At 42.7% G+C, this 118,558-nt stretch overlaps 2 protein-coding genes across 5 annotated transcripts; both read left to right on the plus strand.

The window, feature by feature from the left end:
- Window positions 1-2,603: 2,603 nt before the first annotated feature.
- Window positions 2,604-12,841, plus strand: CUNH9orf64 (chromosome unknown C9orf64 homolog). Its single transcript, XM_040963519.1, has 4 exons — window positions 2,604-3,162; window positions 3,710-3,969; window positions 8,023-8,218; window positions 12,515-12,841. The coding sequence occupies exons 1-4, from the start codon at window positions 2,826-2,828 to the stop codon at window positions 12,745-12,747; spliced, it is 1,026 nt and encodes a 341-aa protein (XP_040819453.1). The 5' UTR covers window positions 2,604-2,825; the 3' UTR covers window positions 12,748-12,841.
- Window positions 12,842-24,161: 11,320 nt separating this feature from the next.
- Window positions 24,162-111,348, plus strand: KIF27 (kinesin family member 27). Of its 4 annotated transcripts, XM_040963475.1 has the most exons (18): window positions 24,162-24,220; window positions 31,916-32,300; window positions 41,635-41,835; window positions 46,480-47,432; window positions 52,494-52,637; window positions 58,970-59,176; window positions 65,195-65,364; window positions 65,817-65,920; window positions 67,901-68,056; window positions 70,000-70,205; window positions 73,671-73,868; window positions 81,561-81,671; window positions 83,941-84,117; window positions 91,957-92,172; window positions 96,904-97,110; window positions 99,939-100,137; window positions 102,796-102,960; window positions 110,764-111,348. In XM_040963475.1, the coding sequence occupies exons 2-18, from the start codon at window positions 32,003-32,005 to the stop codon at window positions 111,246-111,248; spliced, it is 4,197 nt and encodes a 1,398-aa protein (XP_040819409.1). In that variant the 5' UTR covers window positions 24,162-24,220; window positions 31,916-32,002; the 3' UTR covers window positions 111,249-111,348. The 4 variants fall into 4 exon arrangements, with proteins under 4 accessions (XP_040819409.1, XP_040819411.1, XP_040819412.1 ...); XM_040963477.1 differs by lacking the exons at window positions 24,162-24,220; window positions 83,941-84,117; window positions 91,957-92,172 and having other exon boundaries at window positions 31,912-32,300; XM_040963478.1 differs by lacking the exons at window positions 24,162-24,220; window positions 31,916-32,300; window positions 41,635-41,835 and having other exon boundaries at window positions 46,549-46,566.
- Window positions 111,349-118,558: the final 7,210 nt, after the last annotated feature.

The following is a 118,558-nucleotide window of genomic DNA, read 5'->3' on the forward strand; positions in this document are numbered from 1 at the left end:
GAATGCAGTGGATCATGGCCTAGGCACTTGGGCATGCAGCACCCGTATGGGATACCTGGATAGAATGCTTAATTTCCTGACCCAGCCATAGTTGTTCATCTGGGAAATGAACTAATGAGTGAAAGATGTGTTTGTGTGTCTTTCAAAAAAAAAATCCCTACATCCAGCTTTGCACCTGTGTAGGACTAGATGCTCTCATAGGTAGAGAAAAGCAACGCAAAACTGAAACCAGAAGGAAGTTTATTAAATCACATAACTGAAGATCCCAAAGTTTAAAATGAAGGAAGAGTTGGTATAATCCTGTTATTCCATTTCTCTGCTTTTGTTGTTGCAACTTATTTTTTTTTTCCTTTTGGACCCCATGAATTGCCTTCCTGCTCACCCAGGTTACCACCAAAAGGTTTACAGCAGTTCCAGATAAAACATGCAAGCTCAGCAAGGTCTGGAAACAGCTAACAGACCTTTTTCTTGCACTTTACTGAGCTGCACCAAGGGACATGCGTAGTCCTAGCTGCTTGCAGACAGTGATGCTGGCAGCTCCTGACCAGCTCAAGGACTGAAGGTGCTGCTCTCCACAGACAGTGCTTACAGAGACTCCCAAATAATGAATGCTGGGGAGGGAGAAGGGAAGATGTTGAAGAGATAAAAAACAAACCTCAGTTTTCATACTCTGGGCATTTTGTAGACACACTTGAAGAAAAACTCATATAAACTTTATTTCAGTGTGGAAATATGTTTTATTTGATTTACACAGTCCTACTCAAAGCCCTGAACATGGTGGGAAATTCAAGTGAATTTGAAAAAAAAAAACTGCCTTAATCATTCAACTTGCCGAATTCTTTTGTAAATTTCTATTTTCTTATCTTATTGTACCTGAAAGAGTTACAGGGTAATGGGGAGACAGAGAAAAATCATCCACTGAATCACTCCCCAAATGGTCACGATGGCCACAGCTGGGCAGGTCTGAACCTGGGAGCCAGAATCTTCTTCCAGGTTTCCAATGTGGGTGCAGGTACCTAAGGCCTTGGGCAATTGTCCAATACTTTCCCAGGCCATAAAGTGTGAGCTGGCTTGGAAGCAGAGCTTCTGGGACTCGAACCAGCGTCCATATGGGATGCTGGTGCTGCAAGTAGAGAATTAGCCTAATAAGCTACATAAAATTCTTTTTCTAGTGATCAATTTTGATGAAGACTACTAGGGTAGACAAGAAAAACAGGCCAACAGGTTCGTATTTATGACAACTTCATTAATGTACCAGCGACTTTTTCCTGGAAAGCAAATTATCACAGAATCCTTCAAGTTCCCACTTTTTACCAAAATAGGAAGAAAAAAATATCTGAAGGAACGTTTCCTGCTTCTTCAGGGGCATAGGAATTAAAAATTCCAAATCCTCCAGAACTTTCAAAGGCATCATTTTACTCTCAATAATGAGACATGACTACTGTTTTTTAAAAACATATTTGAAGGGCAGAGGAAGACTGACAGAGCTGCTACCTATCGGCTCATTGCCCAAGTGTCCACAGTAGCTGGAGCTGAACCTGGAATTCAATCCAGGTTTAGCAGGTAGGTGGCAGACGCTCAAAATATTTGAGCCCTCTCCCAGCGCACCTTAGCAGTAAGCTGGAGTAGAGAGAAGGACGAGGACTGTGGAACCAGGTGCTCTGGTGCCTGATGCAAGTGTCCCAAGTTTATTGGAAATGCAGAGTTAGGGAAGAATCTTCCAGTGCTGGTTCATTCCCCAAATGGCTTCACTGGTCACAGTTGGGCTAGGCTGAAGCTAGAAGCTTCATTTGGCCATTCTCCACTGCCCTCCCAGACACACTAGCAGGGAGCTGGAGAAAAAGCTGAGCAGCTAAGCTTCCAGTAGGTGCTCCGGGTATGGAACCTGGACTTGCAGGCTGTGCCACAGCAAGGGGTCCCCTATCTACTCATTGAATATTCCCTTAGTAGGATACTTGACAAAGTCACTCCTTGACTGTTGACTCATTGGCGTTGGTGATTAGCTGGCACAGTGCCACTGGAATGGACCTTTTAACGAAGATTTAAATAGCCCAAGCCATGAAATCGGCTTCACTTGCAAAAGGGCGGTTACAACACCGGCTCTCACCATAACCCAGACTAGATGGCGCTTCAAGACCTAAGCACAAGGCGGGGCGAAAAACATCAGCAATGTAACACACTCGTTTCCTCAACCATTTTTCCAACCCTTCTAACATCCTGCAGGTTAGCAAGAGAACACAGCAGCCTGCTCAGAGTCCCTTTGGGGGTGGCTTGGCACCGGGGCTCGGAGACCGACAGTCATAAAGCTCGGTTGTAGGATGTCGCCCAAGACGCCTAGCAGGCCCTGGCAGGCCACCCACCTTCGGGGAAGGGGAGAGGAGCGGGGCGACAGCCCCAGGGCTTGGAGCCTTCGCCAAAGGGACCCGCGGGCATCCCGTCCCACCCCCAGGTGGCAGGAGGCATCAGAGTCACAACTCCCAGAACCCGCACACTCCAGCGGACGCCGGCTCGCCCGACCCTGTCTCACGGCGTCCGCACGCCCGGAAGTGGGGCCGGGGGGGCGCGCGCCCGAGCGAGCGCGAGCGCAGCCGCGCTCCCGGAAGCGCCCTCGGCCTCGGCGCCTCAGCCGCCCCGGCGGTCTCCTCAGCTCTCAGGGCTTGCAAAGGCTGCCTGCGGGGCCGGGGGGTCGTTCCAGCTCCGGGCCGCTCGGGAAGGGTCTGTCTCTTGAACCTCGTCGGATCTGGAGAGGGTGCGGAAGTTTGAGCGGCCCGAAGTGCCATTCCCTCCCCACCCCCCGCAGCCCCAGAGGAGAGGGGGCGGCAAGAATGGACGCGCCCTTAACTCCCAGAGAATCCGCTAAATTCATTGCCGAAAACAGCCGCGACGTGTTCATTGACGACGGAGGCGTGCGGGGGGTGGCGGAGCTGCTGCTGGCCAGGACCTCGGAGCCCGGGCTGCGCCTGGAGGGCTGGAAGGCCCTGCACGAGCTGAACCCCCAGGCGGCCGACGAGGCTGCTGTCAACTGGGTGTTCGTGGTAGACACGCTCAACTTCTCCTTTTGGTCGGAGCGAGAGGAGCGCAAGTGTCTGGTGACGTACCGGGGCAGGACGTACAGTGGGTACTGGTCCCTGTGCGCCGCAGTCAACAGAGCGCTCGACCAAGGTTGGTGCGCGGGCGCCGTGGACTTTGGGATGCATCCCTCGCACTGTGGGGATGGAGTCCGGTTTTCAATGACATACGAAGCGCAGTGTTTCAGAGTCTCTGAATGTGCTATTGCACTAGGTGATGGGGGCCGCCTTGCGTGGTCTGCCAGCCTCTGGTCCGAATCCTGACTGCCCCACTTCCAATCTAGCTGCCTGCTACTGCACCACCAGGGAAGGCAGGAGAAGGGGGCCGTGTGCCTGGGCCTCTGCCCTCCGAGTGCGAGATCCCAGATGGAGCTCTTGGCTTTGCCCTGGCCGTCGCAGCCCTTTGGGAAGTGAACCTGTAGATGGAATATTCTCTCGCTCGCTCTCTATAACCACCTTTCAAAAAAAAAAAAATAGATTTTAACTATCGTACTAGATGAACAAATAGAAAGTGATGGGTTTTGCTTCTGAGAACTGGGAATTCCTCATCCACTTTTGGTGCCCTCCCTTATTTGGTTTTCTGTTTTTCACATTGTTGCAGAATAAGAGGCTAATGTCTGCATTTTCTTCTCTGCTTAAAGGGACCCCAATAACCAGTGCGTCGTACTATGCCACAGTGACCCTGGATGAGGTTCGGCAGATATTCCGTTCTGACACAGAGTTCCCCATGCCGCTGATGGAAGAGAGGCATCGAGTTCTCAACGAAACAGGGAAAATCCTGCTGGAGAAGTTTGGAGGCTCTTTTTTAAACTGTGTCCGAAAGAGTAAGAACAGTGCGCAGGAGTTAATGAGCCTGGTTGTTGAACATTTTCCTTCTTACCGAGATGTGACTGAGTTTGAGGTGAGTTTTATTGGGGATTTCAGAAATCATAATCCTCCCAGAGTTACTTTCAAAACTCACCTGAAGAATAAAAATGTAAATTTTGAATTTCTTTTTCTGTGGATAAGAAATAGTAACAAAGTAATATTACAAAGCCATTACTTCTTTTGTCTGATTTTAAAGATTGATTGACTGATTTGAAAGAGTAACAGAGAGAGAATGGGAGTCAGGTCAAGCTCTCCCCACCGTCTGGGCCAGGCCAAAGCCAGGGTCCAGGAACTCCATCCTGTCTGCTACCTGGGGGGCAGGGGCCCCAGCACTTGGTCATCTGCCGCATTGTCGGAGTGCCCGATCAGTAGCAGCCTAGCCAGAACATAAGCCAGCCTCTGAAGTGGGATGTTGGCATCGCAAACAGTGGCTTAATCCACTGGGCTACACTTTTTTTTTTAAAGATTTGTTTTAATTTTCTTTTTTGTTGTAAAGTCATATATACAGAAAGAAGGAGAGACAGAGAGAAAGATCTTCTGACTGATGACTCACTCTCCAAGTGACCGCTCTGGCTGGTGCTGCGCTGATCCAAAGGCAAGAGTCAGGAGTTTCTTGCAGGTCTCCCACGTGGGTGCAGGGTCCCAAGGCTTTGGGCCGTCCTCCACTGCTGTCCCAGGCCACAAGCAGGGAGCTGGATGGGAAGTGGAGATGCCGGGATTAGAACCGGTGCCCATATGGGATCCTGGCACATTTAAGGCGAGGACTTTAGCCTCTAGGCCACCATGGTGAACCCTGGGCTATACTTCTGATTTATTTATTCAGCAAAATTAGAGAGAGAGGAAGAGACAGAGGTCTTCCATCTGCTGGTTCACTCTCCAAAGGGTTGCCACAGCCAGGGCTAGCTAGATTAGGATGGGGGCTGGTAGAAAGCAGGAGCCAGAAGCTTCACCTGAGTCTCTCACATGGATGCAGGGCCCAAGCTCAGTCCATCTTCTGCTGCTTTCCCAGGTGCATTAGCAGGAAGTTGGCTGGGAAGTATAGCAGCCAGGAATTGAACCTGTATTCACTGAGATGCCAGCGTTGCAGGAAGCAGCTTAACTCACTGTACCACAAGGCCAGCCCCATAAATAAAATTTTTAAAAAGATTTATTTGTTTTTGTTGCTAAGACAGATACACAGAGAGGAGGAGAGACAGAGAGAAAGATCTTCTGTCCGATAATTCAATCCCCAAGTAACCACAACAGCTGGTTCTGCACTGATCTGAAGCCAGGAGCCAGGAACTTCCTCCAGGTCTCCCGCATGGGTGCAGGGTCCCAAGGCTTTGGGCCGTCCTCGACTGCTTTCCCAGGCCACAAGCAGGGAGCTGGATGAGAAGAGGGACCGCTGGAATTAGAAACAGCATCCATATGGGATCCTGGTATGTCCAAGGTGAGGACTTTAGCTGCTAGGCTACCAGGCTGGGCCCATGTATTTTTTTCTTCTTCTTTTTTTGTTTTTATAAAGTTTATTCATTTTTTGGCCCACCACAGTAACCTAGTGGCTGAACTCCTCATTTTGCGTGTGCCAGGATCCCATATGAGTGCCAGTTCTAATTCCAGCTCCCTGCTTGTGGCCTGGGAAAGCAGTTGAGGATGGCCCAAAGCTTTGGGACCCTGCACCCATGTGGGAAACTTGAAAGGCTCCAGGCTCCTGACTTCAGATCAGCTCAGCTCCAGCCATTGCGGCTGCTTGGGTTGTGAATCAGTAGATGGAAGATCTTTTTCTGCCTCTCCTCCTCTCTGTATATCTGACCTTCCAATAAAAATAAAATAAATCAAAAAAAGTATTATTTTGCAATTATTTATTGATAAGATCATATTATGTGGAATATATAAAGAATGATTTCAGCATTTATGGTGTTTTCAGTTAATACCAGTTAACAATTTAGAAGTTGGGATTTGATTATTAAAATAATTTGATTAATAAAGGCATAATTGGTAGAAAAGAAAATGCTTTACCAATTATTTAAATTTATTTTTAGATTACTCACTTTAGTCTTACATTTTGTTCCATTTCAAGTGACATTAAAATCTAATCATTGTGGTATCTAGTCTGCTGTCATGGAAACTGGATCATAATGTGGCAATTTATGTTTCCTAGACCACTAGTACTGATTACGTTATATAAGTTTGAGTCTGAGTTTTTCCCATTTTTCCCTTTGAATCTTCTTTTAAAAATTGCAGATAATGACCTATATTATATTAAGCTTAATGGTATAATGATTATCTTTAATATGCAATTTTATTTTGTAAATTAGTTTTATATCCTGTCATCTTATCAACTGGAAACCAGAAACCTGGTTACCATATAAAAATCTAGTTTACATGAGAGCAATCAGCAAGTTGCTGTATTTGGGTCGTTCAGGAATTTAGGCCCTTAGCATAACGTAGGAGTGTTTCTTAATGCTGGTATATTCCCACAGCAGCTCAGTTAAATTTATAGACCTCGCATTGTGGTGAAATATGAGCATGTATGTTTGCTCAGGAAAGGACTATTCTAAATTGTGTGTGTGTGTGTGTGTGTGTGTGTGTGTGTGTGTGTTTCAACCTCTTGAAAGACAAAGTGACAGAGAGAGAGAAAGAGCAAACAAGCCTGAGAGCCTGCAATAGCCAAGCCTAGACCAGGCTGGAGCGAGGAGCATGGAACTCCATCCAGGCCCCATGTGGGTGATGGGGCTCCCAGACTCAAACTAGTGCTTTGGTATGGAATGCCGGCCTCACAGTTTTCTTAATAAAGGAATGTATCTGGTTATTTTGCAGAATATTGTATGAGGCCTTTGCTTAAAATTTTCATGAAAATTTTGATTCAATTATTTATACCATTTACTGATTAAAATGCTCTCAGAGATGGTCAAGATAAATTTTTGGGTTGGTGATCATGATTATTCCCATCTGGCAACATCAACAATTATAAAACAGGATTTAAAATTGTTACCATTGGTTATTAGGATCAGGAGTAAAGGAACTCCATATTAATTCTATTAATTCCATAATCTATACTATCTTACATTTGTAGATTTAAGGAGAATTCTTGAGTTAATATATAATCCAGTGTTTTATAATGCTTTATTTTACTTGTTTCTTTATGTACAAATAAATACAATTGGGTACTTTGTTATATTTTTTTTCCCAAGAATTTATTTATTGCTATTGGAAAGTCAGATTTACACAGAAGGAGAGACAGAGAGAAAGATATGTTCTGTTCACTGCCTAAATGGCTGCAGTGGCTAGAGCCAAGCTGACCCAAAGCTTGAAGCCTGGAACTCTTTTGGGTCTCCCCACGGGTTTAGGTCCCAAGGGCTTGGGCTGTCCTTTGCTGCTTTCCCAGGCAACAATCAGGAAGCTGGATGGGAAGTGGAGCTGCCGGGATACAAACCATTGTCCATAGGGGATCCCGGCAGATGCAAGGCAAGGATTCAGCCACTAGGCTACCACATGGAGCCTTATTTTGTTATTTCTAAAAATCATAAACTTGATCATTTCTGGCTCATAATCAGTTATGTCTTTATGATAGAGTATGTTAATTATACCTGAAAGGAAGAGTAAAAATGTTATGATTTTTCTCAGGTGCAAGCTCAAGAATTATTACGTTCTTTTTTTTTTTTCTTTTTCTTTTTCTTTTTTTTTTTTTTTTTTGTATTTTACACAGTGTGAATTGTGTTGCAACCAAAAAAAGCTTTTAAAGAGATTTTTGAAAGAATACTGTCTCAGCAGTAGAAATAACAAGCAGTTATATTGCAGTGGTACAGAAAGGCCTGTGTGAAGTAATGCCATTGGGGAAGAATATTAAACAGTAAAGGATTACATTAATTGTAATTTATATACCTTGAAAAAAAGGGGGAGTAAATTGGAGCCACAGACGGTTTAATGTTTATTCAGTCCTTTCGTTTTTTGTTTTTTTTTTTTTTGTGAAAGTGCTATAGATTCTTACTAACAGAGTAGGTTGATTCTGTTTTCGAAAAAGTTGTGTGCATCATGTGCCTTCTTAAAAACTAGCATTAAAGCTTTCCCACGCCAGGGTCATGTTGATAGAGTCTCTGTCCAACAGGGAAAAAGAGTTTCTTTTTACAAACGAGCCCAGATCCTCGTGGCCGACACATGGAGCGTGCTGGAAGGAAAAGGGGACGGCTGCTTCACGGACATCTCCAGTATTACCATGTTTGCTGACTACAGATTACCCCAGGTTCTTGTTCACCTGGGGGCCCTCAAGTACTCGGAGAAGCTGCTGAAGAAGCTTCTCAAAGGTTTGCAGTCCTAATTCTGACATTTTTATACAGGGTGAACTGTGTTGTATCTTTAGTTTTTTCATAACAAATCTCCTTTGCTTTTTTTTCTTATTGTATTTCATTTTATGGCATCATTTCATAGGCTCTGAGGTTCCCCCAACCCCTCCCCGTACCCTCCCCCCATGGTGGATTACTCCACCTTATTGCAGTATTACAGTTCAAATCCAGTCATGCTTCTTTCATTGCAAGCACGTACCATGCATAGAGTCCAGCATCTTATTGTCCAGATCAATTCAACAGTTTCTTGGTCTAAGAGCAGAGCTGGCAGAATATTGTCCTGACCAATTAAAAGCCGTAACATAATATCAACAGCAGTTTACAACATTATGGAGTTAATTGACATGGTATTGAGTGACTGATATGTTAGAAAATGCAAGTTCTTAACCACATCCTGTGACTACTTCATTGACATTTCAATTTTAGTTTATATACAATGGGCTCCTTTTTTTTTCTCAATGGGCTTCTATCCACCTTAAAATGGCTATAGGGTACTATTCAACTGTCTTGTGTCTATTTTCATTTTTATATTTAGCAGTTTATTGTATTGAAGTGTAATTTTTACTGAACTTGGCAGATTTTAGGCTAGTCCAAACTGGCTTATAACTTTAACAAGGCATATGTCAACAGTTGAGGCACAGAACAGTTTTAGGAGGGGTGTGCAGGGAAACATTCAATACCCCAGTGAGGAGTAACTTATTTTCGTGTCCTATCTAGTAAGGTATATGTGAGTCCCCGCTGACCATTTCCTGTCTGGTTCTAAGCTTTCCTTGTTGTTCTCTGTCTGTCTATTCTAATTTTTTTGTTGTGGTTCCCTTGCTTTTAAAAAGAGCTATATTTGTTGCCTAGACTGTGGCATACAAATAGTGTAGAAACTTGTGCTATTCGGGTGTTCTAATTTCCGAGCCTGATACAGCAAAAACTGAGTCTGTGCTAGATGAGCATGTAGCACTCTGCGTCGTCAGGCGTGGCGTTCAGAGCGCTCGACTAGAGAGCAGCTGGAACTCTTGTGCACAGGATTTTCTACAACTTTATTTCATGCCTTGTCTTTTTCCTTCCTTCCTTCTTCTTTCCCATTTTCCCTCCCTCTCCCCCTCCCTTCATTCCTTCTTTCTTTCCCTCCCTCCCTTCCTTTCTCTTTTTCTCTCTTTTCTCTTTCTTTCTTTTTAAAAAAGTTATTTGAAAGGCAGTGTGATGGCGAGAGCGATATCTTCCATTTTCTGGGTTATACACCTAAGCCCTTAACAGCCAGAACTAGACCAGGCTGAAGCCAGGAGCAGGGAACACCCTCCAGGTTTCCCACATGGATCCCAGGAACCCGTCTACTGGTTCGCTCCCCAGATGACTGCAGTGGCTGAGGCTTGGCCGGACCAAAGCCAGGATCCAGGAGTTTTTCAGGTCTCCCATGCGGCTAGTAGGGGGCCAAACACTTAACCCATCCTCTGCTGCTTTCCCAAGCACATTATTAGGGAGCTGGATCAGCATCCACATGGGATGCCAACACTTCACACCAAAGCTTAGCTTGCTGCAGCATAAAACTGGCCTCTAGGAGTTTTTACAGCACGTGTCCCTGCTGCTGTGAAAGCAAATCCTGGTGAGAAGGGAAGGGAAGGTTTAGCTTTGTGTGCTAGCATCTAGGGCAGGCTGTTAGTGTTGGTTTTCCTGTCTGCCTCGCTGATCTGCGTCTCAGCCCACAAGGGCGCTGGATGGAGAATGTAAATGTCACAGCTTAGAGTCCAGGGAGGAGTGAAAACAATCCAGCCAGATCCTTCTCCCAATGCCTGTATGGATCGTAGGGCCTCTTGAGTTCTGTGAAGCTCTGTGCAAAGGATGCGGGCCATGACGAGGGATCCGATACAGTTCGCAGATATGTTTTGTTAGGCATGAGTGCTTTTTAAATTAGTTTGTGACATTTGAAATTTTGAGTTAGGTCCCTGTGCGGTGGCCTAAGTCCTCACCTTGTATGTGCTGGGATCTTAAATGGGCACCGATTCGTTTCCCAGCTGCTCCACTTCCCATCCAACTCCCGGCTTGTAGCCTAGGAAAGCAGTCTAGGACGGCCCAAAGCCTTGGGACTCTGTGCCCGTGAGAGGCTCCTGGCTCTTGTCTTCAGATTAGCTCAGCTTTGGCTTTTGTAGCCACCTGGGGAGTGAGTCAGTAGATGGAAGATCTTTCTCTGTTTCTCCTTGCTATACATCTGACTTTCCAATAAAAATAAGTGCATACTAAAAAGAAAAATCACATTCAGGGAAAAGTATTTGGCCCAGGAATTGAGATGCTATTTGTGATGGCCATGTTGGCAGACCAGGGCATAAGTTCTGCATAGGCTCCTACTCCGAGTTTCCCACTTCCTAGTAATGTACACCCTGGTGGCAGAAGGTGATGGCTCAGCTAGCTGGGCCCTTGCTAGCCCTGTGGGAAATCTGGATTGAGTTACCAGCTTCTGGGGTCAATTTGGCCTGGCGCCAGTGATTATAGGAATTTAGGGAGTAAGCCAGTACATGGGTGCTCTCTCTTACTGCCTCCCAAACTAACTAACATTGACCAACAAGAGAAAAAAAAATTAGTACATTCCATATAAAAATCAGACTAACCGGCTTCTATAAAAATAGGGAAATATAGAAATATGCCACCTTTAGAGGCGAGCACACAGTCTGTCTTACACCAGTTGGTGTCTGACTGCTGCGTTTGCTATTAGTGAACTCCACTGTCTGTAGCCTCAGTGTCCACATTGTGGACTCAGATAAACCCCATCATGGGGGCTTAACAGACCAGGGCCTTAGGTGAGCTCTCAGCTCCATTTCAGGCAGAGCCCACCAAAGTATCCTGAAAGCCACAGCTTACATCGCTGGCACTGTATTGCAGTGCTGGTTCAGATCCTGGTTCTTGTTATGTTCAATCCAGCTTCCTGGTAATGCATTATGAGGGCAATAGAAAATAGCCCAAGTACTTGGTTAACCTAATCATGTGAGAGGTCAGAGCGGGTTCCAGGACCCAGGCCTTGAGCTGGTTGTTGCAGGCACTGGGGAATGAACGGAAAGACATCTCTGTTTCCTGTTGTCTTTTTATATTCCAAATAATGAATCTTTAAAAAAAGCAAAGAGTGATCAAAGTTTTCCTTGCTCAGATTAAAGATTTTGATTTCCTGGATTCTGCCTCCTGCACCTGGGATATCCCCAAAACAGTGTGCAGTGCCCGAAGTGAGGAAGGGAGGCACTGTTAGCTGGATCCCCAGGAACCACTCACGTTTGTAATAATTTTACTTAAGATCAAATTCACTTTTACATCCCTTCTTTTCAGTAATTTAGTAAGAATACTCTTTCATTTTTATTTGTTTTTTCAAAATTTATTTATTTGAATGGCAGAGCAATAGAGAGATAGACAGAGATCTGCCATTCATTGGTTCACTCCCCCTCAATGACTGCAGCAGCCAGTTCTGGGACAGGCCAAAACCAGGAGCCAGGAGCTTCACTCTGGCTTCCCACATGGGTTTCAGGGACTCAAGTACTTGGGACGTCCTTATCCACTTTTCCAGGCACTTCAGCAGGAAACTGGATAGGAAGTGGAGCATCTTAACACACTATGGTACAATGTCAGCCTTGCTGTCCTATTTTTAAATCTGTGATTAGCACATATTCACTTAGCAAACACTTACTGGTGACTTAATGTACGTAAGATACTCTACCAGGTCCTGACAATGCTGAGACAAGCAAGCCAGCCATGTCCCCTGTCCTGTGTAATTCAGTACCTGAGATGAGGAATGGTGTAAATAAACAGTACAAGCTGAGGATTACAGGTTTGGGATTTTTTTTTTTTTTGGACATTTATTTTATTTTGAAGTCAGTTACAGAGAGAGAGAGAGAGAGAGGAAGGAAGAGAGATCTTAAATGCACTGGCTCACTCCCCAGATGGCCAGTGTCTAGTGCAGGACCAGGCTGAAGCCCGGAACCGGGAGCTTCATCCAGGTCTCCCACCTGGGTAGCAGGGACCCAAATGCCTGGATCATCTTCCTCTGCTTTTCCCAGGCCGTGAGCACGAGGTAGGACTGGAAATAGAGCAATAAGGACATGAATCACCACCCGTGTGAAATGCAGGCTTCTCAGGGAACGGCTTTACTCACTCCACAACACCAACTCCCGATTACAGTTTTAACATGATAGTATTTAAGTATTGTGTGTTGTGCGACAATTTGAGTAGAGTCTGAGTAGGTTTTGCTGCCAAAAGTAGTGCTGCTTACTGTGCTTTTCCCCTTTGCAGGAGAAATGCTTTCATATGGGGACAAGGAAGAGGTAGAGATCCGAGGATGCTCACTTTGGTGTGTTGAACTGATCCGAGATTGTCTTCTGGAGCTTATTGACAAAAACACTGAAAAACCTCAAGGCGAGATCAATTCCATTCTTCTGGATTATTACTTGTGGGACTATGCTCGAGACCACAGGGAAGACATGAAAGGAATTCCATTCCATCGCACACGCTGCATATATTATTGACTCGCAAGTATAAATGCACCCAAAGAACATGCCTTCATTTTTTTTTAAAGATTTATTTTTATTGGAACATCAGATTCACAGAGAGAACGAGACGCAGAGAAAGATCTTCTGTTCCATATCGCATGCAGGGAGCTGGATGGGAAGTGGAGCAGCTGGGACATGAACCAGTGGCCATGTGGGATCCCAGCGAAGACTTTAGCCACGATGCTACCACACCAGGCCTGAAAACTCCTGCATTTTTATAACATATAGTCATTTGAACAGCTTTGCTTTAATATCTAAGAAAGGTGGTAGAAATTACAAGAGCGAAAAAATGGACTACTCATTCTCACTTTATAAATGTTGTTCCCAGCAAATCCTCTGTATTCACCACTTTATCCTTTGTCTACTTACTTTAATCTTGGCTTTTTTTTTTCTTTTTTTTTTTTTGTGTCAATGTAGTTGACAGAACTGGTGAAGAAATTTTTGTATCTTCTTTATATCTCGTATTTCTTACATCTAATCATGCTATAGTCTTTAGTGATAATATTTGATTTATTTGGGCCTGACACAATAGCCTAGTAAATCCTCACTTTGCATGTACAAGGATCCCATGTGGGCACCAGTTCAGATCCCAGCTGCCCCACTTCCCATCCAGCTCCCTGCTTGTGGCCTGAGAAAAGCAGTGAAGAATGGCCCATAGGATCATTGGCTCCTGGCTTCAGATCAGCTCAGTTCCAGTCGCTGTGACCACTTGGGGAGTAAATCAGTGGATTCTTTGTCTCTTCTTCTCTCTGTAAATCTGCCTTTCCAATAAAAATAAGTAAATCCCTCAAAAAAAAAAAAGGGTGAAGCAGCCAAGACCCAAAATGGGATGCTGGGTCATAGGTGGAACCTCCACCTATTATGCCACAATACTGGCCTCTGAATAGATCATTGTAACACCTAATGCAAAATAATTGCAAGTGTTTGTTGGACTGTGTTGTGTTTAAGGATTGATGACAAGAAGAAAATATATTCATGTTCAAACGAGAACTTTTCTGATCTTCAGTTGGTTACATCTACAAATCAGCGCTCGTGAATTTTTTTTGAGGTTCATTTGTTCTTTTTTTTAATTAATTACATTGCATTATGTGACACAGTTTCATAGGAAACGGTCGTGAATTTATTAAAAAAAAATTGCACTTTGCTTTTCTGCTCTCTCTGTGTATATCAGGGAAATGTAGCCTTTCCGCAAGGACTTTACTGCCATCTGCTGGGCATTTATCATAATAGTCCTAGCAATAATTAAATGCACGTGAATGGAGGCTTCTACAGTTGTGCACAACCCTACACAAGCATTGGTAACTGACTCAGAAAGGTGACCCCATCCTCAGTGCAGGTGGATCTGATGCAGTGTGAATGCTTTGTGTGCTGGTTAACCCATCCTTTGTAGTGAGTCTACAAAGTTCTGGGAGCCTGTGACTGGGTGGGAAGTTGGCTGGCTGTGTAGTGTTCCCATCCAACTGTCTGTTCTCCCAAGCCACTCTCTCTATAGCTTGACTCCTGACCCAGGAATTCTGTGTTCTGATGTTGACAGTAGGATTGAGGAAGCAATCTAGTTAATGAATACAAAGAGTTGACCACAAGGTCTATAAGAGCTATCATATTTTTGTTTCTTCTTCATTGATCAGTGCTTGGTCATATGACCATAGTTACCTACTAACGAGGGTAGGAAACTACAAGCCAACTCTGTCATTGGCGTGGATACCCTCTAAACTATGAAAAGAGATTGCATAGATGTTGAAAAATAAGAGCTTGTTTTTACCACCAGTACATATTTTTTATAGGTTCAGAGAATTTAAATAGTACTTCTTTCTTTTATAAAAAAGATTTATTTATTTTTTATTGGAAAGTCAGATATACAGAGGAGGAGAGACAGAGAGGAAGATCTTCTGTCTGATGACTCACTCCCCAAGAGACCGCAATGGCTGGAGCTGAGCCAATCCAAAGCCAGAATCCAGGAGCTTCTTCCGGGTGTCCCACATGGGTGAGGGTCCCAAAGCTTTGGGCAATCCTCCACTGCCTTTCCAGGCTACAAATTGAATAAGAACTGGAGCAACTGGGATACGAATCAATGCCCATATGGGGTCCTGGTGCATGCAAAGCAAGGACTTTAGCCACTAGACTGTCACGCCGGGCCCTGCCCCCTGATTTTCACACTATAATGTAACCTGGTGTAGGAAGCACCTGCCTCCTAGAATTCACACTCTAGGGTAATCCATTTCCCTAAATGTAGGTAGGACCCTATATCTTGCTTCTTTATTCAGAATATCGCAAAGATTTTGAGATGCCCTGGCATAGTTAAATTAAACGACTGGCTTCTGTCTTGTTACTTTTCTTTTCTTGACTGCTCCTGTGTGCTTGAGAGGGACATCTGTCAAGGAATTATGGGGAGGAATTGTAAGGCCACCTCTGGTCAACAGCCAGCAAGGATCTGAGTCCTGCAGTCCCACAACTCTCAAGGAACTGAGAGTGTACACTGAATTCATTGTAACCATTGCTGACAGTCATGTGACACAAGAGGCATAATGCTATTGCAGTCTTGTGAAAGCCGTGAGTTAGAGAACCCAGCAAAGTGAGAGAAAGAAAGTCAAGAGAACCTAGATTCCTGTGATACAAGAAATTATGATGTAAGAAATGTCTTTTTAGTCACTGAGTTATGGGATGATTTGTTGTTCAGCCTTGGAAAAGTAAAGCAACTCCCTTGCCAAGCCACAGCTCCTGCTGGGGAGCACAAGAGCCAGGGCTGGGGGCAGGGCAGGGCAGGCTGGCAGCACTTGCCAGCATTTGTGCAGGCTGAATATGGGGGCAGCCTTGTCTGGGCCAGGTTGTAGCACCTGCTGGCATACTGGAATGCGAGGACAAGGTGTGGGCTGTGTTACTTCCTGCTGGGCATAGCCAGCAAGAGCTGAGATGGTAAATGGGTCATGCCAAGCTGGGTTGCAGTACCTGCCAGCACTCACAAAATCAAGGACTGGGAATGGGCCTGATAGCGAAAGTTTGGGGACTTCCCTGTGAGGTACAGCTTCCACTAGTGAGTGAGAAAGCTGGTATTGGGAGCAAACTCGTCTGGAGAACACTGCAGCACCCACTGACATGCACATGGGCTAGATTTGGGGGCAGGCCAGACTAGGTGGGGCTCCAGCACTCACTGGTGCTTGTGAGAGTCAGAATGGGTGTGAGTCAGGCTGGGTTAGGCTGCAGCACCTGCCAGTTCATGTGAGAGCTGAGTCTGGGGATGGGCCTGGCTGGGGTGGGCTGTAGCACCCACCAGCAAGAGACAGAATGGGTGCAGGCCAGACGGGCTGTGCTGCAGCACCTACCAGTACATATAGATCCAGGGCTGGGAGCAGGCCTGGTAGTGGAACATGGAGACTTCCTTGCTAGGCTGTAGCTCCTGCTGCTTAGCAGGAGAGTCAGGTCTGGGAGTAGGCTAGACCAGGCTGTGCTGCAGCGCCCATTGGCATATGTGTGAGCCAGGACTGGGGCCAGGCTGGGCTTGGAAAGTCCACACACACACTGGCACCAGAAAGAGCCAGAATATGGTGCAGGTCAGGCCATAATACCCTCCAGTTCACATGAGAGCTCAGGGTGGGCATTCTGGGAGAGGCCTGCAGCACCCACTGGCATATGTAAGACTCGGGGTTGGGAGAAGGGTTGGTAGGGGAACTTGAAGACTTCTACTGGTGAGCATGAGAGGTGGGGCTGGAGACACAACAGTCTGAAGACAGGCCAGCTGGGCTAGGTTGCAGCACTGGATAGCAAATGTCAGGACTGGGTGCTAGTTACGTCAGGCTGGACTACAGTGCCCCTTTAGTAGATGCAAGAACCAGGGCTGGAAGTGTTCCTGGTAGGGGAACTGTGGGCACTCCTCTGTTGGGCTGCAGCTCCTGCTGGTGAGCATGGGAGCCAGGGCTGGGGGGTGGGTCAGGCTGGTCAGAGCAACAACACCCAGTGGCATATGTGTGGGCTGGGTCTCGGGGTGCCAGATGGTGTGTGGAGTCAGCGAAGAGACGTGGACACCGTCAAGAACCTATCATTTTTATTTACTCTGCACAAATGTTTGATTGTTCTATTTTTACTTCATGAATAAGTGGGTATGCACAGATGTTTGATTATTTTATTTTTTACTTCATGGTCAACCAGGTACTCTTAAAGATAATTCTATAAGTTTCCATAATCATTTTCTTCAAAGCAAACCATTATTCACTCTTCAGTAGAAACCATTGGGTGACAGCCAGAACTCCAAGGCCAAGGCACATGTGATTACCTACTAATCAGTAATACATTCCTACTACGTTTCTATTTTCACACTTGTCCATCATTTAATGGGAGAAATATGTACAAGGGAAAAAAGATAAAAGTCCAAGACAAAAGTTTCAAATATTAATTTTTTTTTTTTAAAGATTTATTTTTATTATTTTTTCATTGGAAAGGCGGATATACAGAGAGGAGAGACAGAGAGGAAGATCTTCCGTCCGATGTTTCACTCCCCAAGTGAGCGCAACGGGCCGATACTATGCCGATCCGAAGCCAGGAGCCTCTTCCGGGTCTCCCACGCGGGTGCAGGTTCCCAAAGCTTTGGGCCGTCCTCGACTGCTTTCCCAGGCCACAAGCAGGGAGCTGGAAGGGAAGCGGGGCTGCCGGGATTAGAACCGGCGCCCATAAAAGTTTCAAATATTAAATCCCCCTACAACTAAGGCTCTATAACCCCAAAACAATCAAACAATAATCAAATATCTATATTATTAATAAAGCATCCTTTAATTCCTCTAGCCAAAAATTATATAAGAGGCTAAAACAGATACATTTTTTATGCTCCAAAGAATTGCAAGGACAGGCTAGCCTTTACGGTCACAGTAACTGTATTTATCATCATAGCAGTTTCAGCTCATACTCCCATCACTTTCATTAATTTTCAGGATATTTATCAATTCCTTTCCCAGAAAGTGTGGTACATGTCTGGGCCAGATTCGGAGGCAATGGTTAGGTACACAATAAGGTGTCCGGAAATGGCATAGACTTAATTGTGCTCCTGCACATTGTTGAAGTCCCAGTCACCAAGACATTATCAGCGACATTAACTCCCAAACTCACATCGGCTTCAAAAGCCATCTCACAGGGGCAAACAACAATGCCTCAATAGATTACAGAATTCCTAGTGGGATAGTTGAGTGTGCATGCAAAAGGGGGTGAGACTGCGTCAAGATGGTCAGAAAGCCTTGCCAAACAGGGAAGCTGTTCTCTTTTCACTCTCGTGTCATCCACACCCACTGCACAGACCCCAGCATGGAGGCAGGTCCAGCTGAGCTAAGCTTAGCATTTATGTGTGTGCACATGAACCATGTGAATACAGGATGGACCAGACTAGGCTGCAGGACATACCAGCACAGGCAGGAATCAGGACTAGGGATGGGCCTGGTGGAGGTTCTGGGGAGTCACTCCAATTAGGCTGTGTCACCCACTGGTGTGCATGAAGACCAGGCCTGTGTCAGACTGGGCTGGGCTGGGGTAGGCCATCAGGTCATGTGAGACGTGGGTTTGGAGTCAGAACTGACCAGGCAGCAGCAGCCACAGCTACGTGCATGGGCTGCGGCAGGTAATACACTGAACTTGACCCTGCACTCGCTGGCATACAAGAGTCAAATCTGAGATCATCACAAGCAAGGTTTCTCGGGGCACGCCCAAACCCCAGCCACGGGGACAATCACAATAAATGTGCTCCAACTTTGGAGTGCATGTGTCACGACTGGGCCTCCTCAGTTGCTGATGCCTGTGTAGTGGACAGCATGTCCAGAAGCACACAGGGGACATGACAGCCAGCTCATCTAGGCCAGCAGAGGATGCTGAGTGCCTCATCAGATGATACAGAACAGAACAGGTCGGACCATTCTCCTGACCAAGCTCTGCAACATGTTCCTGCACTAAGGTGGACTTGGTCAGCCAGTAGACCTTGGGAAACATTTTCTGAACTCCGCTGTGATGAAGCTGTTGATGTCTTAGGAATATCAAGACCACTCAACTAATAACACCCTCAGAACACTCTTCTCCACATCGGGGTCTCTAGGGTATCATCAAATGACCATCGCCTACCCCTGGGTGTTGATGTAGTTTGACAACAAGGAGTGGCCCCCTCTCCTGTGGATACAGGAAAAAAAAAATGAAACATTTGTTCCACTTCCCTTCCTCTGAACCTGACCTTCCCCCACCCTAACAGGAAGCCCTCCTAGGCTGATCAGGAATCAGGGACTTCCTCTGGGTCTCTCATGTGAGTGCAGGGTCCCAAAGCTTTGAGCCGTCAGCTGCTTTCCCAGGCCATAAGCAGGGAGCTGGATGGAAAGTGGAGAAGCCAGGACATGAACTGGCGCCCACTGGGGATCCCAACACTGAAAAGGGGAGGATTAGCTAATTGAGCCTTTGTTTTGGGCCTGGACAGCACAGATTCTTATTTTGCCCCACAGTGGCAGCACAGGTTCCCCCTGGCTCCAGCCTGCAGTTGCTGCACTGCGTCCTTCAGCCTCCCTGTCTCTCACTCTGTCAACACCTGTTTCCTCTTGCAGGCTTTGCAGGTGACCTCAGAGCTTGCTCTGACTTAAGAGGGAGGTCTTTTAGTCCCCCTTCTCTACCCACTCAACAAGGCCCAAGTCCCTGGTCTTTTTTTCCTTAACATTCCTAAGGACGTTTTATAAACTCCATAAGGGGATAGGACTAGAGTTGGAATGAAATTAACTTTGTTCTGCTATCCATCCTGAGGTCATGGCAGTAGCTGTGGAGGACAGGCATCCACTTTACAAGGGGGGTGGGGACTGATGAAACCCCTGCTATTTAACTTTGGCCTCAAGAAACCAATTTCTGGTCATGGGAAAACATTCCATTGCATTGCTGTTAGGCGTTTGCTGACCACTGCTGCCCTTCAAGAGGTGTGGCTTCTGTGAACTTTTGTGAAGCCTGTGGGGATTCCTAACCTAAATTGTTGCTGTTATTTATTGATATGTTAGCAGGCAGGTCCGATCTTTTAATGCACAGATGCTGTGCACCATGGTTCTTTTTGTAATAGTAATTTATTCTTATTTTACTTGGATGTCAGAGAAGGAGAGAAAAGCCATCCACTGTTTCACTCAAAAGGCTGCAATGGCTGGAGCTGAGCTGCTGCAAAGCTGGGAGCCAGGAATATCTTCTGGGTCTCCGATGTGAGCTTGGGGTCCCAAGGCTTTGGGCCATCCTCTGCTGCTTTCCCAGGCCGTAAGCAGGGAACTGGATGGGAAGTAGAGTGCCCCTATGAGATGCTAGTGCTTGTAGGTGGAGGACTAGCCAATTGAATCATTACACTAGCCCCAATATTTATTTTGCTTGAAAGAGTTATAGAAAGAAAAGGGGAAACAGAGAGGGAAAGAGGAGATTTTCCATTCACTGGATCACTCCCAAATGGTTGCAATGACTAGAGCTGGGCCTTTCCAAAACCAGGAGCTAGGAGCTCCTATTGGGTCTCACACTTGGGTGCAAGGGCCCAAGGGCTTGGGCCATTCATTGCTGTTTTCCCAGCTTGTGATCAGAAAGCTGAGTCAGATGTAGATACTCAGAACTCAAACTTTTTCCCATATGGGATGCTGGCACTGCAAGCAGAGGATTAGTTTGCTATACCACCATGCTGATCCCAACATGGTTCTAAAAGTGCGCAATGATGAATTAATTTTTTTCTTCAGACTGCAAGTTTTGTTTTGAATGAAAGAGAAGTTTAAAATCTTGGGCCCAGCATGGTGGCCTAGTGACTAAAGGCCTCTCCTTTTTTTTTTTTAGGCATAAAGGTGGTTTATTCAGGTTAACCTAGGTCTCCCAGTCACCTAAAGGTCTTTCCTTGAATGCACCAGGATCCCATATGGGTGCGAGTTCTAGTCCTGGCAGTCCTGCTCCCCAGCCAGCTCCCTGCTTGTGGCCTGGGGAAGCAATCTAGGATGGCCCAAAGCCTTGGGACCCTGCATCCACGTGGGAGACCTGGAAGAGCTCCTGGCTCCTGACTTCGGATTGGCTCAGCTCTGGCTGTTGTGACCACTACTTGGTAAGTGAATCAAGACGGAAGATCTTCCTTTCTGTCTCTCCTCCTCTCTCTATATCTAACTTTCCAATAAAAACAAAATAAAAATAAATCCTTAAAAAAAAAAAAAAAGAGAGAGGGGCCCAGTGCAGTGGCCTAGTGGCTAAAGTCCTCACCTTGAACGCTCCAGGATCCCATATAGGTGCTAGTTCTAATCCCGGCAGCTCCACTTCCCATCCAGCTCCCTGCTTGTGGTCTGGGAAAGCCTGCAAGGATGGCTCAAAGCCTTGGAACCCTGTATCCACGCAGGAGGCCTGGAAGAGGTTCCTGGCTCCTGGCTTTGGATTGGTTCAGCTACAGCCATTGTGGTCACTTGGGGAGTGAATCATCAGATGGAAGATCTTCCGGTCTGTCTCTCCTCCTGTCTGTATACCTGGCTTTCCAATAAAAAAGAACTATAGAAACTGTAGCTGGGTCCGGCGCGGTGGCGCAAGTGGTTAAGTCCTCGCCTTGCATGCCCAGGATCCCATATGGGTGCCGGTTCTATCCCAGCAGCCCCGCTTCCCTTCCAGCTCCCTGCCTGTGGCCTGGGAAAGCAGTTGAGGACGGCCCAAAGCTTTGGGACCCTGCACCCGCGTGGGAGACCCGGAAGAGGCTCCTGGCTCAGGATCGGCATAGTATCGGCCGTTGCGCTCACTTGGGGAGTGAATCATCGGACGAAGATCTTTCTCTCTGTCTCTCCTCTCTGTATATCCGCCTTTCCAATAAAAAAATAGTAAAAATAAATCTTTTTTTAAAAAAAAGAAACTGTAGCAAATTACAGTTTTCCTGGAGATCTACAAAGGTTTTATTGGTAAACAATTGTTGATCATTGTTATTATAAGGGCATGAGATGCAAAGAATAGAAAATCACAATCCAGGTTCTGGCCTTTAGGATGTCCCAGTTTTCTGTTGGACATGCCTTTCAGACCAGAAGAAAACATCAACAATCGCACAACTATTTCTTTGAACATTAAGACTCCTTACAGATAGGAATGCATAAATCCCTAACAACGCTTTGGGAAGCCATCCCACCTTGATTACACCCAAACACCCAGAGCCACCGAGTCATTTAAAACCAGATTGGGAATGGTGTGGTGGCACAGCTATTGGAGCGTCCCTTCAAGTTTCGCTGCTGTCTTTCTGATCCAGCTTCCTGCTGAAGCTCCCAGGAAAGCAGGAGATGGTCTGAGTGTTGGTGGCCCTGCCACCATGAGGGAGGCTCAGATGACATTTGCAGTACCTTGTTTTGGCCTAGCTCTATCCAGAGCTAGAGGCTGTTCATAATGGCTGGAACCGGGTCAGTTCAAATCCAAGAGCCAGGAGCTTATTCCTGGTCTCCCACATGGGTGCAGGGGCCCAAGCACTGGGCCATTCTGCACTGTTTTTCTAGGCTCATTCTCAGGAAGTTGGATTAGAAGTGCAGCAGCAGGCCGGTGTGGTAACATGGTGGCTAAAGTCCTTGCCTCGTACACATCCACATGCCAGGATCCCATATGGGTGCCGGTTCTAATCCCAGCAGCCCCGCTTCCCATCCAGCTCCCTGCCTGTGGCCTGGGGAAGCAGTGGAGGACGGCCCAAAGCCTTGGGACCCTGCACCCGTGTGGGAGACCCGAAGAGCTCCTGGCTCCTTGCTTCGGATTGGCACAGCAGTGGCCATTGCGATAATTTGGGCAATGAATCATTAAATGGAAGATCTTCCTCTTTGTCTCTCCTCCTGTCTATCTATATATATCTGATTTTGCAATAAAAATAAATAGATCTTTGAAAAAAATTGCAGCATCCAGGTCTCAGACTGGAGCACGTATGGAGCGTGGGTGCCACAAGTGGAAGCTTAATTTGCTACACCATAGCACCAGCCTGTTTTTAAATAACTAAATAATAATTTTTTAAAAAACTAAATTGGCACAATGGCTCAACTGGTTAATCCTCTCCTTTCAAGCTCTAGCATCTGATATGAGTGCTGTTCTTACCCTGGTTGTTCAGCTTCCCTTCCAGCTCCCTGCCTGTGGCCTGGGAAAGCAGTCAAGGACGGCCCAAAGCCTTGGGACCCTGCACCCATGTGGTAGACCTAGAAGAAGCTCCTGGCTCCTGGCTTTGGAATGGCTGAACTCTAGCCACTGTGGCCAATTGGGAAGTGAACCAGTGGAAGGAAGATCTTTCTCTGTCTCCTGTTCTCTGTAAATCTCCCTTTCCAATAAAAATGAAATCTGTAAAAACATAAATTAGAAAAATTAAACATAAGATTACCATATGATGCATCAATTTCATTCCTATGTCTGTGCCCCCCCAAAACTGAAACTCAACAAATAGTTGTACAAAAATGTTAATAGCAGCAATATTCAGTTTAGCCTAAAATATCCCAAGTGTCCATGAAATAATGAATGGTGGGCAAAATGTGTGGTATATCCAGGCAGTGGAATACTATTCAACTATAGAAAGGAATTAAAAGTGCCTAGAGATGCAATAACGTAAGTGTATCCCCAAAACACTAAGCAGTGGAAACCAGGCACCAGTGTTGCGCCGCGTGCTGGTGTAAATACGAAGTACCCAGGATAAGGAGATCCGCAGACAGCAGGTGTTTGTGGTTGGCGGGGGAGGCGGAGGCAGTGAGTACTAGCTGCCTTGGGGATTTTAAGGGACGGACACAGTGATGACTGCATAATGTCATGAATGTGAACTTGAAAACAGCTCATTTTATGTTACATAAATTCTGTGTCAATAACTGAACTGTTTTGGTAGCCAAGCTATTGAAATGTGGCGGGATAGTCACTTTCATTTGGGAATCCCTGGAAATCTGCTTAAGCTCAGCACCCTGGGAAGCGGCAGCCCGTGTCCCCAGGTTGGGAGGAGGAACGTGTTTGCAGGTTCAGAGGCAGGTGCTTGAGACTTTTCCACCCAGAGACTGGCAGAGGCTCAGGGGTGAGACCGGAGAGGGGCGGGGTGAGTCTCGGGGCGAGGCACGGGACTGCGGGACGTGGGAAAGCAGGGTGAGACTTAGGGACTGGGCGTGGGGCGGTGGCTGGGAGGGCGGGGCGGTGGCTGGGAGGGGGCGGAGCCAGGTGGGTGGGCGGGACGGGGCGGGGCAGCTCGGGGCGGAGTCGGGTGGGCTGGGCACGGGCGGCTCGGGGGCGGGGCCTGGGGTAGGCTGGGCGCGGGCGGCCCGGGGCGGAGTCGGGTGGGCGGGGCCCAGGCGGCCCGGGGGCGGGACCATGGTGGGCGGGGCCAGAACGCGCCTGCGCGGAGGCAGCGGGTTGCGCCGCGGGCTTCGCCGGTTGCCTGGAGAACGCGCGACAACAAAAGGCGCGAGCGGCGGCGGCGCGGCAGAGTGAAACCGGGGAGTCCTGCGCTCGCCGCCGGAGACCGAGTTTTCCCGAGCCGGTCAGTGAGCGGCGGGCCGGCCTGGCAGGTGCGGGGACGTGGGTCGCCGTCCTGACCGCGGAGCCCCCTGAGCTGGCCCTCGGGCCTGCGGCGCCCCGGTCCCCGACCTGCCGTCGGACGTCGGAGCCGCGGCGGGGCGGCCTCGGAGGGCGGTTGGGGCGCTGGCTAGGCTGAGCAGGGGGTTCGGGGCCGGAGCCCGGGTGGGGTGCCCCAGAGCCGGGGGAACGGGCCCTCGAGGCAGCCTCAGTTCTGGCCTCCCCGTGAGGCCCGCGTCGTCCCCCGGGGCTTGTTTTTGTCGCAGGCCCTGTTTCCCGTGGTACAGGTGGGAACTGGTGCGTGCAAGCGCCGCGGAAACCCGAGAGCACCTCAGGCAGGTGATGCTGGGGAGAGCAAGCACGTTCTTTGAAACTCCTTTTAATACACGTAACGTTGTTTATAAAACTTTCTTTCTCTTCTTCACTCCATGTCTTCTCTAAGCTCTGGAGGTCGTTTCTGAGGTCCTTACGCGATCCCCTGTTCACCTGCTGAGGGTTTCTTCTTTATTAACAAGCCACAAGTTTTAGACGAGGGGCACCGGATGGCACTCGTGCTGGGCGACGGCCATCACCTGTGAATCACCTGGCATAGGGGCAGCAAACAGTTCTGTCTTTTTGCTCACTTGTTGCCAACCTTTTAAATACACGTATCTGTTCCCAGCCAACTAGATGCTGACTTTTGGAAAAACGTATGTTAGTGACCTAAGATAAGCTTCAGGTGCCTGATCAATTGGAAAAAGTGTAAGTGATGCAATTTTTTTTTTAAAGCAACTGTTGATTACAAACCGTGTTTATGAATAGGTGAGCTTCAATCCTTTTCAGAGCCAGAATAGTTCTGGGTGTTCCTGTTACATAAACCAAGAACGTGACAATATCTCAGTTGCATTTCATTTTTTTTTTTTTTGGAAGATGTATGTCTTTTTATTGGAAGGTCAGATACACAGAGAGAAAAGAGACAGAGAGGGAGATCTTCCATCTGATGATTCTCTCCTGAAGCTGCTGTTGCAGCTGGAGCTGCGCTGATCTGAAGCCAGGAGCCCAGAGTCTACTCTGGGTCTGCCATCCGGGCGCAGGTCCCAAGGCTTTGGGCCATCCTCGACTGCTTTCCTGGGCCACAAGCAGGGAGCTGGATAGGAAGCGGAGCTGCCAGGATTAGAACCTGCACCCATATGGGATCCTGGTATGTGTAAAGTGAGGACCTTAGCTGCTAGGCTAAGGTGCTGGGCCCATTTTTTCTGAATTAACGGTTTTGTTGGAATCAGCCAGATTTGGTTTAATATACATAATGACTGCAGTGTGCTCACATAACAAAATGAAGCCAACTAAACTGATAGAAAACTCCCAATGCTTAGTGTTCAGAGATGCTTGGAAGAATCAGCTCACAGTCTAGAATTAAGAATCCTTACAGTCTAGAATTAAGTTTCCAGTAGCTAATGACTGCTGAGTCCTTCGGGATCCAAGGAAGGACTTACCAGGCATAGTGTATCACGTTAGTGCCAGGGTTACGTGCCTGTCTTTGTTTGGGCCATCATCGTGTCTGGTTTGTTGACTGTCCTGGGATTTTACAGCCCGAGGGACCTGATGCGTTGGAGTCTCAGGGTGCTCTTCATATCGTGACGCAAGTGGTTCGTGTTGTTACCATTGGCCTTCATTTGATGCTCTCAGAAAATTATCACCGCAAAGTGCAGAGCCTTTAACTGTGTTGTTGGTAACATTTCTGCATCCAGTCCCACGTGGAATGTTCTTGTCAGTCCAGGAGTCAACTAGGTTACTTAATGATAGGGCTCCTGATTCAGTTTCTCCAAAGGCGTAGCCTCATCTCAAGGTTTTCATTTTTGCATCATCTGCCTTTAAACATCTTCATATTATTTGTTACTTTTAAATTTTTTAATTTTATTTTATATGTTTATGTAGTTGAGAGAGGTGCTTGACCATGTGGGCCCCCTATTAGGTGGTGAAGAAGGTGGGGAGGACAAATGTTTCCATTTGTTTTTCCTCTTATGTCCATTGGCGGGGGGGGGGGGGGGGGGGGAGGAGGAGAGGGGACCACTCCTTGCTGCCAAATTACATCAGCATCCAGGGATGGGGACCCATCAGCTGATGATGCCCTAGATACCCCGATGTGGGGAAGAGACTGTTCCAAGATTTTTTTTTGAAAGGTGGCAAATTTACAGAGAGAAGGAGATACAGAGAGAAAAATCTTCCAGCCTCTGGTTCACTTCCCAAATGTCCAGAATGGCTGGAGCTAAGCTGATCCGAAACCAGAAGCCAGTAGCCTTCTCCAGGTCTCCCACATGGTGCAGCGTCCATCCTCTACTGCTTTTCCAGGCCACAATCAGGAGCTGGTTGGGAAGTGAAGTAGTTGGGACACAAACCAGCACCCATATGGGATCTTGGCACGTGCAAGGCGAGGATTTTAGCCACTGAGTTATGGTGCCGGACTCACTTGAATAGTTTTGATAGTCCTAAGACATCAACAGCTTCATCACAGTGGAGTTCAGAACATTTTTCCAGTCTCTGATGGTTTAGTGCATCCACAGGCCCAGGAACATGTTGCAGAGCTTGGCCAGGAGAGTGGTCCAACCTGTTCTGTTTTCTATCAGCTGATGAGGCACTCAGCATCCTCTGCTGGCCTAGATGAGCTGGCTGTCATGTCCCCTGTGTGCTTCTGGACATGCTGTCCACTACACAGGCATCAGCAACTGAGGAGGCCCAGTCGTGACACATGCAATCCAAGGTTGGAGCACATTTATTGTGATTGTCCCCGTGGCTGGGGTTTGGGCGTGCCCCGAGAAACCTTGCTTGTGATGATCTCAGATTTGACTCTTGTATGCCAGCGAGTACAGGGTCAAGTTCAGTGTATTACCTGCCGCAGCCCATGCACGTAGCTGTGGCTGCTGCTGCCTGGTCAGTTCTGACTCCAAACCCATGTCTCACATGACCTGATGGCCTACCCCAGCCCAGCCCAGCCTGACACAGGCCTGGTCTTCATGCACACCAGTGGGTGACACAGCCTAATTGGAGTGACTCCCCAAAACCTCCACCAGGCCCATCCCTAGTCCTGATTCCTGCCTGTGCTGGTATGTCCTGCAGCCTAGTCTGGTCTTCCCCTAATGCTACCCCACTGTCATGCATGCTGTAGGTGCTACAGCTTATGTCAGCCCATCTTCAGACCCAGCCCACACATGCCAGTCGCACTGCTGCCCTGACCATCCAGGCCCACCCGCAGCCCCAGCTCCTGTTCACCAGCAGGAGCTGTGGTCTAGGAGGGAGTTTGCTACGTCCCCCTGGCAGGCCTTCAGCCAGTCCCAGATATTGCATGTGCAAACAGATGCTGTGGCTCAGCCTGACATAGCCAGCTCTGACACACACTGGTGGACACTGTGGCCCAGTCTTACCAGTCTGCACCAGTTCTGGCTCTTGGGAGGTGGGTGCTACAGCCCAGCCCGGCTTGTCCTACACCTACTCCAGCTCTTGGTGCCGGAGCCTAGCCCAATCCAGCCTGCCCCCAAACCCGGCTGACAGGTGCTGCAGTCTTGCCCAGTCCATCTACCCCCAGCCCTAGCTCTCATACCCACCAGTGAAAGCTGCAGACTAGCAAGGGAGTTCCCCAAGTTCCCCTGCCAGTCCCATTCCCAGTGCCAGATCTTGCACACACTGGCAGGTGCTTCGACCTATCCTGGCATGGCCCACTCAGTTCCAGACCTCACCAATGGGCATCTCAGCCCAGCCCCAGTGGGTGTGGTCCACACCTTATCCTGGTTCTCCTGCATGCCATTGGATGCTTCAGTCTGTCCTACATGAATGCTGTAGCCCAGTCTGGTCAGACTGCCCCCAGACCGGGCTGTTGCGCCTCTTAGCGGGAGGTGTGGCAAACAGAGGAGTTCGCCAAGTTACCATGTAGGCCTGTTCCCAGACCCAGATCTCACATGTGCCAGAGGGGGCAGTGGCCCTGCTTGGCATGGTCTGCTCCTAGTCCCATGTACAGCCCCTGTGCTGGTGGGTGCTGCAGCCTGACCCTTCCTGGCCTTCTCCCAGCCCTGACTCCTGTGGTTGTCAGATGGGTTCCTGTTGGGTTAATTGTGTGTTCTAGGCTGGCTCAGTCCATCCGTGCTCCCAGCATTCCATGTAAACTGGCAGGTGCTGCAGTTCCACAGAGGTGAGCCCACAATTCCCCTACAGAATCTGCCCCCAGATCCAGTCCTCTTGCATTCTCATAGTGCTGTGGTTCAGTGTGGCAGAGCCCACCCCCTGCTCTGACACTTGAAGGATGGGTGCTGCAGCCTAGCCCAGCAGGCATGCCCTCAACCCCACATTTTGCCTGTACCAGTGGGTGGTAAGTAATACTGCTTAGCTCAACCCGGGTTTTCTGTGACCATGGGTGCCTTGGCCTGACCCAGGCATTCCCTCCAGATTCCCCCCTCTAAAACACCCCATCTCAGCTCCCTCCCCTGCCTGCGAGTGCAGTGACCTGGTCTGTGGAAAATCCAAGAAGTCATTTTTATGCTGTCAAGCGTGCTTTCAGCTGTTCCTGCTCCAACATGTCCTGAGACCCCCTTCCCCAAGTAATCTGCAGCCTGGCGGCTGGGGTGTCATGTCCCAGCCTGGCATTCCTGTCTTCCCTATATATCCCTTTTTTTTTTTTTGAAGAATAGGCACCTATGCTGGCATACTGGTATAGTTAACACAAATTTCACATTAACCAGACCCAGAATGCCCGCCAGCCTTGGCTGCTTTTCTCCCAGGACTGTTAACACTTGGCTAGGTGCAAGAAAACCTAGGCGGTTGCCTACAGCTGGGGTACTTGCTACTTTTTAAAAAAGGCTTCCATGTGGTATAAACTTTATCCTACCAAACATGCGAGCATTTGTGTACGAGTTTTTATACAAACATGTTTTCATTTTTCTTGGCAGTGGATTTGCTGAACTGAAATGGTAGCTGTGTTTAACCTTCTAAGTAGCTGCCAGTCTGTTTTCCAAAGCGGCTGTGCCATTTTATGGTCTCACTAAGGATGCCTCTTACTCTGTACCACCACACTTGCCGTGTTGATCGTGTTGGTTGCATGTGGATGTAGAGCGGTTTTGCATTTTCCTGGCAGCTAATGAAGCAGAATCTTTTCACAAGCTTATTGACCATTTGTGCGTGTGCGTGTGTGTGTATCTTTTTTTTTTTTTTTTAAAAGAGGCAGATCTACATGGCTTAGGGGGGTGAGAAGGTTTCTGTCTGCTGGTTTATTTCCCAGATTGCCACAGCAGCCAGGGACAGGCCAGGTGGAAGTAGAGTAATTGGGACTGGAAGTGGTACCCACATGGGATGTCAGTGCCTCGGTGGAGGCTTAGCCTCCTGTGGCTATGCCATGGAGCTGACCCTAGCATCTTTTTTTTTTTTTTTTAAAGATTTATTTTTATTATTTTTTCATTGGAAAGGCAGATATACAGAGAGGAGAGACAGAGAGGAAGATCTTCCGTCCGATGATCCACTCCCCAAGTGAGCGCAACGGGCCGATACTATGCCGATCCGAAGCCAGGAGCCTCTTCCGGGTCTCCCACACGGGTGCAGGTTCCCAAAGCTTTGGGCTGTCCTCGACTGCTTTCCCAGGCCACAGGCAGGGAGCTGGAAGGGAAGCGGGGCTGCCGGGATTAGAACCGGCGCCCATATGGGATCCCGGGCGTGCAAGGCGAGGACCTTTAACCACTTGCGCCACCGCGCCGGGCCCTGACCCTAGCATCTTAACTGTTAGGTCTTCAAAGTTATAAACACAGGGTTTTTATTTCTTTAGATATTAGTTGTGCATTCTTTAAACACGTTTCATAATTTTTAAACTAAGTTTTCTATCTTTTGTTAAATTTGTTGCTCTTTTTAATGCCATTATAAAATATATTATTTTCTTGTTTTATTTTTCAGAGTGTTTATGGTAAGGAAGTTATAAGTTTAATCAACAGTCTTCAGAAATGAGTACAATATAACACGAGGAATAGAAGAAGCAATTTTTTTTTGTTTGTTTTGAAATTTATATTGATTTGTAGAAACCTTTGAAACTTTTCATGGATTTGTTCCTAAAGTTTATGACAAGAGGAGGTGCTGTATTTCCACAAGCAATTTTGAAATTCAGCAGGATTCGGACTACCCTATAGCTGTTCAGTTCCGTGCTGTCATTTCTGCCTGCTCAAAGCAAGGTGTTTTCTTAACTGTATGTTTCTGCTGTACTTGTGGCACCCATGGCCTCATACATGTTGAAAAAAAAAATAGATCTGCACAGAGAATTGGAGTGCCTTCATAGGCCGAGAACTCTGAGGTCAATCATTCCCTATCGGATCTCCCACACGGGATGGAAGAAGCCCAGATCCTTCCTCACAGGATCTGATGTCATTGGAACAATAGCCAGGAGCCCTGAACAGTCCGCAGAAACAGAAAAACAGTCAGCTTCCTTTGGGACTCAGGAGGGGAGCCTTCTCTGGTCCTTACTTAGTTCCTACTTTGGCTCCCCACTCTCTCTTGCAATGACCATTAGGGTCACTCCGGAGCTCCCAAAATTAGATCAGATAAACAGAGACTAATAAGGAAAGCTTAGAACAGACAGGAAATGGTCAGCTTGGACTCTCATATACCTCATTAGGTAGGACACAAAGATCAGTTACTCCTCACTAAAATATTGAAGATTTCTCTGCACACCCCTCCTAAAATTGTTCTGCTCCTCAACCATCAAAATATGGCTTGTTAGAGTTATAACCCTGTTTAGACCATCCTAAAATTCATGAAGTTCAGTAAAATCACGCTTGAATTCTATAAGCTGCTAAATATAAAAATGAAAATAGACATGAGACAACTGAATAGCACCCTATAAACATTTTTAGGTTTATAGCAGCCAGTTGTGTATATGCTAAAATTGAGATGTCAAGGAAGTAGTAATAGGATGTGGTTAAAAACTTGCATTTTCTAATATATTGGTCACTCAGTACCATGTTAATTAGCTTCATGATGCTGTTAATTTCCATGTTTCTTCCTGTTGTTGAAGTTGTGTAGTGGCATCTTATTGGAGGGGATGATATTCTGCCGGCTCTACTTTCAGACCAAGGATGGTCTCCCAATGACGCTTCTGAATTTATCTGGAAAATAAGATGCTGGACTCTGCATGGTCCGTGCCTGCAATGATGGAATCATGACTGGTTATGATCTGTACTACTGTAACAATATGGAGGAAATCAATATGGGGGAGAGAATGGGGGGAACCCCAGAGCCTATGAAACTGTGTCTTAAAATGAAATAATAAAAAAAATAGATTTAGTGTAAACTTTTGCTTTTAACACATGAATGCAATTTTTATTTCCTTGATTTTATTTTCTGATTCTCTGGTTATTCAACATTTAGATTAGCAGACTGGAAAACATTACTGCTGTGGACATAAAGGCACATTTGGATTTTATGTGCTTACTACCTTGCTTCATTGTTGACCGACTTGTGACTCCCAGGTTATTGTGAAGCAAATGTAGATGTGTCATTTCATCTATAAGTTGATATGTTCTACAAGGCATATTTGTTCTTTTGTAACTATTTTATGTTAGAATAATGCATACACTAATTTAGTTTGCATTAGAAGATGATTAGTCTATCAAAATAGGTGAAATCGCTAATTAAGTTTTTTTTGCCTTTTAATACACAGGAGTCCAGATCTTACATACAATGGATTTTTCTCACACTAGATACTGAACATTAAGTAGATAACCTGTTCAGTACAATCTGAGCTGCCATGGAAGAAATACCAGTAAAAGTTGCTGTAAGAATTAGACCTCTGCTTTGCAAAGAAGTTCTTCGTAATCATCAAGTGTGTGTGAGAGTTATCCCCAACACCCAGCAAATTATCATTGGGAGAGATAGAGTCTTTACTTTTGATTTTGTTTTTGGGAAGAATTCCACTCAAGATGAAGTGTATAATACATGTATAAAGCCCCTGGTGGTGTCACTGATTGAGGGCTATAATGCTACAGTTTTTGCCTATGGACAAACTGGATCTGGGAAGACTTACACCATTGGAGGAGGCCATGTTGGTAAGATTCTCACACTCTTTCAAAGAAACTTGTGTATGACAATATCTGATACACCCTAGGTGCTTAGCATATTGACTGAATAATGAAGGAATGAATAAGGTCATTAGAAGATTGTCATCTTTCAAAAATTAATTTGTAAACGGTAAAATTTATTAAATCAAGTTTATGAAAATTTTGGGGGGGAAAGAAGTTTAATACGGTGTTCAGTGTTTAGCCCTTGTTATTTAGACTTTTAGAATTTAAAATAAGTGAGTTAGCATAGCCAGGTCTTGAGTCCTTCAGCATGCGAGTTATAACAAACATCCTAGAACAGAACTTGGGCACACTGGGAGAGATTTGTTGTGTGGTTTAAAGTGTCTTCTTTGAAAAGCTACATTTCTATTTCAAGTGCTGAATATTTGAGACATGCTTTCTTTTTTTTCCCCCCCGATTGTAATAATAGCATAGAAAAGGTGGGCTCACAGGAGTTCCTGGAGGACTGAAGGGAACCTTGCCAGTCAACTGCTTCCCGAGAGAGGAACAAGTCGTTCCGTGGGGTGGCTGATGCTGGGGTCAGTGCTGGGGTCAGGACGGGGACGCAGGTGCTCTGCTGGTGGGATTCTCTGCTGGTCCTTTCTGCTGTCAGCATCAGATTTGATTGTTGAAAATAAGCATCCCTGAATTTTGGTGAAGATTCCCTCTGCTGTGAATGTCAGTATTCTTTCGTTTTCAGTCTTCTCACATGTTAGCTGTGTTTGAGAAGCTTCTCTCATGAGACGTGTGGGGGTGGGGATGGCTGAAGCGGGGAAGCCCTCATCTCAGGGCTGTGGGGAAGCACTTCCCAGTTCTTAAAAATCATGCTTTTACAAAACTGGGGGATTGCATGTGCTAGATTATTTTCAAGTTTCATAATAAAATTAGGTCAGTTTTTCTAGTAGAAGTTGTGATTTTTCTCAGCAGTTGTAGTTTCTGATTGTAGTTTGTGTTTTTGATTGTCATACATTTTATAATCTTAAAGACTCAGTAAGTGGTTTATACTAATAGGAGTTATGAAATGTTCAGACCTTGGTGAGTTAATTACTATGAGTCTACTATTTTATTAAGCTATTAATACAGTTTAATTCTGTAGAGGAAAAATTATTAAATCTGTTTATTGTCCCAAATTTTTTTTAAAATTTATTTATTATTTGAAAAGCAGAGTGGCAGAGATGGAGAACATCTTCTCCCCAAATGGCCCAACAGCTGGGGCTGGGCCGGGTCTCTCACGTATGTGGCGGGGACTCAAGTGCTTGATCCTCCATCGCTTCCAAGCGCGTTAGCAGGGGGCTGGACTGGAAGCAGAGCGCTTGGGTACCCAGGTTCCAACTGGGACTCGGATATGGAATGGACTTTACCTCCTCTTCCTCCCTTGTCCTAAAGTATTTTAGCCATTCAAATTCTGCATGCCATAAGAAATAGACCACCACTAAGAACATTTTGTAGTGGTTTTTCCTACTTAAAAAAAATTAATATTCATTATAAAAGGAATTGCAAGTGATGCCTGAGAAATTAAACAAGTAAAACTTTTTCTCTGGGCCTGGCGGCGTGGCCTAGCGGCTAAAGTCCTCTCCTTGAACACGCCGGGATCCCATATGGGCACTGGTTCTAATCCTGGCAGCTCCACTTCCCATCCAGCTCCCTGCTTGTGGCCTGGGGAAGCAGTCGAGGACGGCCCAAAGCCTTGGTACCCTGCATTCATGTGGGAGACCTTGAGGAGGTTCCTGGCTCCTGGCTTCGGATTGGCTCAGCACCAGTCATTGTGGTCACTTGGGGAATGAATCATTGGATGGAAGATCTTCCTCTCTCTCTCCTCCTCTCTGTATATCTGACGTTGTAATAAAAAATAAATAAATCTTTAAAAAACAAACAAAAACTTCTCACAAACGTTTTTTGTTTTAAAAATTTTATTTAATGAGATATTTACCTGTCATTCTGTAACTTCCTTTTTTGCATTTATTATAAAATATTTTCACATAACTTTTGGCTTCATATACTTCTTAATTTTTTGACTGTATAATATTCCAAAGTGTGAATGGATCATCCTGTATCCATGGAAATATTTCTGCATTGTCTCTGGTTTTTACTAGTATAAAAAAGTGTCTGTATGTTCATACATTTAAGTGTATATACATGTTACGTTAATCTGTTTGCTGTTGTAAATAGCACAGTGCCACAGCCTGAGTATGTTTAAAGAGCAGAAATTTACTTGGCTTACAGTTCTAACCCAATGGCAAGGGCCCACATCTTCTCATGGCTTTCTTGTTAGCAGAGGGTTTTTTTTTGTTGTTGTTGTTGTTTCTGCTTGATTTTTTATTGGGAAGGCAGATTTACAGATAGAAGGAGACAAAGAGAGATCTTCCACTCCCCAAATGGCCACATAGCCTCAACTGAGCCAGTCTGAAACCTTTGAGTCTTCCACATGGATGCATGGTCCTAAGGCATTGGGTTATCCCCTACTACTTTCCCAGGCCACAAACAGGGAACTGGATGGGAACTGGAACAGCTAGGACATGAACTGGTGCCCTTATGGGATGCCTGTGCCTAGAAGTGACAGATTAGCCAGTTGAGCCGGCTAGCCGAGTTCTGAAGTGGTACAGGGAATCATCACATGGCAGGACATACGTGTGTGTGTGTGTGTGTGTGTGTGTGTGTGTGTGTGTGTGTGTCTGTGTCTTCCCTGGTGTTCAGGGGAACTCACCTCTGTCCATCTGGCAAAACCACCAGAATTCAATTACCAGGCTCCATTCTCCTGACTTTATCTAATCTTAATCACCTTTCAAAGATTTTACCAGTCAGATTGTATTTCTACCCCTCTAAATACCTCCCCAGGGCGATTAAATTCAATACATGAAGCTTTTAGATCCTGGAGAATATTTCTATGGATTAAGATTCCCAAAGGTGGATTTGCTTTGAAAGGCACAATGACCAGAGGGGGAGAGGGAGATACAGAAGAGATTGTCTATCCACTGATTCATTTCCCAAAAGACCAAATGACGAGACTGGCCCGGGTGGAAACCAGCTTCCAGGCACTGTCTTTGCGCCTCACGAGGGTGGCAGAGGCCCTGGTCCCTGGGCCGTCAGTGCTGTCTCCCAGGGTTTGCATGAGCAGGAAGCTGGATCAGAAGCAGAGGTCTCAGGCACTCCAGCCTGAGTAGCATGCAGACCCTCCATGCAGCACCTTAACCTACAGCACCACAGTGCCTGCCTCAGGGTATGCACATTTAGAATGCACATGGTGGGGTAGGCATTGTGGCAGAGCCACTCCAGAGATACAGACATCCCTTGTCGGAGTGACTGGGCTTGAATCTTGCCTCCTTTTCCAGTCCAGCTCCCTGCAGGTGCAAACCCTAGGAGGCAGCGGGTGATGGGTGGCGTGGGTGATGGGTGGCACGGGTCATTGGTGGCACGGGTACTTGGGAGACTCAGATCAAGTTACAGGCTTCCACCTTAGCCTGGTTCTGTCCCAGCTGTGGGGAGCATTTGAGGAATGAACCAGCAAATGAAAGATCTTTTTGTCTCTCTGTCTCTCTGTCTCCCTTTCTGACTTGGCATTAAAAAAAAATTGCAGGTGTCATGCATAATGCAGACAGCGGACCCTGATGCTCTCTTCTGGAAGGGCTGTGTATCAAAGTGACTGATAATACAGTTTCAGAAACTTTCCCCATCTGACAGGTGAAGTTAGAATTTTTTGCAACTGCCTTTATTTCCTGGTGTATTAATGAAATTAGTGCATTTATTATTTTTTTTTATTGGAAAGGCAGATATACAGAGAGGAGAGACAGAGAGGAAGATCTTCAGTCCGATGATCCACTCCCCAAGTGAGCGCAAAGGTCGATGCTATGCCGATCTGAAGCCAGGAGCCTCTTCCGGGTCTCCCACATGGGTGCAGGGTCCCAAAACCTTGGGCTATCCTCTACTGCTTTCCCGGGCCACAGGCAGGGAGCTGGAAGGGAAGCGGGGCTGCTGGGATAGAACCGGCACCCATATGGGATCCTGGGCGTACAAGGCGAGGACCTTAACCACTTGCGCCACCACGCCGGGCCTGAAATTAGTGCATTTTTGATGTCTAGATTTTCTCTGTGGTATACCAGCTCCAAGTCCCTGGTTTGCTCTTTGATTATTGACCATGTAAGTAATGTTGAAGTCCCCCCCCCCCCACTTCTCCAGTAAGTATTTATTAAGCACTTAGAGAAGTTTTAAAGAAGGACTTATTTTTATTTGAAAGGCAGAATTAGAGAGAGATCGTCCATCTGCTGGTTCACTCCCCAAATGGCTATCGTAGCGGCCAGAGCCAAGGACTTAGACTGTTGTCTCCTGTCCCAGGTCATAAGCAGGGAGCTAGATCAGAAGGTGGAGCAGCTGGGACTTGAACCAGCGACTATATGGGATGCTGGTACTGCAGAGGATTAGCTTGCTGTGCCACTGTGCCAGCTCCTGAGCAGTTACGGTATTTAGAGTACCGTGCCGGTTGCTGTGACACAATGAAAATCTCTAAGGTCATTGTCTTGCTTTTCGTAAGTTCAGACCTACCACCCTATACAGAGCATGGGTTTTTTAAAAGACCTGTGCAGTCTTTAACAGATAATGAGTAAATAATAGCTAGCTAGGTAGAAAACTTTAAGTTTTCTCAGAAGTAATCTATTTTAGGAACATAAGTGTAATATTGCAAATGTGATATGTAGGTAAGCAAAATACATATCAAAGTTTACCAATATGAGTTGAAATTTTGCTTTTTAGTACTTTTTTTTAAAATTCCTGTGCTTTGTTTCTATTGAAGTATGGAGTTCAGTAGTCTGTGCTATAGTTTGAAAATAGTTTAGGTACTTTCTATTGGCTAGTTCTTGGAAACTGAAAAGAATCTTCATTTTCTCACTTGCTTTGGAACAAACCTGCCACTTCTTTTACCAGCCACATGATGGCAGTGTTACATTATAAAAATAAACGAAGGCACCCATCCAAGTTCATAGATTTTCACATCTTTAGGATGGTTGTTGCCAAAAATCTAAACTTTGGTAACTTGCAACTTGGAAGCAGGTTGCTTTTAAAGTTATTTGTAAACCAATCTTTGTTTCTTGGCATGTATTTTCCATGAAACAGTGCTAAATATGGTAGGTAGGTTTCCTAAGCTGCCTGCAATGACTTGGTAACTCTTAACTCTCCATTTATTTTAAATTTTGTCTTTATCTTTTACACCTTTTTTTGTTATGTAAAAGTTGTGTGGGGCCTGGCGCAGTAACCTAGCTGCTCAAGTCCTTGCCTTACACGCACCAGGATCCCATAAGGGTGCTGGTTCTAATCCTGGCAGCCCAACTTCCCATCCAGCTCCCTGCTTGTGGCCTGGGAAAGCAGTGGAGGACGGCCCAAAGCCTTGGGACCCTGTACTCGCGTGGGAGACCTTGAGGAGATTCCTGGCTCCTGGCTTCGGATTGGCACAGTTTTGGCCATTGTGCTCACTTGGGGAGTGAATCATCAGATGGAAGATCTTCCTCTCTGTCTCTCTTCCTCTCTGAGTTTCCGATAAGAAAAATTGTGTGGTAGATAACTCTTATAAATATTCATGAGATGAAATATACTACTTTAATTAGTGTTTTCACATGTACTGGTCTGTGACATCAAATCTGTTTTCTGTATTAGTGTAATTGTCACCATTGTTTCCAGAAGTTTTCATTATCCAGACAGAAGCTCTGTTCTCATTAAGCCATAACTTCCCCCGGTGAACCTCCTGGTAACTTCTGATTTTCTATCTCTGTGAATTGCCTACTCCCAAAGCTTTATGGAAGTAGAATTATGTAATGTTTATCCTGTTTCTTGCTCTCTCACCTAGCATGTCATATCATCTGTCAGAACATCATCATCATTATTTTAAATGTGTTTATTTGAAAGTTAGTTATGTAGGGCCTGGCGGCGTGGCCTAGCGGCTAAAGTCCTTGCCTTGGACATGCCGGGATCCCATATGGGCACGGTTCTAATCCCGGCAGCTCCACTTCCCATCTAGCTCCCTGCTTGTGGCCTGGGAAAGCAGTCGAGGATAGCCCATAATCTTGGGACCCTGCACCCATGTGGGAGACCTGGAGGAAGTTCCTGGATCCTGATTTCGGATCGGCATAGCATCGGCCGTTGCACTCACTTGGGGAGTGAATCATCAGATGGAAGATCTTCCTCTCTGTCTCTCCTCCTCTCTGTATATCTGACTTTGTAATAAAAATAAAATAAATCTTTAAAGAAAGTTAGTTATGTAGATGACGAGAGAGGGAGAGAGATTAGTTACTCAGAGATTAAAGGACAGAGGTCTCTCATGTGCTGCTCTCCCAGTGGCTGCGATGGCCGAGGCTAGGCCAGCAGGAGCCACAGGTCTGGAGCTTCCTCCAGATCTGCTGGTTCTCTTGCACAGGAGCTGGGCCCAAGCACTGGGCTGTAGTCTGCTGCTTTCCCAGGTACATTAGCAAGGACGGGGTTGGAAATGGAGCATTCCAGACTCCTCCTGGCATGCACATGGGCTGCCACCAGGCATGAGGTCACTTAACCTGTTAGGCTATAGCACTGGCCCCTCCTTGTATAGATTTTACATTTGATCTTAGCTAAAAGACCAAGAAGCGATCCTTGTATAGATTTTTATAACACTGCTTTAACTCGTTCTTGAAACAAGCCGGGACATAAATGTTCGCTCTTGCCATTCCAGGTTATAAAAACTGTGGGCTGACGATGGAGCGTGGCGGTGCAGCGATGGTCCTGGGCCGGGGGCTAAGCCTGGGCAGCTGCTGCCCCCCTGCACCTCTCTTGTGCACGAGTCCTGTCACCGACAGACTCTGGCCTGCCCCTCTGCCCTCTTTCATCCATTTCTACTCACAACTTCTGCACCATTCTCTTCTCCCTCTACCCCGTACCCCAGATCTCAGAACAGAAGAACCCTGATACCAGGGCCTTTTTTAAAAAAAAGAGGTTTCTTGCCATGGTAGATGAATTGATGAATTGCACTGCACTGATTGGCATTCACCTGACCATTCCATAAAGGATTGTGAAACACTTTGGTTGTTTTTGAGGTTTTCATACCCTCTTAGAGCTGTTTCTGCTTCAGAAGCGACATGTTGTCTAAAACCTCCAACCCTGGCTAAACATATAAAACATCACAGTGGCTCCTCCTCGTACTGGGGACTTCAGTAAAGTCCCGAGGAATGGGGTGGATTTGAGCAGGGGGCGACCCTCAGTATAAGAATTTTGTATGAGCCAAGTTCCATTTCCTTGAATCTAGTATTTTAGAAGCGGCAACACAGTGAACTGGAAAGGTGAAGTATGTGTCAGATGACATGGCCTCTGCTACCCGCCGTTGTCTGATCTTGGTGTTGAGCTGTGCGTTTCTGCTATACCTACGTGCTGCAAGGTTTGCTGTTAAGACTTAGGCCTGTGGCATTCAAGTAACCCTCAGTTGTATTTTGCTTCCTTTAATGTCTAATTTTTATGTTAAACTTATCATTTATCATTATCTATATCGTTTGGTTGTAGACATCTTTGTTTCATACTTCTGATTGCGGTATATTTCGTTTAGTTTAGAACTATACTTAAAACTATTTTAAGCTACAGAGTATATATTTGAAAGTTATTTTTAGTGATAAAAACTCACATGTAAGAATGTGCATTGCATTTGGTCCTTTGCTGCTTTCCCCGGCCATAAGCAGGAAGCTGGATGGCAAGTGGAGCAGCCGGGGCACGAACCGGCGCCCATGTGAAGAGCAGGATCACCTGCTGCACTCCCACACGGCCCCTTGGTGATCTCTCACGACTCTTGCTTTTTCCTTGGTGATCTCATCCAGGCCCGTGACTTACCTGATTTCTAATTTTTTGCCTGCTACTTCCAGTTCCTGGTGTGAACTCAGAAGTTGTAGATCCAACCACTTGCTCAGTCTAATGAATGTCTAATAGACATTTCAAACCTGTTAAGTTAAAAACTGAATTGTTGCTATTTACTCTCAGGTCAGCATATCATCCAGTCTTCCTCTGTCAGCTGATGGCAGCTGCAGTGACCGCCCCCCCCCCAAAAAAAACCTTTTGGGTCATCCAGGACTCATCCTTTTCTTTCACATCCTGCATCCAAAATATTGGGAAATCATAATGACTCCCCTTCAGCACAAATGCAGATCCAGCTGCCGTCATGGCGTTCACCACTGTCCCGTGCATCCTCTGATGCCCTGTGCCAGCTTCCCAAGTGGGTTCCCCATTCCATGCTATAAAATACAGCAGTGAGAGTGGCCTTTTAAAATCTCAGCTAAGAGTAAGTTATTGCTCTGCTTCGGTGGCTCTTATCTCACTCAGAATAAAACCCTGGGAAAGGCATTTGGCACCCCAGCTTAAATCACCACTCGAGAGGCCCTCCCGCTCTCTCCCTAATGCAGTGCTTGGTTTGATTCCCAGGCTGCCACTCTGCTTTGGATCCAGCTTCCTGGCAATGTGTGTCCTGGAAATGCAGTTGGTGATGGCTCACGTGCTTGAGTCCTTGCCGCTCTGATGAGAGACCCACATCAACTTCAGCTTGCCCTGTGTTGGCTCTTGTGGCCTTTGCATTAGTAGATGGAAAACCTCTCTCTCTCTCTCCTCCTTCCTCACTCTCACTCACACACACACACACACACACACATACACAGACACAAACACACGCACACTTTAAAATTAAAGGATTAAAAAAAAATAACTGCCCGGAGTGTATAGTCATTCCATAAGGACTTCCTTGCTGTGGCTTGTGTCACCATTCTGGCCTTATCTGCCACTCCGCCCTTGCCTCCTTGTTGACGGATCACATCAGTTCAGTCTCTTTGCCCTGGCTCTTGCCCCTTGGCTGGGTGCTCTCAGGTCAGCCTCTCCATGCTGTCCCCTGGGCCGTTCTTGCGGAAGTTGAGCACAGCTGCTCGGCACGCAGTCCCACGTCCTGCCCTGCTGGGCTGCCCTCTAGTCTTCAGGCACACTTAGCACCTTTGAGCGCACCATGCAGCTCACTTACTCTTGTGCTTTGTGGCTGTCTCTCCTCAGTGATGTCTCAACGGGAAATGGATTTGGTCTCCCCTGCTTTATTCACTGATAGTTCTCGGGGTCCTTGAATAGTGCCTGCACATGGCAATATGTGAAATACGCATTTCTTCTATGAAAGTGCAAATAAATTCTTAGGAGATACATACCATACGTTTTTACCAACGAATCTTATCATTGTGATTTAAAAATGTATAGTAGAATATAGAACACATTCATGAATTGTAAGTTTTGGGTTGTAGTTTTTCATAAAGAAAAAAAAAGATAGTTCCAGATGTGCTTCTTTTTTCTAAAATTTCAGCATCGATTGTGGAGGGTCAGAAAGGCATCATTCCTCGAGCTATCCAAGAAATATTCCAAACCGTTTCTGAAAATCCTAGCATTGACTTCGATATCAAAGTGTCCTATATTGAAGTCTACAAGGAAGAGCTAAGAGACCTGCTAGAATTGGAGCCCTCCATGAAGGACCTTCACATCCGGGAAGACGAGAAGGGAAACACAGGTGAAGCTGCCCCTGCACTGTGCCTCCACTGGAGACAGACTCCTGCAGTTCTAGATACACTCCAAATTTTTTTTTTTTAAATAAGAATAAAATGTGTTTTTACTTTTAAGTGGAATAGTTTATTGAGTATCAGTCTCAGTTAAGTTATTGAGGTGAAAAAGCAGGAGTTCAGACTAGGTGGGAAGCTGAGCTATTCGTTTGTAATTCACAGTGTGGATCTCTGTTGCCCCTCTTAGGTGAGGCTCCTGAAGGCTGTTTGCTTCCTGCTCTAAGCATTCCCCCGAGGTTAGGGGTGTCTTCTAGGTCTTCGTCTAAATTGGCTGAGAACTCCAAACTCCTCCTTTCTGATTTTTCCCAGCTCTCCCTTTTCATCCTTTTTTCTTTGTTTTGTTGTGGAGTTTATATTTCTGCTTCTCCATGTTAACGTTTACCTGCCCTTTGTCGTGCTGTTTCGGGTCTGATTTCCTGTGCTAGCAACCTGCTAATCTCATGAACTAATAAGACCCATCTGTTTGGAAACGGAAGTCAGACTGAGGCCAAATGCAGATTTTTTTTTTAATTTATTTGAGTTACAGAGACAGAAAGAGAAGAGAGGTGTCTTTTCTGATTCATTTTCCAGTTGGCCACAGTGGCCAGGCGGAAGCCATGGGTGAGGAGCTTTAGCCGTGTCACCCACATGGGTGCAGGGACGAGATGCCGGGGCCACCCCCTGCTTTGTTCAGGTCACCAGCTGGAAGCTGCATCAGAAATGGGACAGCAGGGGCGTGAACTGGCTCCTGTATGGGATACCCGGATACCAAGTGGCAGCTTCCCTTGCAGTGCCACAGCTCTGGTCCCAAATGCAAGTATTCTAAAGAACAAGTTCTGCCCCTTTGCTTTTAGAACTGATACCTCGTTGAATGTTTTGAAAACAGGAAAGGGTAAAGAAGAAAGGTAAAGAAAACCTTTACCGCTAGTACCCAGAACTATTGATTTAAAAATATTGATTGTGTGAGAGAAGGCATGTGCAGGTGCGATGTCCTGGCTGAGACCCCAGACGGCAGCCCTGCTGGAGCCCGGCTGCATGAAGCCGGGAGCTGGAACCTGCGCGCTGAATCCAGGCTCGCTCCCAGGCTGCAGCAGCTCGGTGCTTTGCGCCTTCACCTGTTAACTCCCAGGGGCCTCGTTAGCAGGCTGAGGTCAGGAGCTGGAACTGAATATCAAACCCAGACGTGACGTGGCATCCTGACTGCTAGATTCTTTTTTTAAGATTTGTTTATCAGAAAGTCAGGTACACAGAAAGGAAGACAGGAAGATCTTTCGTCCGCTGATTCACTCCACAATTGACCGCAATGGCCAGAGCTGAGCCGATCTGAGACCAGGAGCCAGGAACTTCCAGGTCTCCCGTGTGGGTGCAGGGTCCCAAGGCTTTGGGCCATTCTTGACTGTTTTCCCAGACCATAAGCAGGGAGCTGGATGGGAAGCAGGACCACTGGGATTAGAACCTGTACCCATATAGGATCCCGACGCGTGCAAGACGAGGACTTTAAGTACTAGGCTACCACATTGGACCCCCTAACTGCTAGATTTAATGTCTGCTCTTAGAAATAGTAATTTTGGGGTATATTTCTCTTTTTTTTTAATTTAACTGTGAATTTTTCGTAATATAGCTCTACCTCTTCCACCCTCCTCTCTTTCCTTGGGGTGTGTTTTCTTTCCAGATTTATTGTTCTGTATACACGTAATTTTAAAAATAACATACAACTCTGCCTATAGTTTGATATTTTGTTTTTATATTGAATGTGAGTTTTTCATTACACATTTTTCAAACTCATGATTGTTTATAGTAATATAGCAATGAATGATGTGTTACAGTAATTTAATATTTTGTCATTGGACAGTTAGGCAGTTTCCAAGTTTTAATTATTGGTAGCATTGCCATGCCTGTCCTAAGCCATCCCCCTCCTGTGGAAAGCACCCAGGGGACAGAGCTGGAGCCTGTCCAGGAGTACTTCCCGGAGGGGATTCTCAGCAATTGGAAAAGTCAGTGGCAGCCCACCAAGGGGCTGGTGAGATTTGTGTTCTGGTAGCCCTGTCCTTAGTATCCCTGTAATTCCTGCTGGTTTGAAGAAATTGGTTTTTATTGTTTGTTAGAAAGGAAGTGAATATGGCCATTTCTAGACTGATTTGTTAATTCAATCTTGGTTTATTTTTTCCAGATAGAATTCAGACTAATGTTTTGAGCTTTTCTGTCTTGTATAAAATGTAATTTTTAAAAAAGACTTATTTTATTGCAAAGTCAGATATACAGAGAGGAGGAAAGACAGGAAGATCTTCTGGCCGATGATTCACTCCCCAAGTGAGCACAACGGCCGGTGCTATGTCGATCCGAAACCAGGATCCAGGAACTTCTTCTGGGTCTCCCACACGGGTGCAGGGTCCCAAGGCTTTGTGCCGTCCTCAACTGCTTTCCCAGGCCACAGGCAGGAAACTGGAAGGGAAGCAGGGCTGCCGGAATTGGAACCAGCACCCATGTGAGATCCCGGTGTGTGCAAGGCGAGGACTTTAGCCACTAGGCTACTGTGCTAGGCCCAAGAGTGATTTAATATTAATGAAACAGTGGAGAAATTTAGTTATTTAGAATTTTTAAAGATTTGTTTCTTTTTATTGGAAAGTCAGATTTACAGAGAGGAGGGGATATAAGATCTCCCATCTGCTGGTTCACTCACTAAGTGGTCACAATCAGCAGAGCTGAGCCAATCTGAACCCAGGAGCCTCCTCTGGGTCTCCTAAGCGAGTACAGGGTCCCAAGGCTTTGGGCCATCCTCTACTGCCCTCCCAGGCCACAAGCAGGGAACTGGAAGGGAAGTGGAGCAGCTGGGATACAAACTGGCACCCATATGGGATTCCAGCATATACAAGATGAGGACTTGAGCCACTAGGCTACTGTACCAGGCCCCTGATTTTCTTTTTCTTTCTTCTTCCTCCTTTTTATTTATTTTTTAATTTAAAAAGCAGAGTTACGGAGAGAGAAGGAGCCAGAGAAATCTCTTATCTGCTGGTTCTCTCTCCAACTGGTTGCAGTGGCTAGAGTTGGACTGGTCCAATGCCAGGATCCAGAGCTTATTTTTGGGCTCCCATGAGGGTGCAGGGACCAACCACTTGGTCCATCCTTTGCTGTTTTCCTAGGATTAACAGAGAGCTAAATTGGAGCTGGACCGCCAGGAGGCAAACCAATGTCTGTATGGGCTGCCGATGCCAAAGAGGAGGCTTAGCTTGCTCTATCAGGGTGCTGGCTCCGCAAGAAAGTGAACTTATGAAAATTGCTGCTAATTAGTTTTGCGTTTAATTCTTTTTTAAATAAAGGGTTTTTTTTGTTTGTTTTGTTTTTGATTTACTTGAAAGGCAGAGTTAGAGAGGGAATGGAAGTCAGAAAGATCTCCATCCACTGCTCACTCCTCAGAATGGCCACGACAGGCAGAGTGGGGCTGATCCAAAGCCAGGAGATAGAGCTACTTTTGGGTCTCCCATGTGGGTGCAGGTACCCGAGGACCTGGGCCATCTTCCACTGTTTTCTTAGGTGTGTTCACTCCCCAAGTGAGCCGCAACGGCAGATGCTATGCCGATCCGAAGCCAGGAGCCTCTTCCGGGTCTCCCACATGGGTGCAGGGTCCCAAGGCTTTGGGCTGTCCTCCACTACTTTCCCGGGCCACAGGCAGGGAGCTGGAAGGGAAGCGGGGCTGCCGGGATAGAACCGGCGCCCATATGGGATCCCAGGCGTGCAAGGCGAGGACCTTAACCACTTGCGCCACCGCGCCGGGCCTCTTAGGTGTGTTAATAGGCAGCAGGATTGGAAGTGGAGCAGCTAGGACTTGAACTGGCACCTATCCGGGATGCCAGCATCACAGATGACGGCTTTACTCATTCTGCCACAACACTGGCCCCAAGTTATATACTTTATTAATCTATTTTCTTTTACATTAAGTAATTAATTATTACAAATCAAAATACTAAAGTTTTTCATTTGTTTTAAGGAACCTAATTTTTTTTTAAAGTTCATCTTTTAGTTTCACCATCAAAATGAGTGCTATTAAAATTAGCTTCTTAAGGCCCGGCGCAGTGGCGCAGTGGTTAAGGTCCTCGCCTTGCACGCCCAGGATCCCATATGGGCACCGGTTCTATCCCGGCTGCCCCGCTTCCCTTCCAGCTCCCTGCCTGTGGCCCGGGAAAGCAGTCGAGGACGGCCCAAGGCTTTGGGACCCTGCACCCACGTGGGAGACCCAGAAGAAGCTCCTGGCTTCGGACCGACATAGCATCGGCCATTGCGCTCACTTGGGGAGTGAATCATCGGACGGAAGATTTTCCTCTCTGTCTCTCCTCTCTGTATACCCGCCTTTCCAATAAGAAAATAATAAAAATAAATCTTTAAAAAAAATTAGCTTCTTAAAGAAAATTTTTTTTAAAAATTAGCTTCTTTGGGCAGTGTTTAACATTTTAAATACTATGTTGGTGATGGTACTATTATTTGAAATGCTTTTGGGGGGGGGGTGGTTTAAGAGATTATCTTGGCCAGGCTGTTTAGCAAATAAGTGTTGTGTGGTTTACTTAACCATCCTGGCTTTTGATGCCAACCTGGTTTTAAAAACTTGCCCTTGCTGTTTTAAGTGATTGTCGGGGCCAAGGAGTGCCATGTGGAGAGTGCAGATGAAGTTCTGAGTCTTTTGAAGATGGGGAATGCGTCCAGACACACAGGCTCTACACAAATGAACGAGCACTCCAGCCGATCACATGCCATTTTCACAATCAGCATCTGTCAAGTGGAGAAGAGTGTGGAGGCGGCCGAAGACGGATCATGGCATCCCCGGCCTGTTGTTTCAAAGTTCCACTTTGTGGATTTGGCTGGATCCGAGAGAGTAACCAAAACGGGCAACACTGGTGAACGGTTCAAAGAATCCATTCAAATCAACAGTGGGCTGTTGGCTTTGGGAAATGTGATAAGCGCTCTAGGGGACCCACGCAGGAAGAGTTCCCACATTCCATACAGGGATGCTAAGATCACCCGGCTCCTGAAAGATTCCCTCGGAGGCAGTGCCAAGACTGTCATGATCACATGTGTTAGCCCTTCGTCTCTGGATTTTGATGAGTCCTTAAATTCTCTCAAATACGCCAACAGAGCACGGAATATTAGAAACAAGCCCACCCTGAACTTTAGCCCTGAGTCAGACCGGATGGATGAGATGGAATTTGAGATTAAGCTGCTTCGAGAAGCTCTGCAGAGCCAGGCTGGGATCAGCCAGACGGGCCCAGTCCTTCGGGAAGGGACTCCTGATAAAAATCGGATCTGTTTTCTTGAGGAGCAAGTGGCTCAGTTACAAGGAGAATGTCTGGGCTACCAAAACTGCATAGACGAAGCCTTCACCTTCCTGGTGGACTTAAAAAATGTTGTCAGACTAAGCCAGAAGCAGCAGCACAAACTGCAGGAGTGGTTTAATACAACCCAGGAAATCAGAAAGGCCGTCCTCGCCTCGTTCCGGGGAAACCGAGGCCTTGCAAATCTAGAGGAAGGACCCCAGCACGTTTCCGTCCTCCAGCTGAAGAGAGAGCTGAAGAAATGCCAGGTCTGTAGACATGACTTGTACGTGTGACTGTGTTACACGCTAAATTTGTCTGTGCAGGAAGGTTTTTCACAGGGTTTTGTGTCAGAGCACTTTTCTCTGCTTCCTTCTGCCCTCTGTATTCTTGCCGCTTCCTCCTGACGAGTCATCCCTTTCTTGGCACCTCCTTTTCCTCTCTTTGGTTAAAATGTATTATAATTTGTTGCATTTATTTAATAGAACCACACAGAGCTGGAAGCCACTTTAGGGAATGATAAGAAATACATTTTCAGAAAAAAAAAAATTATATTATTATTTCCTCAGTTTTTCTACCCGTATGGCTCAGTGGTTTTTGAAAGGAAAAAAAACTGTATATTTTGAATTTATAGATTCAAAAAACAAGCAAATCAATGTCTTTGGCAATACTTAAGGAATATAACTATGTATATATATGTATATTACACATATGCTGAGATCCAGAATTAACTTTTTTTTTCATAAAGAACACTTGTATTTAACATTTTTTGTTGTTGTTGATTTAAATTTCATTTTATATGAAGGACAGAGAGAGACAGAGCTCTGCTCTTTCATTCCCCAAACGCTCCCAATAGCAGAAGTGGCCAGACTGAAGCTAGGGCTTGCATCTCCCACAGACGGGCAGGGGCCCATGTGCTGGAGCCGCCACCTGCTGCCTGTCAGGGTCACGTTAGCAGCAAGCGGGGATCTGGAGCAGAGCTGTGCATGTGACATTATCGGTGCCCTTGGCTTTGACACAGACACCATGAAAGAGTTTGGGGGTCTCTCTGGAGCCAACTGTGAGAACCATTGGTCTGTTACTAACAGTTGAATATTCAAATGTAAGCGTTAAGGTAATCCTTTTAAAATTATGAGGTTTTTTTTTAAAGGTAACAACTACCCTATTTCTTCACTTCTTTGTGTAAGCAGTGATGGTGCAGCAAGTGTTGGTAACTGGTAACTTGAATTTTGGAGTGTATATAGAAAATACTTTTTCTTCATGTTTCTAAGATAGTTGAAATTGGAAGCTCAGAAAACTTGGAGTTGGGTGATTAGTAACTACTCTTATACTGGTTGGAAACTGAATCTTCAATCGTGCTGAGTTTTCTAAAGAGCATGGCCTTTTTGTCTCGTTCTCCCTGTTTAAATATTTTTTGTTGGAATGGCAGATTCACAGAGAGAGGGAAAGAAGGAGAGAGAGAAGGAGCTTGCATCCGCTGGTTCACTCGCAATTGGTCACAATGGCCAGAGGTGAACAGATCTGAAACCAGGAGCCAGAGCACCCCTCCAGATCTCCCACATGGCTATAGGGTCCCAAGACTATGGGCCGTCATCTGCTGCTTTTCAAGGTCACAAACAGGGAGCTGGAGAGGAAGTGGAGCGGCCAGGACACAACCCTGTGCCCTGGGATGCCGGCATTTGGAGGTGGAGGATTAGCTGGTTGAGCCGACACACCAGTCCTTAGATGTGTCTCTTAGATGGTCTTGAAAAAGAGTATCCAGATTATTTTTGGGGAAATGCTAGATTGCAGAAAGAAAAAAAAAATTCTTTGTTGTAAGACATCTCAGAACTTTGAAAATGCTCATGAATATTAAAAATCTTAAAATGAAATAACAGTATTTTCAGTTTTTCAGAAGTCAAGCCAGGCATTGTAACGTAGCATCCGGAACTTCTGCTTAGGGCGCCTGGATCCCATATTGGAATCCTGGGGTTCATGTCCCACGTTCACTCTGCATCTGGCTTTCTGCTTACGCCCAGCCTGGGAGGCAGCAGGGGTGTCTCAAGTACGTGTGGGTCCCTGTTGCCCATGAGGGAGATCCTGTGGGGCTTGTGGCTTCTGACCTCAGCAGGGCCCAGCCCTGGCTATGTGAGGCATTAAAATTGTTTGAAAATGGATTCACTTGTTTTGTCTAGAATCTTGTGAGAAGATAATCTACTGTGTCTCTTAAAAAAATGTTTTTTTACATTTCCTTTCTTCTTTTTTCTTCTGTGGGGCAGAGGGACATAATAGTTAAAAAGTTGGGTTCAAAAGTCCCCGGGTTTAAATCCTGCTCCCTAGCTCCTGGACCTGAGGCAAACCCTTCCCCTCTCTGTGCTTCCGTCTCCTAGTACGTAAGATGGAAGCAGTAACAATCTTGTGAAAGCATTAATTCATGCAGAGCGGTGGGAGGGGCGCCTGTCTGGTGGCACAGCAGTCATCCTCTGATGATGCCCTCCCGTGTCTTCCTCCTCTGTTTGTGCCCAGGATGTGCAACAGTGGCAGCTACAAGGGTTGCCCTCACTGGAGGTGGGCGGTAAGAATGCTTGCCCAAGACAAGATGAAAGGCTCTTCATAGACTGCTGAAGTATTGCTAGGAAAGTAAATGACTGTGAAATTAGCAGCATCTTTCTAGAAACTGCCAGTGTTCTAACCTTGGTTTTTCACCTCTAGTAAATTATTGAAACACTGCATACTTTCTTTTTTTTAATTATATTTTTGGCAATTTTTACAGTGTTAATTAGGGTAAAAAGGAGCAAGGGCTATAGGAAAGTGGGTAAGACCACTATTTCCCTATTGTTTCCTTCATATATCTGAAGTAAAGGGAATATTGAGGGAGAAGCCCCACCCAGTCTCCCACCCTCCCCAGGTCCTGGATGTAGGGCATGCTCTGAGATCGTTGCTCAAGTGGTTTTGATAGATCACCAGTTATGAATCACTGCCAGTCTTGCCACTCCAGGCACGATGAGGCTGTTGAAGAATCCACTGATTGACATAGTCCATCATAGTCTCCATTTGTCCAGTATTTCGCTGCCAACGTATAGCTGAGGTGGTTGATTGACCTGTTCTATCTTCCGTCTTGGTTAGGGTTCTGAGTTCGCCATTTCGATTGGAGGGATCCCCAAAGAAACTTTGAGGTATTCCCAGACCAGATTCCTATATGTACTAGCAAGTATAGGGCCCGTCACAGTCCAGCAACCCGATCAGCTGGTGATTGCAACTGCTGGGTTGGTTCTGTTTCCAACCCTGACTTCCACTGGAACCAATGGGTGTTGCAGTCCATCCTGGCTCTGCCCATCACATACTCAGCCCTCACTTAAACCAGTGGGAGCTGCAGCCTAGTCAGAACGGCCCACAGTAACCCCCACCAGGCCCGCCCCTACCCTGGTTTGCCAGTATGTGCAGCAGACTAGTCCAGTCTGCCTCATATCCCATTTGGCTCTTGTAAATGTCCAAGGGTATACCAGCTCAACTATCCAGCCCTCACAGATGTTGTTGAGTGCCTCTCTGTCTAGCCACCCCAGCCCCTATCCTAGTTATTTTGTGCCCTCCTATGGGAGGAAACACTGCACACTTTCATAAATAAATCTTAAGGGATATACTTGCTTTATTTATTCCAGAATTGGAGCACAGGAAGAGTATGTGGAGATAATATATAGAAAACTATAACATATAAATATTAGATGAAACTGTTATAAAGCATATATAAAATAAATATTCAGAATCTGAATATAATTTAAGTTTCTCACATAATTAGTTCCCCATGGAATAAAGATATCATCTATTAACAATTAAATATTTTATTACTATTATTATTATTTTAAAAAGACATTTATTTGAGAGGCAGAGTTACAATGAAAAGGAGGGAAAAAGAGCAAGCATCCATCTGCTGGTTCATCCCCAAATGCCTGGACTGGCTGGGCTGGATGAATGTGAAGGCAGGAGCTTCTTTTGGGTCTCCCACGTGGGTCCAGGGTACCAAGCAGCTGAGCCATCCTCTGCTCCTTTCCCACACTCATTAGCAGGGAGCTCGGTCAGAACTAGAGCAGCTGGGGCTTGAACTTGGTTCCCATATGGGATGCCAGTGCCTCAGGTAGTGCCTTCACCTATGGCATGTATTTTCTAGAATGCAGAAGTCCTGCAGTTTCTGCGGTTGTATCACAATGTAAGAAGGACCTTGATCCATGTGCTTTCTGCTTCTTTTGTCATTTAAGGATCCCATGTAGAGGAAAAAAGGGTGGGCCCACTTGCTGGGTGGGCATTTAGCCTAACAGTTAAGATACTGGTTAAAAATGCTTACATCTCATATCAGAGTACCTGTGTTTGATATCTGGTTCTTCCTTTTCGCTGCAGACCCTGGTTCCTGGCACCCTCATGGGAGACCCGGATTAAGTTCCCAGCCCCTGGCTTCAGTCAAGCTCAGCTTCATCTGTTGCTGACAATTGGGGAATAAACTAGCAGATGAGAGCCCTCTGTCTCTCTGCTTTTCAGATATATAAATAAATAAATAAATAAATCTTAGGACAATTCTCACAAACTTACAAACATCTTATTGAATGTTCTTTAGGATCTCAGTAACTCACAGTGTTGGCGTAATGGTTCAACTAGCTAATCCTGTGCGCTTGCCAGCTCTGGCGTTACACGACAGTGTGTGTCCTGGCTGCTCCACTTTCCCATCCAGCTCCCTGCTTTCCAAAACAAACAACCAAGCAAACATCTTTTATAAAAAAAATTTTAAAGTTTGATTTTTATTGAAAAGGCAGAATTACAGAGAGGAGAGAGAATGATCTTGTCCCCACTGATTCACTCCCCAAATGGCCACAGCTGAGGCAATCTGAAGCCGGGAGCTTCTGAATCTCCCACGCTGGTGCAGGGGCCCAAGCCCTGGGCCATCCTCTGCTGCTTCCCAGGGCATAAACAGGGAGGTGGATGGGAAGTGGAGCAGTTGGGACACAAACCAGCACCCATATGGGATCCTGGTGCATACAAGGTGAGGATTTAGTCACTAGGCCATCTTGCCAAGCCCCCCAAATAAATAAATCTTAAAAAAAAATAACCTTAGTAACTCAGATTTTCATTTAGAAAAAATAAAAAAATCAAGAAGACATTTATGTCTTCATGGTAATTAATTCCTATATTATAGCAATGATAGATTCTGTTTCTTAGAAAGAAGACAGAAAAACCTGAAAATGAAAATGTTAAGAAAATATAAGAGACACCAACAAGCTGTCATCAGCTGTTTGTGCGGCGGTACGTGGACTCTGCTGAGTATTTTCTGTGTGGATATCACCTGCACCTTCTTTCCCTCCTAGTGTGCACTTGCTGCTGACGAAGTTGTCTTTAATCAGAAGGAGCTTGAAGTGAAGGAACTAAAGAATCAAGTGCAGATGATGGTCCAGGAAAATCAAGGACATGTTGTATCTTTGAAAGAAGCACAGAAAGTAAATAGATTGCAGGTAGGGTTTCTTGATGTATCTAGCTCTATAAATTGAGTTAAATGGTACCTAATCACATCGGATAGCATCTTCAATGATGAATAAAAATGCTTCCAAAAAGTGTTTTAGTTGAAGAATTCAGAACATACGTTCTTGAAAAAAAATCATTATAGTTTTGCCCCCAAATCAGCTTAAAAGCAAAGCATTTTTATTGTTAGCTTCGCTTCTGTTTCACAGATATAAAGATAATTCCCAGGAATTTGAAGATTGTGTTTCGGTTGTTTTTCCAAGCTTCTCCCCACCTCCTGTTGTTTGCCAAAGTTCTATCCAATACAGTACTGTTGAGTTGGAAAGTAAGCAAACAGTTTAAACTTTTAAATTTGTTATCCTTTTGCAACCCATGTGTGCTTTGCTATTTTTTAATATTTGTTTTTTATTGGAAAGTCTTATATACAGAGAGGAGGAGAGAAGAGAGGAAGATCTTCTTTCTGTTGATTCACTCCCCAAGTGGCTACAATGTCCAGAGCTGTGCTGATCCTAAGCCAGGAGCCAGGATCCTCTTCTTGGTCACCCATGCAGCTGCAGAGTCCCAAGGCCTGTTTTCCCAGGCTACAAGCAGGGAGCTGGATGGGAAGTGGAGCAACTGGGATTAGAACTCGCGCCCATATGGAATTCCAGTGCATGCAAGGGGAGGACTTTAGCCACTAGGCTACCTCGCCGGGCTGTGTGCTTTGCTTTTTAACTTTGGTCAAGTCTGTCTAATTCCCTAAGCTTGCCTAATATTAACATGGATAGGCATGCAGAATAGCGTGGTATAATAAACATACTCCCTGACTGTGATTTCTCCCATCCCTGAATAGTTAATGTCATCTCAGGCTTTCAGCTTCCTGTCAGAGAGGAACTAAAGCCTTCAGAAATAATGTGATCCAGCACATATTGGATTTTGATTTTGACATTTTTTCCCCTTCATAACATTTGTGGTTGTGCAATAAGTTCAAAACATTAACAAAATGTATGCAATCCAGATGTACTGTTCAGTTATTTACGAATGGGAGTACAGCTGGGTAACCATGCCTACCTAGGTCAAAGGTCGGAAGCAAATCCCCAGAAGTCTGCCGTGCCTCCTTCTAATCCCTGTCCTCCCCTCAGAAAAAGCTGCTCCCCTGACTTGAGTGGTTTTGGTCATTTCCTTGCTTCTCTTAAATTTTACCATCTCTGGATTAATCCTTAGCCACCAAAGTTCAGTTTTTGGAAGTTTAATATAGTTACTCAATATGCATTCAGTATTATGGTCCTTTGATTGAAACAGTAATGCATGTATCTGTGTGTGTGACTTGTTTTTGTGTATTTTCTTGCACCGGTTATAAATATTTCTTTCGGATTTGTGTCTGAGAGTTGAACTGGTGTATCATGGGTTGATATAAAGTCTCTAGTAGGTTAACCCAGTCTGTTTTCATTTGATGTGTGTTCTCACCACCTCAAGTGTTTGTTATTTGTTTTTTTAAGATTTTCTTATTTTCATTGCAAAGTCAGATATATAGAGAGGAAGAGAGACAGAGAGGAAGAGCTTCCCTCAGATGATTCACTCCCCAAGTGGTTGCAATGGCTGGAGCTGTGCCGATCTGGAGCCAGGAGCCAAGAATCTCCTCCTGATCTCCCACGTGGGTGCAGGGTCCCAAAGCTTTAGGCCATCCTCAACTGCTTTCCCAGGCTACAAGCAGGGAGCAGGATGGGAAGTGGAGCTGGCAGGATTAGAACCAGCACCCATATGGGATCCTGGTGTGTTCAGGGCGAGGACTTTAGCCACTAGGCCACGCCGCTGGGCCCAGGAAAGACAGATTTAAAAAGAGAAGGAGAGACAGAAAGATTGCATCCACTGGTCTACTCCTTAAGTAGCTGCAGTGGCTGGAAATGAGCCAATTCGAAGCCAGAAACTTGGAGCCTCTCCCAGGTCTCCCACACGGGTGCAGGGTCCCAAGGCTTTGGGCCATCCTTAACTGCTTTACCAGGCCACAAGCACAGAGCTGGATGGGAAGCAGGGTCGTTGGAATTAGAACCAGTACCCATATGGGAACCCAGCACATTCAAGGCGAGGACTTCAGCTACTAGGTTATTGCACTGGACTTCTCTCACCATTGCTTTTCAATCAGCTGTGTACATTATCAGCCAGAGTGTGAGGGTGAGCAAATAGTGCAAGTTTGATTCCTTTAGATTCTTTTTCTCACCTTGTATTTGCTAACATCTCCAATACAGTGTCATGCCCAAAGGGTGATAACAGGTGTCCTTGTATTTTTGCTTCTATCATAGAGGAAAAACTTTCAACATTACGCTATGAGGCATCTATACAATACTTTCTGCTGAAGATTTTTTTTTTTAATTTACCCTTTATCAAACTTGGTAAAATTTCATGGCTGAAACTTTTTATTAGAAGTGGATATTAGAGAATTATGATTCCTTTTGAAGGACTACACCATTGTAGTAGAATGGGGAAAGTCCGTCAGGGGGTGGGAGTTTGGTGGGGAATCCCAGCCTATACAGAATTGTGCCATATAATTCAAAATTCAAAATAAAAATGTTTTTAAAAAAGGAGAAGAGGATATTGGGGGCAAATGTTTGGTGCAGTGTGAAGCCCTCACTTAACATCCCTGCATCCCACATTGGAACACTTTGGTTCAAGTCCTGGCTCTGTCCCTCTGTTCCGTTTCCCACAAGGGACATCCTAGGAGGCAGAGGTCATGGCTCAGGTAGCTGGTGCTTGCTACCCACACAGGAGACTCGGAATGAACTCCAGGTTCCTGGCTTTGGCCTGGCCTAGGCCTGGCCACTGTGGGCATTTGGAAAAGAGACCTTTGTCTGTCTGTTCTTCTGTCTCTACTTTTCAAATAAATTAGTTAGACATTTAAAACTAGCACATATTAGATTTTATCAAATGACTTTCTAAATCATGATAAATTTCTCCTTGGTTCTGTTAATGTGGTTAGTTACATTGATCTTTTTAGAAAATAATTTACTTTTTTAAGGAAAAGATTTAGTTATTCTTATTTGAAAAGCAGATTTATATAGAGAGAGGGAAAACTGTCTAGAGAGAGACTTCCTGGAGAGAAAGATCTTCCATCTGCTGATTCACTTCCCAAATGGCTGAAGCTGGAGCCAGAAGCTTCTTTTGGGTCTCCCACATGGGTGCAGGGTACCAAGCAGCTGAGCCATCCTCTGCTCCTTTCCCACACTCATTAGCAGGGAGCTTGGTCAGAAGTAGAGCAGCTGGGGCTTGAACTTGGTTCCCATATGGGATGCCAGTACCTCAGGTAGTGCCTTCACCTATGGCATGTATTTTCTAGAATGCAGAAGTCCTGCAGTTTCTGCGGTTGTATCACAATGTAAGAAGGACTTGATCCATGTGCTTTCTGCTTCTTTTGTCATTTAAGGATCCCATGTAGAGGAAAAAGGGACTTGTTGGGTTTGGCATTTTGATTAGCAGTTAAGACAGTCGAAGCCAGGAGCCTAGGCCATCTTTCACTGCTGTTACAGACACAGCATTCTAAGACAATTTCACACTACATATCAGCCTTCTGGCACAAGATCAGAATTCCAAATAAATTTGAACATGATTGTTACTGAATGTGTATAGCTTTTACACATCTGTAAAGTCAGCACGTCATTAGGTTGAAGCATTGTATCAGAAACCATCCATGTGGTGGTTGAGATGCTATGGTTTGTGTCTTTTTCATAATATTCTTAGATTTTGGCTTCCTAATATAGGTAAAAGTAATATCCTCTCACCTTTTTATCTGGAAGGAGTTAGGAAGAATGGATGTGATTTCATAGGACGTTCAGCTGAATTTACACATGTAAAGCATTTTGGACTGAAATTTTTTATGGGAACATTTTGATTTATGAATATAATGATAGTTACTTTTTCTCTCAGTTTTAGAAAGATTTTTTTTAATTTTTAGAAATTTGTTCATTATATCCACATTTTAAAATGTGTTGACATGGACCTGGCACTGTGGCCTAACGGCTAAAGTCCTTACCTTACACACGCTGGGATCCCATTTGGGTGCCAGTTCTAATCCCAGCTGTCCTGCTTCCCATCTAGCTCCCTGCTTGTGGCCTGGGAAAGCAGTTGAGGACAGCCCAAAGCCTTGGGACCCTGCACCTGCATGGGAGACCTGTAAGAAGCTCCTGGCTCTTGGCTTCAGATTGGCTCAGCTCCAGCCGTTGCGGCCGCTTAGGGAGTGAATCATCGGATGGAAGTTCTTCCTCTCTGTCTCTGCTCCTCTCTGAATATCTGAGTTTCCAATAACAATAAATAAATCTATAAAAAATAAAAATAAATAAATGTATTGGCATGTTTGTTTATGGTAGCCCTTATCTCTTCAGTATCTTTAGCTGTGAGGTCGTATCCCCTTTTCTATTCTTGGTGGGTTTTGGTGCCTTCTGTCTCTTCCTTCACCTTCATCAGTTTTATTGCGGGTCTCCAATTGACCAGTGTGCTGGAAGAGACCATTTTGACTGTTGATTCTTTGTTGCATGTTTGTTCATTACCTCACTGTCTACCCTTTCAAATTTTTTTCCTCTCTGGAAGCCCTTCACTTGTGTTAGCTTTCTAAATTTTTTAGATGGATGCTAGTTTTCATAATCTTTGGCTTCTTCAATAATATATGTAAAGCTACATGTCTTTATAAGTTTATCTTTACTTGAATTCCACATTCAGTTGAAGAAGCTTATCTGTTTTGTTGTGAAAATGTTTGCGTCTGTGGGTTATAGAGTTATTTTGTGTGATTGGGAGATTTCTCTTTTATGTTGTTAATCTTGACTTGATGGCCCTGTGGCTAGACACCGTACTATGTCTGATCTTTGTCCATTGTTTTGGACTCTGCTTTTGGTTTAGCATTATGACAACTCTGATAGTTTCAGCGTGTCTGAAAAGAATGTGTATTTTTCAATCATTGGATGCTGTTATCTAAATCTGTGTTTTTCCCCACTGCTTCTTGTTTCCATTTTGACTTATTGGTAATATACAGAATGGTATTAAAATCTCCCCTTATGATTTCGGATTTGTCTGTTTTTCCATGGGCTACTACTGTTTTTTCAATGTCTGTGTGGAAGCTGTGCTAGAAGTGCATATGGGTTTAGAATGGTCAACCTTCTGGTAAATTGACCATTTGTTGACCTTTTTGAATTCTATAGCTTACTTTTAATGTTTACAGGACATCTTTTCCCAATTTATTTTTATTATTTTGTGACTGTTTTGCTTCTCTTATAAGCAGTATATAATTATTTAAATTTGCTATTCTGATAGTCTTTGCTCTTTTGAGTTATTTGATCCATTCATGAATTTAACATAATTACTATTGGATATTTTGCATTTTCAAATTATTTTCTCCTTAATTTACATGTATTTCATTCTTTAAGATTAATTTAATTGAAACAGCAGATATACAGAGAGAAGGAGAGACAGAGAGAAAGATCTTCTATCCACTGGCTCACTCCCCAAGTGATTACAACAGCCAGAGCTGAACCAATGCAAAGCCAGGATCCAGGAGCTTCTTCGGGGCTTTCCACCGGGTACAGGGTCCCAAGGCTTTGGGCCTTCCTCCTCTGCTTTCCCAGAGCACAAGCAGGGAGTTGGATAGGAAGTGGAGTGGCGGGGACACCAACCCTCACCCATATGGATAGCAGTGCTTGCAAGGGGAAGATTAACCAATAGTCATTGTGAAAGATCCAGAATTTTTTTTCTATTTTGATATAGCACATGTGAATTATTAAGAATTACATTTTTTGTTTCTGTAACTTTGTGCTTATAAAACAAAGACTGTTGTAGAGCTTTTTGGATTGAAAATGCTGTCAACATTCCAACTACCAGTTGGCTGCATTCTGTCCCTGTGCTTTGTGCTTGCTTTTCTTTGGAGTAAAGAGTCACCTGATCGCATCTGTTACAATCCATCCTCTGTCTAACTTTGCTGCAGCCTTTACTACCTGAGGTTCTTTCTCCACTTTTCAGCTTTCTTGTCTCTTTTCTTCAGTTTCACTCAGAAAGCCCACAGTTTTATAAAGACAGCTAATGAGAAGCGCTGTTGGTTGGCAGAGCAGCCAGTCATGGTGGGCGGGGCATTGCCTGAGTATTTGGCCTTTTTGCCTGGGTTTGTGCTGCTTCTATTACAAATGTGTTGCCTCTCAGCACAGTCCTACTAACTTAGGAACACAAGGAGACTGGTCTTTGGATAAATGGTGTTTAACTTTGTTGTTAAGGTAGTTGTGATTTTGGTCAATGTAAAATTTAAATATTAATATTAATCTGCATGTGTACTGAGGTTCTCTGTTTTCCAAATTCTTGTTTCTCTTCTGCAAAGAATGAAAAAATAATAGAGCAGCAACTTCTTGTGGATCAGCTGAGTGAAGAACTAACAAAACTTAACCTGTCAATGACTTCCTCAGCTAAGGAAAATTGTGGAGATGGGCCTGACGCCAGGATCCCAGAAAGGAGACCACATACTGTGCCATTTGATACTCGCTTGGGGCGTTGTATTTATATTCCCTCAAGACAAGATGCCAGGAAGGTAAAGTCCAGCCATTAATCTTTTTTATGTTTTGAGATTAAAAATATATAGAATATCCAATTCCATGCATATAGTCTCAATATTTTTGTTTGGTTTTACAGGATTTTCTACATATACTTTCTTTTAAATATGCTTCTTTTTTGTAAAAAAAAAAAAAGATATTGCATAATTACTTAGAAGAAATATTTGGATCAAAATGATGTCCACACTTCATCAGGGAAAAATCTGTGATTTGCCATTATATTTTCAGACATGACTAAGTCTGACATTTTGAAATTTCTTTATTCAGTTGGAGTGTGTTTATCTTCACTTATTTGGTCTGTCTTATTTTTAAAATGATATCTCTGTATTATTCAGTCTTGCAAGTTGGTATAATAAAGATATATGGGAAAGTTTATTAAAAGTACATGAAAATGTTTTAATTTTTATCTGTGTAACATATTGGGTGATAAATGTAAGCATACTCATATTTCTGTTGAAAAATTATCGATGACTCTGCTGTGGAAGAGAAGAGCTAGTAGGCTCTTGAATTTTTTTTTCTTTTTTGAACAATAAATAGCAAAGCACGATTTATTGAAAATGAGAATCTTGCTGCCATAGCAGTCAGGTCGGGTCTGCAGGGGAAGAGTTACCCTGAATTTTGGGCTCTATTCACCAATTTTCGAAGGGAAATGATGTGGAATCTACATGGTGGCGGCAGAGGGCTGAGAAATGTGACAGTCAAGTTGTCTGTGAGCAGTGTCAAACAGTGTCTGTAAGGACGGGGTACCATGGTGGGGCTGTCCGGAGGGTTCTGTGAGGTTCTATGAGGTTCTCTGAGGACAGTGCCCAGCGCGCTGGCCTCAACACGTGTCCCAGGCTTCAGTACCTCAGCGTGGAGGAGGCAGAGCAGGTACCACCCTTGTTTTTATGCTTTCATCAATTTTGAGATCGATTACAGTAGAAGCTTGCTTTTATTTAATATCTGCTCTGTACATATTGGAGGAAACGAACAAAAACTTTTATTTTTAAAGTGTATATAAAGTATATTATATGTCATAGCTAAACCACATAACTTAATAGGTTTGATTTAATTTTAATTGATTTGTTGATTTGTTTTTCTCATATACTTTCCCTACTGTTGGATATTTAAATTATATTTTGGTAGCTCTTATTATGAACAATCAAATACAAAATGGAATAATAGGATGTGACCTATGCAGAATTCTGAAAGAAACTGCCTGTAAACTAAGTAGTGTGCACATAAATAAAATAAAAATGTTAATAAAATTAAAGGAAAAGGAGGGAAAAATTCAGTTGTCCCAATTCCTACCACAAACACTTGATGGATTACAAATCCACATCTTGATTTAAACTTAAAGACATAAAACATAGAATTCTACTTTTTTCAGCATTATGAGTAAAATTAAAGCCACAAACCTATTATGTACACTTAAAAGGTACTTTGGGAAGAATTATAAAAAAAAAGTGGTTCACTCATTACTTAGGTTTAATTCTATGCCAAAGTGCTGATGGAAGTCTGTTCTGTTACACTGATTGTAAGACTGTCACATTTTTTTTTAAAGATTTATTTTTATTATTTTTTTTATTGGAAAGGCGGATATACAGAGAGGAGAGACAGAGAGGAAGATCTTCTGTCCGATGATTCGCTCCCCAAGTGAGCGCAACGGCCGATGCTATGTCGGTCCCAAGCCAGGAGCCTCTTCTGGGTCTCCCACGCGGGTGCAGGGTCCCAAAACTTTTGGGCTGTCCTTGACTGCTTTCCTGGGGCCATAGGCAGGGAGCTGGAAGGGAAGCGGGGCTGCTGGGGATAGAACTGGTGCCCATATGGGATCCCGGGCGTGCAAGGCGAGGACCTTAACCACTGCGCCACTGCGCTGGGCCTGTCACATTTTTTAAAAAAGATTTATTTTTATCGGAAAGTCAGATACGCAGAGAGGAAGATCTTCCATCTGATGATTCACTCCCCAAGTGGCCACAATGGTCAGAGCTGCGCCAATCTGAAGTCAGGAGCCAGGAGCTTCTTTCAGGTCTCCCACACGGGTGCAGGGTCCCAAGGCTTTGGGCCGTCCTCGACTGCTTTCCCAGGCCACAAGCAGGGAGCTGGATGGGAAGTGGAGCTGCCATGATTAGAACCGGCACCCAAATGGGATCCTGGCACATTCAAGGCAAGGACTTTAGCTGCTTGGCTACCACTTTGGGCCCAAACTGACACATTTTTCCTCACATTTTATCATAATTGATGGCTTTTTTCTCAGTGATAAAAAAATAATGGTGTGTCTTACAATTGATAGCATTTTAGATTTGATGAACTGTAGTGAATAAGAAATAAAATAGTTTAAAAATACCACTTTCTGTTCTTGAAATGATTATCTACTAAGAAAATCAACCAAAATGTTAGGTATACTTTTTCCCCACCTCTCATCCACTCATACCTTTTTTTTTAGATGATATACTTTTTAAACTTCCTATAATTTTGCAAATTCAAAAAGATGAAAATAATTGTACATTATTTTTATCTTTTACTGAATGAATTAGAATTGTGTTGAGTCACAGAATTCCTGTGCAACACTCCACATTTAGTGGTTAACAGCCTCTTCCATTTTTGTCTTTCACGTGAAGGCCGTGTTTTCCTCACAACGTGGTCACCTGCTTCATTTTGGTTCTCAGCCACTTCCTTGCCCACATGGGTACCAGTGGTGAAGAAGGACGGAGGGATTTGTCTGCTGGGCGTTGAGCAGGCACTGTGCTGACACACAGAATCTTCCTGTGGAGCAAGAAGCATTAGAAATTAGAAATCACATCTCCTAAACCTTTGCAGACCTCTTACAGGACTAATCATGTGAAAGCTGCAGTCATGGTGAATGAGTTGTGCAGAATTTTAGCAATCTACTGATGTGCTAAAAATCCAGTCAATTATTACTGAGAAGATCCTGTTTTATGGTATAGTAATGAAATCTGAATAGAACATTTTCAGTCTAGATTACTTTGCGAGAGCAACCAAGTTGGTGAGGAGCCTTGGGGAAGATCTGAAATAGCTTCAGATGAAGTCTGTAAGAGGGAATGCAGTGACTGGCTTCAAATATTTGAAAACTTATTATTATTGATAGATATTGTCTTTAAAAGTTAGGATCAGGGTCTGCGTGGTAGTCTAGCAGCTAAAGTCCTCACCTTGTATTTGCCAAGATCCCATGTGGGCGCTGGTTTGTGTCCTGGTCACTCCACTTCTCGTCCAACTCCTTGCTTGTGGTCTGGGAAAGTAGTAGAGAACAGCCCAAAGCCTTGGGACCCTGCACCTGCATGGGACACCTGGAAGAAATTCTTAGCTCCTGGCTTCGGATCAGCTCAGCTCCAGCCATTGCAGCCACTTGGGGAGTGAACCAGCAAATGCAATATCTTTTACTCTGTCTCTCCTTCTCTCTGTAAATATGACTTTCCAATAAAAATAAATAAAGCTTTAAAAAATAATAAAGTTAGGATCAGTGGGAGGAAGCACTAAGATAATACAAGGAGGAATTGCTAATAAGAATTGCCAAAAATGTCTTGTGAGTCCACAGAACTTCTGAGGACTGTCAAAGCAAATCTGGGTATGCAGGAGCTAGATGATAGTTTGCACTCTTATAGAGGGGAGAAACATGAGCTGATTGAACTGTATAACCTTTCTAGTATTTTCTTTCCCAAATTGTGATATGCAATTCTAAGGGGAAATAGCTGGGACTTAAAAATTGGCTTTTAGACAGATATTCCTCAGCTAGATTACTAATCTTTTTTTTTTTTTAGTATTTGTATTATGATCAAGATTATTTGAGTACTGTTGGAAGATGCTAAGATATCCCTGGTGGTAAGCTGCAGATGCAGAAGTAGTTGAGGCAAGGTAGAACCCAGCACTTCCAAAGGAAGAAGTTGAGTCATAGAAGCTTTTGCAAGCAAAGGGTGAACAGCCATTGTATTGGGTTGGAATGACTGTTCATTAATGTTACTTACTGCATGGTTCTCACCATGTGAGACTTGGTAAATCACCAAGTGTTTCTTATTGTAGCAGACCTCATTTGATGTTTATTATTAAACTGAACAAAGTTCAACTCCGAAGAAAAGGCTTCATTTGCTTTTGAAATAATGTCTAAACCCTGACATGACAAACTACCACAATACCAGGGTATTGTGCTTTGTAGATATATGCTTATACTTAAAAGAAGATAAAAGAAAAAAGATGTATTTGATAGAAGGGAAAGAGAGAGATCAGTCTTCCATCATTCCAGTTACTACTAGTTCATTTCCTCAAATGCCTGTAGTATCCAGTTTAGGCCGGCCAAAGCCACAAGCTAGAAACTTCTCCCAGGTCTCCAGTGTAGTTGGCAGGAGCCCAAGCATTTGGGCCATTATCTGTTGCTTTCCCACGCACATTAGCAGGACATGCAGCAGCCAGGACTTTAACAGGTGCTCCAACACGAGATGACGTCATTGTAAGTGGTGGCTTAACTTGTTCTACCATAGTATAGCCTCACTCATAGTTTTTTGGTTGGTTTTTGTATAAAAAATTCCTCTCCCTTTTCACACCCCATGCGCTAGAATTGGGAGCCCAACTAGAAAACTTTACCCTGTCCCTTTCCAACCCAGTATTGATATGACACATGGTCTAACTAGATGACCAACAGTGGAGACTCAAAAATCAGATATAAGATCTCAGTACCATGTAGGCTTTTCTGGGGAGGACATACACAAGAGACAAGTTGCCAGCTAATTGGATTTTTAACATCGTGTGATGCATATATACCATTAACAAGGACTCTTCAAAAATCTCAGAAACTGTGTATTTTGAGAAACCTAAGTATAAGTTTAGTTTCACTAAAACTTGCATTAAATTAAAAAAAGAAATTACGAGAGAGAGCTCTCCCAGTGGCTGGTTAACTTCCCCAAATGCATACAGCAGTTAGCACTGTACTGTGTGTCAAAGCTGAGAGTCAGGAGCAGGCCTTCCCGTGGAGTCTTAGTTAACTTGAGCCATTTCTGCTGCTCCCCATTGTCTACACTGTCAGAAAGCTGGCGTTGGGAGCTGGAGCCAGGACTTGAACCCAGCCGCTCTGATGTAGGAAATAGGCATCTTACTGACCAGAATAATTATGTGCTCCTGTAAAGGCAACTTCTAGCTTCTTGTTGTCCAAGGTCATTTTTAAAAAGAATTTTTAAGTACATATTCAATTTAATATCTAAGGTTCCAAGGGTGGCCCAAAATGTTTATATATTCTGTGGTATTATTAATTTAGCTGCACTACCACATGTAAAGTATGAGTAAATACGTCTGGGACTGTTTGCCCCACTAGAGGGAGTGCCAGTGGCTCTAGGTCTTTTCCGTGGTATGATGGGGACTAGGTGGGAGACAAACCTTAGTTCTCCAAGTGTCTTGAACAGGCTGAGAGGTGAACACATTGACTGGGGATTGTCTACATTGTGCTTGAGAACTGGGATGTTTCCCATGCCTCTGTTTGGTTTTGTTTTTGAATACCATTTTTTGTGAACTTTAGTTGAAGAACTTCCTAAAAGAGATCTGGGTAGATTCTGAAAGAAGTATATGTCTATGAGGCATAATAGTACTGTGTAATTAATTTGGCTTTTTCAGGGGAGCATATTTTTAATGATTGACTGTTTTAAGATTACCCCTCTGATAACCTTTTAGAAATATTTGGTGGGGGGGGGGGCACCTAGAAGTTAAGATGCCTGTGACCCATGTTGGAGTGTCTGGAGTCGATCCCTGGCTCCTGCTCCTGACTTGAGCCTCCTGCTAACGATGTTGGGTAGTAATGGCGACGATGGGACTAATTGGGCCCCTGCTGCCCCTGTGAGAGACTAGACCGACTCTGCAGTTCCCAATTTCAACCCTCAGCCCAGAAGCATTGAGGACTTTGAGGAGTGATAGACTGGTAGCTGTGAGCTCTCTGTTTTGTTAATCGAGTAATAAGATAAAGGTATACATTTTTAAAATCACTTTTTTAATTGTTGGTTTGGGGAATCACCTACAAGATCTATACAAGTCCTCCTGCGGACTCTCTGGATCGAGTATTTGCTGGATTTCGAACACGAAGTCAGATACTGTTGGGACACATAGAAGAACAAGATGAAGTCCTCCATTGCCAATTTTCTGATAACAGTGATGATGAAGAATCAGAAGGCCAAGAGAAATCTGGAATTAGGTGTGTAAAACAGACTAATTTAATAATTATATGATACCGTAGATAGAGAAGATATAGGTTTTCACTGAAGGGTTGTTTTTCCATTTTCAGAGTAGGTAGGCTTTGCTCTTAGGTAATCAACCAATGTGTTATGAAAATAGTGTTTGAACTAAAGGTCACTAATCTTAAGGGTGAAAAATAATTCTGCTTTTGGAACTTTCACAGTTACTACATTATACAAGGAGAGGGGAGTTTGAGGATTTCCGGATTCTGTTTTCATGGTAGCAGTAAACATGCTGAATTTTGTACTGGAGTTAGTCTTGGGTGGGGCAGCTTTTCCTTTTGAAAAATATTGGTAAAATTCCACTTAACGTAACTGGTACTTTTTAAACAATACTGTCAGTTTTTGTGACCCTGATTGAATTGCAGATTAGAAATGCTAACAGACAATTGATCTTGATCTTTTTTTTTAGATGCAGAAGTCGCACATGGATTAAAAAACCAGGTTCTCTTTGCTCTCTTGTTGAACAGAATGATACTCAGGATGAAGCACAAAAATCAAATCTGGAAGATAAAGGTATGTAGACTCTTAAATAGCTTAGAGCTAGTGATTGTAGGACACCCTCCACCTTCCTCAGGTGATAACTGCAAAGCATCTGAGAGTTAAAGACTACAACTTGTTAGGAATAGGTCCCAGACGGGTATTACTTCCTGTTTCCTGTCCTACCTCTCATTTTTCATCTTTTTCACTCCTTAATGAAGGAGTTTTTGTGCCAGTCAACACTGGGAGATAGAGATACAGGCTAATTTTCTTCCAACAGAGACTTGTATATTCAGCCCCGAGTGGCTTTATATTCTGGGTTATTTAAAAATGCCTCATAAGCAATTTATCAAGTGTCTACTAGTTCACTGGCACACCTGAGTAGTGATCATGGTGTGTTTGGCAATAAAGCCCAGTTACTTTATTAGTGTCTGGGACATGTTAGTGTACAGTTGATGGGAAATTTTATGTGTTAATTTGTGTACAAAAACATTTATATGGAGCCTAATGATTTTTTTTTTGATTACTTATTTTTACGTGAAAGGCATATTTACAGAGAGAAGGAGAGACAGGGAGTTAGAGGGCTCTTCCACCTGCTAGTTCACTACCCAAATGGCCACATCAACTAGAGCTGAGCTGTTCTAAAGCCAGGAGTCTCTCCCAGGTCTCCCACACAAGTGAGGGTCCCAGGCCTTAAAGCCATTTACCGCTGTTTCCCAGGCCACAAGCAGGGAGCGGGATGGGAAGTGGAACAGCTGGGACACAAATTGACTCCTATATGGGATGTTGGGGGCTTAGAGGTTTAGCTTGTTGAGCCACCATGCTGGCTCTGATCCTGTTGATTAAGATGCCTCCACCCCAGTGATGTCACAGCTAGCTCCTGAGTCTGGCTTCATGCCAATACTGAGTCTTGATTGTGTTTGTGCCACCCAAGTACAAACCCTGATTGAGTTCCTAGCCAGCCCAACCATGGCTTTCACTAGCATTTGGAGAATAAGCCAGCAGATGGGAGCTCTTTGTCTCTTTGACTCGTAAGTTTATATACACACATACACACACACACACACACGTACGTACACATGTATGTATTACATTGAAAAATTATTGTGTAATACAAGAATTTTTTTCTAGATTCATTTTCTGTGAAAAACAGATTTACAGAAGGCAATACAGAGAGAAGAATCTTCTTCTGTCTGCTGGTTTACTCCCCAAGTGGCATCAACAGCTACAGCTGAGCTATTTCAGAGCCAAGACCCAGCAGTTTCTTCTGTGTCTCCCATGTGGGTGCAGGATCCCATGGCTTTGGGCCATCCTCCACTGCTTTCCCAAGTCACAAGCAGGGAGCTAGAAGGGAAGTTGAGGAGCCAGAACACAAGCCAGTGGCCACATGGGATCCTGGTGCATGTGAGGCAAGGATTCAGCCACAAGGCCATAGCACCAAGCCCTATAATGCAAGATTTTAATTCATCTGTCTAGGTATGAGTGGTCATCCCATAAAAAGTAGAGTATAGAGAATATAAATTACGAAGATAAATAGAGAAAATAGAAAACAGGGCCCTGCCTGTAGCCTGGGAAAGCAGAGAAGGATGGCCCAGAGCTTTGGAACCCTGCACCCATATGGGAGACCTAGAACAAACTCCTGGCTTCAGATAGACTCAGTTCTGGCCATTGCAGCCGCTTGGGGAGTGAACCAGTGGGTGGAAGATCTTTTTTTCTGTATCTCTTTCTCTTTGTAAATCTGCCTTTCCAATAAAAATTTTAAAAACCTTTTTTTTTTTTGAAGAAAATAGCATCTTTTTAAGGGCCTCATCTTATAATATTTACCAAAAATGAACTCTCTTTGTAAGGTTGAAAGATAAAATCCCGACTGCTGTGTGTTTGTTTCTGTATTTTCTTGTCCTCCTAGTTTAGCGTTTTCCTTTCATTTTAAATTGCTTTTGTGTCTGCTTTTCTTTTTTGACTCTACTATTGTTGACTATTTTATGAGCAGATAGTTTTGTTCCTTTTATCTTACAGATTTAAAGATTGAATGTCTCCAGGAGAGTCAAGAATCAAATATGCAAAAATTAAAGAATTCAGAACTTATACTTAATGAAGCCAAGCAAAAAATGAGAGAACTTACAATTAACATCAAGATGAAGGAAGATCTGATTAAGGAGCTAATAAAAACAGGTAATAGTATCCTTTGAGCCAAGCCTATAAGGAAAATGGCGTCTAAAGTTGCTTCGGATGTGGTAACGTTTCCTTTTTGAAGCTCAGGACAATGCATTGTGTTAGGTGTGACAAGGGATAGTGTGGGGCCGGTAGGTAGAGATTGGTTAATAACATCATTTATGCTGAAATTCTGCGTATAAATTATTCTAACCAATGTGAACTCTCTGTTGTGTTGAAACGGTGACGCTTAATTTTGGGAGGGCCATTTTAAAACAATACTATGTGTACTTTTTCTAATTCATTTCCTATTTCAATTATGATATCTCTGTCTTAGTACATATTGAACATTAATTCTGAGCTTTGTAATTTAGATGTAGGTAATTTGTGTCTCCCTAAAGATGTTCAGGATTTGTTCATGAGCGGTTCTAGGTGGCCCATGCTCTGAGCTCTCCTTCATCACGTGTGTGTCCATGCATGACATGCCGCCTCGCTCCATCCTCGCTTTACACTAGGATAGCCGAAAAGGCAGCTCAGATTTTCCTGGTGTTTCCTCCAAATGTATTCAGAGGATTAGCTTCGACTACTTTGAAAATCAGTAAAGAAGTCAGGGAGAAACAAATACTGCATTTCATTTCCCCAATTCCAATTAAAAAATAAACAAACAAAAACACTCTGTGGTCTCATTCTGGGAAAACTGAAGGAAAAACTGTTTCTTCTTGAAGCTCAAGGCTGTAATCACAGCCCACCTGCCTCTCTCTGTCCTGCACCCTTGGTGTCTGTGCTGAGCTGCCCGTCCCAGCCTTTCACTCATTCCTAGTGACATGGGTGTTGTATGTCATCTTAGCAGCAGTGAACCCTGATACTTCATTTTGAATTTGAGAGTTGAGTTTGGGAGAGAGTTGCAATAATGCCTTTTTGGGTTATGTTCCTATTTTATACTGATGCTTTTTGAAGTATGTACACTGAGATGACAAGAGAGCTGGAATTACTTTATGATATTTAAGCAGAGTAAACAAAATCTTGATTCTTGAACCTGTGTGATGAGGATGATGTTATTAAGTTTTTTGGTTATCTTGGACACTTTCATACATAAAAAGGATTTCAGGAGGCAGATTATGAGTGGCAGGAAGCCCTGTGCTGGGAAAGAGGACATTCTCAATATCCTTCTAAACTAGAATCGATACCAGCAAAACCTAGCGCAGCTGCAGAAGTTCAGAAATGTGTCACAAAACATGAAGGATGAGAAGACTGACTGGCACCAGAGAGGACCAGTCATTGAGACAGTGGATGGCATGCTGTGTTTGAATGGGGACAATTCAAGTGTTTTGTGTTTGTCTTTTTTTTTCTTAAAAACAATATATATAATATGTATGGATATATTATACATGTGGATATGAACATATGTAACATATATATACATCATATATATGTGTATATATATATACACATACATCATATATATAAATAAAACAGAGTTACAGAAGGAAATACAAGAGATTGGTTCACTCCCTAGATGGCTATGACAGCCAGGATTGGGCTAGGCTGAACCAGGATCCTCCTCCAGGTCTCCCACGCGGGTGCAGGGTCCCAAGGCTTTGGGCCGTCCTCGACTGCTTTCCCAGGCCACAAGCAGGGAGCTGGATGGGAAGCGGGGCTGCCGTGATTAGAACCAGCGCCCACATGGGATCCTGACACATGCAAGACAAGATCTTTACTCACTGGGCTTCCATGCCAGGCCCATGAGTTTTAGATATAATTTTTTTTAAAGATATAATTCTAAGAACATGATATTTTCTCCCTGCTTCTTTCCCTTCCTCTTTGACACTCAGGTTTTAGACATGTGTCTTAAATGCTTGCATAACAGTATTCAGATTCTTAGAATAGAGCACTTTTATATCTTGACATTTTAATTTTTTAAATTTAATTTATGATTTTTCTATTTTATTATTACGATGCTGAAGGAAATGATGCCAAGTCTGTAAGCAAACAGTATTCTCTGAAAGTAACAGAACTAGAGCATGAAGCTGAACAGGCCAAAGTGGAACTGACTGAAACAGAGAAGCAGCTACAGGAGCTGGAAAGCAAAGATCTGTCTGATATTGCTTTGAAGGTGAAATTACAGAAAGAATTCCGCAAGAAGATGGATGCTGCCAAGCTGAGAGTCCAGGTAAATTTAAGAATGTAATGGAGAATTTAAGAATCTTGGCTTTTGAGGATACTCCTACTGAGCCAGGAGACAAGGATTCAGCTTTTACCAGCAAGGGATTCTGGATGGTAAATCTTCCAGTGTGCTGATTGGTTTATATATGCATTTTCTTCTCTCGTTTTTTTTTTTAAGATTTATTTATTTTTTATTGCAAAATCATGATATACAGAGAGGAGAGGCAGAGAGGAAGATCTTCCCTCCAATGATTTACTCCTCAAGCAGCCACAACAGCTGGAGCTGCACCAATCAGAAACCTGGAGCCAGGAGTCTTTTCCAGGTCTCCCATGCAGGTGCAGAGTCCCAAGGCCTCGGGCTGCCCTTGGATGCTTTCCCAGGCCACAGGCAGGGAGCTGTATGGGAAGTGGGGCTGCCGGGACATGAATTAGTGCCCATATAGGATCCCAGCAAGTTCAAGGTGAGGACTTTAGCCTCTAGGCTACCACACTGGGCCCTTTATATATGTATTTTCCAATCCGGACAGTATAGCTCTTCATTCAAGAAGTATATTATTTTAATCTTAGTATTAAAAACTACATGGTAAGAGATAAACACAGCTACATGAAATAGGGTCCTTTTCTGCAGGACAGAATCCTTAAGTAATACTACCGCTTTCTAGACACTCAACAATTGGCAACTATTTCAGACAGTTTCCTGAAACTTTACTGATTGGATTCAAATAACATACTAATTCTTCATTTTCTAATACTGGCATTTGTTTACAGCTTCAGAAGTAAATAGCCACAGTTAAGATTCTATTTTTATCAGAAATACTCAAGGAAGCCATATCCAGGTACTTTGGGGATCAGTAACAGTGTTTGGTTAGTCTTTTTCTGTAAAAATTGTTTTACTGAAAGCCAAAGTTACCGAGTAAGAGGGAGAGAGACAGATCTTGCATCCAATGACTCGCTCTCCAGTTGGCAGCAATGTCCAGGACTAAGCCAGGCTGAAGCCAGAAGTTTGATCTGGGTCTCTCCTGGCTGTCAGAGGCCCCAGCACTTGGCCATCTTCTGCTGCATTCCCCAGGCTGCTAGCAGAGAGCTGGATCAGAGCAGGGTAGCTGGACACAAACCGACACTCGTGCGCAAAGCTGGTGTCGTAGGCAGTGCTGTGCCGCAAAGCCAGCCTGCATAATGAGCTTTTGGGATGCTTTCTCTAGTTCTTTTCATCTCGTAATCTACTGCTTTCATTTTGTGAAAATGTATTGTTTCAGATCGTAGGTAGAGTTGAACTTTAGTTAATTTATTCAGAGTATTTATTGAGAGGGAATTGTTCTATTAATTCAATTAGATCAGTGTTTACTATGCTCTGCATTAGTATTTGAAAATACTAAGATTTTCATTATATATATAATTTTATGTGTTAAACTAATCATTTTAACGGTTGGTCACTCTCAAGGAAAAATTTTACAATTTCAACTTAGGGATTGGGAACCAGCACATACTGTATTATTATGCAGTCACACACAGAGAACAGATTGACTTGGAAAGACTTGTTAAATAAGCAGAAAAAAAGGGAAGACTAGTTTATATAAAATATATACAGGGCTATTTGAATGCATGTGTATCGGTTGTTGAAAAATTTAATAAATTGGTAATTTTCAAAAGAACGACAAGGAAGTTAGGGGTCTTAGAGAAAAATCCCTTCAAATATAATTTCAGGTTTTTACCATTTTTAAAAATCATGTATATCTATAAATTTTTTTTATTTTAAAAACTTTTGAGAGAGAGAAAGAGAAAGCTCCTACCCATTGGCTCATTCCTCTCCTGAAGCAGGTAGCCGGGAATTCAGTCCAGGCCTTTCCTGTAAGCGCAGGGACTCATGTACTTGACGGTCTCCCGCTGCCTTCCGGGGTACATATCAGGAGGAAGCCAGAATCAGGAGAGTGCGAGCCCATGTGTGCTGAAATTGATGCTTTCCCCAAATGTAAAATTAGAAATGTAGAAAAGCAAATAGTTCTTTGTGAACCTGTCAAAAATATATTCTATTGAATCAGAATAGACAGAGAACAATAAGGAAAGCTTAGAACCAGACAGGAAACGGTCAATTCACATATACCTCACTAGGTGGGACACAGAGATTAGTTACTCCTCACTGGGGTATTGAAGATTTCTCTGCACACCCCTCCTAAAACTGTTTTGCTCCTCAACTGTAACATATGCCTTGTTAGAGTTATAAACCAATTTGGACTATCCTAAAATTTGCCAAATTCATTTAAAATTATGCTTCAATACTATGAACTGCTAAATATAAAAATGAAAATAAACATGAGACAGCTGAATAGTACCCTATAGCCATTTTAAGGTGGATAGAAGCTGGTTATATATAAACTAAAATCAAAATGTCAATGAAGTAGTCACAGGATGTGGTTAAGAACTTGCATCTTAAAACATATTGGTTACTCAGTACCATGACAATTAATTCCATAATGTTGTAAATTGTCATTGATATTAAGTTTGGGCTTTTAATTGATCAGGATGATATTCTGCCAGCTCTACCTCCAGACCAAAGATGATCTCCCCAAGAAACCATTGAATGTATCTGGACAATTAGATGCTGGACTCTTTGCTTGGTATAGGCTTGCAATGAAAGAGTCTCAGCTGAATTTGATCTGTAATACTGCAACAAGGTGGAGGAATCCACTATGGGGGGAGGGCACGGGGAGAGTTTGGGGGAATCCCAGAGCCTATGAAACTGTCACATAATACAATGTAATTAATTTTTTTAAAAAATGAGATCTAGGCTCAAATTGTTAAAAAAAAAATGTAATACTATTAGATGCCATGACATTACTTAAGTCTCATTACAGTTATGACCTTTGAAAACATTTTTTTTAATGACCATCATTGCTAAGCAACATATCACATCATTTGGTATATGATAGTCCTTGTAATTGATCAGAATGTTATTTTTAGAAGAATTAGAATAAGCATGTTTCATTTGCTCTATGCTTTTGTATAATAGTTTGGTCAAACAAAACTAAATGAAAGCCAGTAACTTTCTTTGTTCTGCAACTAACTGAACTTACTATTTTTGTTATTTTTAGTTTTATAAAATTCCATAAATATATAGAACAGTGAGACAAATGATACAGTTTAAATATTGAGTGCTAGATGTTTGTTATATTAAAAATAACCAGTAGTTGATGGTGCTGTTGTTTTTTTTTCTTTGGGAAAACTGTTCTTAAGAAAGAACATCTTTCTTACATCTCACATTGAGCAGGGTTTTTCAGCTTTGTTTCCCAATTCTGTAATGATCTAATGCAGTGTATGTTTAACCATGTAGCTTTGTATTGCATTGCAAAGACAGTAATAAAATACCTAAAATAGAAAAAAAATATACATTCCATTGGACAAAAAGATTTATTTTGTTTAGCTCAGAACATGAGAGATGCAATTCTTCATTGTGAACCATTCCCTGTGCTCTTAGGTCTTACAGAAGAAGCAGCAGGATAGTAAGAAACTGGCATCCCTGTCAATCCAGACTGCAAAACGTGCTAATGAACTAGAACAGAATGTAGACCACATGAAATATCAGAAGGTGCAACTGCAGAAAACACTTCGAGAAGAAAGTGAAAAAAGGAAGCAACTGGATGCAGAAATTAAGCGGGATCAACAAAAAATCAAAGTAATATTGTCATACATTCCTGCTAAGTATAATGCAATGTGTTAAACAGCTCACAGCTAATGAAGCCAAGGGCTTGATTGAGCTGGCTTGTAAGTGTCTGTCCTTGACCTGCCCCTCACTGCTGTCCTGACTCACCATGAAAGCTACGTGCAGCTCCATAGTAAATCCTGTTTACTGAATTCTGAGCAGTGTGTTGGAGGCTCTGACTTCATAAAAGAAGGTGCAATGATGAACTCTATCTTAGTAGCATCTTAGCTTTAGTTGGGGCTGTCAAAAACAATTTATAAAGGTGAATTTCCGAATAATTTCTATTATTTGAATAGGGTTTCAAGTTTTCAAAGTGCTTTGATGTGCATTGTCCATGTGGCTACAGGGAGAGCAATAGCAGGTGAAATGCTACCATTTCAGTCCAGTAGTTCCACAGAGCTTATTTCACTCAAGAGGAGCTAAGTGTAAATGCTAGTTCTCAGTTTCTACTGAGAGATTGACTGAGAAAATCACTTGTCTTCTCTGAGTCAGTTTAATCCTGTATAAAATGGTCTTGATCATACCCGTCTTACGAAGCTTCTTTGAAAAAGAAGAGGATGATGCCCACTTGTCTGATGCCATGTGTCAGGTTCTATTCCATTGAAATGTTAAACAGAACCCAAGGCTTGGGATGTAATCTGAAATTTCCTAGATTTTTTTTTTTCATTAAAGTGAACACTATGTTTTTTTAGGGCAGTTTTGGGTTCACAGCAAAATTAAGAGGCGGGTGCAGAACTATGGTCCGCCACATACCCTACACATACTTTGCCACCTTCGTTGTCAGCCCTGCCCAGATTTGCTAGATTTTTAACATTGTGTGCATAACTTATTTTCAGATCTTTATAAAAAAAAATCAGAATGTACTGAAGGAAGGAAACTTAAAGAATTTTTTAAAAGATTTAGTTATTTACTTTTATCACAAAGTCAGATATACAGAGAGGAGGAGAGACAGAAAGGAAGGAAGATCTTCTGTCCGATCATTCACTCCCCAAGTGACCACAATGGCCAGTACTGTGCTGGTCCGAAGCCAGGAGCCAGGAACGTCTTCCAGGTCTCCCACACGAGTGCAGAGTCTCAAGGCTTTGGGCTGTCCTCGACTGCTTTCCCAGGCCACAAGCAGGGAGCTGGATGGGAAGTGGAGCTGCTGGGATTAAAACCAGCAGCCATATGGGATTTCTGCGCATTCAAGGCGAGGACTTGAGCAGCTAGGCCCCTGCCGCCGGGCCCTAAAGAATTATTTTTAAAAAATAATTGCATTTCGTGTACCATGTATACAACACCCACATAAATTGTGTAATTCCATAGGGCTTGCTGTAGTACATTTTTCTAAATTGTAGTTATATATATATGTATATATATCTATATATATATATAACATTAAATATCATTTTAGCTATTTAAAGTGTACAGTTCACTGCTATTAATTACATTTAGAATGTTATGCAACCATCACCACTATTTCCAAAACACTTTCATCATTCCAGACAAAACTATAATTATTAAACCATAACCTTCCATTCTTTCCTTCCTTCAGTTCCTAAACTTCTAATCTGCCATTTAGCTCTCTGAATTTCCTAGATATATTTTCTGGATATTTCATATAGGTGGAATCATTTTTCTTGCAAAGTCAGATATACAGAGAGGAGGAGAGGCAGAGAGGAAGATTTTCCCTCCAATGATTTACTCCTCAGGCAGCCACAACAGCTGGAGCTGCACCAATCCGAAACCAGGAGCCAGGAGTCTTTTCCAGGTCTCCCATGCAGGTGCAGGGTCCCAAGGCCTCAGGCTGCCCTTGAATGCTTTCCCAGGCCACAAACATGGAACTGTATGAGAAGTTGGGTAGCCAGGATTAGAACCAGCTCTCACATGGGATCCTGGTGCATTCAGGGTGACTACTTTAGCCTCTAGGCCATGGCGCTGGGCCCGCATCTTTTGTTTTTTAAAAGATTTATTTATTTTTATTGGAAAGGTAGATCTGCAGAGAGACAGACAGAAAGCTCCTCCATCTGTTGGTTTACTTCCCAAATTGGTGCAATGGCTTGAGCTGAGCTAATTTGAAGCTGGGATCCAGGGGCCTCTTTCAGGTCTCCCATGTACGTTCAAGGTCCTGGGTAATTTTCCACTACTTTCCCAGGCCGCAGGCAGGGAGCTGGCTGGGAAATGGAGTAGCCCATATGGGACCCAGCACTTGCATGGGGAGGATTAGCCAACTGGCCAGTTGAGCCGTTGAGCCAGGCCTGATGTTGAGCATCTTTTCAAGTGCTTTTGAACAACCTGTATATCTTCTCTGGAGAAATGACTAGTCCAATCCTTTGTCCACTTTTAAGATTTATCTAAGAGTACCAGCAAGAGGAGGGAGAAGAAGAGAAAGAGAGAAGTCCTCTGTTATCCGGTTTACTTTTCAAATGCTTGCATCAGCCAGCTCTGGGCTCAGGTCCAAACCAGGAGACTGGTGTCCTTCTGGGTCACTAAAGTCCCATGAAAACACCTGGCTGGACCCAGCACGGTTCACTACTCCATGTATTTTGATATTCCCGTTTGCCTTTGTGATATTATACACTCATTATTTTTTTTCCTTTTTAAAAACCATTTTATTTATTTATTTGTTTATTAGGCAGACAGAAAAAGAATGCCCCATCTGCTGGTTTACTCCCAGATGTTCATACAGCTGGGGCTGGGCTGCAGCTAAAACTGTGTGCAGCTAAAACAGGTCCTCCATATGGATGGCTGGAACCCAGTTACTAAAGCCATCGCCGCTGAGCTTTGAGGACACAGAAACTGCCCACGAGTCCAGGCTCTCCAGTGTGGAATGCAGGCATCTTAACTGCTAGGCTGCTGCCCGCTCCTTACTCAGTGCTTACATTTGCTAGGTCAGCCTTCTGTACATCAGTCCTTTAAATGTTGGACTTCGTCATGGCTCTGACTCTAAGGCGTCTTCTACACTCTGTCCTAGAGGACCTCATCTTTTTCGTGGATGTGGTTAAACTCTGATAACTCTCAAAATTTAATCTTTAATCCCAGGTCTGTCTTTTGAACTCCAGGTTCATATTTCCAACCATCAGCATATTCATACAGTAATATAAATGTACTCCAGTCTTCCTTACTTCCTCTCCATCATTGCTGCCTTCTTGGGAGAGAAAATGCCACTCACCAACGTGCCTTATAAATCAACCACTTTCAGTTAGGAAAGCTAGACAATTGGGATTCTTGACTGACTCTGTCCTCTTTCACATCACTTACATCCAGTGCACCATTAAATCCTTTGGAGAAATCATCAATGTACCATTTATTTATTGTATTTGAAAGGCAGAGTAACAAAGAGAGGAAGAGATCTTCTTTTATAGTTCATGCTCCCAACATCCGCAATGGACTGGGCTAGGCTAGGCCAAAGGCAGGAGCCCGAAGGCCATGTGGGTCTCCCCTGCTTTCCAGGCACATCAGCAGAGCTGCATCCAAAGCGGAGCAGAGCGCTGGCACTCCGGTATGGGATGCCAGCATCATAAAGGGCAACTTAACCAGCTGCACCATAGTCCCCATCCCCTTCCAGAAATCTTGAATTTGCCTAATTTCCATTTACGTGAACAACATAGTCTGTTCCAGTCCTTTCACAGACGTGAGGAGAGGGCTGGCTTTCTGTTTTGTGGTATTTGGGTTCCAGCTCCTCATAGCTCCTAAGCCATCACTTAAACCAGCAAGACACAGCATTCTAGACTCATGCTGATGGAAAAGGAAAAAAAATGCAGAGAGCATTTCCTGCTGAAATGCAACTGTGTCATGTAGATTTTTTTCATTCTACTCCAGGATATTTTTGTTCCTTTAAACCACATCTCCAATTCCAGTGAAATGATCCATTTATGGGATAGCAGGTTTTCCAGGAAAAGGAACAGATTTCCTCCTAAATATACTGATGTTTCTACCACATCTAAAAGCAGATAATGTTGCTCACAGTCCTACAGGATATCATGTCATTGTTTTGGAGCTAGCTCCCTGACATTCCTATTTGTCCATTTTCTTTCTTTCTTTTTTTTTTTTTTTAAAGATCTACTTGTATCACAGTCAGATATACAGGGAGAGGAGGAGAGACAGAGAGGATGATCTTCCATCTGATGATTCACTCCCCAAGTGAGCACAACGGTCGATGCTGCGCCGATCCAAAGCCAGGAGCTAGGAACCTCCTCCAGGTCTTCCACGTGGGTGCAGGGTCCCAAGGCTTTGGGCCATTCTCAACTGCTTTCCCAGGCCACCAGCAGGGAGCTGGATGGGAAGTGGAGCTGCCAGGATTAGAACCAGTACCCACATGGGATCCCACAGCACATTCAAGGCAAGGACTTTAGTCGCTAGGCCACTGTGCTGGGTCCTATTTGTCCATTTTTTATTTGACTATACCAGTTCCAGAGAACTCTATGATTTCTGTAGATTCTTTCAACAGCAATTCTTTTTTTTTTTTCAAGCAGCAGTTCTTGACTGAGGTGTATTATAAAATTTTTTTAAGTGGTTTTTTTTTTGGAACAGTACATTTTCACAGAAAAGGAGAGACAAAGATCTTCTGTTCACTGGTTCACCCCACAAGTGGCTACACAGGCTAGAGCTGAACTAATCTGATGTCAGGAGCCAGGAGCCTCTTCTGGATCTCTCACGCAGGCACAAGGTCCCAAGTCTATGGGCTGTCTTCTACTGCTTTCCCAGGATACAGCAGGGAGCGGGATGGGAAGAAGAGCAGCTGGGACACAAACTGGCACCATGTGGGTTCTTGGCACGTACATAGAGAGAATTTAGCCACTGAGCTATCACACCGGGCCCGCGTGAGAACATTTTAAAGAAAAGCGTGGGAACTCCTGAAATTTTTGGTGGTGGTGATCTTGGCCTTTCTTCCTAGAGCATGCACTTCCTTGCCTACACATGGAGTCCATAATAATCTTATCTCGTGGTATTATTATGAAGATTAAATTAGGTAGTTTAGTTATTTTAATCTTATAATGGGGATTACAATATGATAAGAAGGCAGTCATTTCTTTTATATATATTTTTTATTATTTTAGTTTATTAGGGAGGCAGTCATTTCTGAAGCAACATGTGAAAGAGGAATTATACTGTGTATGAGGACAACAAGTCAGCTCCAAGTGTAAGGATTCTTTCAAGTGGCTTTATTTCAGCATTCTGAAGTTGCTGGACACTGAATTACAACCATGAATTAAAGCTCTGGAAACATGAAGAATTAATGGTTGGCAGATATAATGAAGTCCAAATTTACTCATAATATGGTTAAGATGGGTGTAGAAATTTTGTTCTGTAGCATACCAGTCTGCTTTGTGAGAGGCCCTTTTCACCACTGTCCATGTTGGAAATATGTATGGTGAAAGCTAGCTAAACTTCCTTTCTGTTCAATTTTTCTTTTTTTTTTTTAAGATTTATTATTTTTATTGGAAAGGCAGATATACAGGGAGGAGGAGAGACAGGAAGATCTTCTGTCCGATGATTCACTCCCCAAGCAGCTACAACGGCTGGAGCTGCGCCAATCCAAAGCCAGGAGCCAGGAACTTCTTCTGGGTCTCCCACATGGGTGCAAGGTCCCAAGGCTTTGGGCCTTCCTCGACTGCTTTCCCAGGCCACAAGCAGGGAGCTGGATGGGAAGTGGAGCTGCCGGGATTAGAATCGGCACCCATATGGGATCCCGACTTGTGCAGGAGAGAGGACCTTTAACCACTATGCTATCACGCTGGGCCCTCGGTATTTCTTGAATAAACATTTCCTTTATCTGCTTCTCAAGTCTCTTTAGTAGACTACCCATATACTCTTAGCACCTTCTTTCTTGAGCTTGCCTCCCCAAAGTGGCAGCCAGTGTATGCAGTGATTGGGTGCATAACTTTGCTTTATTCCATCCCACGGAGTTGAGATATGGGCTGGGTGGAACCTGCTGTCCCTTGCCCACCACATACTGCCTAGACTCTTGGTTCTTGATATTAAAACCCATGGTTGGAATAGCTCCCAGGTCAGTTTTACTTCCAGCTTAGAGGATGGAGGCATTCTGGCTTCACCTCCCACTTTCTTTCCAGGTCCTTGTTGAGGCTACCAGGTCTTTTCTCTAGCTTGTTAGCCTAGAAGGCTGTCCTTCTCCTCAGTTATGGGGTTCAGTTCCCTGCAACTAGTATTGAGCTCTCAAGTGAGGATCTATGCAGCAGGAGACCGAGGAATTCAGTTTGTCTGTGTCCTAAGCAGATCTCTTTGATCCCAGTGCGTCAGGAAATCCCATTCTGGTATAGGGCCCTAGCTTTCTCCTGATTGGCTTAGGACCAGCTCTACCCTGGTTGGTGCTTTACCTGTCACAGAGGGAGAACAACTGGGATGGGACACGGAGTTTTCTCCTTTCTGCTATTCCCAAGGTTGGAAAGTGCTGGGCTTTCCTTTTACTTTTTTTTTTCTTTTTTTAAAAATATTTTTTATTATTTTTATTTTTATTTTTATTTCAAAGTCAGATATACAGAGAGGAGGAGAGACAGAAAGGAAGATCTTCCGTCCGATGATTCACTCCTCAAGTGACCACAATGGCCAGTACTGTGCCGGTCCGAAGCCAGGAGCCAGGAATGTCTTCCAGGTCTCTCACATGAGTGCAGGATCCCAAGGCTTTGGGCTGTCCTCGACTGCTTTCTCAGGCCACAAGCAGGGAGCTGGATGGGAAGTGGAGCTGCTGGGATTAAAACCAGCAGCCATATGGGATTTCTGCGCATTCAAGGCGAGGATTTTAGCCACTAGACCACTGCGCCGGACCCATCCCTTTATTTATTGGTGCTTCTGAAATATCCTGAAATGGATTATTTTAGTAGAAAAAATTGGTCACAGCCCAATAATTTTGTAAAACGTGAATTAGAAGATGAAATAAAAAGCAAAAATCAAGTTTATTATGAAGATATTTAAACAATGGATTTCTGTACTTCTCCATCATGGCATAAATAGCATGCAGGTGGCCCACTCGGGTTCCTGGCTCCTGCCCAGCTTTGGTGTAGACCGCAGCCGATCCTCTGGACTCCCAGGGAGCGCCATGGGCACCGGGCTCTGGACTCACAAGACATTGATGGAAACTACAGAATTTGGAGATACTCTTCAACAGGACCATGATCTGCTACATGGCTAGCAACTCCTGTTTTTGAGCACTAGTAAGGAAGACTGGTGTACTATAGAATAAACAAACTTTCTACACTCATCTCGGTTATATTATGTGTAGATATGGACTTCATTGTATGTGCTAATCATTAATTCCTCATGCTTCCGTAGCTCTAGTTCATGGTTGTAACTTAGTCCTCAGTTACTTTTCTTTTTGCATTTCTACTGTAATTTCTAACATATCCATAGTAGATGGGTGTCTTAACAAGCTTAACTGTGGGTAACAAACTGAAAAGAGCAGAAGAGAAAAGGCATGTTTGTAAATTACAGACCATTATCTCTGTCAAGACCATTTTTAACACAAGAAAGAATGAGAATAAAATGCCTAGTTTTATCAGTGAAACCTCGTTTTTTTGCAGGTAGCTTGTCTTGCCTCAGTGGGAGCTAGCATTATTAGTCCCAGCCTTCAGCTACTAATTTTCTCTTGTTGCAGTTAAGAAAATGCCTGCCTGCATATGCAGTGATAGCCGGGTAGCAAAGTGATGTTTTCAATCTCTCTTTCCATAGGAACTTCAGTTCAAAGCTGAACAGGAGGATCTAACACTGAAAACTGAAGACCCTGATGCATTTAACCCGAAGAGGACCCAAGGCTCATGTGGAAGTGTAGACCAGCTCCAGGTTTGTCCATTCCGTTTAGTGTTTCTGGCTTCTCTTCAATTTGCTGATTGTTTTTTTTTTTAATTAATTGACATAGTATTGAGTAGACAATATGTTAAAAATAATGCAAGTTCAATTCTTCAAAACATCTGGGTTGAGACAGTATCAATGACAGGTTCAAAAACTAACAATCAAACAAACAAAAATTACAGGTTAAATCAAGGCAAACATGTGTATCTAACCTTTTGGGATTCGCTCATTTCCCTTAGCATTATAGTTTCCAGTCAATTTGCTGATTGCTGAAAGAGAAGTAAAAGAAGTAGCTGATTGTGTAAGCATCCTTAAAATCTGAGATTTTTGAGTTTGTTTTTTGTTACTTAAGTGTAAACTTTCTAATATTCTGAAAATTTCATTAATATTGTTTCCTCTTCTAGATTTTTTCCATGTTATTGTTTCAGTACATATACATGTATGTGTATGTTGTAGAATATTTGCATGTTCCCCAGCTGATACCTATCACACATAAATACTGGGTTAGTCTCATAAAGTTGTATTTCTATAAACCAGAGCTCTACATTCGAAACAGAACCAAATTAGATAGGCACTGTATATCTTAAAGAGCCAACTTTTAAAAATTAACATTTATCAGGCCCGGTGGTGTGGCCTAGCTGCTCAAGTCCTCACCTTGAACGCACCGGGATCCCATATGAGCACGGGTTCTTATCCCGGCAGCTCCACTTCCCTTCCAGCTCCCTGCTTGTGGCCTGGGAATGCAGTCGAGGACAGCCCAAAGCCTTGGGACCCTGCACCAGTGTGGGATACCCGGAAGAGGTTCCTGGCTCCTGGCTTCGGATTGGCGCAGCACCAGCCGTTGCGCTCCCTTGGGGAGTGAATGATCGGACAGAAGATCTTCCTCTCTGTCCCTCCTCCTCTCTGCATATCTGACTTTGACATTAAAAAAAAATCTTAAAAAAATTAACATTTATGATCCATAAGCTAATTTCAAATTTAACGAAATTGAAAATTATGAGGAAAATGCTGCACTTATAATTACACTTAAATCAAAAGCATCCATCTTGAAAAATTCCCCCCTAAATATTATATAGTAAATTTTAATAAGCTGACATTTAGGACATGGAAATATTTCCCCCATTTATGCTTTCAATCTAGAAGTGTCTTCAGTCATCATAACTGTGGTGGGTTCTCCTGTTGCAGTGGAGCTTACAAAGGTTCTCATTTATCTCTCCAGTCCCACGGACATGTGAGAGTTCATTGAATTCATTACTACACTTCGTAGGGCTTCCTGTTGGTGTTCTACAGATATACCAAGACTGCATCAATCGTTGCTCATACTGTCACTGAGGCCACACTGTTAGTTAGATGTAACAGCACTTGTGGGATCAGACTCTCCCTGTCTGGATAGAAAGATACTGCTCACCTTCTTTGCCTGTGCTTCTTTTTTTTCTCACACATATTTACTGTCTCATTGTCTTTACATCTGTTTGTGAAGTGCTGGAAAATGTTGATTTGTTTTCCTATTTGTTTTGGTGTCATTGCTTCATAAATTGTCCACTTCAATGACTGCTTCTTGGATGGACACCACTTTGTTCATATTTGTACTTTTCTAAGTATCCATAATTCAACAGAGTACTAAGATGACTGTGTTGGGAATTTTCTAGATCTGGGTATTCTACAATTATTTGAAATTGATAAGATACTGCAGTACAGATTGGATTTTTTTCCATGCTCCATCATCCATGTCTTTCACTATGCTTCGTCGTATAGTCACTTTGCTAGTTACTTGCACTGGGCATTCATTTACTTGACATTTTATTCAGTGATCTGTGGATCAGGCAGTATGCCAGGCCCTATAGCTAGAGAGGTAAAGTACAGGCCTGCAGTCAATCACGGAGCAGCAGTTGAAGAGATGGACTAGTGGGACAATCACTGGTACTATGACAAGTACCATTGTGGATGGATGTAAGCACTTCCACACAGAGGAAGGAGCTCTGGTTTTCAACATAAGGAAATTGCAATTCTTTGATAGCTTAAAAGACCCCAGATTCTTTAACCAAATTGGAGAATAAATTTGAATCCTTTATAAACAGCAGCACAATAACCAGAAACTCTTTCCTTCCTGGGGTTTCAGACAGGTATGGGAGTTACTCTCACTGATAGTTTTGGAATGTTCTTAATGGGTTTTCAGCCAATCTTAAATTATATTGCCACATGTAAGTTTTATGACTGAAGACAAAACAAGTGATACCATCTCTTTGGAATTTTAATGTAGAAATTGGATGAGCAAAAGAAGTGGTTAGATGAAGAAGTAGAGAAGGTTCTATACCAACGACAAGAACTGGAGGAGCTGGAAGAAGATTTAAAAAAGAGGGAGGCCATCGTTTCCAAGAAGGAGGCCCTGTTGCAGGAGAAAAGTCACCTGGAGAGTAAGAGGTTACGATCTAGCCAGGTATTCTGTTTACTGTGCCCTTTGCCTTGGGTTCAAGCATCTTTGCCTGAAGGGGAATTAAGACATCAAGTTAGAAACCAAAAGAAAACTTTACTTACTTTCACAGTATTTTGCATATTGTAGCTATTATTAAGTGTCCATCACTAAAATCTGTAGCAATTTAGAAGTAAAATGCTTATAATGTTCTGTTAAGTATATTTTATAAAATACATAGATCATAAAATTTTGCCTTTGACCTTTTTTTAAATACACAATTCACTGGCATTAATTATATTTACAATATTTCACAATATCACCACTGTATAATTCCACATATTTCCAAATCTTTATTACTGCAAACAAAAAAAATCTGCAACCACTAAGCAATAACTGCCCTTTATTCTTCTCAATCACTGTTAATCACTTTGGTGTATATTTAAATAAATTCTACCATCTGATGCTTTATAGTAAACACTGGTAAGTTGGAAAAATACACTTGTAATCTATCTAACTGTTGCCCAAAATTCAGAGTTTGCAGGGATCCTATAAAAATTTTTGTGCAGTGAAGATTTGCTTCATTTTTAAATGATAAAGACTTGGGAAACACTTAAAATTTTTTTTTTCTTGGAGGATTTCAATTATTTTTTTAATGTGAGAGGCAGCAAGATGAGAGAGAGTTTGTTTCCCCCAAATGGCTGTAACAGTTGGGCCTCGGCCAGAACTGTGGCCAAGAGTTTAGATTGTAATCTAGGTCTCTCCATGACTAGAAAGAACCTGACTGGGCCAGTGCTGCCGCTGCCAGGGTTTCCATGAGCACAAATGCCAGATTTAGGAGCCAGCGCCAGGAATCAAATCCAGGTCCCCTCACATGGGACAGAGGCTTCTTAATCACAAAACACTGCATCCCTCTAAGTTTTGAAATGTACACACTAGTTGAAGAAGCAGTTTCATGAAGGAGTTTGCTTTCATTTTACAAGGAATGATTATGGAGGGACGCAAAGGCCTGGGGACTTTTTTGTTTGCCTATATGTACTTATTCTCACCTACGGTATCCTCACAGTGAAGCTGGCTTGACCCAGACTTGAGGAAGATGGGGCAGCTGGCCTTGGGTCTTGAGGTCAGTGATGGGACAGGCAAAGGATCCGTGACCTCCTTCTAGCTGAAACTTGCCTTTCAGGCAGCATCTCCACCTGCAGGATCTTGGCTCCTGGTGATGTTTTACAGCCTGTCCACATCAGTGACACAGATGGGGCTGAGGACCTTACACTTAGCTCTACTCTGTCCTCCTGTCCCAGGCCCTCCCCAAGCATCAGTTCCCACCAGTCCAGGGGACATACTGTGAGGGGTGGTCTTTCCAGCAAGCCTTGTGGCTATACTGCTACAAGTGGCCATCAGGGTCAAGTTGTGAGAGCTGTTTTTCAAAATAAGTAAATGACAACAAAGGAGATTAAGAAATTAAAAGTTTAAGCGAATAAAACTACTTGGACTTTAATGCTGTGTTCCATACAAAGAAAAGAAAGGGGAAAAGGGAACATACAAAAAAAAAATGACAGGAAAATCTTTCCCCTGAAATGTTTTTCATGATAAAGAAAAAATGAAAATAGCAATTTTCTGTTTATGGTGAGATGTAATGGAACATGCTGAGATAAGCAGGGGTACAAATAAATAAAAACAACAGTAGGTCAAAACAAAAATGATTCTTTTAAATTATTTTAATAAAACACACATGAGTGGCTATTATCCTGCTGAGTTCTTTGCTAAATAAAAGGCATAAAAATATTTCATCTTTTCCGTGTATTAAAAATATAAGCCTTGATGAAATACATTTCAGATGAGAAACATGATGGGCTGAACACAGGCAGATTATCCTGCTAAAATTACAGTTAAGAAATACTCTTATTTTCACACCATACACACTTAACTGAAACTGGAACTTGGGCCTATATGGAGGAGCTGAGGCTGTACAACTTTTAGAAGAATACATAGATTAAACTCTTGTGTGATGGTAGACTAAACAGTGAGTTCTTTGATTTTTTTTAACAAAACAAACAAAGGATACGTTAAAACATTTATCATGAAAAGGACACCATCGAGAAAGGGGCGATAACTCATAGAATGGCAGAGATATTTGCAAATCATATATTGGGTAAAGAAAACTATCTAATTATATAAAAATTTGTACAACTCAATAATAAAAGACAACTCAATTTTAACATGGGCATAGACCTGAAAAGAGGTCTCTTTAATGAACTTGTACAATAAGCAATACTAACCTTGCCAAAAAATGCTCAACAACATTAACCATCATGGAAATGCAAATTAAAACATATATAAGGGGCCCAGCACGATGGCGTAGTGGTTAAAGTCCTCGCCTTGCACGCCCTGGGATCCCATATGGGCACTGGTTGTAATCCCGGCAGCCCCACTTCCCATCCAACTCCCTGCTTGTGGCCTGGAAAAGCAGTCGAGGACAGGCTAGCCTTGAGACCCAAACCTGTGTGGGAGACCTGGAAGGAAGTTCCTGGCTCTGCGCTCACTTAGGGAGTGAATCATCAGAGGGAAGATCTTTCTGTCTCTTCTCCTCTCTGTATAGCCGCCTTTCCAATAAAAATAAATAAATCATTTTTTTAAAAAAGTATATAAGGTAAAACTTGATACCTTTTCCAATGTCTACAATTGGAAAAACAAATAAGTCATAGTATGGATGAGTAGGTGGGGAAATTGGAACCTTTACACAAAATGGAGCAGTTGTTCTGGATAACCATCTGCAATTCCTCAAAACGCCATCCATGGAGAGACTGTAACTCAGCAGTTCCAGCCCTTGGTGTATATCCAAGAGAAATAAAGCATATATCTACACAAAAAACTGAATACAAATATTCATTCCATAGCACAACAGCTAAACAATGTGAACAATAAAGTGTTTATCAACTTATTTGAATGGGTAAAACTCTGATCTAGCTATACCAAAGAATATTGTTTGGCAACAGCAAGAAATGAAGCACCGACTGATGTTACAACATGGATAAACTTTAAGAACATACATTAAGTGAGAGAAGCCAGTCACAGTAGAGCACCACTGTAGAATACCATTTCTATGAAATGTGCATAACGTGTACTTCTGTAGACAGAAAGTAGAATAGAGCTGGTGGAGGCTTGGGGAAGAAATGAAATGACTGCTAATTAAGACTTTCTTTTTGAGGAGTGATGAAAATGTCCTAAAATTGACTATGGTGATGGTTGCATAACTATGAATACATTAAAATAAGCCTCTGAGCTATATACTTTAAATAGGTGAGTTGTATGAGATACAAATTATATCTCATCAAAGTTCTTCTTTAAGTTATAAGCTCTCAAAGAGGAATAATAAAGCAGAGGAAGTAACAAAAGGCAAGAGTTATTAAATCTGTGGAGTGGATGTTTGTTCTGGCAGCTCCAGTTGGGTTATCCACATGCCACATTAGAGCACCTGAGTTTTGAGTCTCAGCTCCACTTCAGATCCAGTATCGTGCTAATGTGAACTCTTGGATCAACAGATGGTGGCTCACATATTTGGGTTTCTACCATCCACACAGGAGACCTGGTTGGGTTCCCAACTCCTGGCTTCAGGCTGGCCCAACCCAAACCCAACCATGGTGGGCATCGGGGGAGTGACCTAGCACATAGGAGCTGTCTCTATGCATCTCTCTGCCTATCAAAAAACTACAACTAAAATCAAAACAAAGCAAAATTTTTTTTTACTAACTTTTTTTCTAACAAGGATATGAAGTAGATGAGCGGTTACTGACTTATCAGAACAGAAGCTGCAATCCAAATGACAGAGACACACACAAAATGAGAGCCACAGTTTTAGCTTCTTTCCTATTTTTAAAAATAACAGCTTTAGGGGCCGCAATTTGGTGTAGTAGATTAAACTACGGCTTCCATTCTGGCATCTCAGGTGGGTGCTAGTTCAAGACCCAGCTGTTCCACTTCCAATCTAGCTCTCTGCTAAGTGCCTGGAAAGACAGCAGAGGACAGTCCAAGTACTTGGGCCCCTGAACCCACATGAGAGACCCTGAAGAAGCCATTGGCTCCTGGCTTCAGCCTGACTCAGCCAGCATCATTGCTGCCATTTAGGGAGCGAATCTGCAGATGGAAGATCTCTCTGTGTCTTGCCCTCTCTCTCTGTAGATGCTTTTTAAGTAAATACATATTGGAAAGTCAGATTTACAGAGAGAAGGAGAGACAGAAAGATCCATCCACTAGTTCACTCCGCAAGTGGCTGCATTGGCTGGTGCTAAACCGATCCCGGGTCTCCCACACAAGTGAAGTGTCCCAAGGCTTTGGGCCATCCTTGACTGCTTTCCCAGACCACAAGCAGGGATCTGGAAGGGAAGTGGAGCAGCCAGGATATGAACCAGCATCCATATGGGATCCCAGCACATGCAAGGTGAAGACCCGCTAGGCTGTCGTGCCAGGCCCAATATATCTTTTAAAAACAATTATAGTAAGATATAATTTACCTAAAACATCAAAATATTCAAATGTAAGTATCAATCTTTTCCAGAAAGCAGAAGTGAGGTGTGAGAATGGAAATAGGGCATAGTCAGGAAGTTCTCATTTTCTCACTCTGGTAAGAGATGATTTCTTTTTTGTAGATTGAATTCAGAGTGGTAGAGGGTTGGAGTGAGTCAAAATACTAGCCAGCAACAAACATCTCTGTATGAATTCTGAAATATCCATTTCCTAACCCCTGCTTAGATCTCAAAATACTGTCTGTCAGATTCATATTTCCTAGTGGTAAATGGCTTTTTGACTTGCTGAAACAGTCCCTGAAAAAAACCCCAAAAATATAGTTGGGATTCTGTATATTTCTAATGACAGTTTATCAGCTTTTAAATACCCAAATAACATATGATGGGCATTTCAGGAATGCAAAGACCATCAATGGTAATGACTAAAACAAATGGAAGAAAGAACCTGCAGAAATAAGAGGAAGATCAACATGATGAAAAAAACATTAAAAAAAATTAAAAATTTATTTAGTTCATGATAGTAAAAGATGATACCTACCCATAAAACAAGAAATATAGGTTATAAAGTATATGAAGAAACCTATGGAAATGAAAGGGTTTAGATGATAATGTTAAATCTTCCAGACTAAGTAAAAGTTAATGGAAAGTAGCAAAGAATTTTTAATTGTTTTTTTTAAGATTTATTTTATTTTTATTGAAAGGTGGATATACAGAGAGGAGAGACAGAGAGGAAGATCTTCCATCCGATGATTCACTCCCCAAGTGAGCCGCAACGGCTGGAGCTAAGCCAATCCGAAGCCAGGAGCCTCTTCTGGGTCTCCCACGCAGGTGCAGGGTCCCAAAGCTTTGGGCCATCCTTGACTGCTTTCCCAGGCGACAAGCAGGGAGCTGGATGGGAAGTGGGGCTGCCGGGATTAGAACCGGCACCCATATGGGATCCTGGGCGTGCAAGGCGAGGACCTTAACCACTATGCCAGGCCCAAGAATTTTTAATTGGCATATAAATCCAGGAAGCCCAGCTATCAAGTAATAGGCATTGAAGAAAGATAAAACAAGCAAAAAGAAAAGACAGATTATCTGGACATCATATAAAACTTCTGCTTAACCTGATGATATGAGATTGAAGTGGTCCCACTGAGAAGCCAGTGGAATGAGTATCTCAAAGCATGTTATGAATGTTAAGTCACTGAAGGAAAAAAAAAAATGAAGACCTTGAACACTTTTAGACAGAAAAAACGAGTCACTTGTTTAAAGAATCAAAATAGAATTGAACATCTTAATTTTTTTAATTAAAAGACTTGGGGCCAGCATTGTGACATAGTAAGATAAGCCACTGACTGCACTGGCTGCATCCCATAAGTGGCTGGTCCAAATCTTGGCTACTCCCAGCTTAGTTCCCTGCGAATGTGTCTGGAAAAGCAGCAGGTAGCACAGGATGGCCCAAGTGCTTGCATCTTTATATGTATTTGGGAGTTCCAAATGGAGTTCCTGGCTCCTGGCTTTAGCCAGGCCCAGCTCTGACTGATGCAGCCATATGGGAAGTAAATCAACAGTGGAAGATCTCTGTCTCTCCCATCTCTGTGTAATTGTGTCTTTCAAACAAATAAGCATTAGAAAAAGTATAAAAGAATTTGGAGCAACTATTTGGTGCCTAAGTTTGGATGCTTCTTGGGGTACCTGAGCTGCCTTCCTGCTAATGCATGCCCTAGGACACAGCAGGTAATGGTTCAAGTACTTGCATTTGTGTCCCCAACTTGCGAGACCATGTTACAGGCTCCTGGCTTCAGTGTGGTCCAGCCCTACCTGTTAGAAGCATTTGGGGGAATGAGCTAGTTAAAAGACCTGCTGCAGTCTTCAAACTCGTGAGGAAAGTGGCTTCCAAGCAGTAATTCCATTCTTAGCCAAACAATCAGATTTGAAAGTAGAAATTAGGGCATTTTAAGGTTTGAAAAATTATATTCAGTCAAAGCTGACTTAAAAAACTATTGTTAAGAAGATGTGCTTCATAAGGGCATAAATTATAAAAAGACAGATGATGCTGAAAACATAATCCAACCTGGAAATTCCCAGGAAACGCCAAAAAGCAATTCCTGGACAACCAATTTAGAGCAGGCAGATTAAGCCAGATGAATGTTTCCCAAAATAAGGGATTAACAAGATTTCTTGGTAAGTTTGAGAAAGTGGGAAAAATGTTGAGAGGAATTTTGTACTTCTGGAGAGTTTATAATGTACAAAAAAAGGCGTTTCAGATAAATGCACAACAGATTGGTCCCTCAGTAGCCACAGTTGATTAGCTCCAGGAACACAAGGATACCATATTCTATGGATGTGCAAGTCCCATAAATTAAATGATAATATTTTCATGTAACATACACAACCCTCCCACAAATTAGATTATTTTAAATATCTAACTTAGTGTAAATGCTATAGAAATATTTATGTGGTATTATTTGGAGAATGATGAGGAGCAAAGCTACAGTATTTTTGTATGAATATTTTCAGTCTGCAGTTGGTTGAATCCACAGAATATGGAACCTGGGGCTACAGTTGAGTTTAGTGGAGTCACAAAGTCACTATTAATGATGGTAATATAAATGCATGCAGATTTAAGTAAAAACTGTAATGAACATACTGCAAGAATGAAGAAGTAGAGAAGGTAAAAGAGGGCTAAATCCTTATCTCACCCAGTTAATAGATGGTATCTGAAATTGATAGTGTTATTTTGAAACATGTATCAAAAAATCAAAAAGAAACAGCAAGACAGGAGACTGTTTTTGGGATGTGGCCTGAGATCAACAGCTGGGACACAGAGTGCTCTGCTAAAAACCACAAACCTTATGTCACTCTGCGCACTTCTGTTATACCTGTCTATGATTAAAGTCACGAAATGTAGCATAATTTATCTTAAGTTAGGCCACAATGAGTGTTTCCATTAATCTTGCCGTGTTTTCTAACCAAAATTAAAGTAAAAACAAATTGAATGTTTAAACAAACTACTTACATGTTTAAACCCAACAAATTTCAACCTCTAGGAAATTGTAATATAATTCTATAGTGTAGCAAATTTAAAAATTCAATTTAGAAAATATAAAAGCCAAAAATTCTGCTTTCCAAAACTACCAAAAACAATTCTTGGTAGTAAATTCATAGCTTGAATCCACTTTTTAAAAAAATGCCATTAAACCTTTCTGAAAGTAAAAATCCTCTCCTCCTTCCAAGAACTCTTAAGAGAAAACATTAATATGAAACTGAAAAACATATCCATGCAGTTTTCTCCAGTTTATGTGCAGTCTGAATTTCTAGTAACTGTTTTGGGGGTCTCTGGTGGGTTCTGTCTCCGTAGGCCTTAAACACGGATAGTTTGAAAATATCAACTCGCCTAAACTTGCTGGATGAAGAGTTATCTGAAAAGAGTATACAGCTCCAGGGCAGCACAGCTGAAGACAAAATAAAGATTGTAGAACAAGTGCAAGCCCTCCAGAAAGAAAAAGATCAGCTCCAGAAACGAAGAAACAGTGTGGATGAAAAACTTCAAAGCGGTCGCACGTTATCACCCGAAGTAAGTCAGTACTCCTTGGAGCTGGAGGTGCTGTACGACGATGGGTCTGTTGGGTGATGGCCTCGGTCTCTGTCACATAACCATAAAGTGATAAATCTGCTCAACTTCGTTTCCTTGAGACTTTGTCAGATGTAATGAATTCACCTGGCACCTCTTTGGCACCATGACCCTGATCCGACTAAGGACTGAGACATGCTCACATGGTGGTCCTTGGTCATGGCTCCTTTGAGCCTTGCAAGGTGTTGGGAGGAGTTAGCTGACCCTGACTGGAATCACAGAGCACAGAAGGATGTCGAGTTCTCAGCTCTTCCAGGAGGGCACCACCTGCCTTAGCAGTCTGTTACAGACAGTGACTCCCAGGGCATGCAGGGTTCATTCTTTCCATGAAACCTTGGTTGAGAAAGACTCATTGTTTGAGATCATGTTCCACACTCCAGTCAAATAAAAGGCACAAAATTCAAATTTTTGTAAAATACTTTTCAGCTACAGTTTTCATTTAGGAAAACATATGGCTCCTCTTCTCAGTGTTTTTTTTTCCAACCATGTGTGAAAAATGATTCGTTTGTTGGCTCGCAAATTGTCCCAGACTTTGTCTTTTTTAAGCTCAGTTGTTAATGGGACCTGCACCTTTTGAATTTTTTGAGCCTGAATTTTCTCTGCAAATATTTATTGTTTATTTCCCAGCCCTTCCCAAAGAAAGGGAAAATTGCTGAAAGAAGATAAATAGCTAAAAATCACTCACCTTGCTGACTCTCGTAATGTTTTACATTGGATCAAGTCAGAGGACATTCGGGGGCTAATTGAGAATAGGAGAAAGGATAGTGGCACTGAAGGACATTATATACTTTTCCCACTCTGCTCTGTAATGTAACTCGGATAGGGTGGTTGTGCTGAAGCTCATAAAGTCAGGCAGCTCTCACAAATTGGAGTCCCAGGCTTGCAGATGGTAAGGCAGAAGAGCCCATTACAGGAAAATTTAGGTACTTGAGGCACTCTTCCTTTTCAGGACTGCTGGTAAGCCCTATAGAAGAAATTTTAAAAGTATTGTATTATCCTTCCCTTGGGATATTCACAATCTGAGAAAAAAAGCTAGTAAACTCTAAATTTTAAAAGTATAAAAGAGTAACTTATGCATAATGGAATAAAGCTATCCTTGTATCACATTATTTATGCAAAGCAGCACAGTGATTGGAGGACAGTTCATCAATGCAGCTGAGGTGAAGTGGAACCTTGAGCTAGATTACCAAAACAAGAAGGTCATTTTAGGTAGAAAAGTGTTGAATAAGGTGTGGAGACAGGAATGAGCAAATTATGATTCCAGAAAGGTAGGAAACATTATTGTCAAGAAACATTTAGGATTCTATTTCATGAACATTGTGGTAGGGGTGGTTGTGGACATCTGGCCTAACAGTTAAGGCACTAGTTAGGATGCCAGTGCCCCACGTGGCAGTTCCTGAACTCAGGGCCGGGCTCGAGCTGCCAATCCCAGCTTCCTGCTAACGTGGCTCCTGGTAGGCAGCAGATGGTGACCGAGTCATCGTGTCCCTACCATTCATGGAGGAGACATGGCTTGAATTCTCAGTTCCCAGCTTCTGCCTGGCCTGACCCCTACTGTAACAGGAATTTGGGGATTGAACCAATGGATATCTCTATCTCTCTATCCCTCATGTCTCCCTCATCTTCAGACTCCCAGTGAAACCGTTAAATGTATCTTGACAATAGAATAGTGGACTTTTTTGTCTATACCTACAGTGTCATGATACACTGAAATAGCAGAATGAGAATGATGGGCTTCTGTTGTTGAATGACTACACTATTGTAATAATATAGGAGAAATCCAGAAGGGGAGGGAAAGGGGAGCAGGAGGGTGGGAGGGGAAATCCCTGAGCCTATGGAAATGTATCATGAAAAGCAAAAAAATTAAGAACAAAAACAATAAAAAGAATGAAAAACATCTAAGAAAAAAAAACACTATGTATGGATTGGTGGCAGGTGTAAGACAGCATATGATACACTTATTTAGCAGCTTCAGTGGATTGTTGGAGGGAACGACGGCCTCCTGCCCCTCATGGGGTTCCATTCAGTCACATGATCTTCTGTGCACCTTCCACGAGGTAGGTTGGGTCTCAGTGTTGTTAAGCAGCCTCTGCACATCCCACTGTCAAAGTCCAGATTAACACACCCCAGGAGGATCAGTCAGTAGCAACAGGTCAGTGACGTGAGGTTCTGAAGTGACACAGGACAGCAATAAAAACTGGGTGGAATGGTTTGTTATTTTGCTATCATTAATTTTAGAATTATATTTCTCTTTCACAATAAATCACAATATTTTCCCTAATAATATTGGTTTATGGGAGGTAATAAAATGATTTCACACTAAGAAAGGATTACCCAACAATTTTCTACAAACATCACATTAGAAATGCAGATATTTTTAGGCCTCACCGAGGCCCATTCAATCAAAATTTAAATTTTATCAAGCTCCTTTGTACACTGTACTTTGAAAACCAGGACTCCTTGATAAAGCATAGCCAATTCTTGATCATCTGTGGTTTGTACTTGGGCAAATTTTTCATCCTGGAAAGTTTCCCATGACCATGTCTTCTGTCAGCTTACACCTGTTACTAAGATGTCAGGCAACCAATCACATACTATTAAATGCAGTAGCTTCGCTGCAGCAGGTGAGATGTTATAAAGTCACATCTCAGTACTTCCATGACTGTGAGCACTAAATTTACACTAAACAGTTGGCAGTAAGGCTTGTCAAACTAGTTTTGGTAAAATCGAATGATCATATAAATTCAAAGGTTAAGTATTTTTTGGATAATTCATTTTTATTTTGTGGTTCCTTTCAGTTATCCACCTCAGTACCTTTCAGTACTTAAGGCTTTTTTTCCTTTAAAAAATGAATGTCATTTGTCCCCTCTGGAATAATTATCAAATCCTCAGATTCCTGATGGTAATTACACAGAGAAATAAAATAGTTGTTGAACATTTTTCAAGATGGCTCTTTATGATTTCATAAAGTGATTTTTAAAAATAAGTTTATGTGGTCTCTCACTAGAATACGTTATTACATTACATACCAGTTCCCTGAGCTCTGGAAGTCACTTTATTCTTTAGATTAAATGTAAATTCCTTATTTTCATTTCAGATGCCTGGGGAGGAAGAGAGCAAAGAAATGCTTGGGTCACATTACCAACAATATATGAAAAAACAAAGTGTCATGGGAATAACCTACTATGATAAAAACTACATGAATTTCAAGAAATTTTTACACTAAAATAGACTTATCTATAATTGAATGCTCCTATAAGCTTTTTTGATCGAACTTTTATTTTTTCACCTCTTCCTTCATTAACTTGCTCAAGACACTGGGTGCAAGCGATATGACAGGTTCTGGGGTCTATAGTAGAAAGACAGGATTAGAAGACAGTTTGAGGAACCAAAGATTTAGGCAACCTCCACAGCAGGCATAGGTGCACGGAAACGCATATCCAGACCTCGCCAGTCTGAAGTCATTTCCTTTAGATTTGGATCCCGTAAACAACCTAAATTAGGGTTGACAGGTTTTGGGGCAGGGATTCAGGGTGATTTTTTTTTTTCTTATAAAGAAAATCTCTATTAAATGAAAAAAAAAATGCCTCCACCATTTTTAATGTCTTTTCCTACTAACAGTTCATAGGAATCTTATGAAATATTTGATGTTCTTGAGCCTCATTGCTGTTTTTTTCTTGCTGTCACACTGTGGTTTTCCCTGGAGACTCTCCTCAAATTACTGTTTCTTCTTTCTCTCTTTTTGTAAATAACACTTCTTTAAGAGATTTTTTTTTAATTTATTGGAAAGTCAGAGTAACAGGGAAGATAGATCTTCCACTGCAATATTCATTCCCCAGATACCCACAAGAGCTAGGGTTGGAACATAGTAAAGCCAGGGTCAGAACTCCAAGCATTTCTCCAGCTTGAATGGCAGGGACCCATTGTCTGTTGCCTTCCAGGTGAGTTAGCAGGAAGCTGAGTCAGAAGTGGAATAGACGGGACTTGAACCAGCACCCTGATGGGGATGTAGACATCCCATGGGGCATCTTAACTGGTTGTACCACAACACTGCCCTGGGTGACTACTTCTTAATAATTTAGTAAAATTTTCCTTCTGTTCCTGTTAGCAATATATAAGCACAGTTCAAAAGTTCATGGAAAATTTTGATTAAAAGAGAAATTTATTTTGGTACAATTTCTTTTCAGACAATTTTGGAATCCACCACATATTTTTTTTTATAATGAACATTTTCCATGAACTTCCAGAGACCCCTGGTTTGTCTCACAGATCTTTGCAGGGGACAGCAGGGGCCCCCTGGCTCTCAGGAGTGCTGTTACTGACGTGGAATACGCGCTCCAGGGTGTCGGGATGACAGTACTGCTAGCCTGGGGGCCGGGGCCTGGCTGAGGCTTGGAGTATATTCCTCAGACTCAGTGATGAGCATCTGCTGGATGCTTAGAACATTACAGAATCTCACCCAATGTCTGCCGCTTTCATTTTGTTTTTATTGGGAGGATTCAGTGATTATATATGTCTATAAAGTACAGCAAGTAAAACATTATTTTCCTAAAATTTCGTCAAATAGCAGTGTCCTTTAGACTGAAATATCATTAAGTATAATCTGACTGTATGACAAATTTCAACTTTTACTATTTCATTTAAAATGAGTGGTTTCTTTTGAATTGTATCTAGGAAGAACATTTTCTTTTCCAACTTGAAGAAGAGATCGAAGCTTTGGAAGCTGCAATTGAATACAAAAATGAAAGTATCCGGAGTCGACAGAACTCACTCAGAGCTTCCATCCAAAACCTGTCCCACAGTGAGGCCAATGTCCTGCAAAGGCTAGTTTGCTTGAATCCTGCTGAAACCAGAGCTATTCTTTTCAGATATTTCAATAAGGTTTGTTTTTCTTATTAAGAGTAATCAAAATGCTTATACAAAGAAACTTCAAATAGTTCATGGGAAATAGAATTTAAAGATAAGTTTACTTTGCCACAAGGTTTTAGAAAAAAAAAAAAAACTATTTGTGGATTTCAGGTGTTTTTTTAATACCAAAATAAACTTCTAAATTCCATTTTACCATGAAAACTACTGTATTGCCTATATTTGTTTTGAATTTTTTAATAAGTCAAAAGGCTAAAGCAGTGATTATGTAGCTACAATTTAAGCAGCTTGTCTCTTTGTAATACTAATGTAATTTTTTTTAAGATTTATTTATTTATTGGAAAGTCAGATATACAGAGAAGAGGAGACAGAGAGTAAGCTCTTCCGTCTGATGATTCACTCCCCAAGTGAGTGACTCAGGGGCGATGCTATGCCGATCTGAAGCCGGGAACCAGGAACTTCTTCCAGGTATCCCGTATGGGTGCAGGGTCCCAAAGCTTTGAGCCGTCCTTGACTGCTTTCCCAGGCCACAAGCAGGAAGCTGGATGGGAAGTGGAGCTGCTGGGATTAGATCCGGCACCCATATGGGATCCCGGGCATGTTCAAGGCGAGAACTTTAGCCGCTAGGCCACGCCGCCAGGCCCAATACTAATGTAATCTTACGAAAGTTTTGTGATTATTCCAATATGTAGGCCTGACTTTAACATGGAGGGCCTTAGGATGTGGGTCTGGTGGTTGGCACAGCATGTTAAACTGCCACTCGGGAAACCTTCATCACTTCATTTCTGTCTGATGTGCACCCTCAGAGGCACATGAACTGCTCAGACGCGTGGGTGCCTGTCAGCCACACTGAGGTCCTGAACTGAGTCCTTAGTGACCGGCTTTGGCCTGCTATGGCCCCCAGCTGTTAGCAGTATTTTGGAGAGTGAACTAGCAGATGGATCATTCTGTCTTTCATTCTGCTATTCAAATAAACTTTTATAAGAAGTTGGAGGACCTTGCAATAGAAGACCTTTAAATATAATTTTACGCACCAAGGAATTTAAATTATATTCCTTATTACTTCCTGGATGTTTCTAGATTTGGATGTTGCCATGCAGTATTCATGACAAATCAAGGGCGGTTTAAGGTCTGATTCCCTGCCTTCATTTGTGTTAGAATTTGGGAATGCTACATTGTCATCATCATGCTGAGCTGAGGAGGTGAAATGGCACATCGATGGGAAAGACAGCAATAGATTTTACTAACCTGAATGTGTTTAAGTTGATTAAAATTTTATATGAATTTGACACCCGTTTCATGGCACTGGTATTTACTGATACTCATCTTTTCTCTAAAACTTTTTCCACATAACATATTTATTATCAAATGTCTTTTCCTTATAGGATATATGAAAGTTTGTGGAAAAGTTGATTAAAAGATAATTTATTTTAATGGGACAAATTTTGAAATTCATGAAGATTTTTCGTAATACATATTTTCCTGACATTTTTCAAGACCTTTGGTACCTTAAATAAATTTTCTAAACCTATAAAACACAGATGAAAATATTTCCAGCAGTCAGTTCTTGGTTGACCGCTATCAGCAATAAGCTGGTGACAGTGTATCCTGTTGCAGGTGTCTGCAGGAAAGAAAAATGGGGACGTATTGCCCCTGCCTTGGATGACTCCTGTGGTACCTTTAAAGCAAGGCTCTTACCACAAGATGCCTTGGCAAGACAGTGAATTCTTTGTCCCTGAGAATTCTTTGGAAGTTAGTTGTTTTCTGTAAAGAACATTATTAGATTAATATACATGACTTGAAACTGAACTATGCTTATAGTTTTTGAAATGTCACTTATAATACCCATTTTGGAGCTGAAACAGAATTATCTATATGTTACAAAGAGTTGTTAGCAGCTCAGAATCCAGATAGTATAGAGAAATAGAGTTATAGCAATATAAAATGTAAACTACAACAAACACATCTAAGCAATAATGGAGGACTGCTTATTGAAGAACATTGTGTGAGAAAGGAAAGTGTTGCTAGGCAATGTTGTGCTGCAGTGGGTTAAGCAGCTGCTTGGGACACTCATTTTCAAGTCTGTGCTAATACTCTGCTCCCATTCCAGATTTCTGTTAATGGACCCTAAATGACAGTGAATGATGGCCCAAGTACTCAAGTCCCTGCCATTTATATGAAAAAAAAAAATCTGAATCACAACAAATTCAAATGACTATGACGTTATTTTGTGAATAGGTCCTAAGCATTGCTTAGGATCCAATACCTTGCAGGATTCACTTAGACAAGAGTACTTCAGAACATTTAGCAAAAGTGAAATTAAAAGATAAATTTATGCATCCCCTTTGACAATGCCCAGGTTGGTGTCCTGGCCTTCTAATGCACACTCTGAGAGATAACAGGTGACAACTGAAGCTCTTGGGCCCTGGCCTCATTACAAGATGGATCATATTCCAAGCTCCTGTTTTGGCCCACCTAAATTTGGCTGTTGGGAGCCGTGGGGAGTGAGGCAGTGGACGGACGATCTGTGTTTGTCTCTGACCTTCTCATACAATTTTTAAAAACAAAACAAAAAACCTGAAAAATTTTGTGTAAGAAAATTTTATTCCATGTATATGAGGGTTCTTCAAAAGGTTCATGAAAGGCGTATTTTTAAAAAAATATGTATGGGTCTCAAAAAAGTTTTACGCTCAAAAATCTATTAATTCCACTTTCCATGAACATTCTGAAGTACCCTCCTATTTGAGAAAGTAAGAAAAATCATTTCTACATAGCCTAAATAAATTAATGTATTATTTTAGGTTACTAGACACACTTAAAAGGTAAAAAATTTGTATTTGTAGGTGGTTAGTTTGCGAGAAGCTGAGCGAAAACAACAATTAGAGAATGAAGAGATTAAAATGAAGGTTCTGGAAAGGGATAATATGGTTCGTGAGTTGGAGTCTGCACTGGAACACCTAAAATTGCAGTGTGATCGGAGATTAACCCTACAACAAAAAGAACATGAGCAAAAGGTGCAGCTGTTGTTACATCACTTCAAAGGTAACTGCCCTTTTAATCAGTTAAGCAAAGGTACTCCGTGGGTGGGGAATTGAGGAAGGGGCAGGAGAGAATCTGATCACGTAAAAGCCTAAGATGTACAAGGGTACTTCAGCAAGTTCATGGCAAAACAGGATTTAAAAATGTTTGCCTGGGTGCAAAAAAAAAAAAAATTCTTTTTGAGTGTGCAGTAAAGTTTGTTGTGGTCCGATAGTTTAAGCGGCTGTTTGGAATGCCTGTACCCCCAGTTTGAATACCAGCTACTTTATTTCCAGTCCACTCTCCTGCTAACGCAGCACAAGGAAGGAGCACATGGTGCCTGAAGTCCTTGGGTCCCTGCCACCCATGCTGGAGACCCAGTTGGAGTTTCATGCTCCTGGCTTCTTCCTGGCCCAGCCCTGTTTGTTGTGGACATTTGGGTAGTAAACCAGCAGATCAGAGGTCTTCCTCTGTCTGTCTGTCTTTCTTTCACTCCCACTTTCTCTGGTGCTCTGCCTTTCAAGCACCTGATCATAAATATTCAAAAAGTTTCTTGAATCCATGCATAGTTTTTTCCTGATATGCATTTTCTGTGAACTTTTTTGAAGATCCCTAATATGCATGGATTTTCAAAAAATTTTGCTCCAAGACACATATACTTTATTAACCATTTTCCATGAATATTTATTCAGGCTGTGTGTGTGTGTGTGTGTGTAATAGAAAGTTTTCAAAAAAAAAAAAAAGAAAGTTTTCTTTACATGTTTTGGTTACCATATACTGGGAGAGCTGTCTTTACTATGAGGATATTCACATATTAATGCCATCACTTCTGCTGGCCCCCAGTACACACACAAACTGCTATAATCCCACCAGTCTGTGACTGATCTACCTTTTGGTAAAAATGTGTTTCTAGCTCACAGGGAAACAGAATGATATTTAAATATTTTCCATTCACTCAGTTTAAATTATAGACTGTCAGATTCCTAGTTATCTCTCTCAGTATAATTTTTATTTCATTGCACAATTTCAGGCAGTAAAGTTTGTATCTTAGGTTACAATTGGTGTCCATTTATACGTACATGCTGTTGTTAGCGAGCAGCAGTTCAACTATCAACTCCATTGTAGACCAGACAGCTGTCAGTCATTGGGCCTCACCTTACCCAGGCAGTCGGCCAATATACAACCAGCTACTATAGCAAAAAAACCACTGCCAGAGGAGACTACTGCTGCTGAAATCCACGCTGTTTAGTCTTGATTCTCATGAATCTGAAGCTGAAAATTCTCATGAATCTGAAGCTGGTCAGAAGTCATGAGGAAGAAGCAAAAGACAAGATTTCCTTGTCAGGATGCCACATACATCAAATACATGCCACATTCAAATACGCTTCCCTTCCTTAACGTTAAGGCTCTTAAAGTGACATTTTATTCAAATTCTACACTATTTTTAGTGTCTGGAGCTGTCCCTTAAAAGCTCATGCTACAAGCAAATACAAACATCTGAAAAATTTAAAATTTCTTTATACAAATTTTCATAACAAAATTAAAATTGAATATGTCAACAGTTATGAATTTTCCAATTTCCAGCAAATATGGGACATAAAAATAACTTTGTTTATATAATGTGCTTTATGGAGATTTTGAATTACAATAAAGTATTTTTGGAAATAACATGATGAGTTAATATACAATGATACTTAAATAAAATTTTATAAAATAGCAAATTATAGCAAAAGAAAATTACAAACTAGTAGGACCATTTTATAGCAATGCTAGTAGGAGAAGGTTAAGTCTGAAGTATTTTCTGAAGGTCAGTGTTATTAGTGAGATTTTTGTCACTAAACAAGCTACTCACGAAGGAAGGATGCTTATTTTGGCTCACTGTTTTTGCAGGTTCAGAGTCCGAGATCAGGTGGCCTCATGAGCTAGCCATCTTCTGGTGAGGTCCGAGGATGGTCATGGCGTAGCACATGCAGAGGGAGGATCGCACAGTGAGCCAGGAAGCCCAGGCCCAACTCTTAACAACAACATCCTTCTGAGAGCATGTCCCCTCCTAAGGACCTCCCTGTGGGCCTGCCTCCCCAACACTCAGGACTTAGGGATCTAAGTCCAGTGTGAGTTTGGGAGCCACATCTTTTTCAGTTATTGGTTCTAAAACATAACCAAGTGAGAATAGTATTAGAGATCTGTAAATATTAATTGGAAACTGTTATATTGTGGCCTAAACTAGAGCTTTACCAGTTCTGATTCCTATTCTTTATCCACGGTGCGATCCTTTGTGACCTAATTTTTCTAGTCTAAAGATTTTGTTTTTTGTGGGATTTTGGACTATACATTTCTTGTACCTTTAAATGCTAGGCTTATGAATTTCTAAATAACCCAGCTACTGTTTTAAATTAAATAAGGTATAATGTAGCAGATGGATAGAGCCCCAAGCATCAGAACTTAAAGTCTAGCAGAAAAGCCTGGGCATCGTGCAAAGCTGGTGGTTGGTAGGGGCAGGATAGAAAAGGTGGCTGAGGGCTCATTGCTTTGAAAGATACCACAGGTAGAAGAATCCAGATTGCAGCTGAAAACCGTTGCACTCGGGTAACAGACAGAAAGGACAAATTTCTGACCCTTTTACCTGTTAGGCCGTAATGTTGAATCCTCTGTTGATTTTACATGTAAGTTTCTATTTTATAGAGCAAGGCGGAGAAGGCATTACGGAAACTTTAAAAACATATGAGGATAAAATCCAGCAGTTGGAAAGAGATCTTTATTTCTATAAGAAAACTAGCAGAGATCTTAAGAAGAAGCTGAAAGAACTGGTAGGAGAAGCAGTTCGGCGGCAGCTGGCACCACTGGGAAGTAAGACTTTGAGTTTACTTGTCACACACACTGTCTAGCTTTTGGGGAAATCATTGCCGATTAGTAGTGTAATGTTTTTGATTGACTGACTCTTTTTCCTTTTTTTTCACTTAAGACAAAACCACATAAGAAGTAAATGAATAATAAATAAATAATGAAATGAAAAATAAATAAATAATGACAAGGAAATAGTCTTATTGATTATCTGTCCTGTTCCAGGAGCCTTTGCAGTTCATAACTCCTTAATTTTTAAATTCTATAATGTAACATAGCTGATGGTTTCCAGTTTTATGATAAATTAAACTTTTTATTATTAAAAAGATGTAAAGATCAAAGTGTATATATTTCTAAGGTAATAGGTCTCTTCATGTCATTACCTCTGGAAAGTAATAAATAACAATGTTCATTGTTGAGATAAAGATGTTCTGAATTTTTGTTTTAGGTACATAGAATTGGCACATTCCTAAATGAAATAAAACATGTCAAAGACTTTGCAAAAGTTAGAAGTGCCATAAAGGCGGTATTTTTCTATTATTAGAATTTACCCTCTTTAGGAAAACTGATTAAAAATTAGCATTTCTAAAATAATATAGTTTATATAAAAGAATTGATCTTCCTTTAGAGAAGTATAGTTTATGAAAAGCTGGCTTTAAAAACTTCTATAAACATCCATTTTGTACCTCTAAAGGAAACTGCTTAAAATTGGAGACATAAGATATAACGAGACCATGAAAAATTGTATAGTTTAAAAATTTTAATTTTAAAAATATTAATATATTAAAGATAAATATATAATATATAACATAGTATGTAATATTTACTATATTAAATATTTAAATTTCAATATGTAATAGTTAATGTTCAATATATTATGCAATATATAAAACCTTTTAAATATTAAAATTTTAATTTTAATATAATTAAAACTTTTTTAAATTGTATAATTGTATGTCGATTGTATAACTGACATGCTGAGTATGTATTAGGAGAATTAACACTTTAAAAAAATTTAAAATACAATAATGCTTTAAAACAATTCTAATGCTACCTTATGTTTATCAATTATAGGTATTTTCATAGATACTAAGCCCTCAAACTCAGGGTAGACTGGTATCTGCTAACCTTATTTTTGGTTCCTACTTTATTTTTGTTTAATTGAGTGATCTTCCATCCATTGGAAGACCCATGACAGCTAGGGCTGGGCTGGGCTGGAGCCTCCGTCCAGGTGGTCTCTAGCTGGCAGGGATCCAGTCACTTGAGCCAGTATGTGCTGCCTCCCAGTGTGCAGTAGCAGGGAGCTGGATGGAAGTGACAGTAAGGCTGAAAGCCAGGCACCGCAGTGTGGCCTGTGATGTCATCACTGCAGCCCCTAAATGCCCACACTGCTAACTGTATTTATAAATGAAGCCACATGGTGTAGGAAGGCCTAGCCTCTCATGAACAGAACACTAAATAGAACCCATTCTAAAAGTCTTTCCTCTTCTGATTCCTGGTCCAGCGTTCAAGTATCAAAGTTCTCTCATGATGGAGACACAACATAAACTTAGGTAACAGCATTCTCAGTGTGAGGACCCATACATGGCATAAGTAGGTTAAGCCTCAGCCTGCAGTGCCAACATCCCACATGGTTTGAGTCTTGGCTGCTGCACTTATGAACCAGCTTCCTGCTTATGGCTGCTTAAGGGGGAAACGTGAAGGATGGCCAAGTCGTTAGGCCCCAGCACCCATGTGGGAGACCAGAGAAGCTCAGGGTTCCACCCTTCAGCCATTGGATCCATTTGTGGAGTAAACCAGCAGATAAAAAAATTGCCTTCTCTTTGTAAATCTTTAATAATTTCCATTATGGTAATGCATAAGTCCTTACTAATACAACTCAAACATTTATATGAAATATTGCCTGAAATATACAGCTAAAATTTCTACTTGAAATAGCACTTGAAAAAAATAGAGATCAATACACTTAAAGACTATTTTAGCTTTAAAAAATAATTTATTTTACTGGAAAGACAGATTTATAGAGAGAAGGAGGGACAGAAAGAAAGATCTTCCATCTGTTGATTCACTCTCCAAGGAGCCACAATGGCCAGAGCTGAGCCAATCCAAAGCCAGGAGCCAGGAACTTCTTCTGGGTCTCTCATGCAGGTGCAGGTCCGCAAGGCTTTGGGCCATCCTCAACTGCTTTCCCAGGCCACAGGCAGGGAGCTGGATGGGAAGTGGAACAGCCAGGACATGAACTTTCGCCCATATGGGATCCTGGCATGGACAAGGCGAGGCTTTATGAGCCATCATGCTGGGTTAGCTTTTTAAAAATACACTTTTGAGGATTGGTGGCTAAATCTCTGCCTGTGGCACCAGCATCCCATATGTGTATCAATTGGGGTCTTGGCTGCTGCACTTAGGATCCTGCTCCCTGCTGGTGACCTGGGAAAGCAGCAGGAATGGCCCAACCTCTTGGGCCCCTGCACTCACGTGGGAGATCTGGAAGAAGCTCCTGGCTTCCAGCTTCGGACTTAGCCCAGCTATGGCTGTTGCAGCCATTTGGGGAGTGAATCAGCAGATGGAAAAATCTGTTTCCCTCTCTTTCTTTCTGTAAATTGTTCAAGTTAAATACATTTTTTAAAAAATCCACTTTTGGAGCCAATGTTGTGGAACATTGGGTTAATCCAACACTTGACAATGACAGTATCTCATATTGGAATGCCAGTTTGAGTCCCAGTTACTTCAGTTTCCATCCAGCTTTCTGCTAAAGTATCTGAAGAAGTAACAGGTGATGACCCAAGTACGTAGGCCTCTGCCACCATGCAGGAGACCTAGGTGGAGTTCTGGGTTCCCAACTTTATCCTGTGCCAACACTGACTAAAGCCATTTGGGGATTAAAGATCTCCGCCTCTCCCTCTCTGTCACTCTTTTAAACAAATAAACCTTAGGGCCCGGCGGCGTGGCCTAGCGGCTAAAGTCCTCCCCTTGAACGCCCCAGGATCCCATATGGGCGGCGATTCTAATCCCAGCAGCTCCCCTTCCCATCCAGCTCCCTGTTTGTGGCCTGGGAAAGCAGTTGAGGACAGCCCAAAGCCTTGGGACTCTGCACCCATGTGGGAGACCTGGAAGAAGTTCCTGGATCCTGGTTTCGGATCGGCATAGCATCAGCCATTGTGCTCACTTGGGGAGTGAATCATCGGACGGAAAATCTTCCTCTCTGTCTCTCCTCCTCTCTGTATATCTGACTTTGTAATAAAAATAAATAAATCTTTAAAAAAGAAGACAAATAAACCTTAAAAAAATCCACTTTCAAGGAGTAGGGATTTTTTTAAAGATTTATTTTAATTCATTTATTTAGAAAGACAGATTCATAGAGAGAAGGAGAGACTGAAAAAGATCGAACTTCCATCCACTGGTTCACTGCTCAGATAGCTGCAACAGCCAAAGCTAAGCCAGTCTGAAGCAGGAGCCAGTAGCCAAGAGCCAGAAGCTTCTTCCTGGTCTGCCGTGTGGGTGCGGGGTTCAGGAAGGTAGATGTGAAGTAGGATAACTGGGACATGAATCGGTGCCCATATGGGAATGCTGGTGCTAGCAGGGAAAGGATTAGCGTGTCAAGCCACAGCACTGGCCCCAAGGAGTAGGAATTTCATCTTACAGTTAAGACACCCACATCAAAGTACCTGGATTTTTGATACCTGGTTCCAGCTTAATACGAACATAGATCCTTGGGAAGCACTGGTGATGCTCAAGAAATTGGTTTTCTCCACGCACCAAGTGAAAAACCTGGGTTGAGTTCCCACTTCTGGTTCTGGCCTAGTACAGCCCTAGTCATTCTAGCCATCTGGCGGGTAAACCAAAAGATAGGAACTCGCAACTGTCTCATTTTTTTTTTAAGATTTGTTTATTTTTATTGCAAAGTCAGATATACAGAGAGGAGGAGACACAGAGATTCACAAGTGGCCCCAATGGCTAGAGCTGAGCTGATCCAAAGCCAGGAGCAATGAACCTCTTCTAGATTTCCCATGTGGGTGCAGGGTCCCAAGGCTTTGGGCCGTCCTGGACTGCTTTCCCAGGACACAAGCAAGGAGCTGGATGGGAAATGGGGCTGCTGGGATTAGAACCGGCGCCCATATGGGATCCCAGCGCATTCAAGGAGAGGACTTTAGCCATTGTGCTATCGCGCCAGGCCCAACTGTCTCATTTTTAAAAATCTACTTTAAATTTGAAATATCTGAAATTAGGTACTTAATTTGTAAATGGTCCATGCAGAGTATACTGGGCACTTTAAAAATATTTATTTGTTAAAATAAAACTTATTTACTTATTTACTTATGTACTGGTTCACTCCCCAAATAATTTTGATATCTGGACCAGGCTGAGGCCAGAAGCCCAAAACTCCCATCCTAGTCCCCCAAGTGGGTGTCAGAGACCCAAGGACTTGTACCATCATCTACTGTCTTCCCATGTGCATTAGAGAAAGTTGAATCAGAAGTGGGACATCAGGCCTTGGACAGACACTCAGATGTATGGGATACCAGTGTTACAAGCAGCAATTTACCCCACTGCACCATTGTGCTGGCCCCCTGGATATTTCTTTCTAAGTAATAGAAATTTAGAACAATTTTTTAGTAATAAAAAATTACTTTTTAGTAATAGAAAACAGTAGTACACTGGTGTTTTTTTAAGAAACCTGGATTTTTATCCTGCTCTCAAATGAATCAAATAGACAATGTTGAGAATTGGAGGATTATTAAAATAATATGAGGATAATACCTATCTAACCAATTTTTCTTGGAAGTCTAGTGTGGATTACAGTGGTGAAAATATTACTTCAGTTAACTTGCTGTTTTACTTAAAAACATTTTAAATACTTTCAAAAATTGGATGTAAGAAGGAATTTACAAGGGTACTTCATAAAGTTTATGGGAAACTTGCATTACACTGGTCTTAGGTAAAAGGCGATGAAGCAACAAAAAGTGAATAAGTTAAAGGGTTAGTGTGGTACAATGGGTTGAGCTACCACCTGTAATGCCTGCACCCCAGAATTAAGAGTGTCAGCTACTCTGCTTCTGATCCAGTTCCCTACTAATGGTCCTGAGAGAGCACCAGAGGATATCCTGTGTGATTGGGTCTCTACCACCCATGTGGGAGACCCAGATGAAATTACTGACCCCTGGATCAGACCTGACTGTTGTGGCCATTTGGGTAGTGAGTCAACAAGCAGGAGATTCTCTCTTTCTCCCTCTCTCTCCCTATCTCATGTTGCTCTACTTTCTAATAAATACCCTTTTTTTAAAAAAATAAAAAAGGTTGGTTTATTTTGGTGCAAAAATATTGACTGTGGTCTTTTTATAATATGCATTTCTATGAACTTTTTGAAGATCCTTCTTACAGTCATTATAGAGACTCTTAAATACAGGAAAAACAGATCTCCAATACCCTTTCTTAGATTTTTACACAGTTCCTTTCATATTTTCCCTATACTTCAAAGGGTATTTTATAAACTTCTTCATAAAGAATAAAATGGGTTTAGGAAGACAGTCATCGCCCAGCAGTTAAAAGAACAAGTAGGACATCTGCATTGCATGTTTAGAATTCTAGGTTCAGTACCAGGCTCCACCTGAATCCTGCCTCATACCAGTGTAATCCCTAAAAGGCACCAGATGATGGCTCAAGTAATCTGGTCCCTGCTGCCCACATGAAAAATCTGGATTGAGCAATTAGCTCCTGGCTTTAAACTGGCCCTGTGTTGGCCATTGCCGGCGTGTAGAGTGTGTACTAGAAAATGGAGAAGGGGCTCTGTATCTCAAGTAAGTAAATTTTAACTCAGCTTAAATGGGCAGTCTCTATTTGCTCACTTAAATATTCAAAACTTTCCTTGTGTCCACTTACACAAAACTTACTACAAAACTATGTGAGGATACCAATCAGAAGATCTGGAGTCAGAAGATCTGTTTTTTTTTTTTTTTGCAAAACTATGAGACTTTGAACAAACTAATCTTTTCCTAAATTATTTACTTTGTTCAAATAAAATTCCAGAAGAGAGAAACTTTCTGTTGTGAAGAATCAGAGGGTTTAGGAGTGAATATTGTGATGTTCACTGGGGATCTCTATGTGGTGATCTCTAAGGTGGTTAAAAAGTAAGATGTTGGGGCTTGGCACAATAACCTTCCTAGTGGCTAGATCCTGGCCTTGCAGCTGCAGGGATCTCAGATGGGCCCAAGTTCATGTCCTGGCTGCTCTACTTCCATCTGGCTCCCTGCTTGTGGTCTGGGAGGGCAGTGGAGGATGGTCTTGCCTTGGGACCCTGCACCCACATGGGAGACACAGAAGAAGCAGCTCCTGGTAGGCTTTAAATTGGCTCAGTTCTAGCCGTTGCGGCCACTTGGAGAGTGAACCAGCAGATGGAAGATCTTTCTGCATCTCTCTCTGTAAATGTGATTTTCCAATAAAAATAAATCTTCAAAAAAAAAAAAAAAAAGATGTCTGCTTTCTTCTCCAGACATGGACAGCAGGAATTTTACAAGCCTTCTGGTCACTAATAATTGCAACAGTCTGTGGCCAACTTTGTATTCCCTTTAGTTCCATGTGAGGACCTATGTCCTTTGCTAGTTCAGGTGTTTTGCTTCATGGAGAATTTTTTTTAAAGATTTATTTGCTTTTATTGGAAAGGCAGATACACCAAGAGAAGGAGAGAAGAGAGAAAGATCTTTGGTCCTCTGGTTCATTACTCAGGTGGCTGTAATCAGAAGTCAGGAGCCAGGAGCTTCTTTAGGTCTACCACGTGGGTGCAGGGTCCCAAGGCTTTGGGCTGTCCTGCACTGCTTTCCCAGGCCACAATTAGGGAGCTGGATGGGAAGCGGGGCAGATAGGACACAAACTGACACCCATATGGGATCCTGGGCATGTAAGGCAAGGATTTAGCCACCAGGTTATCGTACCAGGCCATGAGGATTTTTTTAAAGTAGAAAATCCACATGTCTTAACATTCAAGAGTTACAAACCATAATGCCTACTGGATCCAGGGAAGCCAAATGAGCAGTGGCAGCTCTGCTCCAGCTGCTGTTACTATGATGGGTCAGATTTGGCTTGGCAGCTTCCAAGGTACAATCTGTTTTAAACTGTCCTCACAAGACTGGAAGTGCACTAAACATATAGCAACATATGTTAAACTGGGCTTCATTTGTCATTCAGTCACGGATTTCCTTTAAGCAAATTCTGATCTTGGCCATCAGATAATCTATGACTTCAGAATCTCAGGCTTTGATCTCTTCCTCAGATCACTCATTCCAGCTGGGCTCCCCCACGGAGGCAGTATGCTCTCATCTCCAGGTTGATGGCACAAGTGGCAGTGCACACCCAGCATCCACCTGGACAGCAATATCCTGCCATTCTGCTGGGAGTGCCCAACAAGACAACGTGTTCATGTATACAATGCCAATTCTGGCAGGTTCCTCAGGAGAGGTGGTGCCCAGGCAGTGTTCTCCAGGGCTAGCTGCATCTGGCCAGGGTTTGGACTTCACCAACAGCAAGCCCAGTAGGGTGTGGGAACGCGCCAGACACCCAGAGCATTCCTGTATCTTCAGGAAACATCAAAATCCCCACAAGACTTATTCCATAATTAAAGTTCTGAGTTACTTACATGCAAATACCTACATGTGAAATAATTCATAGTCACATATTTGCCTGCAATAAATCATTTAGCAAAACAAACCTGAAAAACATTCTGTTAAGTGGTAACAATGAAGTTATTTTGGGATGTTACGGTTAAAATTACTGATTGTGAGGAACTAATCTCTAATTGTCTGGTTTGGGGATTTTTAGATTCCAGCGCTGGAGACAGAGCTGAGAATCCCGATGCAGCAGCGAGCATGGTTCCAGAGGAATTAAAGTGGGCATCCAGGACTGAGAAGATGAGAAGTAGTGGGAGAGAGAGACAAACTGACGGTTCTGCAAGCAGCTTGAGACCACCACCAAGTCCTCAGAAACCTCAGGAAGAAGGCCAGGAATTACTGCCCACGTGCAGCTCTCTAGCACCTCCAAGTGGGCAAGACAGTGAGGAGCACAAGGCAGAAATGGATGAAAATCACTTTTCAAAATCTCACAGTGGACAGTGCTCCCAGATTCAACCAGTGGGAAACACAGGACAGCTTCATGGTGTCACACCGATAAAACTGTGTCGCAAAGAATTACGTCAGATTTCTGCACTGGAACTGTCCTTACGGCGTTCTGCTCTTGCAGTTGGGGTCAGGTCAATGACGGCAGACTCCATTGAGGTCGCCAGGAAATCTAGTGACTTAAAAACTTAGGCATTTAACCCTTTTAATTTTTAGATATGTTAAAAGATTCCTTGTTCTAACCTGCTAAAATTAAAGTTCAAGCTTACTAGCTCTTACCTCAGGATTAAAAAAAAAAGGGAGGAAGTTTTTGTTCCTTTTCTGTACTATAGATATGTGTTTTTTCTATAGTATATTTGGGGAGTTTTAATTTGCATTTTTATAATAACCAAATACATGTTTCTCAATACTCGGTAACATTTAAATATTTCTGCTTATAAATATGTCTGAAATTACGTCCAGGTATATTTAAAGAACAAAACTAATAATAGGCTAAAAGATCCACCAAATATATATTATTATGTAATATAAAAATATTTTATTACAAACCATTTACATTTATAATATTTAATTATATTATTATTCTAATATATACTGTAATTTAAAAAAATAAAAAAACCTAAGTTTATTAGCACTAACCTTCAGCTAGCACAAACAGAAGCACTATATTCATTTACCATTTGTTAACAGCAGCTCATTTAAAATCCCATTAACTCCTGGTAATTGCTAAACGAAAACTTGCACAGCGTAGAATGAATAGAGAAAAGCACTGTAAGAATATGACAGCCTGTGACCAGATTGAGAATCAAGTCGGAGACTCAGTCCAGGACATGGGATCCCTCTGCCTTACTCATCTGCAAAGCAAGGTAATTCCCATTCCTGTTTCCTCCAAATAGGTCTGACTTCCAGCTCTAACTGGGCAGCCAAAATCGTCTGCCACAAGGCAGAAAGGAAATACACTGTGTTTTTCAAACCCAGCTAAATAATATTGCTTGTATCAGAAGGAAAGTTACGCACCGCGTCTGAGCATGGCACACAAGCTGTGGTGCTGCTCGTGCGAGAACTGGATGCAGCTCTGTGGAACAGGGAGATCATGACAGAACACTAAAGCAGTCCGACTGGTCAGAGGCAGGGGCACAGGCTGTGACGTGTCTGGTCATACAGAGTGCACCTGCCAAGGTGGAGGTCCGGCCAGGAATCTAACGCACTTGAGTCTGAGATGTTTTTTCCGCAGCCTGCTTCATCAGGTTTTGCAGATAGGTAGGTCTGGCTACAATAAATGATATTCTTGCTAAAATATTCCTTCAAATTTGTTTTATCAAAGTTTTACTATGTAATATTTAGAATTCAGAACTAAACAGTTGTACTGCCAAATGTAGTTTGTACTTTATCATCATATTTTTCAGTCATGGGGAAGAGGCCACTATAATGATTTGAGGTATTATTTTTGTATTTCCAAATTTTCACTGGTAAATCAGAATTTTTATCTTCAAATGAACTGCTGCTTTAGGTGGGGCAGTAGGACAACCACTCTGACCTGTGGTTGCCCTGTGACTTAGAGGCACCCACTGCCTGGCTGATAGGATCTGCTCTTCCCTGATGCTGCCGCACACTTTGTCCTGCTGTCCTACTGCTGTGAGTCCTGACCATCTCACCCAAGGCCCAAACTGGCATCCTGTGTGTAGGCTTCCTTTATCTAGTGACTAGCCCTTACAGTTCCTTGGAGTTCCTTGGTCCCATGTAAAAGCAGCTTCTCTAGGAAAAGAAATTAAAACAAGAACTTCTAAACAGGTGGATAGCTTACCTCTTAAGCATGGCACTAAAGTTCATTTAAATCTTGGATTAAGTATTCTGTGACTTACCTAGGAAGTGAGCAGTTCATAATTTAAGCCCAATCAGTAACTGCTTCCTAAGCTTCAAACTAATGTACAAACTTATTTGGAAATTTTCTGTTCAGCAATGACTAAAGTCAAATTGTAGTTTTCAGCTCATCTTCCTTATTTTTGCATTTGCTTTGTACACATTTCAACTTACTAACATACACACATAGAGATATGTGGGTATATATCATGGCAAAAGGCTAACAAAAAAGTATACCACTTATTATTTATATCAAACCAAAAGTGATTTGATTTTATTATGCACATGTGAACTAATTTTTTTAAGTAACAAAGGCATGTCTTTTTTCCTTTGGTTAAACATGCATCTTTTATATGCTGTGATATATTTTATTCATACATGCAAATACATAGGTAAATAATGTTCTAAATAATTCTGGAAGTCAGTTTATGCTCATTCCAATCAAGTCAGTGCACTCATAAAGGAAAAATTGGGTAACTCCCCAAAGCAAAATTATTTTACATATACTAACACTCCTTTCACACACTTTCCTTAGTCCAGACCTTTTTGTGATTGTTTGCCTTTTTGCATGTACATTAAAATACATTGTCACTTTTCTGAACATCGTGTTCTTTTTTCTTTCATTTACAACAGAGTATTGGAGAGAAAAAACTATTTGCCTCTGCCACTTACTAGTTCTGACCTCAACTCCAGAATGTTCTAGATAACAGAGCTGGAGAAATCTGTTAACATTTGGGAACCATGGGTGGTGAGACCTCAAGTGAAGGTGCTTTTGTACTTTAATTTTTGTTTTGTTTTGGTCCCTCAGTTCTTTACCTTTTTTTTCAGTTATTTCTAAATGAACTTAACATCCAAGAAACCAGCAGAATACATAGGATCTTCTGCAACATGGACAATAATGTCATTACTCGTTGCCTTATTTATATCAGTCTAGGCCAATAAAATAATGAAAGCTTTATTGGAAAATAGGTGACTTAAATGGAAAAAAAAAATCTTACACAAAGTCCTAGGATCAATTATAATATCAAAGCTTTTAGTGGGGTTCAGTTCGTTGGTCAACATGGGTTTCTGAACATTAAATATAACATGGTTTGATGTTTAAGTAATTTCTTTGGGCTAATATGAGACTTGAAAACATAATATTACCAATATCTGAAGGTTTAAGCAGAAAGTCACTCATGGCTACAATTCTATTTCATTGGAACTTTATTTTTAATATTGTTTACGTAGTTGAGGTGGATGTACACACATGTGAGTCCTTGATTAGGGTGGGGAGGATGGAGGCATGAAGAAGGTGGGTAGGACATATATTTCAATTTTCTTCCTCCTGTATCCTCAATGAGAGAAGGGGAAGGGGTTTTCCTTTGCTGTCAAACTCAATCAGTACCTGGGGATGGGGGACAGTCATTTGACGATGCCTCAGAGACCCTCATGTGGGGAATTGTGTTCGGAGGGTGTTACCCGAGTGGTTTTGATAGTTCTGAGATGTTGTCAGGATATTTCATTTTTAAACCGATGGACTTGGTGGTGTCTCCTACTGGCTAATTACAACATACAGTTCCATTGAGTTGTCTTTGGGCTTGAAAAGTAGAACAACGTCATGAACTTGATCATAATTTGAAAGATTCTTATATGCCCAAAGACAAAAACACAACATATAAATACATACTTAGACTATTTGAAATTCAGAATTCCATTTGCCAGTTAATACAGGTATAATTGAAGTATAACAAAAGAAGCTAAGTTTTATTTTTAAAGCTGTATTTATTTACCTGAAAGGCAGAGTGACAGGGAAGGACAGCGAGACAGAGATCTGTCAGCTGGTTCACTCCCCAGAGGGCCACAACAGCCACACTCCAGCCCAGCCTCCCCATTGGGTGCAGGGATCCATGCACTCGGGCCGTCATCCACTGCCCTTCTACACTCATTAGCAAGGAGCTGGATGGGAAGTGGAGCAGCTGGGACTCAAGTCACCACTTCAGTGTGGGATGCCAACATCACAAGCAGCGGCTTTAATCCAGTGTGCCACATTTTGATGCTGTAAGATCTTAAGCTATTTGTATGTTATTGTGTCTTCAAGATTATTAATGGTGACTATGGTATAAACAAAACAGCATGATTTTGAAGTTCAAAATAAGAAATATTGGCAGAATTTAGTCTTAAGTATCAAAAAGAATCACTTCTTGAACACTTCCTACACACACACACACACACACACATACACATTCTCAACAACAAATACAAATATGCTTGCCTACTCTCTACCTTCCACAGTGAGCTGGTAATCAAACTGCCTGGAGACAGATGACTGCGAGGTGGAAGAGTGAGGTAACAGGAGAGAAAGTTTTATTTGAAAATGCCCCACAGATAAACATAGAATTAAAATATTTTCAAAGAACCTATATCAAATAATTTATTCCTCTGGTAATAGAACTAAAATTTTAATTTCATCTTCGCTTACCCCTAACCCCACATAATACTGAATTTGCCATTTGAAAAGAGAAATCCTGGTTTTCATACTGATACCTTTTCCTTTGACTACCTATAAGAAAAGAACCCATCTGGATAGACTTGGAATGCAAATTGTGGAGCTTGGGTCAGTTCCAACCGCAACCACAGCAGGCTGTGAGGTCTGGGGGACTTAACATTGAGACAGTAGGAACAGTGTACAAAAACAAACGTGATCCCAGGCAAAAATAACAGGATTTAATCTTTCATAAAATAATACCATCTCAAAACTGTTACTTAATTTTTTTCTCTGTTAATACTGTTTTAAGTTTTTCTGCTGAAGAGCCTGTGGATACCAAACTCCATGGATGATTACAAACCAGTAGTTACTGCCCCACCTTTGTTCTGCAGCCTGCAGTGACACATCACTGCCCTTCCCTATAGATAGGAAAAGGAATGAGGAGTTGTCTGAATTTTATTAGTTTATACTTCTGCTGATTTATGGGTATTAAAATTGTCAAAGCTTTGGGCCCGGCACAATAGCATAGCGGCTAAAGTCCTTGCCTTGCATGTGCCAAGATCTCATATGGGTGTTGGTTCTAATCCCAGCAGCCCCGCTTCCCTTCCAGCTCCCTGCTTGTGGCCTGGGAAGGCAGTTGAGGACGGCCCAAATCCTTGGGACCCTGCACCCACATGGAAGACCCAGAAGAGGCTCCTGGCTCCTGGCTTTGGATTTGCTCAGCTCTAGCCATTGTGGCTGCTTGGGGAGTGAGCCATTGGACAGAAGATCTTCCGCTCTGTCTCTCCTCCTCTCTATCTGCCTTTCCAATAAAAATAAATTTTTTAAAATGTCAAAGCTTTGTCATTACTTTTTGGCATGACTTTTTTCCCCCTGGATTGTAAGGTTGGAATCAGGGAAAAGCATTTGTATACTGAGGGGTCAAACTCCTTTTGAAAACCCCTGACCTGCTTGGTGGGAGGGTAGTGTTGGACAGCATCTGAAGTGTTCCCCTTAAGGACTAGAACTGTCTGTTTCACTGGATAATTTCCAGGGAGCTTTAGGTGTTTTACCAGTTGTTAAGACATGAATGGCCCAAGTTATAATCTTACTAATACAATACATCAAATCACCATGCAAGATTTTCCTTTAAAAAACAAACAGGCCCAGTGTGGTAGCATAGTAGCTAAATCCTCGCCTTGCATGAGTCAGGATCCCATTCGGGTGCCAGCTCTAATCTCAGCTGCTCTACTTCCCGTCCAGCTCCTGCTTGTAACCTGGGAAAGCAGTCAAGGGCAGCCGAAGGCCTTGAGATCCTGTGCCCATATGGGAGACCTGGAGGAAGCTCCTAGCTCCTGGGTTCTACTCAGCTCAGCTCCGGCCATTGTGGCCATCTGACGAGTGAGCTTTAGAATTTGAAAGATTTCAACAAGATTGGCTGTCAATGTTGGGTAACTCCTTTGGTGCATATGTGGCTGCTTATTATAGAAAAACATTTTCTTTTTTTCTTTTAAAGATTTATTTTTATTACAAAGTCAGATATACAGAGAGGAGGAGAGACAGAGAGGAAGATCCTCCGTGCGATGATTCACTCCCCAAGTGAGTGCAAGGACCAGTGCTGTGCCAATCCGAAGCCAGGATCCAGGAACCTCCTCCAGGTCTCCCACGAGGGTGCAGGGTCTCAAAACATTGGGCCATCCTCGACTGCTTTCCCAGGCCACAAGCAGGGATGGGAAGCAGGGCCGCTGGGATTAGAACCGGCGCCCATATGGGATCCTGGAACGTGCAAGGCGAGGACTTTAGCCGCTAGGCCACGCCACTGGGCCCAGAAAAACATTTTCTAAAGAGTGTGATTCCTGAAGCTTTAGTCATATCTGTTATCAACAATATAAGTATTCTCTGAGAAATTATATATGGATTCTATTTTTAAGAAAATGTTTTAAACACTTACTGAATCTTTTTATAGGCATAGGAACTTTCTTTGGTTTATGAGTGGAAGAATATGTTTTTACAAGGAGTTCTGTCCCTCTTTTGGCTATTTTTGCTTTGATTAGAAACAATTACATTTGAGTTCCTGAACCCTGGCTAGAAAATCAACTCTTAAAACTATGAACTGTTCTCACTTGTTAATCACAAGTATTTTAAACTTAACTGCTCCAAGGACACTGTGAAACAGAAAGGTTTTAAAAATTATTTTCACATGTATAACAGCGAAGTCAGTCTTCATCTGGCATTTGATACTCTCAGTCAAGTAATATACTGAAATTCAATTTGACACTACCATGATGGGTTTGCCCACATACCCATTCAGAGGGAAGCTCAACCTATTAGTGAGCAATATCTGCCAGTGTTAACAGATATTGGGCCTATATATAGATGAAAGCATGCAAGACCTGAATAGCCAAATTATCAAAGAGAAAGCTAAGACTTTAGGGTCATGGACTCTGCACTTGAAGTGTTCTATAGGACTGGGACCAATCAGAAAGAAGCAAGTATACTAACACTTTGCCTGAAACAGCTACTTTCAGTGGGACTGAGGTTCTAAGATGAGGTTCAAATATCATTATCCCTCACAAGAAATAAAACTAGATGTAAGGTCCTGACTTCTAGTGCGATTTTAATTGGCTAGGCCACAGAAAATGGAAACACCCTTCAGGACCAGCACTGTCGGGCTTAGTTCTCATATGGAAAGAATACTGAACCTCAAAGAGAAGGCAGCAGCCAAAGTTGTTTGTTTTCTGGAAAAAAGAACAAAATCACGTTTCTATAATTGTTAGTGTTTAAGCATATTTCTTGCTTTCTGTCAAGAAAAAAATTTCAGATAGAACTGAGAACTCCATCCCTCAAAGAACTTCCTTCCGTTGACAAGTATTAGGAAGAGAACAGAGCAAAGCCTTGGGGAACTTAGGGGTGCTTTTTCAGAACGAAAGGTTTCTGAGCTTAAAATGCATAAAACTGTTAAAAACTAGGCACAAATGAAAACGCTTTTCAGTTGACTTTCATGTGCTCAAAGGGGGCAAATTCCAGGGGCAGGTGCTTGCTGCCCCAGCTTTGCTCTCACTTGGGATTCTTCCATCTCAGAGTACCTGGGTTCAAGCCCTGTCTCTGCCCTTAATTGCACCTTCCTGTTAACGGGCACCCTGGGAGGAAGATGATGGTTCACTTACTTGGTCCCTGCCACCACATGGGACCCAAA

The sequence above is a fragment of the Ochotona curzoniae genome, unplaced genomic scaffold (genome assembly GCF_017591425.1).
Source record: "Ochotona curzoniae isolate NIBS_2020 unplaced genomic scaffold, NIBS_Ocur_1.0 scaffold_3208, whole genome shotgun sequence".
Lineage (NCBI taxonomy): Eukaryota > Metazoa > Chordata > Mammalia > Lagomorpha > Ochotonidae > Ochotona > Ochotona curzoniae.

What these genes read in the sequence shown, in the direction of transcription:
- CUNH9orf64 (XM_040963519.1), top strand. Translation starts at nt 2,826, where the DNA reads ATGGACGCGCCCTTAACTCCCAGAGAATCCGCTAAATTCATTGCCGAA. An exon ending in CAACAGAGCGCTCGACCAAG is followed by an intron (nt 3,163 to 3,709) that starts GTTGGTGCGCGG and finishes CTCTGCTTAAAG; the next exon opens with GGACCCCAATAACCAGTGCG. An exon ending in GAGATGTGACTGAGTTTGAG is followed by an intron (nt 3,970 to 8,022) that starts GTGAGTTTTATT and finishes TCTGTCCAACAG; the next exon opens with GGAAAAAGAGTTTCTTTTTA.
- KIF27 (XM_040963475.1), top strand. Translation starts at nt 32,003, where the DNA reads ATGGAAGAAATACCAGTAAAAGTTGCTGTAAGAATTAGACCTCTGCTT. An exon ending in CAAGACAAGATGCCAGGAAG is followed by an intron (nt 59,177 to 65,194) that starts GTAAAGTCCAGC and finishes ATCACCTACAAG; the next exon opens with ATCTATACAAGTCCTCCTGC. An exon ending in TTTTCAGATATTTCAATAAG is followed by an intron (nt 97,111 to 99,938) that starts GTTTGTTTTTCT and finishes TTGTATTTGTAG; the next exon opens with GTGGTTAGTTTGCGAGAAGC.